Source organism: Elephas maximus, chromosome 3 (genome assembly GCF_024166365.1).
Source record: "Elephas maximus indicus isolate mEleMax1 chromosome 3, mEleMax1 primary haplotype, whole genome shotgun sequence".
NCBI classification, from domain to species: domain Eukaryota; kingdom Metazoa; phylum Chordata; class Mammalia; order Proboscidea; family Elephantidae; genus Elephas; species Elephas maximus.
This window is the reverse complement of record NC_064821.1, coordinates 100,897,723-101,009,687: the sequence shown is the minus strand read 5'-3', so window position 1 is coordinate 101,009,687 and position 111,965 is coordinate 100,897,723. Positions and strand designations below refer to the sequence as shown.

General features: G+C 41.9%; 1 protein-coding gene across 1 annotated transcript; it reads left to right on the top strand.

The window, feature by feature from the left end:
- The first annotated feature begins 38,273 nt into the window (after window positions 1–38,273).
- C8B (complement C8 beta chain) lies at window positions 38,274–106,813 on the top strand. The gene is made up of 12 exons (XM_049875969.1): window positions 38,274–38,365; window positions 46,358–46,514; window positions 49,985–50,126; window positions 59,967–60,108; window positions 63,403–63,535; window positions 66,211–66,408; window positions 70,592–70,832; window positions 74,959–75,087; window positions 78,760–78,923; window positions 93,503–93,656; window positions 103,960–104,028; window positions 106,662–106,813. The coding sequence occupies exons 1-12, from the start codon at window positions 38,274–38,276 to the stop codon at window positions 106,811–106,813; spliced, it is 1,773 nt and encodes a 590-aa protein (XP_049731926.1).
- The last annotated feature ends 5,152 nt before the right edge of the window (window positions 106,814–111,965 follow it).

Here is a 111,965-nt window from a genome sequence, read left to right as displayed (position 1 = left end):
GTCAGGGCCCAGGAGCGTGGTGTGCCCAGGGCAGCTGTAAAGGAAGGGAGAAATCACCCACTATTTTAAGCTGTTGAGTGGCCCAGAAACAAAAAAAAAAAAAAATTTTTTTTGGATTTGTATTTCAAAGCTAGACTAATAAAACATCAAACAAGTAGTACAAATTATAGCTTAATCTTTCTCATGAATAATCAGAAATTCCTAAGTTAAATATTAGCAAATCAAATACAGCTGCAAACCATGAAGTCGATTTTTGGAATGTAATTAATAGGTCAAGAGAGACTATCTCATCTCTGTGGATGCCAACAAGGCATGTGATAAAGTCCGTTATCTTTTTCTGAAGAAAAACATTGGAAACTAGAATTGGAGTAATATTCCCTTCACATGATAAAGGCATGTGTCTCAAACCAATAGCCACTATCAAACTGAGCAGTGAAACTTGAGGGTTTCCACATTAAAATCAGAGGGAGGCCAAGGTTATCAGCCATCACCTCTGTCATTTAACATTGTTCTGAAGTTTGAGGCCGGACAGTGCACTAATTTAAGAAAAAGAAATCAGGAGTTTAAACATAAAGTAAAATTGTCAGTGTTTGCAGATAGTATTTTCTAACAGGAAATACCTATTGGAAGCTGTTCAGAAAGCTGTAAGAACTGATGTGAGCATTAGTAAGGTGGCTAGTTTAAAAATAAATATATAAAAACCTATATTTGTTATATTACTACAAATAATCTTTTGAGAGCATACTGGGAAAATATATTCCATTAACAAATACCAAAAAGAAAAATCCAAACCCATTGTCGTCGAGTCAATTCCGACTCATAGTGACCCTAAACGACAAAGTGGAACTGCCCCATAGGGTTTCCAAGGAGCGGCTGGTAGGTTCCAACTGCCGACCTTTTAGTTAGTAGCCAAAGGCTTAACCACTGCACCACCAGCTCTCCCTGTTAACAATAGCAACAAAAATAAAATATCCAAGAATTAATACTGAATATGTAAGGTCTATGAAAAAAATAAAACTATAAACTCTTATTTATTTTTATAGTGGTTGAGGTAAAAGCTTCCAGAGCAAATTAGCTTCTCATTAAACAGTTAATACACAAATTGTTTTCTGACATTGGTTGCCAACTCGACGATGTGTCAACATTCTCCCCTTCTCCACTACAGGTTCCTGTTTCCATTCATCTAGTTTTCCTGTACCTTCCTGCCTTCTAGTCTTTACTTTTGTCTTTTCATTGTAGAGGTGTTGGATTTTCCTATAGATTTTAGAGATTAGACCTTTGTCAGATATGTCATAGCCAAAATTTTTTCCCAGTCTATAGGTTCTCTTTTTACTCTTATGATGAACGTAAGTATTTAATTCTTAGGCGATCCCATTTATCTAGGTTATCTTCTGGTATTTGGTTTGTATGCTGTTTATGCCATATATTAGGGTCACTAGTGTTGACCCTAATTTTTCTTCCATGATCTTTATAGTTTTGGTTTTATAAATAGGTCTTTGATCCATTTTGAATTAGTTTTTGTGTATGGTGTGATGTATGGATCTTGTTCTTTTTTTTACAAGTGGACATCCAGTTTTGCCAGCACCATTTGTTAAAAAGACTGTCTTTTCCCCATTTAATGGACTTCAGGCCTTTGTCAAAGATCAGGTAACCATAGGTAGGTGGATTTTCATCTGGATTCTCAATTCTGTTCCATTGGTCAATGTGTCTGTTGTACCAGTACCAGGCTATTTTGACTACTGTAGCTGTATGGTTGGTTCTGAGGTCTCCTACTTTGTTCTTCTTCAATAATGCTTTACTTATCTAGGGCCTCTTTCCTTTCCATATAAAATTAATGATTAATTTTTCCATCATGTGAAAGAATGCTATTGGTATTTTCTTTTGGGGTCTACCCTATGTGGGGCTCATTGAGCTTCTTGGATGGTCAGCTTTTCACCTTTCATGATATTAAGGAAGTTTTCTATCAGCAAATCTTCAATGATCCTCTCTGTGTTTTCCATTTTCTCCCCTTGTTCTGGAACTTTGGTCACGTGCAAATTTTTGTTCTTAGTTGTATTCCACATAGCTGTTAGGTTTTCTTCATTCTTTGATTTTTCCTCAAATTTATATCCATGGTTTTGTCTTCAAATTTGCTGATTCTGCCTTCCATTGTTTCAAACTTGTTCCTCAAAGCTTCTATTGTGTTGTCTATTCCTGAAATTTTGTTGTTTATCTTTTGGATTTCTCATTGCTGTTTTTGCATGATTTTTAATTGTTTATTTGTTTTGACATTTTGTTCTTGTATTATTTTCCTGAATTCTTTTATTGCTTTGTCTGTGTTTTCCTTGATTTTGGCTATGCCTTAGTTGATCTTGTCTGTGTTTTCCATTATTTTGTCTGCATTTTCCTTGATCTCTTTCTTAATCTCTTGGAGATCCCTGAATATTAGACTTTTGAAAACCCTATCACATAGTCCCAGTACTTCTTCTGCTGGAAGGTTAACTGGTGCTTTATTCTGGTCACTTACTGGGGCCGTCTTATCCTGGTTTTTTTTTTTCTTTTTCTTTTTATACTGTCTGCTGTCTCTGAGACATTCAGGTATTATTTTTTTTATTTGTTGACTGTAGTTTTTTTGTTTGTTTCATCCTGCTCTTTGGTTATGTCTGGGCAGGTGGGCTGGGTGTGCTTTGTTGCTTACTCATCTGTGGGCACAATAGTTCTCACCACCTTGTCCTGGTATGCAGGGCCAGTCATTCAGCTGTGGTGTAGCAGGGCAGGTCCAGCAGGAGGGGAAGGGGCAGAGATGGGTCATTTGTCTGCAGCGTGGACTCGGCCAGAGATGGAGTGGAGCTGCTGTGGTCTACAGGGGAGTTCTGAGCCAGCAGATAGGGGTCTGGGGCCTAGGCTGGGTCCCCTGAGTGCCACAGTGGGTGGCAGGAGGGGTCCAGAGCTCACAGGAAAGGGCCTAGGGTCCAGGCTGGGTCCCCTGCAGTAGGGATCCAGAGACAGCAGAAGGGGGCCTAGGATACAGGCTAGGTCCCCTGGTACTGCAGTGGGTGGTGGGAGGGGTCTGAAGTCAGCAGGAAAGGGCCTGGGGTCCAGGTAGGGTCACTTCAGGGCCACAGGTGGTGGCAGGAGGGGTCTGAACCTGGGGGGAGGGACCTGGGGTCCAGGCAGTGTCCCTTCAGGGCCACAGGTCATGGCAGAAGGGGTCTGGAGCCAGCAGGAAGGGGACTGGGGTCTGTTCCGGGTCCCCTTGGGGCTGTGGGTGGCAGCAGGAAGGCTCCAGAGCCAATGAGAATTGCCCCAGGGTCCGGGTGGAGTCCCCTCAGGGCTACCAGCAGCTGTGGGAAGAATCTGAAGCCAGCAAAAAAAGGCCTAGGATCCAGGCCAGGTCCCTCTGGGTACAACAGTGGGTGGTGGGAGGGTTCCACAGCCAGTGGGAGGGATCTAGAGCTGGGGGGAAAGGGGCCCAAGGTTCAGGCTGGTTCCCCTTGCTGCCAAAGCCTTATTTAAAGACACAAATAAGCTGAATAAATTGAAGGAGGAAGGTTCAATATTATGAAAATATCAGTTCTTCTTAAATTATAACTTAGTGCAGTTCCAGTAATAATATTAATGAGATCTTTTTAACGGAAAAAAATATTCTAAAGCACATCTGAAAGAGAAAAGCTGGTGAGAATATTCAAGAAAAAGATTTAAGTGTCATGAGGATAAACTTATACCATTAGATCTCAAAATATAATGCCCAAATAATTTAAAATTAATTGTATAGGACAAAGAATAAAATGATTATTGAAGCAGAATACAAGGTACAAAAATAAGCCCAAGGAATTAATGTATTAATAAATAATTAACAAAGAAGAAATACAAAGATTCCATAAATAATAGCTAGAGACAGAAAGCAACCTAAATGTTTCATCAATAAGGAATAAGTTAAATAAATTACAGTACTATGCAACAGTTTAAAAAAAATGAAATGAGTCTAAATATACTTTCATGTAACAATATTTAAAATATTTAAGAACAGTGCATTTGATAAGTTCCCATTTCTGTTAATAATATAAAAAATATGTATATAGGTATTATATTCAATATTTTTGGTATATTCAGTATTCAGTATCTACCTTGTGCCTGTTCCACTATTATACTTTGGAAACAGATAATTTGTATTCTAGATTTCACAGGTTCACAGATGAAGAGGAATTTTGCCCCAGAATGGAATATGCTAAAGTCTCAGCCATATTTCATTTAGATGACTTGGATGATGTGATATCTGACTTGGAGTTGATTTAAGACTTTTAGGGTGACGTGATGGGGCGAATGTGTTTTGCATATGGCAAGGATATGAATTTTTGGTGGCCAAAGGATGGACTCTTATGGACTGAATTATATCCCCCAAAAGTATGTGCTGTGAACCCTAACCTCTATGCCTGTGGTTATGCCTGTGGTTTTAACCCCTTTTGGGAATGGGTTATCTTTGTCATGTAAATAAGGCAGGATTAGTATAGGGTATATCATGAGTCAATCTCTTTTGAGATATAAAAGAGATTAGATAAGCAAGCAGAGAGAGAGATGGAGTGAGATAGATGGCAAGACACACAGACATCTCCAAGAAACCAGGAAGCAGAAGCTGAAGAGACAAGGATTTTCCTCCAGAGCCAACAAATCAAGAAAGCCTTCCTCTCAAGCTGTGCTCTAAATTCAGACTTCTAGCCTCCTAAACTGTGAGAAAATAAATTTCTGATTGTTAAAGCCATCCGCTTGTGATATTTCTGTTATAGCAGCAGTAGATAACTGTCTTGGTTGTCTAGTGCTGCTGTAACAGAACTACCATGAGCGGGTGGCTTTAACAAACAGAAGTTTATTCTCTCACGGTCCAGTAGGCTAGAAGTCTGAACTCAGGGATCCAGCTCCAAGGGAAAGGCTTTCTCTCTCTGTCAGTTCTGGAGGGAGGTCCTTGTAGTCAATCTCCCCCTGGACTAGAGCTTCTCCACACAGGAACCCCAGGTCCAAAGAATGTGCTGTGTCCCCGGCACCGCTTTCATGGTGGTATGAGGTCCCCAACTCTCTGCTTGCTGCCCTTTCCTTTTATCTCTTGTAAGATAAAAGGTGGTATAGACCACACTCCAAGGAAACTCCCTTTACATTGGATCTGGGATGTGACCTTAGCAAGGGTGTTACATCCCACCCTAATCCTCTTTAACCACAGGCAGAGATTATGATTTATAACACGTAGGAAAATCACAAAATGGAGGACAACCACACAATACTGAGAATCATGGTCTAACCAAGTTGACACTTCTTTTGGGGGCACATAATGCAATCCATGACAATAACTAAGACAGAATTTGAATATTGAATATACAATGGGTTGCCGGCAGAACAAACACCTGTCTTGGAAGAAGTACAGCCAGAATTTTCCCTAGAATCAAGGATGGCAAGACTTCATTTCACATATTTTGGACATGGTACTAATGACCATAAAGCATTTTTTAGTGCACATATTTTTGTATCAAAGAAATTCAAGTTAAAACAAGATAAATTTTGCCTATCAGATCAACAATAATTAAAAAGGTGATTATCCCTGTGTTGAGAATGTGAGGAAACACATAGCCTCAAATGTTTCGAATAGTAGCTTAAATTGGTACAATCTTTTTGAATCAAAGTCTTTCAAAAGGTGCTATCTTAGGTTGGGTTCTCTAAAGAAGCAAAACCAGTGCAGTGTATAAGTATATATAGAGGGAGATTTATATAAAATAAATGGCTCACATGGTTGTAGAGGTTAGAAAGTCTCAAGTCTGTGGGTCAGACTGGAGGCTTCCAAGGTGCTGGCAAATCCAAGACTGGAAGGTCACATAGCAGGCCTCTGGCTCACAGGCTGGGGAGGCTGCGGATCCACAGGTAAGAGGGCAGGTAAGCTGGGAGCTCAAATCCCAAGAACCAGAAATCAGATGAACAGGAGCCAGCTGCAGGATCCAGAACAAGCAAAAACTAGCGAGCCTTGCCAGAGCCTTCCTCAAGGAAACTCCCTTTGAACTGATTGGTTGCTCACAACAGAGCTCATCATGGAGGTGATTACATTATATCAGACCTCATCATGGAGGTGATTGCATTATGGAAAAGCTGCCAAACTGCGTCATAACTGCCAAACCACTGAGGATCATGGCCCAGCCAAGTAGGCACACAACCTTAACCATCACAGGTGCTTAACTTTCAACATAGTAATATCAGGTCTAAGGACTGGAATTTAAAAGATGAAAATTTCCGAATATGTTTTAAGATTTACTCATTATGTAAAATAGAGAAAAACTAGAAATCTAAGTATCTTAGACTGGGTTCTCTAGAAAAACAAAACTAGTAAAGTGTATAAATATATAGAGAAATTTTTGTCAAGGATATGGCTCATGCAGTTGTAGAAGCTGGAACATCCCAAGTCTGTGGGTCAGGATAGAGGCTTCTCCTGATTCATATAGGTGCAGGTTAGATTGGCAGGTCAGAGAGCAGGGCTTTTCCTCACAGGCTGCAAAGATTGAGGAATCCCAATATCAGCAGACAAGACCACAGGTAAGCTGCTAGCTCAAGTTTGGAGATCTGGTGGTCAGACGAACAGGAGCCAGCTGCAAGATCCAGAGAAAGCAAAAGCCCCCGAGCCCTGCCAGAATGTCCACTTATATTTGATACAGGCCACACACCCAGGGAAACTCCCTTTCAACTGATTGACTACTCATAGCAGATCCCATCATGGAGGTAATCACATTATATTAAATCTCAACATGGAAGTGATCACATTGTATGACTGCCAAATCACTGAGAATCATGGCCCAGCCAAGTTGACACATAACCTTAACCATCACACTAAGCTTTCAGTGAAAGAGAAAATGTATCCATTAGAATGGCATGCCTGCATGATCACTGAGAAGCTCCTTGAAGACAGGAATGATGTCTCTCTTGTTCATATGTATCTTCAACATCGTTAAGTGTAAGTTTATGAATGTGGAATATGCAGCCATTAAAATAATGTCATAGAAACTATATTTTATCACATGGTTTCCCATGTTGCTTTGTATTAGTAACCTAATGTAGCAGAGTATAAAATCATGTATACAGTATGATTTTCATTTTACTTTTTAAATATATGTGTTTACGTATATGCGTAGAAAAAGACTCAAAAATATATGGCTTTCATTTTAATTTTTTTCTAATATTTTTTTCTTTTCCAATGTCTCTATAATGAATATGTATTACCTTTTTGATAAATGAATAAATCAATTTTAAGGCAGCAGTAGGCAACAGTGTTCAATGCTATGCAGATGTCTCATAACAGGTAATATTTGTTGAGCTCTTAATTTGTACCAGACATCATGTGAAATGTTTCACCTGGGTCATCTCAGTTTATCTTCACAACAGCCCTATGAGGTTTAGACTATTATTGTTCCCATTTTACAAATAATGAAACCGAGGCCCAGAGAGAAATTACCCCAGGTCACAGAAATAATTGTTGGAAGGGCTGAGATTCACACCCAGAGTGTGACACCAATGTAATTCCACTAGGTTGACTCTTCATTTAGGATCAGGACTAACTTCCTCAAATTATTTGGTGATGTTGGGTAATGTACGTTGGAGCAAAAAAAGAGGATTTGAGATCAAAAGCAAAACTAACTCAAATGCTTAAGCAATTTCTAACTCTAGGCTTCAAACTGCCCTAAAGAAGCAGTTGGTGGAACTCCATCAATTCCCTCCTCAGAAGAAGCTTGATCTTCAGAAGAGGTTTGAGTGACTCACTACCGTTCTCTATACAGGTGCATAGAAACCACACAACAGGCACAACATTTGACTTTGACACCAGAGATGCTGGCAATGAGAGAGGAGGAGGAGGAAGAGGCCCCAGAGATTCCTATTCCCACCCACTCATGGCCTGCCTTTCATCTTACCACTATCATGGCACCATCATCACCAGTCATCTCAGAGAGCCATGCCATGATCAAAGGAGACAAGATGTAAGTCAGTCTATGACACCCATCATTTATAATTTACAACAGATAACGGAACACCAGTATTCTAGCTTATTTGTGCCTTTATTTTATTAAATATAAAAATTTTAAAAACTGTAAAATATAAACACAAAAGTTTTCATAAGCTTGCTCCTGACCGTACTCCCTCTGCCAACCCTATTTTCCAACAGTTTTTTAAAGTGTATTTTTAATTATACAAGTCCTTATGAATACCTTCTTTTTAAAACAATAATTTTAATGTTACAGAGAAAACTCTTAAATGTGCCCCCCATCTTAGTTCCCTTCCCAGAGCCAAGCAGTTATCCAGTCAGTCCTCCCTTCCAGATTCTTCTAGATGTTAACTTTTATAAATATTTACTACAGAAATACACAGTTTATTTTGTAGGTGATTGGTATTTGAATATATAAATAATACTTTGTTATACATACAACTTGTTTTCTTTGCTGAACCATAATTTTATAGACCATACACATATAGATCAACATAGATAAGTGTGCATACATGTGTGTAAATCGAAATTCAGTACTTCAGTGAAGTACACAGATCTTTAGTGTACAATTCAAATCCCAGCTTCCCAGTTTTGTCACTTGGCTTTGTGACATGGGGTGAGTTAACTTCTCTGAGCCTCCATATCCTTATCTCTACTGCACTCAGCTGCCAACTAAAAGGTCGGTGATTCAAACTCACCCAGGGGCTTCATGAAAGAAAAGACCTGGAGATCTTCTCCTGTAAAGATTACAGCCTAGGAAACCCTGTGGGGCAGTTCTACTCTCTTACAAGGGTCGCTATGAGAATCTACTTGACGGCACACAATAACAACAACAACCTCCTAGCAACATAACCAAACCAAACCCATTGCTGTTGAGTCGCTTCCAACTCACAGCAACCCTATAGCAATATAATGAGAATTAAATAAGCTAGTATTTGTAAAATGTCTGTTGTTGTTGTTAGTTGCTGCGGAGTCATTCCTGACTCCTGGCAACCCCATGTGTGTCAGAGTAGAGCGGTGAGCCATAGGGTTTTCAAGGCTGTGACCTTTCAGAAGCAGATTGCCAAGCCATTCTTCCAAGGCACCACTGAGTGGGTTCGAACCACCAACCGTTCAGCTAGTAGTGGAGTGTTTAACCATGCCTGACACATGAAAAATAAATTCTGCGTTTGTGTTTGTAAGTATTAATGAATGGAGCCCATGGAATGGACTCCACAGCAAGTAACAACAACAATGAATAAAGCGTCCTAAGTGCAGAGCTGGTGAGGAGCAGAGGTAGAACTTGCTCTCCTCTGTCTCACATGACTGCTGGTGCTCCTTACATTCCACTCTATCTTCCTCCCTCAGAAGCAGGAAGTGATCACCAGTCCCACCCGTCGTCTGAGGAAACAGGTCTGGAAGAAGAGGCGTGACTTGTAGTTCAGCTATGGAATGAGTTTCTGTGACCCACACCACCCCTCATTTCCAAGGCTGTCTGGACCATCCTATATGGCTGCATTCTCAGCCACAGTGTTTTTCTGACCCCAAATTCTCTAGGCTTCTCTAATGCAAGGGAGGCTAAGGTAGGTGAGGTATTTCAGTTTTTCTCCTGTAGAGTCAGGGTTCCCTGGGAGGAAGGGAAGAATTGTTGCCTGATGTATAACGGGCCTCCTCCTACCCTATCCAAGCATCCTTCCTTAGCCTTTACAAGAGAATTCTGGCGTTCCACCTTGATAATGCATGCCTCCCTACCCCTTCTCTCCATCTCCACTGCCAGGCAGGACAAGCCTCCCAAGTGATCTCCTTGCCTCCAAGCTTTCCCATTGGAAATCCATTCTAGGCAAAAATCTGACAGATACTCCTACGCGTATCTTGGTTCATTCACTTTGTTCTTCTAAGATCTTCTGGTCTCCCTGTTACCTGTAGAACTGAGTCTGGGTGAGTCTAATATTTTCACCCAGGCATTCAAACAGACAAGGAGGAATTAAAATTACAAGTGGCAAAGCTGCTGGAATATTATCATAAAGTTATAATCTGAGTAGTTGCTGACTGTCTTCCTTAGAGGTCCAAGAAGTTTGCCTCCTTACCCAAATAGGGAGTTAGTGAGGGCTGTGGGAAACTTTTTTAAAGATTTCTCCTTTTCCTGAGCCAGTTCTGACAATCCAAGAAAAAAGAAAGAATACATTGCTGTTGAGTCAATTCTGACTCATAGCAATCCCCTAGGACAGAGTAGAACTGCCCCCATAGGTTTTACCAAGGTTGTAAGTTTTGATGGAAGCAGACTGCCACATCTTTCTCCCACAGAGAAGCTGGTGGGTTTGAACCACCAACCTTTTGGTTAGCAGCTAAGCTCTTAACCAATGTGCCACCACGGCTCCTTGTCCTGACCAGGGAAGTAGTTTATTAGCAATTCCATCCCTAACAGTAGGTGGAGTTTGGAGCTGGCATTGCTGTCCCAAGCCAGAGTGAGTGTTCTTGTAGAGCCATGGCTTTCCTTTTGGATCCTGGCCATGATAACGCAGTCCCAGTGACCAGGTTTTAGTTCTGATATTTGATTACCATTCCAATGCTGCAGCGAGACTGGAGTCTACCTTGGTACCAGCATTTCTGGCTGGGGTTCCTCTCCCTGGGAAACTGGATCATCTCCTTGTCTTATCAGTCTGGAGCCCTGCTTGAAGTCATTCTTAACTCTCATAGAATTCACCCCTTGACTTCTTACTAAATAGGCCAGACCAGTTGTCTGCTCCCCTTAGACATGGTTATTTGGCCTCCCACCAGCCCCTTCTATCTCCTCACCCCCAAGCAGCATGCCCAGGAGTCTATCCTTTGGCCGACTCTTTAATTATCTTCTTTATTCATGTTTTCACCTTTTCCCTGGTTCCTTCTTTCCTGCCATTTCCTTAAAACTATAGCCTTATGTGGGTCTTTTTCATGACAGATAGATAGGTAGATGTTAGACAGACAGACAGACAGATACATAGATAGATAGATAGCTGCCATTGAATTGACTTCAGCTTATAGGAACCACATGTATGACAGAACAAAATGTTTTCTGGTCCTGCATCATTCTCACTATCTCACCAGCATGTTTGGGTCCATTGTTGTGGCTATTGTGCCAGTCCATCTCACTGGGCGTCTCCCACCCCCTCATAGACTTCACCAAACATAATGCCTTCTTTAAGTGATTGATCCCTTCTGATGACATGTCCAAAGCAAGCAAGTCAGACAATGTTCTGTTGCGATCTATAAGGTTTTCATTGGCTAATTTTCAGAAATAGATCACCAGGCCTTTCTTCCTAGACTGTCTTAGTCTGGAAGCTCCACTGAAACCTGTCCACCATGGGTGACCCTGCTGGTGGCATAGCTTCCAGCAGCCTAGCTACACACAAGCCACCACGGTAGGATAAACTGACAGATAGGTGGTGGATCTTTTTCATAGAGGATAGTGTTTGGGGTTGGGGGTTAGCATGTATCTACATTCTTATTTATTTCTCACAACAACCCTATGAGATGGATAGCCTCATCCCTGTTTTATAAAGAAAGAAACTGAAGCTAAGAGGCAGTAAGCAACCTGTCCAGATAAATGGTACAGCCGGAATTTGAACCCTGACTGACAGACTCCAAATCCTGGGATCTTTCATTACTGCATGCTTTCTGGAAAAAGTGAGGTTGAGGTGACAGTCCTTCTTCCACCTGGGACCCACATGGCTTCGAGGAAGCTCCTGGACCATGATCTGCTATGATACCTTTCTCCAGCTCTTCCCAGATTAACCTGACCAGTGAAAGGAAAGAGCTAATATCTGTTATGTTAATGGAGAGATTAGCCACTAATAATACCATGTTATCTCAGTGAAAACATCTGGTTTATGGGTCATGAGGAAGAGGTTTTTTCAAACTCCACATAAGCTTACTCAAAACATAACAATCTACAAAGCCATCCATGCTTTGTGCTGATGGAGTTTTAGGTAGAGCAAGAATTGGATCTTAAAATGGGGGCTATAACTTGCAATCCCAGTGCTGCAATGGAAACCATCACCTTAGGAAAGATGTGCTCTAATAGAGTCATTCTACACTATAAGAAAACCAACATACTAGAGGCACAAAGGATGCTGGCCAATGGAAGAATCTCTGTAATTTTGTTGGATTCCAGTTAAGTTCATTATGGGTGCAATGGATGGCAGTGGGAGTGTGTAGGCCTGGGAACTGGAGGGGGGAGTCTTTATCAAGACAACAAGAGAGAGATTAAGAAGAGCAATAAAGCTATGAAGGAGAGCCTGGATACAAAATGCCAGGAGGATGAGTCAGATGAACCCCAGGGAAGACCAGGGGGTAGAATGTGGAAAGAAGCTGCTGTAAGAATACAGAGTGAAGGGTTTAGAGCCGGGACGTGAGAGTAAATGCAGTAGGCTCAGAAGCAAGTGAGGACAGAGCAGGATTCCTAAGGGAACATTAACAGATGTCCACAACCCACTCTAATAAGATGCCAACATGTCAGTGGATCACTTGGGCATAAAGTAGAAACCATGTCATATTAAACCCATTTTCCCTACACATAGCACAGTTCCTGGCACATACTAGATGAGTGGCAAAGGTTTATTGAATGTGTGGGGCAGAGAGAAAGGCACTGGGTTGAATTAGAGGTCTTAGAGTTGACTTGCAACTCTGCTTCTGCCTAGCTGAATGGCCTTAGGAAGTTATTTTACCTCTCTGAACCCCAGTTTATGAGTACAACGAAAAGGTTAGATGATAAATTTAATGCCCGTTCCATGTTATAAAATATTCTGGGTCTATGAATAAATGAATCAATCATAATAAAGGCACTTTTGACAGGGACATCAGCATTCTTAAGAAAAGGCAATATCATAAAAGAAGGACATCCCTGTAAGTGCTAGGTGTATCAAGATAAATCAAGGCATGGCGCTCTCCTCAAAGGAGTGCACAGATGGATGGAGATGAGGAGACAGATTGCTAAAGGATTACAGCACTATCATAACAATTACAATACAATAATTATAATACGGTAATAACAATACAGTAATTACTATATTGTTATTACTGTATTGTAAAATTTCCTAACATGCACACCCTTTTTGTTTTCTTTTTATTGTGCTTTAGATGAAGGTTTATGGAACAAACTAGCTTCTCGTTAAACAGTTAGTACACATTTTATGACATTGGTTAACCATCCTATGACATGTCAACACTCTCCCTTCTTGACCTTGGGTCCCCTAGTACCAGCTTTCCTATCCCCTCCTGCCTTCTAGTCCTTGTCCCCAGGCTGGTGTACACATTTAGTCTCATTTTGTTTTATGGGCCTGTCTAATCTTTGGATGAAGAGTGAACCTCAGGAGTGACTTCAGTACTGAGTTAAAAGGGTGTCCGGGGGGCATACTCTTGGGGTTTCTCCAGTCTCTCTCAGGCCAGTAAGTCTGGTTGTTTTTTGTGAGTTAGAATTCTGTTCTACATTTTTCTCCATCTCTGTCCAGGACCCTCTATTGTGATCTCTGTCAGAGCAGTCAGTAGTGGTAGCTGGTCATCATCTAATTGTATTGGGCTCAGTTTGGTGGAGGCCATGGTAGTCGTGGTCCTTTAGTCCCTTGGACTAATCTTTCTCTTGTGTCTTTGGTTTTCTTCATTCTCCGTTGCTCCTGAAGGATTGAGACCAGCAGGGTATCTTAGATGGCCGCTCACAGGCTTTCAAGACCCCAGATGCTACTCACTGAAGTGGAACGTAGAACCTTTTCTTTATAAACTATGTAATGCCAATTGAGCTAGATGTTCCCCGAGACTATGGTCCCCATATCCCTCAGCCCAGTAGTTCCGTCCCTCAGGGAGTTTGGATGTGTCTATGAAGCTTCCATGACCTTGCCTTGAACAAGTTGTGCTGGCTTCCCCAGTATTGTGGTACTGTCTTACCCTTCACCCCAGTTACCACTTACCTATTGTCTATTTCGTGCTTTTCCATGTGTGTTTTTCGTTTGTTTGTTTTTTAATGTGTCCCTCTTCTGTCCCTCCTTCTTTCCTATTCTCATTTAATTTATGTGACTAGAAATGGGGGAAGAGTGGAATTTAAATAGTGTTTTGGTCTCCAGCTAAATTTGGGTTGGGAAAAACATATTAGAGGTATGATATGTTCTGTAAAAACAAGGAAGCTGAGGCCTGGGTAAGGGAGATGTCTTTCTCAAGTCCTTGAGCGAATGGCAAGGCTGAGAATAAAGCCCCAGTCTCTCTGGTTTCCTGGCTCAAGTTCACAATTTTTTTAACTTCTTATACAGCTTCTAAGCTATGAGAGTACCTGCATGCCCCATTAGCCTTTCTTTCTTTCTTTTTAAATTTATTTTATTTTTTTGTGGTTGTTGAGAACATACACCCATTCAACAGTTTCTACATGTATAGTTCAGTGGCACTGATTACATTACATTACATTGCACAATGATTTTCACTCTCCTTTTCTGAATTGTTCCTCCTCCATTAACATAAACTCATTGCTCTCTAAGTTTCCTGTCTAATCTTTTGAGTTGCTGTTGTCAATTTGATCCCATATAGATAGTTGTTAAAAGAGCACAATGCTCAAGGGAGACATTCTTTACTAGCTAAGCTAAACTATTGTTTGGTTATACGAAGACTTCGAGGAGTGTTTTTGGTTTAAGGTTTAAAGATTATCCAGGGCAATATTTTCAGGGCTTTATCCAGCCTCCAAGGGTCCAGAAAGTCTGAATTCCATAAGAATATTGGGTTCTGTTCTATATTTTCCCACTTTTCATCAAAGATTCTACCCTTCTATAGAATTTTTTATCAAAACATTCAGTAATGATAGCCAGGCATCATCCAGTTCTGGTCTCGTGGCAAAGGAAGCAGTTGTTCATGGTGGCAATTAGCCATGCATCCCATTTCTCCTTCTATTCTTGACTCTCCTTCTTCCTCTGTTACTTCACCCATCAGCCTTTCTTGATGCAGGACACAGGCATGACAGGTATGGGGAGGATGCTTCCAGGGCTGGGTGCTGCATCACCACACATCGGTTTCCACTGGCTGGAATCCTGCCCATAGAGAAAGAGTCCAGAACATCATTACCCATCAGATATTTCTTATATTTCACCCCCAGCATTAACAGAGACTTCCAAGTGTTCACCTCAAGAGCTCTTATTTTATTGTGATTCACTGAAGCTTTAAAAATTAAAGAAAGATATGAGAGAGAGAAAACTATAGAGAGGGAGAGAGAGAAAACCAGGTTCTAATTTCTCTCTGGAAACCCTGGTGGTGTAGTGGTTAAGTGTTATGACTGCTAACCAAAAGGTTGGCAGTTCGAATCCACCAGGCACTCCTTGGAAACTCTGTGGGGCAGTTCTACTCTGCCCTATAGGGTCACTACGAGTCAGAATCGACTCGACGGCAATGAATTTTTGAGGGGGGTTTAATTTCTCTGTAGAATAGGACTGAGGTTTACCAAGTGCAGGTAGCCATACTTGTGTCCTTGGCTCAGATCCTACCTTTATCAAATAATAATAATATTGTTTTAATTGTGTTAGCCAGCTTTTAGTGTCAGGTACTATGCAGGTAGTTTACCCACATCGGCTTTAATCCTTCCAAAATCCCTGATATATATCCTCATCCCCATTCTGTAGATAAAGAACTGAACCTCAGAGAGTTTAACTATCTTGTCCAGGGTTACACAGCAAAAACCTGGCAGTGTCAGGCTTTGAGAGCAGATCTCTCTGACTCCAAATCCTATTTCGAAGATCTGTGTGACCTTGGGCAATACAGGTTCCTCATCTGTGACAGAGCAGATAATAATAAAAATTCATGTTGTGGAAAGACTTGGAGAATAAATAAATAAAATAACTCCTACCTATCAGGATTGCTGTCAGGATTAAATGAGTTGATATGGGAAAGTGCTTTGTAAACTGCAATACATCTTACAAACTTTATCATTATTATTATTTCAAAAAATACGGCCACTCCCATAAAATAAAGTAGTCGGTGGCATATATTTATGACAACATGCCTCAGAAACAATTTCCATTCTGATGGGTTGCCTCTCTGTCATGTTATTAAAAGGTTAAAGAAAATGAACAACAGAGGATTAAGATTAGATCTTTCACACATGAAACCACAAAATCAATAGAACCCATAACCCATCTAGTGATATGAAGAAATATACAAGGCGCCGGGAATGATTACTCAAGGAAATGCCAACAGGTATTGACAAGAACCGTGGCAAGGTAGCCGTGGCTGAGGCATGGCCACTGACTCCCTCATTAGCACCCTTACATGGACAGAGAGATATTCACACCCCGAGAACTCAGGAGACTTGAGGTAGCAGAGGAGACAGGTGCTTTTCATTCTCCCAAAGTTCTGCAGAATTCACGTTTCTGCAATTCAGTCAGAGCTACTTGGAAAAACGATAGCGTAGGCAGCGCCTTGGGGAGCATGTGATTACGCTTATTTGTGGTCAATATAAGGCCAATTTAGACAAAAATCTGCTATTGTTTTCCTCATGCTATGATGGTCATTATCACTGTTGTTATTATTCAGTATTTAGAGGAAACCAGCTATCTTCCTGGACACCCGTGGGATTGGTGGCCAAGGCTGAAAACTCAAAGCAGTGAGCTTCTACCCCAGCTGGGAAGATCGCATGGGAAGGCAGGATTTGGTCAGCATTCCAGTCAGGCTTTTAGATCAACATTCTTTGATTTGGCTAAATATAAGAATGGAGCAGTGGTGGGTCGGTGGTAGAATTTTGCCTTCCATGCAGGAGACCCAGGTTTGATTTCCAGCCAGTGCTCCTCATGTGCAGCCCCCACCCGTCTGTCAGTGGAGGCTTGCACATTGCTGTGATGCTGAACAGGTTTCAGTGGAAATTCCAGACTAAGACGGACTAGGAGGAAAGCCCTGGCAATAACTTCTGAAAATCGGTCAATGAAAACCCTATGGATGACAAGGGTCTGATCTGCCACTGATGACGAGGATGGTGTAGGATGGGTAATGTTTTGCTCCATTGTGCATGGGGGTCACCATGAGGAACGGACCTACTCGCAGACAGCGAGCAACAACAACAAAGATTAAAGTCTGGTCCCAAGGTAACCTAAAATACAATGGCCTTTGGATCAGCCTTTCTCGTTGCTTGATTCTAGATCTGCGTGACCTTCCTCACACAGGACTGGACAGGGATGGAGAACTGTAGATGATGACAATAGGAATAGTAATATTAGAAATAGCCGCTCCCATGTGTTGAGTGCCTGCTATGTGTCAAGCAGTGTGCAGGAAATTTGCATACACTGCCTCTAATCCTTACAACCCCCATTCAAGTACCGTTTGCTCTGCTCTACAGTGAGGCAACCGAGTAGTCGAGAGGCTAAGTGAGTTATTCAAGGTCACATAATTAATAAGTGACAGAATTGAGATTTAAATTCAGCCCATTATTACTCCAATGTCCATATGTTTCCCACTCTTTCGTGCTTTCTCTTAATAATACAAGTACTGAAATCAGGGGTGAATGCTATGATTGGTCAGGAACATAGGGTAGAACTGTCACCTGACAAAAACAAAACAAAACCTGTTGCCGTTGGGTCACTTCTGACTCATGGTGGCTGACCCCATGTGTGTCAGAGCGTAACTGTGCTCCATAAGGTTTTCAGTAGCTGATTTTTGGAAGTAGTTTGCCATGGCTTTCTTCTGAGACACCTCTGGGTAGACTCAAATAGCTGAACACTTAACCATTTGCACCACACAGGGACTCATTCCACCAAAGGGACAGCCAATTAGCTGAACTCAAGGATGGTGGAAGGAGCGAGAGAAGTGCCATGAGGGCGCAGAGATCAGGGCAGACGGGGGAGGCCTGGCCTAACTCTGGAGGGTTTGGGAGCCCTGCTGCCACAGGTCTGCACAGGTAGTACAGACACAGGGGCGTTTAGTTCCCTTCAGAACCCACTCACAGGCTGTCCTTCTCTGAGCCTCTAAGGGCAGAGGCCTTCAGACTGGGGCTGTGGCCACTCACTCTACGAGCATCTCAGTACAAGCCAGCTTGGCTGCTGCCCTCGTTTGGTCCGTGTGCCCCATTTCAAGGAACTGAGCTCCTGTCCTCATCTACTTTGAGGTCTCTATGGGAATCCAGGTGACACTGGCTTCAAGGCCTGGGTGCTTAGGCTTGCCCTGCTTCAGTGAGCCTCCCTGAACCTGACAGGCTGGGGCCCTATCCCGCGGTGATGGTCACACTCATTGTTCAGATAAGAAGCTGAGACTCAGAAAGGAGGGGCGACTTACCCAAGGACAGGCAGGAGGTATGCCAGGGGCCAAAATGGATCCTGCACCCCACCCTCCAGTATGAATCTAGGTTTTCCCCCCTGCTGCCTTCCGGCCCGTGGAAGGCTCTCAAAGGCTGGACCAGGCTCTAGGCTTCAGGCAGACCTCTGCATCTGGAAAAGGCCACCTCTCTGCCCCTCTTCTACACTTGTTCAAGGAAGTCCTTGGAGTTCAGAGTGAAGGTCCAGACAGGCGTGGCCTGAGGACTGGGAGAAGCCCCCACGTTAATGTAGAAGCTGAATAATAATAATAATAATAGCAACTGCTTAGGTAGCGTACTTGCCAAGTGCCAGGATTTGTTCTTAACATTTATGTATGTTAACTAATTTAAGCCTCACAGCAGCCCTATGGAGAGGGGGGTACCATTATCCCCATTTTACAGACAGGAAAACTGAAGTTAACCAATGTAGCTAGTAAGTGTGGGAGCTTGCTCTTGCACCCGTGTAGCAGAGCTGCAGAGTCTGTGTACTTGCCCACTACCCCATGTCTCCCTCTCAGGTGACAGGGAATTCCCCCATGCCTGACTCATGTATGAAGACTCTGGCGTCAATTGCCAGAGCAGCAAGAATATCTGAAGAAAAACAATTGCACACCTTGACAAATGCAGCTGTTCAAACTTGGGTCCAGAGTCTAATTCAGGATAAATGGAAACGTATGTCGTAACATATTGAACAAACATCAAAACCGTATTTACATTCACAGCAAAACCCATTGCCATTGAGTCAATTTTGACTCATAGTGACTCTATAGGACAGAATAGACCTGCCCCAGAGTGTTTCCAAGGCTGTAAATCTTTATGGAAACAGAATGGCACACCCTTCTCTAGAGCATCTTGTGGGTTCAAACCGCCAACCTTTTGGTTAGCAGCCAAGCACTTTATCCACTGCACCACCCATAATATCTCCGTGTGTGTGTGTGTGTGTGTGTGTATACTTGGGTTGGTCATTCAGTATGATTTGTATGCCCAGATGATCGAACCTTGATTTTGATTCAGCTATTTGTCAGTCATGTGCAGGTAGCCAAGCATCCAAGGACAGGGTTTTCTTCTCCAGCAAACGTGCTTGCTGCAAGGTTGCATACTGGCAGCACCTAGGCAGAAAGAAGCCTTGTTAATATTCTCTTCTGAAAAGAGAGCTGTTCTTCTGGTTTTGAGCACTCTGGGCACCAGAATTTTCACATCACTTGACAGATGCAGGGGCCCATCCAAGTCACATGTCCAAGACAGGGGACACCCACCTGGATGGGCTGTGTAAGGTAGAAATGAAGAAATTAACAACCAGAACAATATCAATGATAATAATAATAGCATTTATTGAAGGCCTGCTATGTATGGCACTGTGCTAAGTGCTTTCATGATTGGGCAGAGATGTTAAGTGATCTGCCGAAAAGTCACACATGCAGCAAATGGTAGAGGCAGGCATTAACACCAGACATGCCTGCACTCTTAATAGATACTGCAATGCTGCTGCTAATTTCCTATATTGAATTACTACACAGTTAAGCAGAAATACATACAGCAAACTATGGAAACACTAGACTAGGGCTCTGATATCAGATTTGATATCCTCCTTAGCTAAGAGTAAGGAGCCCTGGTGGCACAGTGGCTGAAGTGCTCAGCTGCTAACTGGAAGGTTGTCAGTTTGAACCCAACAACCACTCCATGGAGAGAAAAATGTTGCAGTCTGCTTCTGTAAAGATTTACAGCCTTAGAAACCCTCTTGGACAGTTCTACTGTGTCCTTTAGGGTTGCTATGAGTTGGAATTGACTCTATGGCAATGGTTTTGGGTTTAGCAGAAACCCTGGTGGTGTAGTGGTTAAGTGCTATGGCTGCTAACCAAAACGGCAGCAGTTCGAATCCACCAGGCGCTCCTTGGAAACTCTACGGGGCAGTTCTATTTCTGCCCTATAGGGTCTCTATGAGTCAGAATTGACTCGACGGCGCTCGGTTTGGTTTGGTTTTTGGAAGGGTTTAGCCTCTGTTCAGGTAGGACCAGTTTCTCCTTGTTTCACTCGTAAGACCTACTGAAACTTCTTCTTCGTGTCCCTCCTTTTCTCTCTCATTTTCTGTCTCTGGATGATGTCACTTCTGTGTAGTAGGGGTCTTAAAACCATTTGAAGAAAGATTTTGGTCTTTACATCAGCTATTTATTGAAGTCCATTTTATGTCTTGAATCCTGATCAGAGAAGTATTAAGGAGGGCTGCTTCCTCCAATAAACTTCAAAATGTTCGATGCTGCTTCACTTTGTGAGTCTGAAAACACCATCTCTTTGTGGGTTGGTGGTGCAGTAGTAGAGTGCCTATCTCTCTAATCAAAAACCTCCACCTCCCTTTGTGAGCCACACTGACTATCAGCAGTGGCTAAAGGAGGGTGCTTTCAAACTCCAACGGGGAGAAGAGACTCCTGCTGATTAACTAACCACTTACCATTAAGCCTTTGCCAACTCATGGTGACCCCATGTGTGTCAGAACTGTGCTCCGTAGGGTTTTCAGTGGCTCATTTGGGGGGAATAGATCACCAGGCCTTTCTTCCAAGGTTCCTCTGGGTGGACTCAAAGTCACAACCTTTTGGTTAGCAGCCGAGCACATTAACTGCTGAGATCTGAGTTAAAAAAAAAAAAAATCCCTCAATAAATAATGCCACTTCCAGGATGTGCTAGCTAGCGTTCCCAGATGGTTCCCAAGGGACCATACCTCCCTGTATTCGCACCCTTGTGTAGCTCTCTACCACATGAATCCAGGCTGGAATCTGGTGGAAAAACATTGTGTCGGTTCTGGGCATAAGCTTTAAGATGGTCTGGCAGCTTTTGCTGTTATGCTTTTGGAAGCCCTGAGCATGTAAGATGTCAAGCTACCCTATTAGAGAGGCCATTTGCAGTGGGACCTGGAGAGGAAGAGGCAGTGATGAGAACGAAGGTCCCAGCCAGCCCCCAGCTGTAAAGCATCCAAGCTGAGTCAACAACATGTAAGTGGAGAAGCCAGCTTGAATGTTCTAGTCCCCTGGCAGACATCACATGGAACAGAGATGACCATCTCTGCTGTGCACTGCCCAAATTCTTGACCTACAGAATTGTGAGAAATAGCATGATAGTTGATGCTTTAAGCCACTAAGTTTTGGGGTAGATTCTTATGGTAGCACCAGATAACAGAAACACTGTGTGACACTATGTAATGGCTCCTTGTCATTGTGAATTTAACCACTCTTTGGGTTGGGCTTCATAAGCACAGGGTAAGCTTCCCAGAGGTCACTACCCTCAGCCACCACCACAGTGAAATTGGGAAAGTAAATGGATTTACTGCCTACAATTACCTAAGTTCATTAATGATGGATATTTTTTTTTTTTTTATGTGCTATGACTTGAGTATATTTCCTCTATGAGACTACAGCTCCATGTGGGCATGGCCCCAAGGGTGATATTTACTACTGTATTCTCCACTTTAGCACAGGGCTTGGCATACCGTCAAACCCAAAACCCAAACCCATTGCCATCGAGTGGATTCTGACTCATAGCGACCGTATAGGACAGAGTAGTTCAAAGTCCCCCAGGTAATTAGTTTCATGACACATTGCCAGGTGGATTTCCATTTTCCATCCTCACATATTCCTAGCACTCCCAGAAATATATGAAATAGAAAATGAGTACTCTTAATATTTTAATAAGAAATGCAATTGCCTGTGTTTATATATAAACACATTTGTATAAATATGATGTGCTGAGTTAAACTTGAGATGCTTTAATGTCTATGTCAATAATGTCAGTGGCATCATGAGGTCAATAATATATCCTAAGGTTTTGAGAACAGTAGAAAATACAGAATACTAGTCTTCAATATTTAATATTCAATATTATTCCATAATTATATATAGTTAGAGCTGGGTGCTCTATGAACCATCTACCTGGCCCATATGGGAATCCTGGAGACCCTGCTCCTTCTTCGTGTTTAATCTCTAATAAAGCCGAAAACCAAACTCATGGCCTTCAAGTCAATTCTAACTCAAAGCAACTCTATAGGACAGAGTAGAACGGCCCCATAGGGTTTCCAACGCTGTAAGTCTTCTCAGAAGCAGACTGCCACATTTTCTCCCAAGGAGTGGCTGGTGGGTTTGAACCACCAACCTTTCAGTTAGCAGCCAAGTGTTTTAACTACTGCACCACCAGGGCTCCTTTGATGTCTAATACATATCTGTAATTCTCCGATTTGGGGACTCCGCTGAAAGCATGATTTTGTCACTGTCATGGCTCCTCCTGCCTTCTAGCGTTTCTGTTTTTGTCCTTCTCCTCACTGTTAGGTCCTCTCATATACAAAGAGTCCTTTCTGATCAGCACTCTGGTCAGAGATTGAGAGTTAAGCACTATACCCACTCCAGGTCCTAAGTCACAGCACCAAATCAAATTTGGACTATCTCCCTAGTCTTCCCAATTATATCGGCAAGTACCTAGCAAATGATGGAGACAAATGCTGCAGAATTGCCCTCCTCTCAGCACTCTGGTTAACTGCTCACCTCTGAACAAATTGTTGGCCTCTTCTGTCATCTGGATGTTACAGCGGCGCATCAGTGCTGATCAGTTCTTGGGACACTTCATATTTTCTCCTAAAGTATCTGGTTTACAGGTAGTGCCTGTATCTACCTCTCTCTGCTTACACCCAGAGAGAAACACTGATCTTCCATGCTTTATTGTCTATAGATCACACACAATAAAAGAAACAGGGCACCTGTGCACATCTATAGAGAAATTCTTAACGGTACTTTATAGACAGATACACATGTAATAGGACATATAGACTACCCATACATGTCTACACAGAGCACAAACCAAGCCCGGGTGAGACAGTGAGCTTCTCTACTAAAATGTTGTTGTTGTTGCTGTTAGCTGCCATTGAGTCAGCCCCGACTCATGACAACCCCATGTACAAGGGAACAAAACCCTGCCTCGTCCTGTGCCATCTCCATGATAGGTTACAGATCGGACCATTGTGATCCATAGAGTTTTCTGTGGCTGATTTTGTAAAGTAGATCACCAGGCCTTTCTCCTAGTCTGTCTTAGTCTGGAAGCTTCGCAGAAACCTGTTCAGCATCATAAAAGTCTGGAAGCTTCACAGAAACCTGTTCAGCATCATAGCAACACACAAGCCTCCACTGACAGGCTGCATGTGGTGCATTGGTCAGGAGTTGGACCAAGTCTCCTGCATAGAAGGCAAGAATCCTACCACTAAGCCACCAATGACCCCATCTCTAATAAACTGATGCTGCCTACCACCCCCCCGCCACAGCTGTGTCATAGACATTGGTTACTTAGGTGGCTGTTTTCAACCCATGACTCCTCGTCAATGAATGCTTGACAATTCTGTGAAGCTGGGAATGAGAATTATGGGAAGAAGTGTATATTTGTTTAGGTAAGCCTAGCCACTGTAACAGAAATCTCAGTGGCTTAACAATAGAAGTCCATTTCTTACTCATATAGTCTAATTAGCAGGGAGTAGGGAGGATTCTGCTCCAGGCAGTCATGCAGGGACCCAGGCTGCCAGAGGTGCCACCCTCTTCAACACATGGTTTCCAAAGTCACCTTGGGCATCCACATCTAGGTGGCAGATGGGGGAAAAGAGAGTGTAGAATTGCTGTGAAAGGGTTTTTATGGGCCAAGCCTAAAATGGCACACCTCACTTCTCCCTAAACATTAATCATACTTTAGTCAAAGGACCACAAATCCTTTGCGGGAAGCTGGGAAATGGAGGGTAACTGGGTGTCTAAGAAGAAGAGGGTGTGGATTCGGTAAACAGCTAACCTCTTTTCTCCAGAAGGATGAAGGCCTTAATTAATTCTGCTGGCTATTATTATTTTTCCTTTTCTTTCTCTCTTTTTTTTTTTCAGGTTGAGAAGAAAACCATTTTCTTTTTTCATTTGGGTTTCACTTTTCCACATATAGTCCTCCAAAGACGCTGCCCATTCGGTCCAGGCACACTTCTTTATGTTACAGTTTTAAGCCACAGTGATGATAATACCCATTACCTGTGACTGCCCCTCTCGCTAGTCTCTGAGATCCTATAGGGAAGGTCTATTACCTGTTCATCTTTATACCCAGGCACCTAGCATTGTACCCAGCATCTAGTAGACTCTCAGTAATTTATTACTGAATCATTATTTCAGCAAGTCCACATTTTAAAGTAAGGAAACTACTGTTCAGAGGGCATATTAGTTTCCTTAGATAAGGAGTTCCAATGTGCATAACCACCTCGGGTAAGGTAGTGATCACAACAGTCTGGTTCCTCAGGCCTCCAGGAAAAATTTACAGTGTAAACTGTGGAGATCTGGAGTTTCCAGACACTGATTAAGACTTGAAAAATAAACTCAAACCCATTGCTGCCAAGTTGAGTCCGACTCATAGCGACCCTATAGGACAGAGTAAAACTGCCCCATAGGGTTTCCAAGGAGTGGCTGGTGGATTCTAACTGCCAGCCTTTTTGTAAGCAGCCTGATCTCTTAATGACTGTGCCACCAGGCTCCATAGGAGGGGGACAATACCTGCACTCCAGGATCCAGGAAAGGTGAACCTGGAAGACAGAGATGTCACCTGAAGGTGGACAAGCCTGCTCACTTTAATCCTCATGACTGTGGATGATAAAGATGGAAATCTGTGCTGTATGGAGTAGGGCTGCTCTGAACAGCTGCCAAGCACAACCCTGGGGACTTAATATACCTTCTTAACAGAAAACCATAATCTCAGTCAATAATCCCACCTTTGTGCAAAACAGCATAGTTTACAAAGCCCTCTACAAATAGCATGTTATTTACTTCTCTCAATAAGGGAAGACCAATATTATGTTTATGCCCTTCTCCATCCCTCCCACAACTCCCCTATTTCAGGCCTTCATCAGCTCTCAGTGGACTATTATAACAGCTTCCTGATGGGTCTCCCTGCTCCAATTTGCCTCCCTCTAATCCATTCTCTACACTGCAGCAAGAGTCATCTCTCCAACAAAGGAAGCGACCCCCTCCTCCCTCATCTAACACCCTTCGGTACGTCCCCGTTACACTTAGGATAAAATCCATATCATTAGCACTACCCATCAGGCCCTACATGACAGGGCTCCTGCCTGCCTCTCCAATTTCATTCTTTCGACTACTCAAGCTGAACTCAATGCTCCAGCAACAATGAATTGTTTTTGTTGCTGTTGATAGGTGCCACCCAGTCAATTTGGACTCATAGTGACCCCATGTGACAGAGTAGAACTGCCTCAAAGGGTTTTCTAGACTCTAATCTTAATGAACGAGCCCTGGTTGTGCAGTAGTTAAGTGCTCGGCTGCTAACTGAAAGGTTGGCCGTTCAAATCCACCAGCTGCTCAGTAGGAGAAAGATATGCAGTCTGCTTCTGTAGAGATTATGGGCTTGGAAGCCCTATGGGGCAATTCTACTCTGTCCTATAAGGTCGCAATGAGTCAGAATCAACTCGACAGCAATAGGTCATCTTCCTGGGAGCAAATCATCAGAACAGTCTCCCAAAGAGCTGCTGAGTGGGTTAAAATCACCAACATTTCAGTTAGCAGCCAAGCACTTAACCATTTGCTCCACCAGTGCTCCTTGAATGCCGTGTGGTTCCCCACAAACACCGTGCTATTTCTCACCTTTTTAGCTCGATACTGCCAACCTGTCTACCTATAATGCCCTCTGCCCTCCCTTCGGTTAGGTAGCTCCTCCTCAACCTTAAGTGTCATCTTTCCCAAGAAACTTTTCTAATGGCCCCTCACTCACACACACTATCTTATTTACCTAGGGCTGCCATGACACAGGAAACCCTGGTGGCGTAGTGGTTAAGAGCTACGGGGGCTAACCAAAAGATCGGCAGTTTGAATCCACCAGACACCCCTCGGACACCCTATCGGGTGGTTCTACTCTGTCCTATAAGGTTGCTATGAGTCGGAATTGACTCAATGGCAATGGCTTTTTTTGTTTCGTTTGGCCATGACACAGATACCACAAGGGGGTGGCTTTAAAGCACAGGAATTTCTTATCTCAGTTCTAGAGGCTAAGAGTCTGAACTCAGGACATTGGCAGGGCTAAGCTCTGTTAATGGAGCCTCTGTGTGGCACAAACGGTTAAGTGCTCGACCACTAACTAAAAGGTTGGTGGTTTGAACCCACCCAGAGGCTCCTTGGAAGACAGGCCTGACGATTTGCTTCTGAAAAGTCACAGCCTTGAAAACCCTATGGAGCGTAATTCTTCTCTGACACACAGGGGAACACCATGAGTCTGAACTGACTCAATAGCAACTAACGACACAACGACAGCAATGCTCCGATCACTCTAGGAGAAGATGGCTCCTTGTTCGTTTTCACTCTCAAGCCTCTGGTGTTTCTTGCCACTCCTTAGCTTGCTCATGGGTCCTCACATAGTGTCTTCTATGTGCATCTCACCAAATCTGCTCTTCTCTTTTTACAAGACACCATCAACAAATATTTGGTTTAGGACCCACCTACTTGGATTTGACCTTGTTAACAGAACAAAAGAAAACCCCTATTTCCAAACAAGGTCACATTCATAGGCACAAGGGTAAGAACCCAACATATCATTTTGAGGGGCACAATTCAATCCATAACCCCCCCCCCCCCGCCACACACACACACTCACAAATATATTTTGCTGACTCCCAAAGTATACTTTGCAGGTTTCTATCACTGCACTTATCACACTGTATTCCAGTTGCCCTCAAGTCAACCCCAACTTATGGTCACCCCACATGTGTCAGAGTAGAACTGTGTTTCATGGGATTTTCAATGGCTGATTTTTTGGAAGTAGATCACCAGGCCTTTCTTCCAAGGTGCCTCTTCCTAGTGTTTGCTGGCTGCTGTCATTCCTTGGCTTGTAGACCCATCACTCCAATCTCTGCCTTTGTCGACACATGGCTTTCGTTCTCCTTGGGTGTCTGTTAAATTGTTAAGCTCGTCCACAGAAAATATGTGTGTTATTGTCAAAGTAGCCTGACACTGCCATCCTCTGGGCTTGATCTCAGGAACAGAGCTTTGAACTGAGTTCGAACCCCTGCTGAGAATTTGCATTTCTGACAAGTTCCCAGGATCTTATACATAAGAATCACCAGGGGATCTTTTTAAAATATAGATTCTGATTCAGTGTGTCTGGGGTGGATATGCAAATTCTCAGCAAGGAACGTGTTAAAAAAAAGCAAATTCTCAGCAGAGGTTCGAACAGAACCACTTCAAAGCCCTGCTCAGGAGAATGGCATATGAAGCCATTAGGGGGCACTACGAGGATGTAGTGAAAAAAAGCTTCTAGGAAATCCAGCGGAGCCTGGAGCCAAAGAACCTTGGGGAGTGACATTAGTATGGAGCTCAAATAATGAGTAGTGTTTAGCCAAATGGCACATACTCTGGGTAGAGGAAATAGCATACACAAAAATCTAAATTGGAGAGAATACATAATTCATCCACGTAACTGCCTTCTCTAACATTTTCAGGTTCCTCCTTGAGTAAGTCAGGGTGATGAGGTGGAAGTGGACCCATTTTCTGGAGGACCTGGTCTTGTCTTAAATGCAGGCAGATGTGAAGGACATGGATCTCTTGAAATCCAATTTTCTGCTTGTTTACAAATGATTAACTACCACAATCAATTGTGTCAAAGTGCAAGTCAACTGTGTCCTGTGGGAGGATGGTGAGATGGTGCCTTGTGCTTGAGTTAATGAAACTGGAATGCAAACAGGATGGTCTGACAGCAAGCTTGTGTTCTGTGTTTTGGGCATAATTAAATGTGAGGAACACCTGTCCTCTGTGGCCTCTCATCCATCTGTGTTTGTATTTCCAACCCCAAGCCTGGCTACTCTGGCAGACATGGCAGAGTTTCTAAGAATACCCAAACTTGTGTCAGGAAAGAAGTTAAGGATTTCATGTTTTATACGTTCAAACCTCAAAACAACCTTATGAAGGAGGTATCAATAAATTATTATACCCATTTTATAGATGAGGAAACAAAGGTTTGGAGAAATTGTTGTTAGTTGTCATTGAGTTGGCTCTGACATATGGTGATCTTATGTATAACAGAATGAAACATTGCCTGGTTCTTTGCCATCTTCGTAATCATTGGAATATTTGAGTCCGTTGTTGTGGCTGTTATGTAGTGCCTTCTAACCTAGGGGGCTCATCTTCCAGCACTATTTTGGACAATATTCTATTATGATGCATAAGGTTTTCATTGGGTAATTTTCAAAGTAGATTGCCAGGCCTCTCTTCCTAGTCTGTCTTAATCTGGAAGCTCCACTGAAACATGTCCACTATGGGTGACCCTGCTGGTATTTGGAATACTGGTGACATAGCTTCTGGCATCATAGCAACATGCAAGTCACCATAGTATAATAAAATGACAGATGGCAGTTAAAGAAATTAGGTAAATTATTTAAGAAAATAAAATCCAGTCTGTGTTCTTCCTACTACCCCACCTTCAAATTGCCTGCTGCCTTGCCCCTCTAAGGCCCCTTACCTAAACCTGTAATATCAACAGCAACAGAATGGTCATCTATCGTATTTATGCAGCCTTTCATGGGCTTCAGGTTGGTTTTGGAAATGCCAGGTAGTGGAGTGTTGCGCTTTAATTTGCGATTCCGGAGAGTCAGGGATGGTCTTCAGGAGGTAAGTTTGAAAGCCTCTGCCATTGCGTATTGCCTTAGAGTTTGCGCAATGCTTCTTTCACAACACACTCCTGTTCTCCTCAGGCAGGCAACAACCAGCTCCCTGTTAGGAGTCGGGACTGACACTACATGTCCAAGCTAGAAATGACAATGTAAAAATGTCCACCCAACCTCTGGTCATGGGCAATCTAGTAATCATTTCTAGATATATTGAGATGAATATTTGTTTAGATTATGCCATTTCAATAGTGAGCAATATAAAAACTACAGGGTGAACTATTCAGAACAATAAAACGATGGCAGTGAAGCACTTTTCTAGGCTTACAGGAGACAAATTTGACTTACCATGAATGACAGCTGCCTTTGCTGCGTTTGACCCCAGAAGAAAGACAGTGGGACTCCTTTAAACTTGAAGGTGGCAGAGGTGATAGACGGAGGGCAAACACATTTTTCAGGCTCCTGTCAGGAGCTACATGTACTTGTGGTCCCTTCGGAACATTAGCAAATAGTAAAGGTACAAATATTAACTCTACTTATACCAAGGGTCTGTCATACCATGGTGGCTTGTATGTTGCTGTGATGCTGGAAGCTATGCCACCAATATTTCAAATACCAGCAGGGTCACCCATGGTGAAAAAGTTTCAGCAGAGATTCCAGACTAAGACAGACTAGGAAGAAGGAGCTGGCAGTCTGCTTCTGAAAAAATTGGCCAGTGAAAACCTTTTGAATAGCTGTAGACATAGTCTGACATAGTGCCAGAGATGAGCCTGTCAGGTTGGAAGGCACTCAAAATACAACTGACGAAGAGCTGCCTCCTCAAAGTAGAGTCAACCTTAATGATGTGGATTGGAGTCAAGCTTTCAGGGTAACCATTTGCTGATGTGGCACAACTCAAAATGAGAAGAAACAGTTACCAATACCCGTTAATAATCGGAAGATGGAATGTATGAAGTATGAATCTGGGAAGATTGGAAGTCGTCAAAAGTGAAAGCGAATGAGTAAAGATCTATATCATAGGCATTATTTCAGTGAGCTGAAATAGACTGGTATTGAACATTTTGAATCAGATAATCAAATGGTCTACTATGCCAGGAATGACAAATTAAAGAGGAATTGTGTTGCATTCATCATCAACAACAAGAACATTTCAAGATACATCTTGAAGTACAATGCTGTCAGTGATAGGATAATATCCATGCACCTACAAGGAAGACCATTTAATACAACTGTTATTCAAATTTACACACCAACCACTGATGCCAAAGATGAGGAAATCGAAGAATTTTACCAACTTCTGCAGTCTGAAATTGATCAAACATGCAAGCCAGATGCATTAATAATTCCTGGCAATCAGAATGTGAAAGGTGGAAACAAAGAAGAAGGACCTATAGTTGTAAAATATGGCCTTGGTGATAGAAATGACACCGGAGATCACATGATTGAATTTTGCAAGAACAACGACTTCTTCATTGCAAATACCTTTTTCAACAACATAAATGGTGATTATATACGTGGAACTCATTAGATGGAAAACACGGGAATCAAATCAATTACATCTGTGGAAAGAAATGATGGAAAAGCTCAATACCATCAGTCGAAACAAGGCCAGGGGCCGACTTTAGGGCAGACCATCATTTGCTCATATTCAAGTTTAAGTTGAAGCTGAAGAAGATTAAATCAAGTCCACGAGAACCAAAATATGACCTTAAGTATATCACAGTTAATTCTGATACCATTTCAAGAATAGATTTGATGGAAGTTTGGAGTAAAGGAGAATGAAGGACACCAAAGATGCAAGGAAAATATCAGTCCAAAGGACGGAGGGACCACATGAACCACAGCCTCCACCAGCCTGAGACCAGAAGAAATAGATGATGCCTGGCTACCACCACTGACCACTCTGACAGGAATCACAGTAAAGGGTTCCTGGCAGAGCTGGGGAAAAATGTAAAACAAAATTCAAATTCACAGAAATAGAGCAGACTTATTGGTCTGACAGAGACTCAAGGGGCTCCTGAGACTATGGCCACTGGACACCCTGCTAACTCAGAATTGAAACCACTCTGGAAGTTCACCATTCAGCCAAAGTTTAGACAGACCTATAAAACAAACAATAACACATGTGACCCATGTGCTGCTTAGTTCAATCAAGTATAGGTGACCTAATGGGCAACACTTGCCCAAAAGCAGAGACGAGAAGGCAGGAAGGGGGTGGAAATCTGAACAAATGGACATGGGGAACCTCTAGTGTAAAGGAAAAGGGGGGAGTGCTAACACATTGCAGGGATTGCAGCCAATGTCACAAAACAATTTTTGTATAAATTTTTGAGTGAGAAACTAATTTGCACTGTAAACTTGCACCTAAAACACAATTAAAAAAAAAAAAAAGACAATAGATTTGATAAACTGAACACTAATGACTGAAGACCAGATAAGTTGTGGGATGACATTAAGGACATGATACATGAAGAAAGCAACAGACCATTACAAAGACAAGAAAGAAAGAAAAGATCAAAATGGATGTTAGAAGAGACTCTGAAAGTTGCTCTTGAAAGTAGAGTAGCTAAAGTGAATGGAAGAAACAATGAAGTGAAAGAGCTGAACAGAAGATTTCAAAGGGCGGCTAGGGAAGACAAAGTAAAGTATTACAATGAAATGCGCAAAGACCTGGAGTTAGAAAACCAAAAAGGAAGAACATGTTCAGCATTTCTCAAGCCGAAAGAACTGAAAAAAAATTTAAGCTTTGATGGCAATTTTGAAGGATTCTAATGGATTAGTGGGTTTATGGGGAAAATATTAAACAAAGCAGGAAGCACCAAAATAAGATGGAAGGAATACACAGGGTCACTGTACCAAAAAGAATTGTTCAACATTCACCATTTTAGGACTTAGCATATGATCAAGAGCCGATGGTATCGAAGGAAGAAGTCCAAGCTGCATTGAAGGCATTGGCAAAAAAACAAGGCTCCAGGAATTGACGGAATACCAATTGAGATGCAGCTCTGAAGGTGCTCACTTATCTGTGCCAAGAAATTTGGAAGACAACCACCTGGCCAACTAACTGGAAGAGATCCATATTTGTGCCCATTCCAAAGAAACATGATCCAAGAGAACGCAGAAATTATCGAACGATGTCATCACACACAAGTAAAATTTTGCTTAAGATCATTCAAAAATGGTTGCAGCAGTATATTGATGTGGAACTGCCAGAAATTCAAGCCAGATTCAGAAGAGGGTGTGGAACCAAGGATATCATTGCTGATGTCACATGGATCTTTGCTGAAAGCAGAGGATACCAGAAAGGCCTTTACCAGAAAGGTGTTTTCTTGACTACGCAAAGGCATTCAACTGTGTGGATGATAACAAATTATGGATAACATTGAGAAGAATGGGAATTCCAGAACACTTAATTGTGCTCATGTGAAATGTGTACACAGACCAAGAGGCAGTCATTTGAACAGAATAAGGGGATAGTGCTTGGTTTAAAATCAGAAGTGTGTGCATCAGTGTTGTGTCCTTTTACCAAACTTATTCCATCTGTATGCTGAGCAAATAATCTGAGAAGCTGAACTATGTGAAAAAGAATGTGACATCAGGATTGGTGGAAGACTCACTTAACCTACATTATGCAGATGACACAACATTGCTTGCTGAAAGGAAGAGGACTTGAAGCACTGATGAAGATCAAAGACTACAGCCTTCGGTATGGATTACACTTCAACATGAAGCAAACAAAAATTCCAATAACTGAACCAATAAGCAATATCACAATAAACAAAGAAAACGTTGAAATTGTCAAGGATTTTATTTTACTAGGATCCACAATCAGCGCCCACGGAAGTAGCAGTCAAGAAATCATACAACATATTGCATTGGGCAAATCTGCTATGAAAGACCTCTTTAAAGTGGTGAAAAGCAAAGATCTCAGCTTGAGGAATAAGGTGTGCCTGACTCAAGCCATGATATTTTCAATCACCTCATATACATGGGAAAGCTGGACAATGAATATGGAAAACTGAAGAAGAATTGATCCCTTTGAATTATGGTGTTGGCGAGGAGTATTGAATGTACCATGGACTGCCAGATGAACAAACAAGTCTATCTCAAAAGAAGTACAGCCAGAGTGCTCCTTTGAAGCAAGAATGGCAAGACTTCATCTCACATGCTTTGGAAATGTTATCAGGAGGGATCAGTGCCTGGAGAAAGACATCATGCTTAGGAAAGCAGAGAGTCAGTGAAAAGGAGGAAGACCTTCAATGAGATGGATCAGCATAGTGACTGCAACAGTGGGTTCAAACATAGCAAGGATTGTGAGAATTGTGCAGGACCAGGCAGTATTTCATTCCATTGTACATAGGATCGCTATGAGTTGGAATTGACCCAACAGCATCTGACGATAACAAACAACAACATAGCAATGGTCTACTACACTTTACCTCCCAACAAGAACTTACAAATATATGTATGTAGATGTAACAACAACAAATATTTATATATTTTTTTTTATATACACACACATACATATATATATTTGTTGTTGTTAGGTAAAGAACTTACATATGTATGTATATATGTATGTGTGTGTGTGTGTATATATATGTTGTTGTTACACTTTACCTCCCAACAAGAACTTACGTATGAATGTATACATGTATGTGTATATATATATACATATATATATATATTTGTTGTTAGGTAAAGTGTAGTAGACCATTGCTATGTTGTTGTTTGTTATTGTCAGATGCCGTTGGGTCAGCTCCGACTCATAGCGATCCTATGTACAACGGAATGAAATACTGACTGGTCCTGCACCATGCCGACAATTGTTGTTAAGCTTGAGCCCATTGTTACAGCCACTGTGTCAATCCATCTCGTTGAGGGTCTTTCTCTTCTTTGGTGACCCTGTACTTTATGAAGCGTGATGTCCTTCTCCAGGGACTGATCTCTCCTGACGTGTCCAAAATATGTAAGATGTAGTCTCGCCATCCTTGCTTCTATGGAGCATTTTGGTTGTACTTCTTCCAAGACAGATTTGTTCATTCTTTTGGCAGTCCATGGTATATTCAGTATTCTTCGCCAACACCACAATTCAAAGGTGTCAATTCTTTTTCTGTCCTCCGTATTCATCGTCCACCTTTCACATGCATATGATGCAATTGAAAATACCATGGCTTGGGTCAGGTGCACCTTAGTCTTCAAGGTGACATCTTTGCTTTTCAACACCTTAAAGAGGTCTTTTGCAGCAGATTTGCCCAATGCAATGCGTCTTTTGATTTCTTGACTGCTGCTTCCATAGGTGTTGATTATGGATCCAAGTAAAATAAAATCCTTGACAAGCTCAACCTTTTCCCCATTTATCATGATGTTGCTTACTGGTCCGGTTGTGAGGATTTTTGTTTTCTTTATGTTGAAGTGTAATCCATACTGAAGGCTGTGGTCTTGAATCTTCATCAGTAAGTGCTTCAAGTCCTCTTCACTTTCAACAAGCAAGGCTGTGTCATCTGCATAACACAGGTTGTTAAGGAGTCTTCCACCAGTCCTGATGCCTGCTTATATATATATATATATATATACATATACACACACACATTTATATAAACCATTGCGATCCTATCAATTCTGACCCATAGCACCCTAAAGGACAGAGTAGAATTGTCCCATAGGGTTTCCAAGGAGCAGCTTCTGTACTCAAACCGCCGACCTTTTCGTTAGCAGCCAAGCTTTTAACCACTGTGCCACCAGGGCTCCTACATACATATACATATATATATATAAAGGAGCCCTGGTTAAAGAGATCAACTGTTAAGCCAAAAGTTGGTGGTTCGAAACCACGAGTGGCTTCTCTAGAAAAAGATGTGCCAGTCTGCTTCTGTAGAGATTTACAGCCTTGGAAACCCTGTGGGGTCACTATGAGTTGGAATCAACTTGACGGCATAATCTACATAAATTATATAAGAAAAATAGCACGTAGTTGGGTAATTATTATCTTGTACTTAACATTTTTATAATGCCTATTTGTGAAATATTTTCACAGTATCTCATCAGATCCTCCCAACTTGGAGTGATAGGTAGGCATAGCCCACCTAATTTTACACATGAGGAAACAATCAGAGATGATCAATAAAAATATCAGCTCATTTATAGAGAGGGCAGGGTAACATCTGTGGCTTAGTGATAGAATTCTTGCCTTTCGACCCTGGGAAGCAAGCAGAGAGTTGGGGGCCTCGTACCACCAAGAAAACTGCACCAGAAGCAGAGCACACCCTTTGGACCTGGGGTCCCTATGCCTGAGAAACCCTCAACCAGGGGAAGATTGATGACAAGGACCTTCATCCAGAGCCGACAGAGAGACAAAGCCTTCCCCTGGAGCTGACACACTGAATTTGGACTTGTAACCTACTAGACTGTGAAAGAATAAATTTTCTTTGTTAGAACCATCCACCTGTGGTATTTCTGTTATAACAGCACTAGATGACTAAGGCAGAATTTGGTGCTGAGAGTGGGGTGCTGCTCTAACAGATACCTAAAATGTGGAAGCAGTTTTGAAACTGAGTGGATAGAGTTGCAACAGTGGCAGAGGACCAGCACAGCAGAGGACCTGCAGTGGCAGAGAAATGGCAACAGCAGAGAACCTGCAGCAGCAGGACCAAGAGATCAACACCAGACAGTGCCAGAGCTGACCCATGGAGGGAGAAAGCTGAGTGCCTGTGCGCAGGAGGCTTCCTGGAAGAGTGGATTGCCTCTGCACTTATCTGTGGAGCTACAGAGCTTTGGAACACTTGCCCCAGCAGGGTAGATACCAGCATGAGGCCTGAGAAGCCCAGGGGCCAAGAAACCAGGAAGCAGAAGCTGAAGAGACAACACAAGAAGCTGAGCTGTCTCAGTCTCAAAAGGCATGTCAATGACCTCTGGGGTTTCAAAGGGTGGAGCCATGGCCTCTGGTGTTTCTAAGGGCAGAGTCACCACTCACATGGACTAGGAGAATGGTGCACCTAAAGCTGAGGGAGCAGAGTTGCTATCCCAGTGGGCCTGGAAGGCAGAGCTGAAGCCCAGGGCTGAGGGGTCTCCACTCAATATGGAGAGTGTGGCCAGTACCTAGAGGCTGGAGGGCAGGGTTATTGTGTAAATTGTCTCAGAGAACAGAGAATTATTTTCAAAGCTTTGAGGGCAAATGTAATGTGTTCTGCTGACTTGCTTGGTGCCTGTTGTCCCTCTTTCCCTCCAGTTTCTCCCATTGTAATGGAAATGTCTAGCTTGTGCCTGTTCTGCCATTGTACCTTCGGAAGCAGACAACTTGTATTCTAAATTTCACAAATGAAGAGGAATTTTTGGATTTTGGACTTGGAGTTAAGACTTTTGCTATGATATAATGGGGTGAATATGTTTTGCATGGTACAAGGATGTGATTTTTGGGGGGTCAAAGGGTGAAATGTCATGGATAGAATTGTGTCCCCCCAAAAATATGTGTCAACTTCATTAGGCCATGATTCCTAATATTGTGTGGTTGTCCCCCATTTTGTGATTGTAATTTTATGTTAAGAGGATTAGGGTTAAGAGTAAGGGTAAAGACCCTTACTCAGGTCGCCTCCCTGATCCAGTCTAAAGGGAGTTTCCCTGGGGCTTGAAGCACCTTTTATCTCTCAAGAGACAAAAGGAAAAGGAAGCAAGCAGAGAGCTGGGGACCTCATACCACCAAGAAAGCAGCACCGGGAGAAGAACACGTCCTTTGGACCTGGTGTCCCTGCACCTAAGAAGCTCCTTGACCAGGGTAAGATTGCTGACAAGGACTCTTCTTCCAGAGCCAACACAGAGAGAAAGCCTTTCCCTGGAGCTGACACCCTGAATTTGGACTTGTAACCTACTAGACTGTGAGAGAATAAATTTCTCTTTGTTAAAACTATCCACTGGTGGTATTTCTGTTACAGCAGCACTAGATGACTAAGACATCAGGGCAACATTGGCGGTCCAGTGATAGAATTCTCACTTTTCATGCAGGAGACCATGGTTTGATTTCCGGTCAATGCACCTCGTGCACAGCCACCGCCTGTCTGCCAGTGGAGGCTTGCATGTTGCTGTGACGCTAAGCAGGCTTCAGTGGAGCTTCCAGATTAAGACAGACTAGGAAGAAAGGCCTGGCAATCTACTTCTGAAAATTGGCCAACAAAAACCCTGTGAATCACAGCTGTTTGATCTGCAACCAGTCATAGGGATGGTGTAGTACCAGACAGCATTTTGTTTAGATCTTGTTGTGCATGGAGTTGCTATGAGTCAGGGACCAACTTGATGGTACCCAACAACAGCAACACAGACAGAGCACCAAGTATGTGCCAGGCACTGTTCAAAGTGCTTCATAAATTGAAATTTACTTAATCTTCACAACAATCCTATGGGGTGGTAGTATTGTTATCCCTTTTTTTAGAAACTCAGGCTCAGGTAGGGTTAGTAATTTGCCCCAGGGCACACAGCTGGTGAATTATACAGAGAGAATTTGAACTCAGGAGGAGAAGTCTCTAGAGCTTTATAGCCTCTTGCCATCTTACTCAAAATCATACAGCTAGAAAGAGGTGAAATTGAAGTTCAAATCTAGACCAGTCTGACTCCAAACCCTGCATTCTGCTTGGTAATAATACACACATGTCCCAGTGTTCAACATGTTTCTATTCTGCACTGCACTTAACGTTGATTTATTTAACCCTCATATTGGTGGTTCAGTAGCAGAATTCTCACCTTGCACATGGGAGACCAGGGTTTGATTCCCAGTCAATGCGCTTCGTGTGCAGTCACCACCCATCTGACTATACAGGCTGTGTGTTGCTATGATGTTGAAATGGTTTCAACAGAGCTTCCAGACGAAGGCAGACTAGGAATAAATGTCTGGTGGCCTACTTCCAAAAATCAACAAATGAAAATCCTGTGGATCCCCAACCGATCACAGACATGGTCCATTTCATTCCTTCGTGTGTGGCGTTGCCATGAGTTGAGGCTAACAACGACAACATTTTGCATATGAGGAAACTGAGGCACACAAGTAAAATAACTTGCCCAAGCCCTGAAGCTAGTAAGAAGAAGAGGAAGGATTTGAACCCATACTCCTTATGGCCTCCCTGGCAGTGTGTCTGCTCAGCTGCTTACCCAAAAATCTGTTAGGATATGAATAAAAATCAAGTTATGCAGTTTTCCCTCATTCTCATTGGCTTCCAGTGTCACTGGTACATTTTCCATCTGTGCAAAGTCTAAGAAGCTTCCAGTCACTGGGTACTTTCTGTTTGCTTTGCTGAACTGTTTGTTCTGAGGGGACAGAAGCGGACAGTGACACTCACCAAGCAGGCCTTTCATGGGTCTAGGGCCCCCGGCTCATCTCCTGGCACAGGGAAATGAAGATGCCCAGGACATGGGCTTGGAGAGTGCTGGCAAAGCTGTTCCTTCTCTATGCTGTGCTGGCTTGTCTCAGTTTGCCTGGCATCAGGTGAGTGACAGTTACAAATGATTCCCTGATCAATAATATGACAAGGAATATAATGCCACATAATGCTGACCGTCTCTCTGTCATGTTCCTATTGAATGGGGAACATCTCCTGAAGAAATTTGCATGCATCTGATAAAATAATATCAACAACTCTCTTCAAATTATTGTGGAACCAAGTGGCTGACTTTAACAAAAGTTCCTGTAAGAAAGTGACATGTTTAAACGTATTTTGTCATGCTGAGAAGAATAGGATATTCATTCTGTATTCTGAACAAAGCCACGGTGTGATTCTTTATGCAAAGCAAGGTTTGTTATATATGCAAAATAAGAGCCAATTCATGAGCGATTTTAATATATTAGTGACGCACTGTATGAGCTCATCAATCTAAATTCTTTAGGCTCTCACGTTCTCTCTCTCTCACAGCAGATTCCATATGTTCCTAGCAGTTAAATCCTAATGGATTTATTTCATTGTATTCGTTTCCTAGAGCTACTGGAATAAAATATCACAAACTGGGTGGCTTTAAACAACAGGAATTTATTCACTCACAGTTCTGGAGTCTGGAATTCCAAAATCAAGGTGTCAGTATGACTGGCTCCTTATGGAGGCTCGGAGGGAGACTCTTTTCCATGCTTCCCTCCTAGCTTCTGGTAATTTTCAGCAGTCCTTGGTATTTCTTTACTTGTAGCTGTATCACTCCAATCCCTGCCTCCATCTTTACACGGCCTTCTCTGTGTGTGTGTGTCTCTGGGTGTCCTCTCCTCTTCATTGGACCTAGGGCCCACCCTAATCCAGTATGACCTCATCTTAACTTGATTACATCTGCAAAGACCCTATTTCCAAATAAGATCGCATTGACAGATAGTAGGGGTCAGGATTTCAACAGATCTTTTTGAGGGAAACAGTTCAACCCCCTACATTCATCAATTTCTTTTATCTGTTAATAGCCCTGCTGGTGTAGTGGTTAAGAGCTATGGCTGCTAACCAAAAGGTTGGCAGTCCGAATCCACCAGCTGCTCCTTGGAAACTCTGTGGGGCAGTTCTAGTCTGTCCTATAGGGTCGCTATGAGTTGGAATCGACTCGACAGGAATGGGTTTGATTTGGTTTTATTAATAGGCTACAAAATAGGCTAAAGAAAATACCTGAGTGAAAAACTGAAACTTGAGCTCCAGTGAAAGAAGCACCAGTGACTTGGCCATCTGGGGACCCTCCTCATGCCTGAGACACCCTCACCATGAGGTGTTGAAGCCCTTCAGACCTCCTGGGCCTCCTTGTGAACAGTCCTATGAGAAAAAGGAGTGTTAGTGCCGTTCTGTTATTCAGCCTGTAAGTGCTGTCTGAGCACGGCCTTCTTGCTTAATGGAAGAAGTACCCACAGGACACCCCTCTGGTCTCAGCTCTGGTGAGTACTCAGTCCCCACTGGGCACCACCCCTGGAACCAGGACTATGAATATTCAGTACCCATTGGGCACTTAGTAAATAGTAGCTATAGTTAAGAGCGGAAACCCTGGTGGCATAGTGGTTAAGTGCTATGGCTGGTAACCAAAGGGTCAGCAGTTCGAATCCACCAGGCACTCCTTGGAAACTCTATGGGGCAGTTCTACTCTGCCCTATAGGGTCACTATGAGTCGGAATCGACTCAACAGCACTGGGTTTGGTTTGGTTTGGTTTATAGTTAACAGCTTGGCTGCTAACCAAAAGGTCAACAGCTCGAATCTACCAGCCACTCCTTGGAAACCTTATGGGACAGTTCTGTTTTATGGGGTCACTATGAGTCGGAACTAACTCAATGGCAAAGTTTCAGGTTTTTGGGGGGTATCGTGATTATGGCATAGTGCTGTTAACCAAAAGGTCAGCAGTTCAAACCCACCAGCCACTCCTTGGAAACCCTACGGTGCCATTCTTCTCTGTCCTGTGGGGTTGCTGTGAGTCAGAATCAACTTGATGGCAATGGTTTTGGTTTGGTTTGGTTTGGTTTGGTTTTTATCATGATTATCAGAAATCCTAAGTCGGCCCCAAGAATAACTAAGTTGCCAAGACCTTCCTTGTGTGTACTATGTGTAAACAGAGGTGTTCAGGACCCAAAGAAATGTATCTGGAACTGAGAATTTAAGGGAACCATAGCAATCCCACCTGCAGCACTGTGTGCCTGTGCAAAGCCCCCTCCTGAGGCTACAGAGATGAGTAAGATCCAAGGAGCTCTTGTCCTCAATGAGAAAGTCAACATGTGAACATATACCATGTGTACTGTTGCAAGAGATGGCACGGGGGCGGGGGGAGACAAGGAAGGAGTGGTCAGTTCTACTACTGGTGGTGGGGTCTAGAAAGGCTTCTAGAAGAGATCATGCTTGAGCTGAATCTTTACATATAAGTAGGTGTTTGGCAAATGACTAAGGTGGTAATGAGTATCCCAGGCAGAGGGAGCAGCACTGGCAGAGATATGGAAGTGTGAAAGAGCCAGACTTGTTCCTGAAGCTTCAGGTACACATGAGTCAGCCTCAAGCACAGGCAGAGGTGGGGAGCTACAAGGGATGACATAGAGCTGGAATAAGTGGGAGTCAGATCATAGGCAGAGCTGGGGGTCACTAGTGTGCCAGCTAGAGTTCCTGGGTGGTGCAAAAAGTTAATGCACTCAGCTGCTAACCAAAAGGTCAGTGGTTTGAGTCCACCCAAAGCTCCTTGGAAGAAAGACCTGGCAATCTACTTCCAAAAATCAGCCATTGAAAACTCTATGGGGCACAGTCCTACTCTGACACACATGGAATCTCCATCAGTCGGAATGGACTCCGTAGCAACTGGTATATAGCGTGTCAGCTGAGGAGCTTGAACTTCATCCTGTATGCAAGGGGGAGCCACTGAAGTGCTTCAGGCAAAGGCGCGACATGACCAGATTTATATATTAGGAAGTTCACTCGGAGGTTGGAAGTGGAAGTGCGAGTGGGTGAGTGGAGTGGTTTGGGAAGCCTGTTTCATCCTCACGATGATGTCATGAGGGAGTATTAGCTCTTATTTTCACTATGTAGAAGAGCAAACTGATGCTTGAAAGGAGAAAGTATTCACTGTGTTTGCTAAGCCCTGAGATTCAAACTCATGCCTGAATCCAGATCCAGTGCTCTAGCCTCTACCCATGACTCCCGTGGGGCAGTCCTGAACATGGCTACATTTGAATACCATCCACGAAGTGGAAGGATAGTCTTCAGTTCTGGAACGAATCATGCTGAGACCTCCTTAATATTAGCTAAGGAAGATTTCATTTTTGTTTATTGCTGTAATGAAGTCAGATGAAGTAATCCTCACATTGTGATAAGAGCTCTCACTTATTGATGACCACTCTGAACTAGGCACTTAGATATATTAGCTCTAATCCTCATAGCCATTCAAGGCAAAGGGCATTATTTCCAGTTTTACAGAGGAAAACAGCCTTGGAGAGATAACATCCCTAGGCAACTCAGGTAACGTGGCAGAATATGGATTCAAAATATGGATTATTCAAATAATGAAAATATGGATTCAAAGCCATTTTTTCTTCTGGTTCCAGACCCCTGCATTCTCCCTGCATCCTTCTGCCTCTCACGAATGCATTGCCCCCTCCACCTGCTTTGTATATCTGACTTGCTGGATTCCCATGCCATTTCTGTATCTCTGGGCCACGTGTTTGTTGCCTTGAGATGTTGCTTTAAATTTAAGGTCTACAACAGCAAATGACATAGAGAAGAGAAATTGAAAGCCTGCCACCCAGAAGCTGCCTCTTCTAGCAAAGAGGAAGGATGCTATTTGCAAAGGGAATGCAGCTGCCTAACAAATTGTGTGTGACAAGAAAGTTGTTGTGTCAGGGCATTTCTACAGAAAGCCAAAATACATTGACGCACCCCATCTATATAAGCTGATGGCTGGCAATTTACTGCTGACCTAATCCTGCCGAGTGATGGATCCATCTTTATTTTGATCAGAGACACCCATTAGAAAGAGTGGGAGATGTGGGCCCAGTGAAATATGTCCTAGTGCTGGCAACAGCATTTCCTGCACCCCAGAGAAAGGTACATCCCGGCCAGTCCTTAAGGAGAAGGAGCACACGTTCCAAGGACTCACAGAAGGGTGTTTATTGTAGCATTATTCGCAAAACATTGGAAAAAATATAAATGTTCTTCAAAATGAAAAAGAATAAATGTAATATATTTCCTATGCTGGAACATTCAGATGAAAAAAACAAACTAGATCTCTTTGTGTGTCAGCATAGACAGCACTCAGAAACACAATGCTGATTGACAAAAGCAGGTTGCGAAATGATTTGTACGGTATGAGTAAAGTACACACAAAGCAATTCTATATAGTGTGTATATGTAAACATACATAAAAAGATTTTAAAAGAGACAGGAAGGATACATACCAAATTCAAGACAATACTCCCCTCTGAGGAGGAGGGGAGGGAAAAGGACCTGGGGCTGGTGTAAAACAAAGATATCAGATTTGTAGGGAATTATTTATTATTATTTAAAAAATACAACTTGAAGCATGTATGTCAAAATGTTAGCAACTGCCAGTCTGGGGTGGGGAGTACATGGGTATGTTTACTATTTTATTTTCTGTACTTCTACAGACATGTTTAATTTTTTCAACATTAAAAACATACAGGCCTTTAAATGAGAGTAGTCAAGTGAATAAGTCAAAATGTCCATCTGGTTTGTTTCTGCAGAAATTCATAGGCGCGAAAGGCGTGTGTTGTAACCATACACAGGGGTTCTGATGTAATTGGTTTTTGTTTTGTTTTTTATGCTCTACTAAGGAATTAAAGATGCAATTTAATACTAGCCTTTCTTTTAGATTTGCATTTTGTACTACTAATAAACTAGGCACATCTTATCCAATGTAATTTACAAACAAACAATTTATTCAGCTGATTACTTCATTATATTGCCCCTCCGTAATGAAAATTGGGTGCAAGAATAAGAGCTCTGGTGGTTATAATATAACTACTTTTCACCAAGTTCCTTCTGTAAATGATCATCTTGCACATTAACAGGCTTTCAAATCTCAGGACAGTAACTGTGACTGTTAATAGCGTGTGTGCAGGTTACTTACCCACTCAGTTTCAACTGAGGCCCCTGAGTTGGGTTGATAGCTGCTAAAAACACAATGTAACTGTTTTGTAGTTATAGTAGGAAGGGAGTATCCTGCAGAGCTGTCAAATACATACTTAGGAGAAGCCGAATCACAGACAATATTGTTTTGTCAAACCTGGGCAAATTAGTAGATAAGAGCACATTCTGAAGCTCCCCGCTGGTGCAGTGTCCTGTCTCAGGTAACCATTTCAAAGTATCTACCTGTGGTTTTCTCTAGTAGCATCTTTGACCTTTAGTTGAAGATCCAACTTTACTAGGCAATTGATTTTTGCTGGTCTCTGGGGCAGTCAGGGAGATGGATTTCACTGTAGTTAATATTATCCTCTTTTTAGGACTTTTGCCAAGTGAGAATGTATTGTTAATGACCTTGTCTGGAGTGACATACTATGTATTTGAGGCAGTGAAAACTCTGTGATGCTGTCTCTAATGACTCAATTTTGGATATAGGGTTGAAACACGTTTTACCTAGAGACCTGAGGAAATTATTATAGAGTTGATACCTGCTTGGTACCCTTCCAGGCAGCATGAGGCAATGGACAAAGCACAGGTTCTAAGATCAAACAGACCTTGGCTCAGATCCTGCCACATACCAGCTGCATGACAACGGACAGGTCACTGTCTCTCTTGGTCAAGGTGGCAGTGCTGCAGAGCTGCCTTCTAACATTGCTGTTCGGATTCAATGAGATAGCATGGGGAAAAACTCCTATCACAGTGCTCGACCCATTCATAGGTGCTCAGCAAATCTCAGTTTTTGCTCTTCTTTCTTGGTTTGAAAATGAACACAAATTACAGATTTTACAGGGTCGTACACTCTTTCACATGGAAGAAAAATTAAAAATAAGATTACAACCATCATATTATAGATAGTGAAACTTAAGCTTAGACAGATTAAATAGCGTGCTCACTCATTCACTGTTTTGTTTTGTTTTTTTAATTGCCTGTCCCACTGTGTGTCCAGAACCCAACAAAAAGCATTGCCTTTTCATGACATGCATCCGGTCTCATGTTATGTGACTGCACTGCCCTTCGCTACCCACAGGCCTCACCCCCACTCATCTCTAGTGCAGGGCTTCAAACCAGTTCAATTCATTTTGAACCCCTGCTAAAAATTTGCATTTCTAACAAGTTGCCTGCTGAGAATTTGCATTTCCACCCCAGATATACTGAATCAGAATCTACAGTTAACAAAATCTCCGGGTGATTCTTATATGTAACTTTCTGGGAACTTGTTAGAAACGCAAATTCTTAGCAGGCAACTTGTTAGAAATGCAAATTCTCAGAGAGGTTCAAACTGAAAAGAACTGGTTTGAAGCCGTGCTCTAAAGACTCTGCCTGCCCTGACTGCTGTGGCACCAGTCTCCCCTGGTCTGCTGATGTTCCCCAAGGGCTTATCCTTGACCTGCTTCTCCTCTTAAAAATAGTCCTATCCTCTCCCATAACTTTTCATGATCAGATCTGTGTCTCTTGTACAAATCTGTCTCTTACTCTCAACTACTTACTGAATAACTCTACACAAGTGTTCCATGAAAACCTGAACTCAACATATCCCAACTGAAACTCACATCTTCCCCCAACAAGCCTTCTCTTTACCTCCCACGTTCGCCGTCCTCTCATACACTCAAACTGGAAATTGGCATCAACCTAAACTCCTGTCTTCCTCTAACTCACCCCCATCCAACTACCCATCACTTTCTATCAGTTTCACCTGAGAAGTATCTCATAGGTCTGTCGTCCCTATTCTCCCTCTCCTGGCCACTGCCCTAGTTCAGGCTCACATCACTCATTGGTACTGCAAGAGCCTCCCGCCTGCTTTCCCTGCCTCCAAGCTCTCTCCAGTGGAATCGCTGGGTGGCACAAACAGTTAAGCACTCAACTACTAGCCAAAGGGCAGTGGTTCAAACCCACCCTGAGATGCCTCGGAAGACAGGCTTGAAAATGTACTTCCGAAAGATCGCAGCCTTGAAGATGTTATGAAACAGTCCTACTCTGACAAATATGGGGTTTCCAAGAGTCAGATGGGAACTAACAACAATGGTGTACAGCAGTATACATATAAAGTAGCCTCAGAATTGCTAAACCATATTCCTGCAAACAAGTTTACCACCGGCCTCCATACCACAGCCAGGGACCTCCTAACATGCAACTCTGGCCGCGGAGCCTGCGTGCTTAAAAACCGTGTCTATCAGATAAAGCTCCATAGAGCTAAAACTTGAGACACATTTCTCTTTTCCTACTATAAGACAAACTGTGAGTTCCAGAAAGCAGAACCTGTGTCTTATATTTCTCTGTACCCCCTGTAGCACAGAACCCTGCATATACTTTGTTCTCAGCAAATGTTTCATAGACACCTAACATGAGAAGACACCTTAAAAACCACCTAGCTCAGGCCCCTCATTTTCCAAGAGTTAAAACAATGGCCCAGGGATGAGCTGGAGAATGAATTGCCTAGGATCATACAGCTAGCTATTGTTACATTCCCTACATGTTTTTAGGGTTTATAAAGTGCTTTCACGTATACTGTCTTATTTAATCCTAGGAATAGCCTTATGAGGTAGGTATGATTATCCTCATTATACAGGTGAGAAAAGTGAAGCTTATAGAGGTTGAAAAACCAGACCAAGATCACCCAGCTGCTAATGGGCTATCTTCTGATCCATGTTCAACACTCTTTTGACCACAGCTAGCCATAATGTTAAGCACTTTCTGGGTATTCAATAAATATTTGTTGGATGAATAAACCAATATTGAATGAGAAGATAATAGCCTTGCATAAATGAGCACATATATATTTATTGAATGGATGGATAGATGGATATATACTTAATTTATTTCTGATGATTGAATCTCTTCTCTCATAATGCCATCATAGAGGTGAAAGGCTGCATTCCCTTGAGTCAAATGCAATCAACGAGAGCCTTGCCAAGAGCAGACAGGCACGCAGTGTGGATGTCACCCCGATGCCTATTGATTGTGAACTGTCCAGCTGGTCCTCCTGGACCACGTGTGATCCCTGCCAGAAGAAAAGGGTAAGTACACAGCCTCTAAGCTCTAAGCTTCCAGGAGCCCTGATTCTCAGCATGATTGGCTAAAACATTACCTATAGCACCTGGCACATACTAGGCCCTTGATAAATGTTGGTTGATTTAATCAATGAATCATTTGTCTGTGTGCTTCCTAGTACCAATTAGATCCTTTCTTTGGCCATTCAGGTTTTTTCCAAAGCACTTCTGTTTTTGCTCACTCTTGCAGCTTCCTAATTAGGCTTTGTGACTCCAACTTTGCTCTTTCAACCCATCTTTCATGATACAACCAGGGTGAGACTATGGAAAAATCAAATTTGACCTGTCTTTCCCCAGCTTGAAACCATTCTGTTTACCATGGCCCATAGGATCAAGTCTAGACTCATGGTATTTAAGGCCCTCCATGACCTAGACCTGGGCTATATTTCCATAAAACATCTCCCACTCCAGCTACACTGATCATTTGCATTTTTTGGATCATTTTACTCTCTGTGTCACCTCTGGACTTTTATACCTACTACTTTCTTAGGCAGGAGTGATTTTCCCTACTTCCCTCACCTGGCTAACTCCTACTCATAGTTTGAAACTCTACTCAGGGGCCATTTCTGTTGAGAAGGCTTGCCTTGCCTTCTCTTCAACCTCAGCTCCAGTTAGATAAGGCACCCTTCCATGAGTTGCAATAGCTGCCTATTGCCCCTCTATCCTACCATTTATCATACTATATGCTTTATTATTTACCTTTATACTAAAAAACAGGGAGCTTTTGAAGTTGTGTTCAATTCTGTATCTTCAGTGTATAGGCCAGTAGTAGGTGCTCCGTTAAAATTTGTTGTTTTATTTCATTGTGTTTTTAGGACACCTCTATAAGGAAATCAGCATGGTTTGTTACACTTTCTATTGGGAGGATGGGTAAATGAAGACTCCAGAAACTACATTTTTTTTTTTTATTATTGATAGATCACTGGTTCCTTTCTAGTTTTCTATCATAAAAAACATGCAGTTTCTGCAATTTTTTTTTTTTTTTTTAGGCTTTCTTGTTGTAAGAAGGCTGACTCAGGATCTCAGCTCTGAGAACAACAGATGTGTCAGATAAAAGGATGGTTGCCATTTCTCCAGCTTCTTGGGAAGCCAAACCAGCCATGGGCTAGGACTCTAAGGAGGCTGTGGAAGTAGGCCCAGGACAATTACACAGTTAATTGGATCAATGTGGAGAGCCAAGCAGGATTATTCAGTCCCCAAAGTAGGCTTTATTGCTGAAGTTATCAACATTGATCCAATTATCTGGATAATTGCTTCATCTGCACCAAAAACCAGGAAGACTCAGCATGAGTCAGCCAGCCAGACATCCCTCCTCATTGAGTTTGCTGTAGACATCAGCTGTACATCATCGCTGTCTGCAGGGTGGCTGGCTGGGGGTTCAGCAAAGCCTTTCAACACCGATTGGGAGATGTATTTCCTTCATCCTTTTTACCCTCCTCAAACCCACTTTGTCTTCAGAGCCTGGGGCTAAGCTTCTAGCAGTCTTTTTTGAAGACTTTATCCCTGTCCTGCCAGGCTGTGCCATCCAGGAAGAAAGACCCTCTGGAAGTATAAAGGAGCATGGATGAGTGGTTATTTGTATTTTTTGGATTTTCAAAGCCATCAGTGCAGATGCCATACCAATGATAACCATATCTTGTTAGCAGGGGTAGATAAACCAGTAAGCACAGTACTCACGAGCTAACAGTAAGCAAGATACACACTGGCTTAATTGTGTTAACTTACTAGTCTGTAGTGCACAATTTCACGTGGGTTTCACCACAACAGGTGAAATTGTGTACTACCAATTAGTAAGTAAGCACAAGTAAGGTTGTGTTTATCTTGCTTACTAGGCAATCTATCCCTCCTTGTTAATGTGCCATCCTGCAAAAGGGCTACTGTCCCAGTTTGCCCCTTTGGTGCACCAAAATCTTGACTGGAACTAGCATTTTGAAACCACCTAAACCTGATCACCTCCCTTCTCTGCTTAAAACCCTTCAGTGGCTTCTCATAGCCACTGGATAAAATACCATATCAGACCTTACAGGTGTCTGGAAGGCCCTCTCTTACCTGCTCCTGCCTATGTGTCCATCCAGCTCTTGCCACTCACCCTTTTGCACTCTTCCTTCCAGCCATTATGAATTTCTTTTAGTTTTCTTAAACAAGGCCCATTATCTGTAGTCTCTCAACTTTGGCTCAGCAATTTCCTCTACCCAGCTGCTCTTCTCTACCCTCCTCATGCCAGCTCTCCATGTTTGCCTGACACCCCTACTCGTCTTAGGGTCTCAGCTTATATGTCACTTCTTCCCGAAGCTTTCCTCCATCTCCTAAGTTTGCATCAGGGATTTTCATATGAGCTTACAGACCACTCTGTACTTCCTCTCAGTCATGGTGTCATCACACTGTGCTGTGATTACCTGGTGCCCGCCACTACTGCCACCATCTGTGACCTCCTTGAGGAAGGCTGGAGGGCCTAATTATGGTTAAAAATAAACAAGCAAAACTAACATCTACCTTTTTCAACATTGGGTGGCAGTGCCCAGCACACTCAATGTTTTTATAATAAGAGATATAGTAATATTGACTACTAAAACATCATTAATAATAAAAGGAAAGATAAGTACAAGAAATTGAGTGCCCACTATGTAACCCAATGAAATTCTGAATTCTTTATATATGTCTCATTTAATCTCCATAACTGTACATTTAGGTAATTTATTATATCCATTTTACAGATGAGTGAATCGAGATTCAAAAAAGGTTAAGTAACTTGCCTAATATCACATAATTAGGAAATGTCAGAGTCAGTTGTGGTCCCAAAGAACATACTTTTTCATTTATAATATACTGATTGCCTTAAGGAGTAAACAAGAATACTTGAATCAATGTATTGGAATAATTAAGCTGAGAGATTACTTTATTATTGAAAGGGCTACATGAAAGCACTCACCAACTTTTGACTCAAAATTCTATGCTTTTTCCACATTGAGCAAATCTTTACTGATCCCTATAGATACAGAGAGATCAAAGACAGGGTCCCTTCCCTCAGAGTGGTTACAGTCTGGATGAAAAAAGTCAGGTAAATAGCCAATCACAACATAGATTATTAAGTGTATATAATAGGGGAAACACGAGCAGCTGGGAGAGTAGAGATCAGATAATGCAGTGCTCTGCCTGAAACTTAAATCCTAGCCTAGGGATCCATTTGTATAGAGTATCCTCAGCTCTGATGATCCCTGTGGTCCCCCAATTTGGATAATTTCCCCATCTCAAGATCTTTAATTTAATCACATCTGTGAAGTCCATTTTGCAATGTAAGGAAAATATTCACAGATCCTGAGATTAGGTCATTGACATCTTGAGGGGGGCAGTTATTATTCTGCCCACCATAATAGGCTTCCACTGCTTTTACCTTCTGTCTTGATGCCCGTGGTTCACCTTGCTCCTCTCTGCTACAGTACAGACATGCCTCCTTGCTCCGGCCATCTCAGTTCCATGGGGAACCATGCAGCTTCTCTGACAAGGAAACAGAAGACTGTGTTACCAGCAGACCATGCCGAAGTCAAGTGCGATGTGAAGGCTTTACATGTGCACAGACAGGTATAAATGGATGAAAGCATGGGGGCGGGGGGGAGCTTTCTAAGGAGGCAATGGCAGATGCCAAGTACTTAAGAGGAGGGTTCTGGGAAGGTCTGGAGGCCTCTTTGTCCTCAAACTTCTGACTTCTTTTTATATGTATCATTTCATAAAAACAACACCTAAAGAAGTTGTTTCTGCATTTTGGTTCCCTCAGCAGAAAATTGGGGGTGATGTTAATATCTTACAAATCTATTGTATGCATCAAATGACACAATGAATATGACAGTTCTTTGTAGGTGTTATTATTTTTCCCATTTTAAAAATTAAGTTATTGGAACTTGGGAAGGTTATTTGTCCAGGATCATATATCAGGTAAGTAGAAGAGCTGCAATTAGAAACTTGGGAATTCAAACTTAGTTCATCGACAAAAAGGAAACCAAAATTATGTATGCTAGAATCAGGTCTTAATTTGACTTTGTGACCTATGTTCAGTCACTTAAATTTTCTGAATTTTGGTTCCCTCAGTAGAAAATTGGGGATGATGCTAAGATCTTACAAGTTGGAGGATGGAGTAAGATGGCAAAGTGTGTGGATGCTCCCATTTATTCCCCAAGCAACTAATCCACTGAACAACGAATAAAAACAAGCATAGACTGAGACCTCAGAACTCCAAACAACAGCTGAGGTGTTGGAGAGTCAGAGTGAGTCCAGATACAGGGGAGAGAGGAGCAGGGATGGCACAGAAGCTGGAAGAACCTAACTGCTGCCATCTGGTACACTTACTCATTGAAGCCATTTGGGGATGGGACTGGGCAACACCCGAACAGGGAACACAGAAAGGGAGCTAATCTGAGGAAGCTGTGGCCCAATTTTTTAATGTGGCACAGACTGACTGTGAGAATTCATGGGCTGCATGATTGCGAGGGGGTAAAGGAAGACCGTGACACTGCAAGAGAGTGCACAATCTCACTGAGGCTTGAGATTGATAGGCACTAGTACTGAGAGGAACTGCAAGGGCAGCAGGTGAAGGGAATACTTTGGGTAGATGGGCAACACAGAGGGAAATGGCTGGCTCCCTGCCCATAGCAGGACACTGTAGGAGAGCCTGTTCAGGGGTGCCCACAAGGGAAAGACATAGAGATCCCCCCACCTCTGACACAGAAAAGTTGAGCCTCACCACTTATGTCAATGTTCATGACCAGCTAACCCCCCAGCCCTCACGTGCATATTGAATTCCAGAGGTCAAGCACCCAGAACTCCTGAATCAGCACTGACAAAAAACTAAGGGTAAAAGTTCCCTCCCATGGTTCTCAGGAGAGGATACCAGCCCACTGCCACTGGGTTAAATCTTACCCATGGAGTTACTATGGGGTGGAGTGGAGCTGCCCTTTGTGGGTTTCCAGGGCTATGAACCCTATGGAGGCATGCTGCCACATCTTTCTCTTGTGGAGTGGCTGGTGGGTGCAGGCCCCAGCCTTTTGGTTAGCAGATGAGCCCTTGACTGCTGCACCACCAGGTACCCAATCAGAAAATTTTCCCACAAAAAGAGAATACAAAATTTAAAGTAAAAAAAAAGATAGCAAAGTGGTCTAATTTCAACAAAAAATAGTAAAGCACACAAAATCACAAGAGAAGAAGGACCAATCAAAAGAAAAACTTGAAGAGAAAATTTCTCCTATGGAAGCCAGACTAACAGAAAAAATTGAAAATTTTCAAACTATGGTACTAAATATGTTTAAAGAAAGCAAAAATCACACACAAAAAATAAGCTAGCAGAGATCAGGAAACAAATGGAGGAACAAAATGAGAGCCTCAACAGGGATATTGAAAACATAAAAAAAAAAAACCAAAACACAAAGAGAGCTACTGGAACTGAAGAATAAGGCAACTGAATTAGAAAAAGCAAGAAAAACACTTAACAATAGAGTTGAACATACGGAAGATAAAATAAATGTACTAGAAGACAAAATAAACAAGAAACATATCTTAGACATAAGGACACAGACAGACTGAAAATAAAAGGATGGACAAAAATATTCCATGCAACTAGTAAACAAAAAAGAGCAAGTATGGCCATACTGATATCAGATAAAATAGGCTTTAAGGTATCTATAACAAGAGCTAAACAAGGACATTACATAATAGTAACAGAATCAATCCAGCAAGAAGACACAACAGTTATAGATATATGTGCACCTAACAGCAATGCTCCAAAATACATGAAACAAATATTGACTAATATGAAAGGAGGGATACACAACTCCACAATAATACTAGGAGGCTTCAACACATCACTTTCAATTATAGACAGAACATCTAAAAATAAGATCACTAAGGATGTTGAGAACTTAAATAAAACCATAATAACCAATTGGACCTAACAAACATATATAGAACACTCCACCCAGCATCAGAACAATACACATTCTTCTCCAGTGCACATGGATCATTTTCCAGAATAGACTATATAAAAAAAAAAAATTTTTTTTTTATACTAGGAGACAAAACAAGTCTCAACAAATTTAAAAAGATTGAAATCATACAAAGCATCTTCTCTGACCATAAGAGTATGAAACTAGAAATCAACAATAGGAAAAATATGTGGCAACTAAACAATACACTACTATAAAAAAAAAGAAAGAAAGAAATTTAAAAAATGCCTTGAATCAAATGAAAATATAGCATATCAAAACCATTGGGACACAGCAAAAGCAATACTCAGAGGGAAATTCAGAGCAATAAATGCCTACATTAAAAAAGAAGAAAGATCCAAAATCATTAACTTAAGCCAACAACTTGAACAAACAGAAAAGGAAGAGCAAAAGAAGCCAAAAGCTACCACAAAAAAAAAGAAATAATAACGATCAGGGCAGAAATAAATGAAATATAAAACAGAAAACCAGTATAAGGAATCACCAAAACCAGAAGTTAGTTCTTTGAAAGGATCAGTAAAATAGACAAACCACTGTACATATTGACAAAAAAAAAAAAACAGATGAGGCAAATAACCAAATTAAGAAATGAAATGGATGACATTACAACCAATCCAACACAGATAAAAAAGATCATAACGGATTACTATGATAAACTGTAATCCAATACATTTGAAAAAACTTAGACGAAATGGGCAAATTCTTAGAAACACACTACTTACCTAAACTAACACAAGCAGAAGTAGAAATTTAAACAGACCCATTACAAAAACAGAGATTGAAGATGTTATTTAAAAAACTGTGAACACACACACATAAAAAAAAAAAGCCCGGGACCAGATGGCTACACTGGAGAATTCTACCAAACATTCAGAGAAGAGTTGATATCAATCTCTTAAAAAACATGAAAGAGGAATGAACACTACTGAAATCTTTCTATGAAACCAGCATAACCCTGATACCTAAGCCAGGCAAAGAAAACACAAAAAAGAAACTTACAAACCAGTATTCCTTATGAACATAGATGCAAAAATTTTTTACAAAATTCTAGCCAACAGACTTCAGCAACATATCAAAAAATCATACGGTATGATTAAGTGGGATTTGTACCAGGATTTCGAGGGTGGTTCAACATTAGAAAATCAATGAATGTAATCCACCACATAAATAAAACAAGGGAAAGAACCATATCATCATATCGATTGATGCAGAAAAGGCACTTGATGAAATTCAACACCATTTCCTGATAAAAACTCTCAGCAAAATAGGAATAGAAGGGAAATTTTTCAACATAATTAGGGGCATATATGCAAAACTAACAAGCAACATTATATTCGATAGAGAAAGGCTGAGAGCCTTCCCTTGGAGAATGAGAATGAAACAAGGATGGTTATTATCACCATTCTTCTTCAACATTGTTTTGGAAGTCCTAGCCAGAGCAATAAGACAAGAAAGAGAAATAAAAAAGTATCCAAATCAGAAAAGAAGTAAAACTATCTCTGTTTGCAGATAACATGATTCTATACATAGAAGACCCTGAAGATTTCACAAGAAAACTGCTGGAACTAATGGAAGGATTTAGCAATGTCGCAGGGTACAAGATCAACACACAAAAATCAGTTGAGTTCTTCTACACTAACAAAGAGTACTCTGAAAAATAAATCAAGGAAACAATACAAGTTACAATACTCCCAAATTGATAAATACCTAGGAACTAACCTAACCAAGGACATAAAAGACTTATACAATGAAAATTATAAAATACTACTACAAGAGTCCCATAAAAATGGAAATATACCTGTGCTCATGGATTAGAAGACTTAATATAGTGAAAATGTCAATTCTACCTAAGGCAATGTACAGATACAATACAATCCCAATATAAATCCCAACAACATTCTTTCCTGAAATGGAAGAACTAATGACCAACTTCATATGGAAAGGAAAGACACCCCCAAATAGCCAAAGCAATATAAAAGAAAAAACAAACAAAAAACAAAGTAGGAGGCCTCACACTCCCTGATATCAAAACATACTATACAGCCACCATAATCAAAACATCCTGGTATTGGTTCAATGATAGACACATAGACCAGTGGAATAAAAGTGAGAATTCAGAATTAAACACAGCCATCTATGGACAAATGATTTTTGACAAGGGGTCAAAGGCCATTTAGTGAGGCAGAAACAATCTCTAATAAACGTTGCTGGCAAAACTAATTATCCACCTGCAGAAAAATGAAACAGGACCAATACCTCACACCATACAAAAAAACTAACTCAAAATGGGTCAAAGACCTAAATGTTAAACCTAAAACCATAAATTCCTGGAAGCAAACATAGGGAGAAAACTATGGGATCTAATCTTTTGTAAAAATAGGATAACAAACATAACAACAAATTCACTAGAAGACAAACTAGATAAATGGACCTCATAAAACTTAAAAATTTATGCTCATCAAAAAACTTTATTAAAAGAGTAAATAGAGTGTTGGCATCTCCTGTCTGGAGGGGGGATGGGAGGATAGAGAGAGTTGGAAGTTGGCAAAATTGTCACGAAAGGAGAGACTGGAAGGGCTGACTCATTAGGGGGAGAGCAAGTGGGAGTACGGAGTAAGGTGTATATAAACTTATATGTGACAGTCTGACTTGATTTGTAAACGTTCACTTGAAGCTCAATAAAAGTTAATAAAAAAAAAAGAGTAAATAGATCTATTAAGGGGGAAAAAAATCTTTGGAAATGACTTGTCCAGTAAAAGTCCCATCTCTAAAATCTATAGAAAACTGTAATAACTCAACAACAAAAAGACAACCCAATCACAAAATGGGCAAAGGACATGAACAGAACCTTCACCAAAGAGGACATCCAAGCAGCCAACAAACATATGAAAATATGTTCATGATCACTAACCTTTAAAAAGATGCAAATCAAAACTACAATGAAATACCATCTTACCCTGACTAAAAACAAACAAAAAAACAGATAACACATGTTGGCAAGGATGTGGGGAGACTGGAACCCTTATCCATTGCTGGTGGAACTGTAAAATGGTACAACCACTATGGAAAACAGTATGATACTTTCTCAAAAAACTAGAAATAGAACTGTCCTATCCATGATCCTCCCAATGTGCCTGTCAGTTTATCGTACTGTGGGGGCTTGCGTGTTGCTGTGATGCTGGAAGCTATGCCACCGGTATTCAGATACCAGCAGGGTCATCCATGGAGGACAGGTTTCAGCTGAGCTTCCAGACTAAGACAGGCTAGGAAGAAGGACCCGACAGTCTACTTCTGAAAAGCATCAGCCAGTGAAAACCTTATGAATAGCAGTGGAACATTGACTGGTACAGTGCTGGAAGATGAGCCCCTCAGGTTGGAAGGCACTCAAAATATGACTGGGGAAGAGCTGCCTCCTCAAAGTAGAGTCGACCTTAATGACGTGGATGGAGTAAAGCTTTCAGGACCTTCATTTGCTGATGTGGCATGACTCAAAATGAGAAGAAACAGCTGCAAACATCCATTAATAATCGGAACCTGGAATGTACGAAGTATGAATCTAGGAAAATTGGAAACCATCAAAAAGGAAATGGAATCCATAAACATCAATGTCCTAGGCATTAGTGAGCTGAAATGGACTGGTATTGGCCATTTTGAATCGGACAGTCATACAGTCTACTATGCTGGGAATGACAACTTGAAGAGGAATGGTGTTGCATTCATCATCAAAAAGAACGTTTCGAGATCTATCCTGAAGTACAATGCTGCCAGTGACAGGATAATATCCATACGCCTACAAGGAAGACCAGTTAATACGACTATTATTCAAATTTACACACCAACTACTAGGGCCAAAGATGAAGAAATAGAAGATTTTTTTCAGCTGCTGCAGTCTGAAATTGATCAAACACGCAGTCAAGATGTAACCAAAAGCTCAGAGAAGAAATAGATCTACATGAGCCATGACCTCATCTACCCTGAGACCAGACACAATAGATGATGCCCGGCTACCACCACTGACCATTCTGACTGGGGTCACAATAGATGGTCCCAGAGAGAATGACAGAAAAATGTGGAGCAGAAATCAAATGCCTAAAAAAAAAAAAAAAGCCCAACGAACTGGAATAGTAAAGAACTCAGGACTCCTCAAGGCTATGGTCTGGAGATGCTCTGTAAATGTAGAACTGAGCTTATCCCCTGAGATCACCTTTTAGCAAAATAGGGTGGCACACAATAAAGGATATTACCCGTGTGGCCAGTGGACTACTTAAAAACCATCTGTATGAGACCTATGAGTCAGAATCAACTTGATGGCAACAGGCTAGGCTAGGCTGGTGTGAGATCAGAATGTCAACATACCTCCAAAGCAAGAAGGGGGAGATAAAGGGGCAGGGAAACTAGAGTGCTGGAAATGGAACAAACAGAATGCAAATGATGAGAATGTTGACACATTGTGATAAAAGTAACTAATGTCACTGAACAACTTGTGTGGAAATTGTCAAATGGGAACCTAACTTGCTGTGTAAACTTTCACCTAAAACTCAATAAAATGCTATTAAAAAAAAAAAAAAAGATCTTTTCTGTTTCTTGGAAGGATACAATGACATAATGAATATGAATGCTCTTTGTGGACTCTTAGTTGGGGTCTCGTAGCTCAAATAAACTATCTGATTCATATGAGAACCATGGAGACTTTCCCACAGCTCAGACCTGGGACTTCAGACTTCTAGTTCAGTCCCTTCCTGCCCTGCTCTTCAACCACGTTGCTATGCCAGATGTAGCTGGGTAAGTTTTCCTTCTTGTTTGCTACAGTCTTTCTAGGAATGGGTAATGAATTTATCTCTAAGCCACCAGAAGAGAAGGTCACCGATGAAATGAGTTGAGGCGTGAACATTTTCTGACCAGATAAGTAAGAGGGGATTATGGGGCTTCAAGATAAAATTGTGGCCATAGATGTATTAGCTTCCTATTGCTGCTAGAACATATTACCACCAACTTAGGGGCTTAGAACAATAAAAATTATTATCTTACAGTTCTGGGGATCAGAAGCCTGAAATCAGGTTCACTAGGTCTTTTTTTAGGTAAAATCAAGACATTAGTAGGGCTGTGTTCTTTCTCGAAGTTCTAGGGGAGAATTTTCTCCTTGCCTTTACCAGCTTCGAGAGACCACTTGCATTCCTTAGTTCGTGGCCCCACATCACCCTACTGTGGCTTCCATCATCACATCTCCTTTCCTGATTGTGATTTCTGCCTCCCTCTTTCCCTTATAAGGACCCTTGTGATTACATTAGCCCCATTTAGATAATGCAGGATAATCTCCCCATCTCAAGACTCTTAGTCACACCTGCGAAGTCCATTTTGCCAAGTAAGGTAACACATTCACAGATTCTGGGATTAGGATGTGAACATCTTGGAGGGAGGGCATTATTCTGCCCACCATAATAGGCTTCCTCTATGTTGGCGTTCTGTCTTAATGAAAGGATTAATAAATATAAAATAGAAATATAAATATATGGCAGTATATTTTACACAATAATAAGCTGATGTCACATTTTTTTGACATGACAATTTTATCTTTCTTTTGACAATGTCCCAAAAAGGTATGCTGGTGATTAGGAGCTCATGCTCACCCTCTCTCTCTCTTTCCCTTCCTCATCTGAAAAAATCAGAAAGATGCTTAGACAAAAGTCTCCCTCCTATCCAAAGGACACTGTGCCTGAAACTTCATCAGCAGGGGCCTACCCAGAATCTCTCTCTTAAGAGCTCCGTTGGATTTCTCAGAGTCCTGGGGCTGAGTACAATGTGGGCAAAACCTCAAATACTTACATAGGGTAGTTAGCATCATTTACCTCTGGGCGGGGAGGTGGGGGGTGGATCTTTGAAGAGATAGTTCCTGTCTTTTGCATTTCTGTATCACCAAGTCCAGCATAGCCTCCACCACGTGATATAGTCAGTAAACATTTTTGATTGAATGAGGAAGCAAATAGAGGAAGGAAGGAGGAGGGGTGGAGGGGAGAAGGACAAAGGGAGGAGGGAAGGGAGGGACGAAGGAGGGAAAGAGAGAAGAAAGAAAGGAGGGAGCACGCAAATGAATAATCATTAGCTGCAGAACTAAGTAAACACTTGTCTTTGCAACTGCTTCATCTAGCTAATTCGAGCAAACATATTCCTCTACTTCACCAAGTTTAGGCCAAAAATAAGGACATTTTACCAAAATTATCTAGATGGCAGTTGTAAGTTTGTAGATGGACTGAACCCATGCAGATTGTTCTTCAGGATCTTTCAAGAAAGGATGAGAGATTCGTAGAGCAATTCCTAGGGTTTATTGCAAATACAAAATTCAATCCCATAAATCTGAGAGAATTTTTTTACAGTGTGTCTGTGGACTCATTATGGCCAGCGTTCCATGATTCTGACCAGAGTCATAATGGTTATTTGGTCAGACTTTAGTTTAAATAAATGCCTTGTAAGAAACATTTGAAGACCAGATTGTGAGATTGTTTTTCTTCTGCCTTTAACACCCTAGGAGCATTGATGAAAAGTGACTAGACACATGGAAGGAAACAGGGAGACCTTTTTATAGGCTTTATCCTCCAAGAAGATACAAATAAGATAGTCAAGTCAGTGGAGGGAGGGGGACCCTCAAAGGAACCAAAGTGATACAAATAATCTCTCACAGACCATATGGCTATGGTGTTGAAGGTGAGGTTTTGTGAAAATAATTTGTGATTAGACAGTTATAGGTTCGAATTCTGCTACAGAGTGCCATGAGTCGAAGAGATTCAACGGCAACTAACAATAACAACAACAACAGGCTCAAATCCTGCTATAGATATTTACTAGCAGTGTAAACCTGCCTCACAAAAACACTAATAACAGTAATGATGATAACACTTACAAAACACTTCCGTGCGTCACCGCTGTTCTATCGACTCACTTAAATCCCCAACAACTCAATGGGGTAGGTATGATGATTTCCCTACTTTAAAAAAAAAAAGAGTAAATTGAGGCAGGAGGTTAGGTCATGTATAAAAGGTCACATAGCTAATCACTAATTGCAGAACCCACCAAACACACTTCTCTCCAGAGCTCAGGGAGAGAAGTCCAGGCTCCTGTCTGACCATTTCACCCCCTGGGTTATAAGACATTTTCCCTCTCTATACCACCCCCGCCTTGCCCTTGTGGAATGTTTCCAAACAATCTCGCCTCAAAGTGCTTTCAGAAATACAATTCTGGCCCCTTTTGGGGGGATATGGGGATAGGGGGTTAAGTGATAATGCCATTACCAACTGACCCTGATACATCAGGGCTAATCAAGATGAGCATTATTAAAGGCCCAGCTAAATGTCCAGCACAAGGAGGTGCTCATGCCATGCTGGTTCCCCTCATTGATAATCGTGTGACTGTGGGTGGTACCCTTTCTCCATCCCAGGGAGGTGTATAAACCGCAGACTTCTTTGCAATGGGGACAATGACTGTGGAGACCAATTAGATGAGGCAAACTGCAGAAGAATTTATAAAAAATGTCAGCATGAAATGGATCGATACTGGGCCATTGACACCCTGGCCAGTGGGTAAGTGACTATCTTCCTGTTGTGTAGATGAGAAGGCATTGAATTAAATGTGATTGGGAACTAGAGAGGGAGGGAGCTGATAGAAACAGTTCTTGTCTTTCATCTCTTAAAAAACAATGCCATGTAAGTGGATGCTTCTGGATGTTCTCGAGGACAGTCCTGATGAGCAGTGGGAGCACAAAGAGCGGACAAACACAGGCCACACAAGAGGGTGGTGTAGGGACACTAGGGACAGAGCTGTGCATGGAGACCACTGGGCTGCTATAGGATAGCTGGGTCCGAACATTAATTTTAATACTGTGAGTGGGAATTGACTCAATGGCAACGGGTTTGGTTTTTGGTATATGACTGTGTTGGTTCAAACGGTTAACACACTTGGCTACTAACAAAAGGTTGGCAGTTTGAGTCCGCCCAAAGGCACCTCAGAAGAAAGGCCTGGCAATCTACTTCTGAAAAATCAGCCACTGAAAACCCTATGGAGCACAGTTCTACTTTAACATACATGGGATCATCGTGAGCCAGAGTCTACGTGACAGCAACTGGTTATGTGACTGTGTTAGGTGCTTCCAAGCATTACGATTTATGTCCTATTAAAAACTTGGGAGTAGGTTTTATTTATATCTGTATCCTAGGCCCAGGATAGGTCCTGGCCTGGAGGAGAAGCTCATTAAATGGCTAATAGAGGAATGGATCTCCAGGAAGGCTCTGGAATCCATCTGTGGTTCAGACTTCTGGGGATCTCTGAGTTGGTCTGATCCTCTGGTGAGGTCAGAGAAGCAAGGTGACTCTTTCAAGGTCAAGAAGGGTACCTCCTCTAACTCTGGGTCCTGCCACCTCCATCCTATTTTTCTGCCAAATTCTGCAGCTTCTCAGACTCCAGGAGTGAGACTCATCCCTCATAAGGTTTAAGAATCCACTATATGTGATACAATGTGGGGAAAGGAACAATGACCCTGAACGGAATTCACCTTCTTCCTTAAAAAAAAAAAAAAAAGCATATCTCGATGCTTATGGTTGTCATTAGTGAGGTAAGCTTCATATGGGGTGTTCTCTTAGGACATCTTATATGCTAGTTTTCTAATACTACTTCCCAGAGGAGAAAAACTGAGGCCTGGCAAAGTGAAGTGAGTTTCCAGCAGCCACTTGATTAGAAGGCGAGAGAGTAGAGGGTCAAACCAGGTAGTGGAGTCTAACTGGAAGCAGTACGCAGGGTTAGAAGGACCAGCTCGCTGACCAGGAGACCTCGAGTGAGGCACATATCTATGTGGAGCTTTAGTTTTGTCACCTGGAGAAGACAACCACGTAATACCTTTCTTTCAAAGTTCTGTAGTAAACTAGTAAGTGAGAGGCAGCTTGTGTGGTGAGAAGAAAGCAGACCGGAAGCAGATCACCAGACTTTGAATCCAGCCCACCAGTTGCTGCTAGGAGTGAGGCCCTGAGCAAGTCAATTGACCTCCCTGTGCCTCAGTTTCCTCATCTGTAAAATGGAGGTAATAATAATACCTATCTCCTAAGCTTGCTTGGAGCCCTGGTGGTGCAGTAGTTAAGAGCTCAGCTGCTAATCAAAAGGTGAGCAGTTCAAATCCACCAACTACTCCTGGGAAACCCTATGGGCAGCTCTACTCTTCCTGTAGGGTCACTATGAGTTGGAATCGACTCGACGGCAATTTTTTTTTTTTTTTGAGACTTGCTTACCAGTACCACCAGTTACTGTTGAGCCAATTCCAACTCACAGCAACCCCATGGGTGCAGAGTAGAGCTGCACCATAGGGCTTTCAAAGCCGTGACCTTTTAGAAGCAGATCTCCAGGCTTGTCTTCTAAGGTGCCTATGGGTAGATTGAAACTACCAACCCTTAGGTTAGTAGTTGAGCACTTAACCATTTGTACCACTCAAGGACTCCTCATAAGGTTGCTAGAAGGATTAAATGAACTTACATGCTAAAATTGCTTAGGGTGGTACCTCCACACGTAAGCACCATGCTATAATAGTTAAATAAAACAAATAAATGTGTATCATTATTATATATAAAAATCTGTCATGGGAAAGAGAGCCTCAGACAATTCTGGTTAGAATAGAACCAAGGCTAATGTGCAGAGCTGAAGGGAGGAAGAGCTCCATTCAATGTATAAAGAACTTGCAAAATAGTCAGAGCTGGTCAAGAACGGAGGGGTACCTCAGGAGGCAATGAGAAGTAGCACCTAAGTAACAACTGGGTTTTCCTCCTCTCTAATATGGGCATAATAACTACAACCAAGGGTTGCAGGGACCCTAAATGCACTCACTACAGTGTCTGTCACCACTTAGACCCTCAGGAAGCAGTCGTTATTTTGAATTTATCTTGTAATGGGGGTGTGTACAGAAATTGATAAGAAAACCTCTACCCTCAAGTAGCACACAGTCTAATAAGGGCAACAGATACATAAATAATAAGAAATGTGGTGGCATAGTGCTTAAAAGCTATGGTGAGCTATGGCTGCTAACCAAAAAGGTCAGCAATTCAAATCCACCAGCCACTCCTTGGAAACCCTGTGGGGCAGTTCAACTCTGTCCTATAGGGTTGCTCTGAGTCAGAATCACCTCGACAGCAACTGGCTTTTGGTTTTCATCACATACTAAGCAGTGTTTTAATCACTTAACAAATAGTGACACATGCAATCCTCATAACAACCCAATGATGTAGGTATTTTCATAGTACTCATTTTACACATAAGGAGACTGAGGCACAGAGAGGTTAACCGGTTTGCCCAAGGCCACATAGGTAGTAATTGGCAGAATAGGGATTTGAACCCAGGCATCTGGCTCCATGGTTCATGCTTTTAACTATTAAGCTATTCTGCTCTTATAGTATAGTGCAATGAACACATGAAGGGTAAGCACACGATATTAGAGGTCCTCTAATCCAGTGTGGGTGGGGTTTTAGGTATGCAAGATGTCAGTGAAGGCTTCCCGCAACTTTCCACAATAGTGAAGGCTCAATCTTGAAGGTCAAGTAGGAGATAAAATAATGGAGAGCTGGAGGGGCATTCTGGGCACAGGGAACGGCGCTTACACATAGGAGAAGGAGCAAAGCAGAGTTGAGAGAGAACAACCTTCCCCAAATGGCTGGGAACTAGGGTATCTGACTGTAGTCAGGGGCAACCAGAGATGAAGCAGGAAAGCTGATTTGGGACCAGATACTGAGGGTCTTAAATGTCATGCCAAGGAGTTCTGGTTTCATTCTGTAAGGCCTGCCATCTGAGATATCATAACCTACAAACCTAACCTCTTCACCTTCTCTGTGCCTTCCCTGAAGGTTAAATTTATTTACAAGCAGTTTGGAGGGCCCGGTTCTAGATCACAGGTATTACGATGGTGGATGCTCCCCCCATTACATCCTCAACACACGGTTTAGGAAGCCATATAATGTGGAAAGCTACACCCCAAAGGTGAGTACCAGCCAGGAAGCAACTGCAGGACAATAGAAGGGGCACTGGGCAAGCAGTCAGCTAATGTGGATTCAAGGCCAGGCCCTGTATCCTGTGAGCTGTGTGACCCTGAATGCATCACTTTTCCTCTTTGAGCTTCAATTTCTTCATATGTAAACTGAGCGGTCCCTTCCACGAGACATTGTGGTAAGGATGAAATGCTATACATGGTAACAGTGGTAGTATAGTATAATATAGTAGTAGTTGTAGTTGCAGTAATAATAATAGTGACAATAATAAGAATAATAATATCAATAGCTACCATGGGGATAAAAGTATAGTTTAGGATTTGGGTCACACAGACTTGGTGCCATGTGCCATTTACTATCTGTATCATCTTAAATGTTCCGAGCCTCTGTTTCTTTATCTTTAAATTGGGAGTTATAAAGGTTCTACTCTGCAGGGTGAGGATTATTGAGATCCTAATGTGGAAGTGCTTAGCACAGAACCCGGTGAGTTCTCAAGGAATGTTAACTTGTTGTTGTTACTGTTGTATTGTTATTATTATTACTACCAGGTTCTTGCTTATTAGAACCAGGCATTTTTCTTAGCATTTTAAACTATAAAATACTCCCCCAATGTCAACCTGTATTATGACTAACATAAACTATCAACTTCAAAACAAATCTCACCAAGAATGGAGTTAAAATAGACCGTATTACCGTACAACGCACATGCTTGAGATCTGATAGGAAGCGCGTAAGACTGAGATACTTGAGTCTAGGCCTGGCTCTGCCACAGGTCACAGTTAGACTAAGTTTCTTTTCTACTTGAGCCTCAGTTTCCCCATCTGTAAAATGAGGGGGTTGGCCTAGAGGATCTTGATGGCAGTTTCCATACCTACAATTCCATAGTTCTGAAGGCTAGGCTAATAATTTCTCCCCACCCCCAACATATACCCATTGGCTAAAAAGGAAAAATTAGCTCAGGGCCAAACCTAGCTGTTGAGCAAAGATCCCTCACACTCTCACGCTTCTACCACGTGCCCAATGCCATCCCCACAGCCTCTCCTGTCAAGAGAGGTCTTAGAGCATCCATTCAGCATCAGGTTAAAACAACTCCTAACCCAGGCAGGGTATATATCTTAAGTCTCCTTTCTCCATAGCCAATCATGTTTGAGCACTTACCTTGTGCCAAAGGAGCCCTGGTGGTGCAACAGTTAAGCACTCAACTGCTAACTGAAAGGTTGGCAGTTTGAACCTAACCAGCACCTCTGTGGGAGAAAGACCTGACCATCTACTCTCGTAAAGATTACAGCCAAGAAAACCCTATGGGGGCAGCTCTCCTCTGTACACATGGGGTCGCTGTGAGTCAGAATAGACTCAGTGGCTCCTGACAATAACCACTCTGTGCCAGACACTGTGCCAGTGCCGATATTCCTCTGTAAACTCAACTCTCAGACCAAGCCTCACGGTAGGCACCATTGCCTTCTCCATTTTACACATGAAGAAACTGAGGCATAGACAGGTGAAGTTAATTACCCAAGGTCATCCAACAGGAAAATAGCAGTGTCACCATCAACCTCAGGAAGCCTTCTCTAGATCACACTCTGATCCCCCTGCTTCCTTTCCATGGCAGTTGAGGGACTATGCCCTCTTCTGGGGATTGCAGACATCCAGAAGGCAATGGGAGTGCAAGTGGAGATGGTTCAGACTGGCCACACCAGCATCACTGGGCAGTGCATACTCACCTGGCTGGAGCACAGGACCAAGAGCACTGGTTTTCCAGCAAACCGCTCTTCTAAGTTCTTTCTGCGAACTGTCACTTCATCACCACTGCCACTGCCCTTGGCCAGGCCCTCATCAGCTACTACCTGCACTTCCCTTGTAGCCTCTTCCCTGGCCTGTCTCTCTGACCCGGAATTCATCACCTACAGTCCAACCACCATGCTACCCCAGAGTGATCTTCCTAAGGCTCAGCTACTTCCTCTCTTGGCTCATCTTTGCCTACAGATTTCAGTCCATATGTCAGAGCAAGGAATTCAAGAGTCTCAACATTTTGATGCCAGTACATTCTCCTACAATACCTCTCCCTTCCCCTCACTCTTGCATCCTCTGATTCAACCACCCCTTGAATCCTTGTGGTTCTTGGAATCCATCCTGCCCTTTCCTACCTCTGTCCCTTTGCTTAAGCCGAGCTCACAGCCCAGAATGTTCTCCTGTTCCTCTGCCAGTTAAGATCTAAATCAATCAACCTCCTCTGAGTCTAAACCCAAAGGTATTGAATGTGTGTGTCTCTGGATCAGCATCCCTGGGTGGTGCAAATGGTTAACATACTCAGCTGCTGACAGAAAGGTTGGAGGTTCTAGGCCACCCAGAGGTGCCTCAGAAGAAAGACCTGTTGATCTACTTTTGAAAAGTCAGCCATTGAAAACCCCTATGGAGCATGGTTCCACTCTGACACACATGGGGTCACCATGAGTAGAAACTGATTCAAAGACAACTGATTTTTCCTCCTGCTAGATTAAGAGGGAGCCCCAGAGGAAGGGGGACAAGTTAGACCTTATTTACCTGTATCCAGAACACCTAGACCAGTGGTGGGCACATAGTAAGAGTACAAGAGTACACATATGCTGACTTGTACTGAACTGACATGAGTCAAATGAAATAAGAAAATTTTTTTTTTAATTCTTTTAGACTCAAGGCAAATACGAATTTGCGCTGACAGAGTATGAATCATACGCAGATTTTGAGCATAATATCACAGAAAGAACAGCTGCGATGTCTAGTTTCAGCTTTGGTTTTAAAATACCTCTATTAGTTGAATGTTGCTATGACATGGCAAGTTTTAATGGCCAACACTTTATTAGCAGAATCAAAGAATTCGCTCACACAGTAAGTATGCTTTTGTTGCTTTTATATTTATATATATCCTTTTTTTGTGTGTGGTACAATGGTTAAAGCACTCGTTTGCTAACTGAAAGGTTGGCGGTTCTAACCCACCAGCTGCTCCATTGGAGAAAGATGTGACAGTCTGCTCCTGCAAAGATTTATAGCCTTGGAAACCTTATGGGGGCAGTTCTACTCTTTCAACGTCACTATGAGTCAGGTTTGACCTGAGGGCAACAAGTTTGGGGTTTTTTTGTTGTTGTTTATCATTTGAATTTCCATTCCTACAGATGTGTCTATATTCTAGATTACTACTAACAACCCATTATGTTTCTGTTGTCTTGAAAGTCTTTTTACGAAAAATAGCTCAATCTTATATTAACGTAGTTTTAGAGAGGCCAAGTGGCTGTGGTCTTCTATAATTACTTTCTCTCATTTTCCTTTGTTTTTCATTAAGCTTAAGATTATAGCTTTGTCAAACTCAAATATCTCTGGAGACTTTTCAGCCCACAGCACTTTGACTTTGCTGTCCCAAACATTCAGCTGAAATTCCTCTCTGGAACATCACGAAGACCTCTTCTCCTGCTTTCCTTCTGCTCCTTATCAGTTTCCTTCCAGGGTTCTAGAATCCCCAGCTGTTCTTTAAATATTTAGTTTGTGGCACTCTTACCTTCTCATCTACATCTGGCCCTAGGTGATCTACTTATGTTCCACCTTCACAGGCATGAGCCAGGAACCTTCATCACTGAGTCTAACTTTCTCTCAAGCTGTACACCTGCACTGCTCACTCTTCCAAGCATCATCACCTGCGTGCCTGGCTGACACTCCAAAACAAATTCTTCCTCCTACATTTCTGTTTTATTAAAATTTTTTCCTCCTTCTTTTCCAAGCTAAGAACCACAGAATTATGTTTGGCTCACACTTCTGCTTCATTTCCACATCCGTTGGCCACTAAATCCTTCAGTTATTACCCTCCAATATTTTTAAATCTATCTTCTCTTACATTTGTAACAAACCCAGGCCCTATCATTCTTACTTTGCTCTTCTGAACAGTCTCCCTGCTTCCCAACTTCCCCCTTTAAATCCATCTGCTGCCACCTTCTATAATACTAATCTACAAGGTAAAGGTCAGACCTCTTGGTTGGGTGGAAGAGTAGTAATTGGAGTGGGAAGTAGTGGGATACGATGTAGAAGCAGGTGACAGGGATATGTGAGGAACCTTGAGTTCCTGGGTAAGAAAGGTATATTTTATTCTCTAGCCACTGAAAGTTTTTAGTATGGTGTGATACGATGGAAAATTAAGTTGATGGGGCTTTAAGGAGAATAAGACTGAGGTCTACAGTGATTCATATGAGAAAAAAGAATGATGGAGGCTCAGAAATCTCTCCACTGCCTAAATATTAACCAGCAGGAGATAGTAAATAATTAGATTGTAATTGTCTTTGCTTGTCTTCTTTTTTTCTGAGCTCCTTCAGGGCAGAGGCTGTTTCTTTCATCTCTAGACTCAGAATGGCACTTAGTAGGTGCTCAGGACTGAAATACAGTGATGTAAGATAGCACTAAGAAACAAAACAAAGGATGCCATCCATTTACTCCTTCCGTTTCTCCCACTCTCTGCCTCCCTTCCCACCTCCCTGATTCAAATAGACAGTTGGGATCTGAAGACATAAACATGATTTTTTGTCTTTAAGCTCACTGTCTAGTAGGAGAGGTGAACACATAAGCAGATAATTTGCTTTAATTTTTTTTTTTTTTGATCACTTGTAACACAGCATGGTTGTATATGCTATAAAGGAAATATAAGTAAAGTGCAGTGCAATCCTAGAGAAGGGAATGTGTGTCTGGGGAGATCTAGGGTGGTATCAAATAGGAATGGGGACATTGGTGGTTCAGTGGTAGAATTCTTGCCTTCCATGAGAGAGACCCAGGTTTGATTCCCAGTCAAGGCACTTCAAGCATCGTCACCACTAATCTATCAGTAGAGGCTTGAGTGTTGCTATGATGCTGAACAGGTTTCAGTGAAGTTTCCAGACTAAGACGGACTAGGAATAAAAGCTTGGAGATCTACTTCTGAAAATCAGTCAGCAAAAATCCTATGGGCCACAATGGCTTGTTCTGCAGTCAATCAATGGGATGGCACAGAACCAGGCAGCATTTGGTTCTGTTGTGCATGGGGTCACCATGAGTTGGGAGCTGACTCAGTGGCAGCTAACAACAACTGCAATCAAATAGGAAGCAACAATTGAGCAAGGATTTAAAAGATAAGTAGGTATGTGTCAGGCAGAAAAGAGGGGAAAGCATTTCAGGCAGAAGGAACAGTGTGTGCAAAATCATATGATGAAAAAGAGTGGCAGGTTTAGGGAAGAATGGAAATGAAATTAGTGCTGATATATGGGGTGGGTGCTGGGAAATTGTATAGTATGGGGAGGAAAAACTCAAGGTTGTAGAATCTGAAACAAGAGAGGCTACTGGGGGACAAATTATGAAGTCTTATATTCAAAAGTAAAGGAGGTGATTTTATTCTGGAGATAATAGAGAGCCAATGAGGGGCTTTATTATATGCCCAGAGGAGCATTATCATAATACTACTAGAGTTTTAGGAAGTCACATCTGATAGGAGCGTTGAAAGCAGGCTAGAGAAAGAAAGGGAATCAGCAGGGAGGCTTTTATTACAACCCAAGCCAGAGGGGATGAGACCTGAAATATTTAGAAAAATAATGAACAGAGAAGCTAGTTTCTGCTTAGGTAGGAGTGGAGAGAGAAGGGAAAGTGTCACGACTCATTAGGGAACAAGACTGAACAGGATGAGAGCAAAGCAGGGAACAAAGTGAGCAGGCCTTAGTGACTGTCACAACTTGAGCTGGCATGCCTTATTGACTACCTGCCAAGTGACAGGCCAGGCTGGCTGAGTTTTGGGATGGGGGCACAATATATCTCACTGATATTTTCTACCTTTTCTCCTTTTTTTTTTTTTTTTTTGCCTACACCCTACTATAGGAACCTGTCACCTCAGGTTACATGAATACCTACCTACCTACCAGTTGGAGTCCCTGGGTGGTACAAACAGTTAACACACTCAACTGCTAATTGAAAAGTTGGAAGTTTGAGTCCACTCAGAGGTGCATTGGAAGAAAGGTCTGGTGATCCCTTTCCAAAAATCAGACATTGGAAGCCCTCTGGAGCACGGTCCTACTCTGACACACATGGGGTCTTCATGAGTTGGAACCAAGGCAACAGCGCCTGATGGTGGTGGTGGTAACCTACCAGTTGGTGTTGAGTCAATTCCGACTCATGGTGACTCCATGTGTGTCAGAGTTGAAATGTGTTCTATAGGAATTTCAGTGCCTGGATTTTCTTCCACGGTGTCTTGGGATGGACTCAAACTTCCAACTTTTCAGTTAGCAGCTGAACACGTTAACTGTTTGCACTACCGAGGGACCTCTGGTTATATGATTATTTCCTGAATGCTTCATCTAACATCACCGTCTTTCAGTCTCTCAGACATCAGGAGTCACCAAATTTTTTCTGTAAATAATAAGTAGGAGTAAATAGTAAGTATTTCAGGCTTTGTAGGTCCTTGGGATCTCTCTCGTAACTGATTAACTCTGCCATTTTAATATGAAAGCAGCTATGGACAACATGTAAATGAATAAATGTGGCTGTGTTTCAATAACTTTTTTTTTTTTTACAAAAACAGGCCTTGGATCTGCTCTGCAGGCTGTAGCTTGCTGACTCCTGCCATACATTATAACATCTAGCCTTCCGAAAGCACTACTCCTGTGCTTTCTTGAGTGGCTTTTCTTCATGGAGTTTAATAGGCGTAAGCAGAGGTTGCCTTTGTAGATTAGCATACTCTAGACTAACGGCTCCTTGGTGGTGTCTCATTAGAGCAACCTCGTGCTCTTCCTCTGCTCTCTGCCAGGTCTGTTTCCAGTTATCCTTCATGTACCTTATTCACTACAGTATGGAGATGAGTTAAGAGCAATCTCTTCCAAGCTGAAAAGGACATTGGAATATTTATGAAAAATGAAACCTTGTCAAAGAGACCCTCTTCCCTATATATCCTAAAGGAATCATAAGAATGATGACCCCAGGCCAAGAACATCAGGTGGTATTTGTAAAGTTCATCTTCTCGTTTAAGATTCCTAACTTTAAAGGTCTGGTTTTCCCATGTTGGTATTTCATTTAGAAAAGCACATTTCTGCATGCGCGCTCTGACCTTGAAGTCGCACATTACAAGCTGAAGCCCAGGAACCTCATGCTCCATTACGAATTCCTTCAGAGAATCAAGCGGCTGCCCCTGGAGTACAGCTATGGGGAGTACAGAGATCTCTTCCGAGATTACGGGACCCATTACATCACAGAGGCTATACTCGGGGGCACTTATGAATACACACTCGTGATGAACCAGGAGGCCATGGAGAGAGCAGGTACACTTCCCAGGGACCTTGATTTTCCTGGTGGGGCATGTGCAAGCTATGAGTTGATGGGAGAGCCTTCCATTAGTTGGAAGGGAAGAGTCATAGGTTATCCTAATTTTCTTTTCCTTCTACCCCCTAGCTACACCTTCACAGTCTCATTTACAGATTCCTCCTTCTCTTCTTGACGTGACCCTCTGTCTGGGTCATGTCCTCTTTTTCTACAACTCCTCTGTCTGTCTAGAAGATCTTATCCAATCTCACGGCTTTAAATACCTTCCACATGCAGATAACCCCCCACCTATATGTTCATCCTTGTCTTTGTTTTTTAGTGCTGCTACAAAAGAAATACCACAAGACGGTGGCTTGAATAAAGAGATATTTATTTTCTCACAGTTTAGAGGCTAGAAGTCCCAATTCAGGACACTGGTTCTAGAGGAAGGCTGTCTGTACACTCTTGGGGGGAAATCCTTGTCTCAGTTTCTCTAGCCTTGGTGTTCCTCCATTCCTTGGTGACCTCCATATGGCTTCTATATTTCCCTCATTGTGCTCACTTGCTTCTGTACCTAATCTGCTCTTCTCATATCTCAAAAGTGGTTAGCTTTAAGACATGCCCTATCTGATACAGCCTCATTAATACAACAAAGAAAACCCTATTCCCAAACGGGGTTACATCAAAAGGTATAGGGGTCAGGATTTCTAGCACACATTTTTCAGGGACACAATACAACCCATAGCAGTCCTGAGTCTCTTTCCTGCACTCAAGAGCTCATGTCAAAATGCCTCCCTGATATCTCCATTTGAATGTCTGTCATCACCAACTCAGCAAGCTCTGAGGAGAACACCAGACTTTTCTTCCCAAATGTTTCTTCCATAGTCATCCCCACCTCAGAAATGATTTACCATCCAACCTGTGGCTCAAGCCAAAAACCTAGGAAGCAACTTTGATTATTTTTCCTTCCTATCAGCAAGACCCATCAGCTGTATCTTCAAATTATATTTTCTCTCCATCTTTACTGCTACCACCTTAGACTTACTCTGAGACCAGTGCTTCTCAAATTTTAATGTGCATACACATTGCCTGAGACTCTTGTTAAAAGGGAAACTCTGATTCAGTATGCTTGGGATGAGACCTGAGATTCTGCATTTCTAACAAGCTTTGTTGTGATGCTGATGCTGCTGGTCTAGAGACCACACTTTAAGTAGAAAGACTCCAGATTATTACAATTAGCTTCCCAAGTAATATTCAACTTCCTTTCCTCCCCTATAATCCACCCTCCACACAGCAAACATAGTGATGTTTCCTAACAGTAAAATCAAATAATTTCACACTCAGGGCCTTTCAGTTATAATCAATTACAAGTGGAATACTGCTTTCCAATCCAGTATTCTTTCCTACAAAGAGGCCTGGTTGTACAGTGGTTAAGTGCTTGGCAGCTAACTGAAAGGTCAACAGTTCAAATCTACCGGTGGCTCCTCAGAAGAAAAGATCTGGTGATCTAATCTTGTTCAGATTTCATTCTAGGAAGCCCTATGGGGCAGTTCTACTCTGTCCTGTAGGGTTGTTATGAATTGGAATCAACTGGACAGCAACAAGTTTGGTTTCGGTTTTTTATTCTTTCCTGTAAGATGGTGTTCGTAGGGTTAGGTGAACTTCCCTGGATCACACAGTTTGCAGAGGCAGAGCCCAGGCTTGGCTTCATGTATACTTGCAAGGGGAACAGACCAAAAAACCAAACTCATTGTTGCCAAGTCGATTCCGACTCCTGGCAGCCCCATGTGTTACAGAGTAGAACAGTTCCATAGGATTTTCTTGATTCTAATCTTTTATGGAACCAGATGGCCAGACCTGTCTAGTGTAGTGCCTTTGGGTAGATTCAAACTGCCAACCTTTAGATTAGTAGTCAAGTGCAAACTGTGTGCGCCACCCAGGGACCTTGCAAGGTAACACGTGGTGTGTAATAGAAAGTATGTCAGTGTGACCTCAGTCTTGCCAAAACCAGGAATACCAATATTTCAAACATGCTTCATCTAGTTACTCAAACTCTTCCCTACAAAAAAGGCTCTATGGTCAAATAAGTTGGGGACACATTGCATAATATCCCACTCTTGGGTTTCATAAAGTGCAGCAAAATAACTTCTTTACCCCTTTTAATGGAGCATCTGTCACATAGGGTTTTCATGGCTGTAATCTTTACAGAAGCAGATCTTCAGGTCTTTCTCCTGCAGAGCCGCTGGGTGAGTCCAAACAGCCAAGTTTTTGGTTTGCAGCTGAGTGCTTAACCATTTGCACCACAAATGAAGGGCTCCTTCATTTGATCGCAGAAGCCCTTTTTCTTGTAATACCTGCTAAAATCTTCGAGAGTTAGTGCGTCAAGGAATGTGCTTTGGAAAAAACTGATCTACGCCAATACTACAAGACAACAGCAGTACTCAAAGTTGCTCTTCTCTGCCTGCACTGGCCTCAAAGTGCTATTGAAAGATGCTCACAAGTCACAGCTGGCATTTCGTTGAGACTAGGAGGAGAGGAGGATGCCTTGGGGAGAATTAGGGAGGGAGGAAGTGGGAAATGGTCTAAAGCTGAAGAAGAAATGGGGGAAATTAACATGTATCAATCCCCTCCATTTTGCCAGACAGTGTACCAGAGACATTATGTGCGTTGCCACGATTATTCAAGGAGTCCGTGAGTGGTGCACACTGTTAAACACTCCACCACTAGGTGGAAAGGTTGGCAGCTCGAACCCACCCAGAGGCACTTTGGAAGACAGGCCTGGTAATTTGCTTTCAAAAGGTCACAGCCATTGAAAACCCTATGGAGCAGTTCTACTCTGCACACAGGGGGTCGCCATGAGTTGGAATCAACTTGACGTTAGCTAGCAACAACAATCTCAATCAATCAACAAGCTCTTTCCGCTACATCAAAGATTAGAGGGGCTGGGTCAGAGGAAGTGGATTTCAGCAGCCTCTGTACTCACTGGATCTATCTCTAGAGACTGATAAGGAATCAAATTTATAGAAAATGACTCTGGGCACATCTCCTATTTGGAAGGCAGTGAAAGCTCTCAGAGAAGGGACTGAAAAGGGAGACTGATACCATCTCATATGAAATCTCTGCCCTGGTGCCAGTAGTTGCTGTCTTAGGTTTCTCTATATAAATAGAACCAGCGATAGATAGATACATACATATATAAACAAACAAAATCTGTAGAAAGAGAGATTAAGATTGGTTGATTTATTCTAAGACATTGGCTCACACAATGGTGGGGGGCTGCTAAACCCAAAATCTGTACGCCACATGCTGGAGACTCCTGCAGGGTCGGGTTCCAAAATCTGTAGGTCAAATAATGGAAAAAGTGAAGAGTAAGGAAGTTCTGAAAAAATGTCTATTTATAGTCTGGAGGCAAAATAAACCCTAGAGAAACTCCCTTTTTGTTCTTAAGGCCTTCAACGGATTGGTTGAGGCCTACGCACGTTATGGCAGGCAATCCGCTTTACTTAAGGCCAATTGATCAAATCACACGTAAATACGCTTCACAGGAGTCCCTGGGTGGTGCAGACGGTTAACACCTCGGAATAAAGCCGGCGGTCTACTTTCAAAAAATATGAGCCGTTAAAAATCTTATGGAGTGGTGTTCTACTCTGACACATATGGGGTCTCCCTGTGTCACAATGGACTAATTGGCAACTGATTTTTTTTTTAACCACTTCATAACAGCAGTTAGACTCGTATTTGACCAAACAACTGGGCACTCTGGCCTAGCCAAGTTAACGCATAAAATTAAGTATCACGGCTACCTACAATATATGAGACTGGCAACCCATTTCTTTGATCCCGAGTCCCTGTGAGGCAGTCAGAAAGGGCAAGACCTCTGGAATCTGTCACCCATTGAAAAACTAAAAACCTATTGCTATTGAGCCAATTCCAACACATAACAACCCTGTAAGGACAGAGTAGAACTGCTTCGTAGGGTTCCTGAGGAAGCAGACTGCCACATCATTCTCCCTTGAAGTGGCTGGTAGGATGGAACCACCGACCTTAACTGAGTGCTTAACCACTGCACTGCCAGAGCTCCAAACTGTCACAGGGAAAGGGTGAATTACCTTTTAGTTCATGGGCCTCTTTCCTTGCTTCCTCCAGATTTCTCTCTTGACGATGTCCAGGAATGTGCCAAGCACGGTTTTAAAATTCGTGTGCCCATCAAAGTGGTGTCTGTCAAGGTGGGTGTGTCAGCAAACCTGTGTGATGCCATTCTGAAGGAAGTAGAAGGTGAGTGAAAGGGGAACAGGATTTCTGTGTTTACAATGTATTCCTCCCTATTTCCTACCTGTCTCAGTCTTTCTTTAAGCTCAAGACTAGGTATTCCAAGGCACTTCAATTAAAATAATAATAATTCATCCCATAAAAATGTACCAAGCTCCTACTATGTGCTAGGCATACACAAATGAATTAAATAGAATTCCTGCCTTCCTGGTGCTCACATAAGGTAGGCAAACAACTAAAGAAGTAATGAGGAGACAGTGATAAAAACCAATACCATCTTGCTGGAGGGAACATTTGAACAGTAACTTGAGGACTGAAGTATCATGTTGGTTTTTTTTAGGTGGGAAAAAAAAATCCAACAATGGAAATCCAGTCTGAGGTCTGGCTGTTGGCCTGGCTAGAGGTAGAATTCTAGGGTGGGGATGGAGATACAAAGGCTGAAGGGCAGGTAGGTGAAGAGGCTAGTCCTTAGTGAATAATGGGTGATATGGAGACTTGAACAACAAAACCACAGATCTTATGTTGTTGTTAGGTGCTGTTGAGTCAGTTCTGACTCATAGCAACCCTGTGTAAAACACAACGAAACACTGCCCTGTCCTGTGCCACCCTCATGATGGTTGTTAAGCTTGATCCCATTGTTGCAGCCACTTTGCCAATCCATCTCATAGAGGGTCTCCCTCTTTTTCACTGGCCCTCTACTTTACCAAGCATGATGTCCTTCTCCAGGGACTGGTCCCTCCTGATAACGTGTCCAAAGTATGTGAGACAAGGTTTCACCATCCTTGCTTCTAAGGAGCATCCTGGCTGTACTTCCTCCAAGACAGATTTGTTAGTTCTTTTGGCAGTCTATTCAACATTCTTCGCCAATACCATAACTCAAAGGCATCCATTCTTCTTCAGTCTTCCTTATTCATTGTCCAGCTTTCGCATATAGCATAGCCCAAATGGCAAGGGGACCAGATCTGAGGTGAGAATGGAAGCCAGGGTATAGAGCCAGGTATCTGGAAGCAGGGAACTTAGAGCCAACACAACCGAGCTGGGAATCAACACAGGGAGTGGAATAAGAAAGAGAGACTGAGCAGCAGGCTTCAGTTCCCTAAGCCTTCTGCAGCACAAGCAGCTCTGCATTTCTCTGCTCTGTATATTAAGCTTGTGCCTAAGATTATATTTGAAGAAACAGTTCCACAGCTGAAACCAAACAAAATAAAACAATACCAACAAAAATTAACTGCTGGTCTACAACAATCTCTTGCACCGTGACTGTCTTATTGTTGGTATTGTTCTTTGTTCATTTTGGTGGGTCTGGGTTACAAAATGTGTCATACATAGAGAAAAGTGCATTAAACATATGAACTGTTTAAAGAAGACTGGTAAATTAAACCCCTACCAGGTCACTAATTAGAGCACCAGCACCCTAGAAATCTCTGCCAATCCCAACTCCTCCTCCCTTTTTGAGATAACTACTAACCTTACTTTTGTGTTAAACATTTTCTTTCTTTCTTTATAGTTTTACCACCTATCTGTATCATTAACCAATATGGTTTAGTGTTGCTTGTTTTTGAATTTTATATGGATGGAATGTAATCTTTTCAGTATTGTTTATTTCACTCAGCATCATGTTTGGAAGATTTATCCATGTTCTTGTGTATAACTATAATTAGTTCAAGGAGTCCTGGTGGTGCAATGGTTAAGTGCTTGGCTGCTAACCAAAAGGTCAGCTCCATGGGAGAAAAGACCTGACAATCCGCTCCCATAAAAATTACAGCCTAAGAAACCCTATGGGGCAGTTCTACTCTGTCATATCGAGTTGCTATGAGTCAGAATATACTTGACGGCACACAACAACAATGTAGTTTATTTCCATCCCTGTGTAGTACTTTATTATATGAATATACCACTATTGGCCATTCTACTGTTGGTGAACATTATTTCCTGTTTCACACAATTATAATGGATGCTGCTATGAACATTTTTACACACTTATCTGGTATATATGTGCAAGTGTTTTCTCAGGTATATACCTAGGAGCAGAATAGCTGTGATGCAGAGTATGTCCTTTTTTTACTTTACTGGATAATTCTAAACTGTTTTCTGAAATAGTTGTACCAATTCGCGCATTTACTGGCAATGTATGAGACTCACTTTTTTATGATGCTCGGGTATTTCAGACTCAAATCTGAGTCACAACTTTATACCAGCTTTTTTGGCATTGGGCACATGGATGACTTAGAATGGATATGACTTACTGATGTGACTGGGGGATTGCAGGGCAGCTGCATACTAAACCCAGCCGGTGCCGTTGAGTCGATTCTGACTCATAGAGACCCTATAGGACAGGGTAGGACGCAGCCTCATAGGAACTCAAAATACTAATCATTTTATAGAAGCCACTGTTTAGTGAGTAGCTACTACATCCAGGTCCAGCCTTTATGAATTTCTCTACATTTGTCATTACTTACAAAGAAGTGATATAGCTTATCACTCCTTCACATCTTGTGCCTCAGATTTCTTATCTGTAAAGTGAGGACTATATAGTTTTATAGTGAAAATTAAATGAGTTAATGCATGTTCAACACTTAGATACTCAGTAAAAGATCAATCATTGTTAGTATTGAGCCATTTATTCTTTACAGAGATTCAGAGGATCCACTTTGTAGGTAATGAAAAAATAAATCTCACACTGTGTAGATGATTTTCCCAAGACTACAAGGCTAGAAAAAGATCTGAGGCTCATGCCTGGCAAAGGTGTGCAGAGTTACTGGGGTGGAGGAGATAAACTGAGTTTTCAGTCACACGGGCTCTACCACGCTCCACCCCCAGGATGGAGGTGAGGTGGAAGTTATTTGACCAAGGAGTGGTAGCTTTGAAACTAGGCAGACCTTGTTTAACATTTGTCTTTTTGACGATACTAGCTTATGGGCTTGGGCAAGTGACTTATAATTCCATTCATGAGTTTCATCATTTGTGAAGTAGATCTAATAATGCATAGCTTAGGGAATTACTATCAGGATAAAACTAAATATTATACTTTTCTATCATCTATCTATGTTTTTATCTATCTATCATCTATATCACCTATCTATCACCTATCTCTATCTGTCATCTATCTACCTATCTATCTATCTGAAGCCCAGGTAGTTCAGTGGTTAAGAGCTGTGGCTGCTATCTGAAAGGTCAGCACTTCCAATCTACCAGCCACTCCTTGGAAACCCTATGGGGCAGTTTTACTCTGCTCTATAGGGTCACTATGAGCCGACATTGACTCAACAGCAGCAGGTTATCTATCTATCTTTATCTATCTATCATCTATCTATCTATCTATCTATCTATCTATCTATCTATCTATCTATCTATCTATCTATCTATCTATCTATCTATCTATCTATCTATCTGTCTATCTATCATCTGTCAATTGATTGATTGATTGATTGATTGATCTTGCATAGACTCACTCAGTGACTGGAGCTTATAGATGCTCAAAATAAACATCATGTTTTTGCCTTTCTCTGACTTGTGTTATGTGTGATTGGGTGAGCTTCCATTTTGCCCCTTGCACCATGACTCCCCTGGGCTGAGCTCAGTGAATATTATGGTAGCATTGTTGGTTGACTTGCAGTAAATTCCAAAGGACTACAGTGGATCTCTCTATAACATGCCAGCTCTCCATGTCCATTTCAGATAGAAACAAGAGAAAGACTGTGGTGAATGATTTGGTGGTCTTCGTACGAGGAGGGGCAAGTGAGCACATCACCACTCTGGCATACAAGGAGTTGCCAACGGCAGAGCTGATGCAGGAGTGGGGAGATGCTGTGCAGTACAACCCAAGCATCATCAAAATCAAGGTATAAGTAGCTTTTCTACCCATGTGTGCCTCTCTTCAGAGAACAGCTTCTGAGGGCCTACTATGAGCAAGCTAGAGGATGCGGAGAGCAACAGGACTTAGGCTTTAATCTTGAGACATATACATTACAGTGAAAAATATATCTGGAGTGAACAGATTACATCACTCAGCACTACCTAGCCCGAACTCCCTCTCACTTGGGCCCCCAAGTTGCTAGAGGAAATTTACTATCCACTTCTAGCCTTCTTAAATTAGTATTCTTTCCATTACATCAGAGAATCACTCATTCAGTTATTCATTCAAGCATTCATTCATTCAACCAACAAATAATTGCTAATTTGCTGCTATGTTATAGGAACTAAGGTACTGAAGGGAAAGAGAGGAAGAAACAAGGATGAAAAATGCAGTGTATACTGAAAAATAAGATTTATATATACATAACTATCTTACAGAACAGGAGAATATGCCATGAAAACAGTGAACATGTTCTGAGCACCTACTATATTCATGACACTCTGCCAAAGGCTTTAGAAATGTGTTTCTTCTAATTTGCATAACGGGTCTACAAATTAAGTATTCTTATCTCCATTTTGTGACTGATAAAAATCAAGGGTCAGAGAGGTTGTATTCATCTACGACTGCTCAAGAATCTCTATTAGGTCTGGACCTGAGACCTTGACCTCTTCCCTCCCCTCCAGACTCTCCTGTGGGTTTGGTGAATAAAAAATAATGATCCTAAGCACCTGTCACCGAAACAGGAGAAGTTTTACAACCTTAAACTAAAAAGACATATGTTAGAGCAGGACTGTCATATACATCAGCAATGGTTGGTCCTTGCCTGTGGGGACTTCAGCACGGCATCCATGTCACATCTTACATCATCCCCTTCTTGGCATTGCCTGTAGAGTCCTTGATGGTCCAGTATCCGCCCCCTGGAGATTTTCCCTTGCAACCAAGGAGAGGAATTGAGAGACTGCGGCTCTGATGGGAGTGCCTGCAGTTCCCAACCACAGTGTCTTTATTTGTGTGTCAAATTCTTAATTTATGCAGAAGAAGAAGGCTACCATTCAAATCCTTTCCTCTGCCACTTGTTCAGTAATAACTCATGGAATATAGCTGCTGGCAAGTGTGTTATCGTAGGCTGGGTTCTCTAGAGAAGTGAAACCTGTAAAGTATATATAGAGAGAGAGAGAGACAGACAGACAGAAATATTTATCTCAAGGAAATGGCTCATGCCATTGAGGAGGCTGGCAATGACCAAGTTCACAGGTCAGGCTTTAGGCTAGAGGCTTCTCCTGACTCACATAGCTGCAGGGTCTGACAAACCTAAGATCATCAAGTCAGATGGCAGGCTGCTGGCTCATGGGTTGTATAGGCTGAAGAATCCAAGAGCAGCAGATAAGATGGCAGGCTGCTGGCTCACAAGCTGAGGAGGCCAAAGAATCCCAAGATCGTCAGGCAGTTTGCCAGGATGCTGGCTCAAGTCCCAAGAACCAGAGGTCAGATGATGACAATCTGAGTGCAGGAACCAGAGTAAGTGAGCGAGATTTGCCAGAACGTCCATATATACAGGATGTAGGCCATACCCTTGAGTAAACCCCCCTTACAACTGATTGACAGATCACATAATAACTGCATCATTATATAACTCCCAAATTACATTACTACTAACTGCCAAGCTGCATCATTGCATAACTACCAAACCACTGAGAATCATGGCCCAGCCAAGCTGATACACAACCTCAACCATCATAGTCCACCCCTTGTCAACTTGGCACCTGTACACATCTCCTTAAACCATACACAATCTCTAAATAAAGATAATTACAAAGCCATATATGATACAACTAATGTACATATAACTGAAAATGCACTAGCCCCCTTTACATCCTATATTATATAAGTGAATAAAACAAAAATATTTGATGTACATGTACAAGGAAGAAATACTCATAAACAACTACAGTCTTTGTTTCTGCAACTTGTCACATGGTTGTAACTGGTATTTGAAACTACCTTCTTCTACTACCCATTCCATATTCCCTTTACCCTCAGCAAGCACCTCAGCTGGCCATGGTTCTTTGGCTGGTGAGGTGATGAAAACCTTCAGTCCTGAAGGATATGGGCCATTAGTAGTCATGTTGGAATTGGGTTGCTGTACTCTCCCACTGACTTTAATCACAGGGCATGGTAATACTAAGAGACACCCTAAGGGATCTCCTGTATTCTAGACATAAAATTTTTTTTAGCCCCATTATTCAACACCAATCTGATTTCCCCTTGGTAGTCAGGGTCAATCACACCGGCCAATATGGTAATTTCCTTCTCTGCCTATTGATCCAAAGAGGCCCACCAGGCATTGTACCTCCTTTTTGTTGTAGGAGGGGCCATATGTAATAACTTATCCTTCACTTTAGAAGGAATATCTCGACGTGCCTCACATCACTGGACTACTAGGAATTTCACTGAAGTTGAAGGCACTTGAAATTTTGTGGAATTAATTTCCCACCCTCTACACACCCTGTGCATCTGTCAATTTGTCATACTGTGGGGGCTTGTGTGTTGCTGTGGTGCTGGAAGCTGTGCCACCACTATTCAAATGCCAGCAGGGCCACCCATAGTGGACAGGTTTCAGCTTAGCTTCCAGGCTAAGACAGACTAGGAAGCAGGATCCGGCCAACTACTTCTGAAAAGAATTAGCCAGTGAAAACCTTGTGAATAGCAGTGGAACATTGTCTGATATAGTGCCAGAAGAAAAGCCCCACAGGTTGGAAGGCACTCAAAATACAACTGGGGAAGTGCTGCCTCCTCAAAGTAGAGTCGACCTTAATGACGTGGAAGGAGTCAAGTTTCCAGGACCTTCATTTGCTGATATGGCATGATTCAAAATGAGACGAAACAGCTGTAAACATACATTGATAATTGGAACATGGGATATATAAAGTATGAATCTAGAAAAATTGGAAGTTGTCAAAAATGAGCTGGAAAGCTTGAAGATAGATATCCTAGGCATTAATGAGCTGAAATGGACTGGTGTTGGTCATTTTGAATTGGACAATCTTATGGTCTACTATACCAGGAATGACAATTTGGAGAGGAATGGCATCACACTCATTGTCAAAAAGAACATTTCAAGATCTACCCTGAAGTACAACACTGTCAGTGACAGGATAATATCCATACACCTACAAGGAAGACCGGTTAATACAACTCTTATTCAAATTTACACAGCAGCCACTAAAGTCAAAGATGAAGATATTGAAGATTTTTACCAACTTCTGCAGTCTGAAATTGATCAAACATGCAATCAGGATGCACAGATAATTACTGGTGATTGGAATGTGCAAGTTGAAACAAAGAAGGATAGGTAGTTGGAAAATATGGCCTTCATGATAGGAATGATGCTGGAGATCACATGATTGAATTTTGCCAGACCAACTACTTCTTCATTGCAAATACCTTTTTTTCACCCACATAAAGAGCGACTATACACATAGACCTCGCCAGATGGAATACACAGGAATCAAATCAACCACATCTATGGAAAGAGACAATGGAAAAGCTCAATGTCATCAGTCAGAACAAGGCCAGGGGCCGACTGTAGATCAGACCATCAATTACTCATAGGCAAGTTCAAGTTAAAACTGAAGAGAATTAGAACAAGCCCAGGAGAGCCAAAGTATGACCTTGAATACATCCCACCTAAATTTAGAGACCATCTCAAGAATAGATTTGATGCATTGAACACTAATGATGGAAGACAGGACAAGTTGTGGAATGACATTAAGGATATCATACATGAAGAAAACAAGAGGTCATTAAAAAGACAGGAGAAAAAGAAAAGGCCTAAATGTATTTCAAAAGAGACTCAGAAACTTGCTCTTGAACCTCGAGTAGCTAAAGCAAATGGAAAAAGCGATGAAGTAAGAGCTGAACAGAAGATTTCAAAGGGCGGCTTGAGAAGACAAAGTAAAGTATTATGATGACATGTGCAAAGGCCTGGAGATAGAAAACCAAAAGGAAGAACATGCTCAGCATTTGTCAAGCTGAAAGAACTGAAGAAAAAATTCAAGGCTCGAGTTGCAATGGTGAAGGATTCTATGGGGAAAATATTAAACAACACAGGAAGCATGAAAAAAAGATGGAAGGAACACACAGAGTCACTATATCAAACAGAATTGATCGATGTTCAACCATTTCAGGAGATAACATATGATCAGGAACTGAAGAAGTCCAAACTTCACTGAAGGCATTGGCAAAAAACAAGGCTCAGGGAATTGATGGAATACCAATTGAGTTGTGTCAACAAATGGATTGGAAGTGCTCACTTATCTGTGCCAAGAAATTTGGAAGACAGGTACCTGGCCAAACAACTGGAGGAGATCCATATTTATGCCTATTCCCAAGAAAGGTGATCCAACTGAATGTGGAGATTATAAAACAATATCATTAACATCACATGCAAGCAAAATTCTGCTGAAGATCATTCAAAAACGGCTGCAGGAGTATATCGACAGGGAACTGCCAGAAATTCAGGCTGGATTCAGAAGAGGACGTAGAACCAGGGATATCATTGCTGACATCAGATGGATCCTGGCTGAAAGCAGAGAATACCAGAAGGATGTTTCCCTGTGTTTTATTGACTATGCAAAGGCATTCAACTGTGTGGATCATAACAAACTGTGGATAACACTGCGAAGAATGGGAATTCCAGAACACTTAATTGTGCTCATGAGGAACCTTTACATAGATCAAGAGGCAGTTGTTCAGACAGAACAAGGGGATACTGATTGGTTTAAAGTCAGGAAAGGTGTGCATCAGGGTTGTATTCTTTCACCATACCTATTTAATCTGTATGCTGAACAAATAATCTCAGAAGCTGGACTATATGAAGAAGAATGGGGCATCAGGATTGGAGGAAGACTCATTAACAACCTGCGTTATGCAGATGACACAGTCTTGCTTGCTGAAAGTGAAGAGGACTTGAAGCACTTACTAATGAAGATCGAAGACCACAGTCTTCAGTATGGATTACACCTAAACATAAAGAAAATAAAAATCTTCACAACTGGATCAATAAGCAACATAATGAGAAACAGGGAGGAGATTGAGTTTGTCAAGGATTTCATTTTATTTGGATACACAATCAACGCCAATGGAAGCAGCAGTCAAGAAATCAAAAGAAGCATTCCTTGGGCAAATTGGCTGCAACAGATCTCTCTAAAGTGCTAAAAAGCAAAGATGTCACCCTGAGGACTAAGGTGTGCCTGACCCAAGCCACGGTGTTTTCAATCACCTCATATGCATGCAAAAGCTGGACAATGAATAAGGAAAACTGAAGAATTGATGCCTTTGAATTGTGGTGTTCATGAAGAATATTTAATATACCATAGATTGCCAAAAGAACAAACAAACCTGTCTTGGCAGAAGTACACCAGAATGCTCCTTGGAAGCAAGGATGGTGAGACTGCGTTTCACATATTTTGGACATGTTGTGAGTAGGGGCCAGTCCCTAGAGTAGGATGTCATGCTTGGTAAAGTAGAGGTCCAGCGAGAAAGAGGAAGACCCTCAATGAAACAGATTGATACAGTGGCTGCAACAACAAGCTCAAGCATAGCAATATCAAGGATGACACAGGACCGGGAAGTGTTTCATTCCGTTGTGCATAGGGTCACTGTGAGTCAGAACCAACTTGGCAGAATCTAACAACAACATGCTGCAGTTTTACCAATAAATCCAGAGTCATTGACACTTCTTCCCTAAGAGGTCCAATCTGTGTAATGTCATCAGTGTAATAGACCAGTGTGAAGTCTTTTGGAAGAGAAAGGCAATTAAAGTCCTTGCAGACTAAATTATGATGTAGGGCAGTAGAGCTGATATACTGCTGAGGTAGGACAGTGAAGGTGTATTGCTGGCCTTGCCAGATGAAGGCAAACTGATTCCAGTCTTCTTCAGAACTGGAATTGAGAAAAGGCAGTGGCCAGATCAATAGCTGAATACCAGGTACCAGGAGATGTTTTAAATTGCTCAAGCAGTGAACCACATCTGAAACAGCAGCTGCAATTGAAGTCACCACCTGGTTAAGTTTATGACAATGCACTGTCATTCTCCAAGCTCCATCCGTTTTTTCGTACAGGCCAAATTGGCAAGAAGAATGGGGATGTGGTGAGAATCACCACCCCTGCATCCTTCAAGTCCTTGATGGTGGCATTCATCTCTGCGATCCCTCCAGGAATGCCATGTTGCTTTTGGTTTACTATTTTCCTAGGTAGGAGCAGTTCTAATGGCTTTCCCTTGGTTTTTCCTACCATAATAGCCCTTACTCCACTTGTCAGGGATTCAATGTGGGGGTTATGCCAGTTGCCGAGTACACCTATTCCAATTTTTCAGTCTGGAACTGGAGAAATCACTACAGGATGGGATCAGGGACACACTGGACCAACTGTGAGACAAACCTGAGCTAAGACTTCGTTAATAACCTGACCTCCATATGCCCCCAGTCTGACTGGTAGGCCACAGTGATGTTTTGGGTCTCTTGAAATTAGTGTCAGTTCAGAGCCAGTATCCAGTAATTCCCCAAAATTCTGATTATTTCCTTTTTCCCAATGAACAGTCCCTCTCGTAAAAGGCTGTAGATCCATTTGGGGAAGGCTGAGAGATACAATAACAGTCTAAATTTTTGGCAGTGTTGTGGGGTCTTTCCTCAAGTGGACCCAGCCTCCCTTCCATTCAAGAGGTTGTGGGTCTTTAAACCCTCTCAGGTCTGGGAACTGATTGTGCCATGACTCTCTATTCTGGTGATTCAAATTAGAATACCATTCACTGGATCTAGAATTCTTCCATTTGTACAGATCAAGTAAATATTTAGCAGAATTCCCATCTATTTCACTCCTAGGGACATCATGACTAAGTAGCCAGTGCCATAAGTCCGTAGGAGTCAGCCTATTCTGATTACTGGTTTGACTCTGTTGCCCATTACAATAACCACATCCACCTTGTCTTTGTCAATTGAGCATCGCCATTTGGCCCCTACCACCACGGGGTTCAATTAGCACCATCATAGTTAGTTGTCTTACTTCAGTTAGGGCAGTTCCCACTGTCAAATCTGATTTACATAAAATAGCAATCACAGCAGTCTTCAAAGATGCCGGAGCTCCCTTCACAAGTTTGTTCCTCACTGTCGTGGTTAAAGGTGTGTTCTCTGGGCACTCCATGTATGGGTCTGTAGGTCTAACCTAATCAATCCACTCTAATATTCCAATTTCCCTGAGCCTTATTACACCTTCTCCTACAGTTTACCACGGCAGGTCTGGTTCTGGTACTTCAACTTGATTTAGTGTCGGTCACAGCATAATCCATGCTTCAGCAACCCAACAAAATAAACTATTAGATCCTTTCCTAATCGCTGAAGTTAAAACATTGAATGAAGAATCTGTGCTTAGTAGACCCATATCAATAAACTCAGAATGATCCATCTTTATGTTCCTTGCACCATTATCCCACACCCTTAATAGCCATTCCCACATATATTCCCCAGGTTTCTGTTTGTACATATTAAAAATTTCAAGCAGTTCTTTTGGAGTGTAGCATACCTCCTCCTGGGTCATGCCTCCATAAACTAAGTCAGAAACATACATTCTGGGCATTCTAGATTTTGATGCACTCTTTCTTGCAAAAGGAAACTAAAGATGGCTTCATACTCTCAGAATAATTCTTGGCAGAGTCAGCTTACCAGTAAATGGAGAGGCTATTGCTTTTCAGACAGTAGAACCCACCAGATAAACTATTCCTAGACACATGAAAGTAGGCCAAGATTTGTGTACATAAACCAGTTGTCAAGGTCAAGATGAAGATCTGAAACAAGATTTCTGTGGAATCCAGGTAGGCAGAGAGAGAGAGAGAAGCCAAAGAAGTCTCTTTGTGTTGTCTATTGGCAAACTTTAGATATAAAGAAATGGCTCTGCTCAAGGAAGAGTTAACAGAAGACAATGGATTTTGAACAAGAGATTTTGAACACAAAAGGTAAAATTACATTCAAGATGCAGAAGAAAAGCATAAGTCTAAAATATAGACACATAGAAGTAAATTTTAGAATGCATTTGTTTTGTGATTATAATAAAATTCAAGAAAATGAGGAATTTATGGAATAAAAAATAGCCTCTGAGATGTTTAGGCAATAACCAGATGAATAGGGAAGTGGCTGAATATAGGAAAGCAAAGATACAACAGCAGAATTAAAACCTACATTGGAAACTATAAAGAACAGAATTGACATTGCAGAAAATTGAGTCAGTGATGTGGAAGTTTCTATAAAAATGTTCTTATAATACAGAAGCAAAAGACAAAGAGATTAAAACAATGACATAAAAGAAATATGATAGACAAGAACACAGAAGTGGAAATCTAAAACTCAGAGACTTCCTCCTGAGAAAGAGGCAAGATTAAATGACAAGACGCATTAATCAAGAACATAATAAGAGAAACTGCCCTGAGTTGATAATGTAAAATGAACAGCTCATTGACAACCAGGCAAGATGAATGAAAACAATAAAATACTGAAACAGAACCTGGTGATATTTTTTACTTTTAGAAACAAATATGTCCTACAGAAATAAAAGTCAAATTGGTCTTGGAACTTTATGTAACAGTAAGTGTCTGAAGATAATGGAGTGAGCTATGACAAGGTTTTGAAGAAAAAGGACTCATGAATCAGTGAGGTAGTCATGAATGGGTGAAGAATTCGAAAAGGCATTTTGAGATATTAAAGGAGTCAGAAATAGGGTTGCCACATTTAGCAAATAAAAACACAGAATTCCCAGTTAAATTTGGATCTCAGATAAAAAATGAATAATTTTTAGTGTAAGTATCTCTCAAATGGAGTCCCTGGGTGGTGCAAAGGGTTAACGTACTTGGTTGCTAACCAAAGATTAGAGGTCTTCATCTGCCCAGAGGTGGCTCAGAAGAAAGACTTGGTCATTTACTTCTATAAGATTATAGCCCCTGAAAACTCTATGGAGCATACATCTACTCTGACACAAACGGGGTTGACCTGAGTCAGAATTGACTCAACAACTGGTTTTCTGGTTTATCTCCCAAATAGTGCATGGAAGATACACCAAAAAATTAATTGTTTATCTGAAATTCAACTTTAATTGGATGGCCATATTTAACTAGCAAGCCTAGGCACAGAGTCTTTCATCCATACACATTTCTATACTAGTTAGGTTAGCCAGGTTGTGATTTGGGACCCAGGCTGTGGAGTCATTACAGAGTGTTAGCATTGTCCAGGGTAGAAGGCAAGAAGGTGGGAGCAACTTGTGCACCCATGGAGATCAGGAGAGCCTAAGTGAAACCACCTTCCTGTCTCAATTGCTTAGTACAACAGATGTTTATGTCACACAACATGTCAAAAGTGTATTATCAAGGAGGCTTTCTTCAATACAGTCACTCAGGGATCCAGGTGGATGGAGGCTTTATCTTGTCCTGTGCTTCCAAGATCACTGCAGCAGAGGTAAAGGGGCAGGACCAATCATCTCTGCTATTAAAGCTTTATCCTTAAAATGACACCCCTCACCTCTCATTGGTCAACACAAGCCACAAGGCAAATCTGCCTTTAAGAAAAACCAAAAAACCCATTGCCATCAAGTTAATTCTGACTCACAGTGACCCTATAGGACAGGGTAGAACTGTCCCATAGGGTTTCTAAGGAGCGGCTGGTGGATTTGAACTGCTGACCTTTTGGTTGGCAGCCAAGCTGTTAAACACTGTGCCACCAGGGCTTCCTGCCTTTAAGGGGGGTAGGGAATTGTCCAGAAAGACAAAGAAGCTGAGATATTTGGTAAGCAGTGATAATAACCACCACACCTTTCTGGAAGCAAACTCCTCAAAGCAAAAGCAAAGTACTCCAACTGAGAGAAGTTTTAAAGTACAAATACTGCCTGGTAACACAATATTGGATTTGGGCTAATAGATCCTACCACTCAAAAATAAGTTCTGAATTTTATACAAGAAAACCATGAATATAATAAAAAGACAAACAGAAAAAAAGCCAGAAAAATAATTTCACCACACATGAAATCCTTAATGTCTGAGGATGATACAATTTATAATAAAGACCCATCTGAAAGGAAGTGAATAGACAACCCTCAGAAGAACTACAAATGGCCAATAAATATGCAAAATTGTCAACCTCTATAGGAATAAAAAATTAAAATTAAGATAGCAATACAATAAAATAATAACAATTATTGAAGTGAGGTGATGGATATACAGCATTCATTACCCCTTCTTTCTAGTTCTAGAAGTACTTGAAATTCTCTCTAATAACAGATTTTTAAATGTAAACAAAGGATGCAATATTATTTTTCACCTATCAAATTGATGATGATTAAAAATACTCAGTGTCATTGAGAGGAAGGAGACGGGTACTTCTGTAAAACGGAATGGGAATATAAATCAGTACAACCCTTTAAGAAAAGAATATAATACTATATATTAAAAAGATTGGGCAACAATGGGTTCAAGCATAACAACAATTGTGAGCATGGCCCAAGTCCAGGCAGTGTTTTGGTCTGTGGTACGTAGGGTTGCTGTGAGTTGGAACTGACTCCATAGCATCTGACAACAACCCTCAAAAAGATTAATAAGTTTATAGCTTTTGACCCAGTAACCCCAAATGCAAGAATCTTCTAAAGACATAAATTAAAACATTGCTAAAGAGGTATGTATAACGACACGCATCATTTTATGTTATTTGTAGTAGCAAAGAGGAAAAGAAAATGACTTAAGGATCAATGAGAGGCGAAGGTTTGAATGCATTGTGGCACACCCAAGCACCAGCATACTATGAAGCCATAAAAAATCATTTTATTGAAGAATATTGACTGTCATGAGGAAATGCTCATAATATGTTAAGTGAAAAATGTGAGACATTAAATGGCACTTGTATTATGCCATCAAAATATCACTTCATCCATCTATCCAAAAATATGTGCTGAAAAAAATAGACCAAAATATGATCAGTTCAAATCCTTTTCTGCCAATTACTGTGCTTCAGTTATTTCATGAGCAGAAGACTAACTCGTAAGATTGTTGAGAGGATTAAGTTAGAAAATGTAGAGAAAATATTTAGTTCAACACCTAACAAATGCTGGTGGTGCAGTTGTTAAGCACTAGGCTCCTGTCTTAGTTGTCCAGTGCTGCTAAAGCAGAAATACCACAAGAGGATAGCTTTAACAAACAGAAAACTGTTTAGGAGGCTAGCAGTCTGAATTCAGGGTGCCAGCTCCCAGGGAAGCCTTTCTCTGTCTGTCAGTTCTGGTGAAAGGTCTTTGTCAGAGAACGTCCCTGGTCTAGGAACTTCTCAATTCAGGGACCCTGGGTCCAAAGGATGCACTTCACTCCTGGCACTTCTTTCTTGGTGGTATGAGGTCCCTATCCTCTCTGCTTGTTTCTCTCTCCTTTTATCTCTTGTAAGATTAAAGGCGATGCAGGCCATACCCCAGGGAAACTCCCCTTACATTGAATCAGGGATGTGACTTGCGTAACGGTGTTGGATTCCACCCTAATTCTCTTTAATGTAACCTAATCTTTCCTCATTAACCATAGAGATTAGTATTTACAACACATAGAAAAATTACATCAAATCACAAAATGGAGGACGTTAGAAAGAAAGGTCTGGTGATCTACTTCCAAAAATCAGCCAACAATTGTCTTACCCTCGATTGATCATGGGGATGGCACTGGGCCCAGCAGCATGTAATTCCATTGTACATGAGGTTACCATGAGTCAGGGGTTGCCATGAGTCGGGGGACACTGGATGACACCTAATAACAAAATCATTAAGAATGATTACACCGGCGTCCCTTGTGGAGAATTGTATGAGTTTAATAGTGCTCATGTGGGCAGAACATACCATTCCTTTGCAGCGAGATGACAGATATAAATAAAATTTTCACCGGGGTAGATGTGCTAAGGACCCAGTGATCAGTGTGAGCAGTAAGGATGTGCATGTGGAGCCAGTGGGAGAAAGAAAGTGGAAAAGAAAGAGGGAGGAAAGAACAGCAAACTAAGGAACAAACAATTGCACCATATTAACTTGAGCTAAAAAGGGATCTGTGGAGTCCTGAGGAGCTGCTGCTAAGTTCCACGGCAAACTGTAGACTGCAGTTTTGGAGAACCGTGGGATAGAGGTGGGAGAGTGGGAATAATCAACCCGTTTTCATCAGTAATCATCATGAGCGAGTAGAAAAGACACAAGCTTTGAATTAGAATCCTAGCAATGCATTTATAAGTTGTGTGAGTTTGATCAAGTTACTAACGTCATCTGAAAATGAGTAAATAGTTGTTACCGTGTGAGAATGAACCAAAAAACCAGTGGCCACTGAGCTGATGCTGACTCATGGCAACCTCATATGTGTCACAGTAGAATAATTGTGCTCCACAGGTTTTTCAATGGCAATGATCTTTCAGAAGTAGATTGCCAGGGGCCTCTGGGTGGTTTTGAACTGCCCAACTTTCAGAAATGAGTGTTTAAACATTTTTTTCCACTCAGGGACCTGTGAGGATGAAGTGGGATCACATCTGCAACCCCCCAGCACAGCTCCTGGCACACAGCAGATCGTAGACATGAAAGGTTTATTGTAATTCCACCACTGACTTGCTCCATCTCCTTGAGCAAATCTCAGTGCTGGTAGGAAAATGCCTCAGTGATTAAAGGCAGCCTTTCAAGGTGCCCAGGGAGAGCAAGCAGATCGTTGGAGGAGCTTCTCATTGGCATAAAGCAAGCCTCCCCCTTCTCCTTCCATTCCCTCCTCCCATCTCCCCACCCCCACCCCGAGATGTGTGGCCAGCAGGGCTGGATGGTTCTGCAAACAGTCTTTGGATCAATTCATTGACCACAAACCGGTGAGACAATGGGACCACCGAGGGACCTTGCTTTGCCCACTAGAGTGAAGGTCAGTGTCAGACGCATTAAGAAATGGAAGCAATTTTCTTCTCACTGGAGGCTTATGCTAGGCATGATTGCCTGCATTTAGACAGACCCTAAACTCTCCAGGGCTGGATTAGGGCAGGATCACAAACAAAATCTGGAGAGGAACCTGGCCCTGGAGCTGAAACTAAAGCCAAGAGCACCCTCTTTAAACTTTGCCTTCTGTTTTTTCCTAACCCACAAAGGACACCACATCTACCTACGGCTTCTCCCTCTCAACCACCGCCATATCTGCTGAGTAATCAACATCTGCTGTTTTTGCTTCTACTTTCTTATATCCATATCCTCTCCTCCATGCCTGCTGCCATTGCTCTAATTAGGCCTTCAATCCAGAGTTTTGAACCAGTTCATTCCGGTTCAAGCCTCTGCTGAGAATTTGCATTTCCACCCCAGATATACTGACTCAGAATCAACATTTTAACAAGATCCCCGGGTGATTCTTATGTATAACAAAATTTGAGAACCACTGCTCTACTAGTGGTTCTCAGAATTTGTCCCTAACCAGCAGCATTAGCATCTCCTGGGAACTTGTTGGAGCCCTGGTGGCGCAGTGGTTGAGAGCTGGGGCTGCTCAACAAAAGGTCGGCAGTTGGAATCCGCCAGTGGCTCCTGGGAAACCCTATGGGCAGTTTTACCCTGTCCTGTAGGATCGCTAAGGGTTGGAATCAACTTGATGGACATGGATTTGGTTTTGTTTTTTTTTGGAAATTGTTAGAAATGCAAATTCTCAGCAGGGGTTTGAACTGGAATGAACTGGTTGGAAGCCCTGCTTTCATCCATCCCCCTTTCACCCATCCATCCACATTTATTATTTACTAAGTTCTGGACTGGGCCCAGAAGTCCCTGGGTGGTACAAATGTTGATATACTCAGCTGCTAACAGAAAGTTTGAAGGTTCAAGTCTACTCAGAGGTACCTCGGAAGAAAGGCTTGGCAATCTACTTCTAAAGAAAATCAGCCATTGAAAACCCTGTGGAGCGCAGTTCTACTCTGACACATATGGGGTTGCCATGGTTCAGAATCTACTTGACACAACTGATTGGTTAGTTTACTAAGTTCTTGGCTGTGTCTAGAGACAGAGAGCTGGACAGCCCATAGCCCTGATCTCCAGGAGCTTATGATCTAATTAGGGAAGGAAGAAGAGAGACTTATACATATTAAAAAAAAATTAATGACCATAAACCAAACCTCTTTCTGTCGAGTTGACTCCAACTCATAGCAACCCTACAGGACAGAATAGAACTGCCCCATAGGGTTTCCAAGGAGCGACTGATGGATTTGAACTGCTGACCAAAGGTTAACAGCAGTAGCACTTAACCACTGGGCCACCAGGGCTCCAATTCCAACACATTTTGAGGGGACACAATTCAATCTATAACAGTGGGGGAGGCAGAAAGAGGATGGGGCATCTGTACAGCAAAGTATAGACGTTGGACTGGGCATCCATTCACATGTGTAGCATCCATCCAGTTCCATGTGAATCCACTGCGGTCTGTGCACTGACCTCTGCCATTCCTGTGTAGCCTTGCCTTCTATGTCAACTAATAAGTGTTTTCTCTTGAAATAAATGCTTTTCTTCCCTTTCCAGGCAGAGCCCCTATATGAACTGGTGACAGCCACGAACTTTGCATATTCCAGCACAGTGAGGCAGAACATGAAGCAGGCCCTGGAAGAGTTCCAGAAAGAAGTTAGCTCTTGCCGATGTGCTCCCTGCCAAGGGAATGGAGTCCCTGTCCTGAAAGGTACCATTGCCCGGCAGCTAGTGTACCTCACAAAAGCCGTCATCTTCAGGAGGCAGGTTCTGCGGCCAGCTGTTTGCCTGCTTCTGTTTCTCAAGAAGTCTGAACGTAGGCAACCAGGACATACTACTCAGCCTGTTGGGACACCTAGATTCCAGTTCCAAGTGACAGAGTAGGCAACAGTAGCATTAAACTGAAGGTAAGAGTAGACTGAGACCATGTGGCCTGCAAAAAGGAATAGGGATAGACCCAGGAACTTTCGCTTGATCAAAGAAGGGGCCTTGGGCTAAGAAGTGAAATTCTTTGTACATGACCTGACTAATATGTGGTGAGAGGATTGGGGGGAGGGGGGCAGGAGGCAAGGATGGGCCACTAGAACTTGATTGCTAACTTCAAGGGTCATGCCCATGGTCATTGCAGTGGGCAGGGCATTCTGAAGGGGCTGAGTAATGGGATTACACACTCCTATTCTGATGGGCCAGCAAGACCCTTATTCTGATGGGCCAGTAAGACCCTTAGGAAAAGTCCAGGCCAGTACCCAAAACAGGGCATCAGGACGTGGTTCCAGTAGGCTCCAGCCTAGGGAGTCAGTTGGAGTCAGGACAGAGCCCACGTGGGTGGAGTTTAGCAGGGGGAACACAGAGAATACCTGTTAGCAGGGCGAAAGAGTCCAGCCCCCAGGCTGGGATTGAGGAAGATGTTTCAACCTTCTCAGACAGGATGGATATAAGCAAAGAGGATATAAATGAGATCCTTTATAAGGCCTGGCAGTCCAGCCATCAGAACAAGGGCACCTCTGTGAGGGTCAAGCCAACAGAAAGTGGGATCAGCTTATCAGCTCAAGGTTTTGACCTAGGGTTACTGAAACCCCCTTACTTTGTGTGAAATTTGAACCTAAAAATTGGGACCCGACTGAGGCTGTGGGGTGGAAATGAGGGAGAATATGGAGCCACAGGCTGGGATGTTTGTGGGGCCTGACATGTGAAGGACTCTCCTATAAACAGATTCTGTGATTCTGTGTGATCCCAGGTGAGAGCAGCTCTAAGGTGACGGATTACGGGTTAACATAAAACTTCCAATGTGTCAGAAGTGACCAAACATAGGATGGGACATCTAAGGGTAACGTTCACCATCGCTTGAATAAAACAAAGGGTAGCTATTTACTTTTGGGGAAACTGACCATCCATAGAGTGACCTCTACTATGGTTTCCAATCTTTTTTTTTTTAATATTTTATTTTTGGTGAAAATACACACAGCAAAACACATTACCATTCAAAAATTTCTACACATAATGTTCAGTGACATTGGTTGCATTCTTCACATTGTGTCAACATTCTCATCATTTCTGTTCTAGTTGTTTCATACTCTTTAACTTAGTCTCACGGTTCCCCAAGCTTCTCATCTATGCTTTAGAGTAACCGTTGTTCCTTTGGTCTCATACAGATATTTTTTTAAAAAGAGCCAGAGGAGGCGGGGCCAAGATGGTGGACTAGGTAGACGCTACCTCGGATCCCTCTTGCAACAAAGACTCGGAAAAACAAGTGAATCGATCACATGCATAACAATCTACGAACCCTGAACAACAAACACAGATTTAGAGACGGAACACGAACAAATATGGGGAAGCAGCGACTGTTTTCAGAGCCTGGAGCCAGCGTCCCAGTCAGCGGATTTTCTGGAAAAACAAGTTTCCCAGTGATGGTTCGAAGACAGCAGTCGATATCAAACCACATAAAGAAGCAGACCATGACAGCTTCTACAACCCCCCAAACAAAAGAATCAAAATGTTTCCCAAATGAAGATACAATCCTGGAATTAATCAGATACAGAATATAAAAAACTAATTTACAGAATGCTTCAAGACATCAGAAATGAAATAAGGCAAACTGCAGAAAAAGCCAAGGAACACACTGATAAAACAGTTGAAGAACTCAAAAAGATTATTCAAGAACATAGTGGAAAAATTACTAAGTTGCAAGAATCCATAGAGAGACAGCATGTACAAATCCAAAAGATTAACAATAAAATTACAGAATTAGACAACGCAATAGGAAGTCAGAGGAGCAGACTCGAGCAATTAGAATGCAGACTGGGAAATCTGGATGACCACGGAATTAACACCAACATAGCTGAAAAAAAATCAGATAAAAGAATTAAAAAAAATGAAGAAACCCTGAGAATCATGTGGGACTCTATCAAGAAGGATAACTTGCATGTGATTGGAGTCCCAGAACAGGGAGAGGGGACAGAAAACACAGAGAAAATAGTTGAAGATCTCCTGACAGAAAACTTCCCTGACATCATGAAAGACGAAAGGATATCTATCCAAGATGCTCATCGAACCCCATTTAAGATTGATCCAAAGAGAAAAACACCAAGACATATTATCATCAAACTTGCCAAAACCACATAACTGGATATCCATTTGCAAAAGAATGAAACAGGACCCATACCTCACACCATGCACAAAAACTAACTCCAAGTGGAACAAAGACCTAAACATAAAGACTAAAACAATAAATATCATGGAAGAAAAAATAGGGACAACCCTAGGAGCCCTAATACAAGGCATAAACAGAATACAAAACATTACCAAAAATGATGAAGAGAAACCCGATAACTGGGAGCTCCTAAAAATCAAACATCTATGCTCATCTAAAGACTTCACCAAAAGAGTAAAAAGACCACCTACAGACTAGGAAAGAATTTTCAGCTATGACATCTCAGACCAGCGCCTGATCTCTAAAATCTACATGATTCTGTCAAAACTCAACCACAAAAAGACAAACAACCCAATCAAGAAGTGGGCAAAGGATATGAACACACATTTCACTAAAGAAGATATTCAGGCAGCTAACAGATACATGAGAAAATGCTCTTGATCATTAGCCATTAGAGAAATGCAAATGAAAACTACGATGAGATTCCGTCTCACTCCAACAAGGCTGGCATTAATCCAAAAACACAAAATAATAAATGTTTGAGAGGCTGCGGAGAGATTGGAACTCTTATACACTGCTGATGGGAATGTAAAATGGTACAACCACTTTGGAAATCTATCTGGCGTTATCTTAAACATTTAGAAATAGAACTACCATACAACCCAGAAATCCCACTCCTCGGAATATACCCTAGAGATACAAGAGCCTTCACACAAACAGATATATGCACACCCATGTTCATTGCAGCTCTGTTTACAATAGCAAAAAGCTGGAAGCAACCAAGGTGTCCATCAACGGATGAATGGTTAAATAAATTGTGGTATATTCACACAATGGAATACTACGCATCGATAAAGAACAGTGACGAATCTGTGAAACATTTCGTAACATGGAGGAACCTGGAAGGCATTATGCTGAGCGAAATCAGTCAGAGGCAAAAGGACAAATATTGTATAAGACCACTATTATAAGATCTTGAGAAATAGTAAAAACTGAGAAGAACACATACTTTTGTGGTTACGAAGGGGGGAGGGAGGGAAGGAGGGAGAGGGTTTTTTATTGATTAATCAGTAGATAAGAACTGCTTTGGGTGAAGGGAAAGACAACACTCAATACATGGAAGGTCAGCTCAATTGGACTGGACCAAAAGCAAAGAAGTTTCCGGGATAAAATGAATGCTTCAAAGGTCAGCGGAGTAGGGGCGGGGGTCTGGGGAACATGGTTTGAGGGGACTTCTAAGTCAATTGACAAAATAATTCTATTATGAAATCATTCTGCATCCCACTTTGAAATGTGGAGTCTGGGGTCTTAAATGCTAACAAGCGGCCATCTAAGATGCATCAATTGGTCTCAACCCACCTGGAGCAAAGGAGAATGAAGAACACCAAGGTCACACGACAACTAAGAGCCCAAGAGACAGAAAGGGCCACATGAACCAGAGACTTACATCATCCTGAGACCAGAAGAACTAGTTGGTGCCCGGCCACAATCGATGACTGCCCTGACAGGGAGCGCAACAGAGAACCCCTGAGGGAACAGGAGATCAGTGGGATGCAGACCCCAAATTCTCATAAAAAGACCATACTTAATGGTCTGACTGAGACTAGAGGAATCCCGGCGGCCAAGCTCCCCAGACCTTCTGTTGGCACAGGACAGGAACCATCCCCGAAGACAACTCATCAGACATGAAAGGGACTGGTCAGCGGGTGGGAGAGAGATGCTGATGAAGAGTGAGCTAATTATATTAGGTGGACACTTGAGAGTGTGTTGGCAACTCTTGTCTGGAGGGGGGATGGGAGGATAGAGAGAGAAGGAAGCTGGCAAAATTGTCATGAAAGGAGAGACTGGAAGGGCTGACTCAATAGGGGGAGAGCAAGTGGGAGTACGGAGTAAGATGTATGTAAACTTATATGTGACAGACTGATTGGATTTGTAAACGTTCACTTGAAGCTTAATAAAAGTTAATAAAAAAAAAAAAAAAACTTGCCAAAACCAAAGATAAAGAGAAAATTTTAAAAGCAGCCAGGGAGAAAAGAAAGGTCTCCTTCAAGGGAGAATCAATAAGAATAAGTTCAGACTACTCAGCAGAAACCATGCAGGCAAGAAGGGAATGGGACAACACATACAGAGCACTGAAGGAGAAAAACTGCCAGCCAAGGATCATATATCCAGCAAAACTCTCTCTGAAATATGAAGGTGAAATTAAGATATTTACAGATAAACACAAGTTTAGAGAATTTGCAAAAACCAAACCAAAGCTACAAGAAATACTAAAGGATATTGTTTGGTCAGAAAACCAATAATATCAGATACCGGCACAACACAAGATCACAAAACAGAACATCCTGATATCAACTCAAATAGGGAAATCACAAAAACAAATTAAGATTAATTAAAAAAAAAATGCTCATAACAGGGAATCACTGAAGTCAATATGTAAAAGATCACAATAATCAAAAAGAGGGACTAAATACAGGTGGCTTAGAACTGCCATATGGAGAGTGATACAAGGTGATATAGAACAATACAAGTTAGGTTTTTACTTAGAAAAATAGGGGTAAATATTGGTAACCACAAAGAGGTATACCAACTCCATAACTCAAGATAAAAGCCAAGAAAAACGTAACGACTCAACAAACATAAAGTCAAACACTATGAAAATGAGGATCTCACAATTTACTAAGAAAACCGTCTCAGCACAAAAAAGTATGTGGAAAAATGAAATTGTCAACAATACACATAAAAAGGCATCAAAATGACAACAATAAACACTTATTTATCTATAATTACGCTGAATGTAAATGGACTAAATGCACCAATAAAGAGACAGAGAGTCTCGGACTGGATAAAGAAACACGATCCGTCTATATGCTGCCTACAAGAGACACACCTTAGACTTAGAGACACAAACAAACTAAAACTCAAAGGATGGAAAAAAATATATCAAGCAAACAATAAGCAAAAAAGAAGAGGAGTAGCAATATTAATTTCTGACAAAATAGACTTTAGACTTAAATCCACCACAAAGGATAAAGAAGGACACTTCATAATGATAAAAGGGACAATTGATCAGGAAGACATAACCATATTAAATATTTATGCACCCAATGACAGGGCTGCAAGATACATAAATCAAACTTTAACAGAACTGAAAAGTGAGATAGACACCTCCACAATTATAGTAGGAGACTTCAACACACCACTTTCGGAGAAGGACAGGACATCCAGTAAGAAGCTCAATAGAGACACGGAAGACCTAATTACAACAATCAACCAACTTGACCTCATTGACTTATACAGAACTCTCCACCCAACTGCTGCAAAGTATACTTTTTTTTCTAGCGCACATGGAACATTCTCTAGGATAGGCCACATATTAGGTCATAAAACAAACCTTTGCAAAACATCGAAATATTACAAAGCATCTTCTCAGACCACAAGGCAATAAATGTATAAATCAATAACAGAAAAACTAGGGAAAAGAAATCAAATACTTGGAAACTGAACAATACCCTCCTGAAAAAAGACTGGGTTATAGAAGACATCAAGGAGGGAATAAGCAAATTCATAGAATGCAACGAGAATGAAATACTTCCTATCAAAACCTCTGGGACACAGCAAAAGCAGTGCTCAGAGGCCAATTTATATCGATAAATGCACACATACAAAAAGAAGAAAGAGCCAAAATCAGAGAACTGTCCCGACAACTTGAACAAATAGAAAGTGAGCAACAAAAGAATCCATCAGGCTCCAGAAGAAAACAAATAATAAAAATTAGAGCTGAACTAAATGAATTAGAGAACAGAAAAACAATTGAAAGAATTAACAAAGCCAAAAGCTGGTTCTTTGAAAAAATTAACAAAATTGATAAACCATTGGCTAGACTGACTAAAGAAATACAGGAAAGGAAACAAATAACCCGAATAAGAAACGAGAAGGGCCACATCACAACAGAACCAACTGAAATTAAAAGAATCATATCAGATTATTACGAAAAATTGTACTCTAACAAATTTGCAAACCTAGAAGAAATGGATGAATTCCTGGAAAAACACTACCTACCTAAACTAACGCATTCAGAAGTAGAACAACTAAATAGACCCATAACAAAAAAAGAGATTGAAACGGTAATCAAAAAACTCCCAACAAAAAAAAGCCCTGGCCCAGACGGCTTCACTGCAGAGTTCTACCAAACTTTCAGAGAAGAGTTAACACCACTACTACTAAAGGTATTTCAAAGCATAGAAAATGATGGAATACTACCCAACTCATTCTATGAAGCCACCATCTCCCTGATACCACAACCAGGTAAAGACATTACAAAAAAAGAAAATTTTAGACCTATATCCCTCATGAACATAGATGCAAAAATCCTTAACAAAATTCTAGCCAATAGAATTCAACAACATATCAAAAAAATAATTCACCACGATCAAGTGGGATTTATACCAGGTATGCAAGGCTGCTTTAATATCAGAAAAACCATTAATGTAATCCATCACATAAATAAAACAAAAGATAAAAACCACATGATCTTATCAATTGATGCAGAAAAGGCATTTGACAAAGTCCAACACCCATTCATGATAAAAACTCTCACCAAAATAGGATTTGAAGGAAAATTCCTCAACATAATAAAGGGCATCTATTATGCAAAGCCAACAGCCAACATCACTCTAAATGGAGAGAACCTGAAAGCATTTCCCTTGAGAACGGGAACCAGACAAGGATGCCCTTTATCACCGCTCTTATTCAACATCGTGCTAGAAGTCCTAGCCAGAGCAATTAGGCTAGACAAAGAAATAAAGGGCATCCGGATTGGCAAGGAGGAAGTAAAATTATCTCTATTTGCAGATGACATGATCTTATACACAGAAAACCCTAAGGAATCCTCCAGAAAACTACTGAAACTAATAGAAGAGTTTGGCAGAGTCTCAGGTTATAAGATAAACATACAAAAATCACTTGGATTCCTCTACATCAACAAAAAGAACATCAAAGAGGAAATAACCAAATCAATACCATTCACAGTAGCCCCCAAGAAGATAAAATACTTAGGAATAAATCTTACCAAGGATGTAAAAGACCTATACAAAGAAAACTACAAAGCTCTACTACAAGAAATTCAAAAGGACATACTTAAGTGGAAAAACATACCTTGCTCATGGATAGGAAGACTTAACATAGTAAAAATGTCTATTCTACCAAAAGCCATCTATACATATAACGCACTTCCGATCCAAATTCCAATGTCATTTTTTAAGGTGATAGAGAAACAAATCACCAACTTCATATGGAAGGGAAAGAAGCCTCGGATAAGTAAAGCATTACTGAAAAAGAAGAAGAAAGTGGGAGGCCTCACTCTACCTGATTCCAGAACCTATTATACAGCCACCGTAGTCAAAACAGCCTGGTATTGGTACAACAGGCACATAGACCAGTGGAACAGAATTGAGAACCCAGATATAAATCCATCCGCATATGAGCACCTGATATTTGACAAAGGCCCAGTGTCAGTTAATTGGGGAAAAGATAGTCTTTTTAACAAATGGTGCTGGCATAACTGGATATCCATTTGCAAAAAAATGAAACAGGACCCATACCTCACACCAAGCACAAAAACTAACTCCAAGTGGACCAAAGACCTAAACATAAAGACTAAAACGATAAACATCATGGAAGAAAAAATAGGGACAACCCTAGGAGCCCTAATACAAGGCATAAACAGAATACAAAACATTACCAAAAATGACAAAGAGAAACCAGATAACTGGGAGCTCCTAAAAATCAAACACCTATGCTCATCTAAAGACTTCACCAAAAGAGTAAAAAGACCACCTACAGACTGGGAAAGAATTTTCAGCTATGACATCTCCGACCAGCACCTGATCTCTAAAATCTACATGATTCTGTCAAAACTCAACCACAAAAAGACAAACAACCCAATCAAGAAGTGGGCAAAGGATATGAACACACATTTCACTAAAGAAGATATTCAGGCAGCTAACAGATACATGAGAAAATGCTCTTGATCATTAGCCATTAGAGAAATGCAAATGAAAACTACGATGAGATTCCATCTCACTCCAACAAGGCTGGCATTAATCCAAAAACACAAAATAATAAATGTTTGAGAGGCTGCGGAGAGATTGGAACTCTTATACACTGCTGATGGGAATGTAAAATGGTACAACCACTTTGGAAATCTATCTGGCGTTATTTTAAACAGTTAGAAATAGAACTACCATACAACCCAGAAATCCCACTCCTCGGAATATACCCTAGAGATACAAGAGCCTTCACACAAACAGATATATGCACACCCATGTTCATTGCAGCTCTGTTACAATAGCAAAAAGCTGGAAGCAACCAAGGTGTCCATCAACGGATGAATGGTTAAATAAATTGTGGTATATTCACACAATGGAATACTACGCATCGATAAAGAACAGTGACGAATCTGTGAAACATTTCATAACATGGAGGAACCTGGAAGGCATTATGCTGAGCGAAATCAGTCAGAGGCAAAAGGACAAATATTGTATAAGACCACTATTATAAGATCTTGAGAAATAGTAAAAACTGAGAAGAACACATACTTTTGTGGTTACGAAGCGGGGAGGGAGGGAGGGAGGGAGAGGGTTTTTTATTGATTAATCAGTAGATAAGAACTGCTTTAGGTGAAGGGAAGGACAACACTCAATACATGGAAGGTCAGCTCAGTTGGACTGGACCAAAAGCAAAGAAGTTTCCGGGATAAAATGAATGCTTCAAAGGTCAGCGGAGCAAGGGCGGGGGTTTGGGAACCATGGTTGGAGGGGACTTCTAAGTCAATTGGCAAAATAATTCTATTATGAAAACATTCTGCATCCCACTTTGAAATGTGGCATCTGGGGTCTTAAATGCTAACAAGCGGCCATCTAAGATGCATCAATTGGTCTCAACCCACCTGGAGCAAAGGAGAATGAAGAACACCAAGGTCACACGACAACTAAGAGCCCAAGAGACAGAAAGGGCCACATGAACCAGAGACTTACATCATCCTGAGACCAGAAGAACTAGTTGGTGCCCGGCCACAATCGATGACTGCCCTGACAGGGAGCACAATAGAGAAGCCCTGAGGGAACAGGAGATCAGTGGGATGCAGACCCCAAATTCTCATAAAAAGACCATACTTAATGGTCTGACTGTGTCTAGAGGAATCCCGGCGGTCATGGTCCCCAAACCTTCTGTTGGCACAGGACAGGAACCATCCCCGAAGACAACTCATCAGACATGAAAGGGACTGGACAGTGGGTAGGAGAGAGATGCTGATGAAGAGTGAGCTAATTATATCAGGTGGACACTTGAGAGTGTGTTGGCAACTCCTGTCTGGAGGGGGGATGGGAGGATAGAGAGAGAAGGAAGCTGGCAAAATTGTCATGAAAGGAGAGACTGGAAGGGCTGACTCAATAGGGGGAGAGCAAGTGGGAGTACGGAGTAAGATGTATGTAAACTTATATGTGACAGACTGAAAAAAAAAAAAAAGACCCGGAAATTAAGGGTGGCATTCTTTACTTTTAGACCTAACCTAGGTAGCTTCCAATCTTGAGATCTTGTGAGTGTGGGTCAAATGTCAGCTAACAAGTAGTTTTTCTCAACAACTGCAGGCAGTTTTCCATTTTAGTAAACAGTGTTTTACAAGCCAAGGACCTTCAGGAAAGGAGTAGGTATTCTTCGCACTGAACTGGCTTACCATGAAGCATTCAAGTAAAAGTTAGCCGTGTGTTAACCTAATGGAAACGTGGTGCTGTGAAGGGCTGAGCTCCAGGAGTGCTTTGCTGCACATGGAGTGATTCACACTCTCTCTGCCTCATCTTCTCAGGATCACGCTGTGACTGCATCTGTCCCGTTGGATTCCGAGGCACAGCCTGTGAGGTCACCTCTCGAAATGGTAAGGAATCTTTGAGAATTGGATGGAAAAGGGAACTCTGGAGACGTTCAGAAAATGATTCAAAAGAACAAAAACAAGTTGGGGGGTGTGCGGTAGCGGGCTGGACATGATGAAACTTGAGTTACATCATCCTGGTTTCTGATTTTATATTTCATTATTTTTACATCTGGGAGCTCTCAGGTGACAGGACTACCAAAGCAGGGCATTTGCAATTCATCTGTCTGGATTCCTCCAGAAAGCTTACCCTATTTTTCTGCTTAGTGAACTCCTGCTCAGTCCTCAAAATCCACTCCAGATGCCCCCTTCTCTAAAAATTTATCTAGCCCTCTAAGGATAATTTGGTAATTCCTTTGTAGGCTCCCATAGGTATCTACTATAGCTCTTAGCACACAGTATTTCAGTTTGTGCTAGTGTCTGTCTCCCCTGCAACTGTGAGCAGAGATCATGTCCAATTCACCTCTGTGTCCCAGGGCCTGGCACGCAACATGGCACACAGTTGCCGCTCAGTAATATGTGTTAAATTAATGATTTAAAGACTGGACTATCACTAAGATTCCTTCCAGCTCTCAAATTCTTTGGCTGGCATAATTATTATCTGAATTTTCTACAACCAGCCCCCTTTATTCGTTTCTATGATTTTTTTTGTGTGCTACCATTAAAAATGGAATGATGTATCTAATAAAAACAGCAACTGTTTACTGGACACTTTGCTCTGCATCAGGCACTTTGCTTAGCATTCAGCATGGTTCAGATTCCATCTCCATCATTTAATAACTTTGATCTTGGGCATGTTACTTAACTTTTTTGTGCCTCAATTTCCCCATCTGAAAATGGAGATGATAAGAATAATAATAATTAACTCACAGTGTTTTCATAAGATTGTAATGAGGTGTATGAAGCACTTGGAATAGTGCCTGACATATTGTAAGAGAAAAATGAATATTGGTTACTTTCTTTTTTTACAAATATTAAATTGTTTAGTCCACACGGCAATCCCATGAAGCAATACTATTGATATTCCCATTTTATAGATGAGGAAACTGAGGTTGAATGAGTTGCTAACTAGCTTGCCCAGCAGCCACACAGTTACTAAGTGTAAGTGTAAGAGCCTAGATTCAGGTACAATGGGTCTGACTTCTCAGCCTTTGCTTATAACACCTGCATATTCTGCCTCACCAGTGAAATGCTCAGCGTTATCCTTACTCACTCTCCCCACCCATCTCAACCTGGTCCCCAAACAGTGATCTGCCCAAGAGTGTGCAGTCACACAACCATTTCTTATGGTTGGAAGAGCCTTAGAAACCACTCCCTCCCACTCTTTCATTTTACAAATGAGGGGAAGGAAGGGGTCCAGAGATACTAAGTAATTTACCCAGAGTTACACTGGGAGTTACTGGCTCAGCAAGATGCATGATATATCACGGTAGCAGTAATCTATTATTTGTTCAATTCTATTTTTTTCAAAAAAGTCCTCAAGTGAAAGGCAAATGTCGGAGGGTGGGAACTACCAGTGTTTGTGGTTATCTCATTTAGAACACACAATGCTCATGGTGGATAGCATTACCCCTGTTTGATAGATTGAGAAGTTAAGTAAACTATCTAGCATTCCATATCTGGGAAGCATCTAAACTAGAAACCATACATTCATTCATCCATTCAGCAAAAATTTACTGAGGGTCTCCTATGTATCAGCCTAGTTGCTGGGGTACAATGGTGAGCAAACAGTATCATCACAGAGATTCCTCTTTAGAAGGGAAGATCAGTGTCATGTGAGTTGTCCCAAAAATACATTTAAACTTTCAATTGTAACATCTGCTACAAAATACTCTAAGAGCTTAAAATAGGGAGAGTTGATGGGCAAAGAAGCCCTAGTGGCACAGTGGTTAAGAGCTCAGCTGCTAACTAAAAGGTTGACAGTTCGAACCCACCAGCTGCTCCTTGGAAACCTTTTGGGGAAGTTCTACTCTGTCCTATAGGGGCACTATGAGTCAGAATCGACTTGAAAGGCAAAGAGTTTGGTTTGGTTGGAGGAAAGGGGTGTCAAGGAAGGTTTCCCTGAGGAAATGGCACTTGACTTGAGATCCGAAGGATGAGCAGGAGTTGGCTAGGTGAGGAGGGGGAGAAGAGTGCTCTGGGCAACGGGAACAGCATGTGCAAAGGCCCTGTGGTAAGAGGGAGGGTGTTAAACACCGTGTTCTCTAAGAAGGACAGTTGACTGGAAGCGGGAGATCAGAGATTCAGACTCCCAAAGTCTTTTGGGTTATACCATCTCACCTAATAGGGCACCAATGTATAAAAACCCACTGCCGTCAAGTCAATTCAGAATCATGGTGACCCTATAGGACAGAGTAGAACTGCGTCATAGGGTTTCCAAGGCTAAAAATCTTTTTGGAAACGGACTGCTACATCTTTTGTATACCAAAACCACTGCCGTCAAGTTGCTTCCGACTCATAGCGACCCTATAGGACAGAGTAGAACTGCCCGATAGGGTTTCCAACGAGCTCCTGGCAGATTCGAACTGCTGACCTCTTGGTCAGCAGCCGTAGCACTTAACCACTATGCCACCAGGGTTTCCAGTCTTTCTTTCATATAGTAAGGGCTAATTAATATTTGTTGATCTTCTTTCTTGTAGATGTCCCCATTGATGGAAAGTGGAATTGCTGGTCAGAATGGTCTTCGTGCTCTGGGGGACAGAAAACAAGACATAGGCAGTGCAACAATCCACCTCCTCAAAATGGGGGCAGCCCCTGCTCAGGCCCTGATTCAGAAAGGCTTAATTGTTAGGAAAGAGGAACTGCCAGCAGATGGCATAGCTTCCGGCTATGCACAGGGAGTGCTCTGAGCCCATGGGAACTCAGGCCCTGCTCGTACCCATACCAGCTTCCCACCCGGGGCCTGCCCAAGGGCGGAAGGAAGTGCCATTCAGGATGTTTAAAATAAAATGTGAATTTGTAAGATGCAAGTTGATTTGAATAAATAGTAAGTTAAAAATTATAAGCTCCTTTAGGGCTTCAGCATCTTTATATTCCTTACTTTGTTCAGCTCTACAATTTTATTGTCTAACATTTACTACCATCCAGGAACAGTACAGGAAGTTGTTCAAACTATAGTCTCAGTATCTAGCAGTGTCTGTCACTGGCACACAGTAGGTATCTAATAATGAATCAATGAATAGGTATTAAGTTGTTTCCTCCCTTGACAAGTACATTGCCTCATTCAATAACAATGACAGTTATTGTTTATTGAATGATTACTATGTGCGAGCTACCTTGCTAAGTATATCGTTAGCTCATTCCATCCGTATAAGGTAGATTCTATTATTAGTCTGATCAAACAGCTGGAAAAACTGAGGCTTAGAACAGTCAAGGGACTTGTCCAAGGTTGCTCAGGAAGTGGTGGGCTGGGCTGCCAACCTGGGCACTCAGGTGCCAGAGCGTTAAACTCTTAACCAAGATCTTCTGCCTATCAATAAAAGGGAATCTGATGAACAAAGTGTGTGTATGTATGAATGTGGGGGAGCGTGTATGAATATATTGTGAGTGTGTCTGTGAGTGTGAATATATGTGAGTGTATGAGTAGGAGTGTGGGGGGCAGTTCAGGGAACAGTATAGGGATGCATCGTGAGTGTGTGTGTGTGCATGTGCATGTCATTCACAAGTCCTCATCCACTGCCTTCTGAGGAAGGTGGGCCCTGGTGCCTTGAAGTTGCTTTGTTGCTGAGCACTAGGAAGAGTGTGAGTGCGCAGTTGGAAGCAGGAGTTAGGGGGCAGAACCCAATTGGTGTGTTTCATGATAGAGTGACCTGGGGGCGGTGCCAGGGAAACTTCTGAGCTCAAGACAAGACTCAAGGAAATGAATAACTAGAGACAGTTAAAAAAGAAAGAAGGAGGAGGAGAAAGTGGAAGAGGAAAAACTCCAAGAAGAATTTTAAATTGATGGTTGTGGTGTGTGCAACCTAAGCCCTCTCCATCCCCTTCCTCCTCTCCCTCACAAAACTGTAAATTCTACTCTGCACACTCATGCTTTTGTGCAAATGCCGTTTTGGGGAAGGGGAGCTTGAAGAGGAGAATAAGAAGACGGTTAATTTCTACAATACCAAGAAGCGATTGAGTCAACTGATCATCAAAGCTTCATTTCTCTCATTTCATCATATTAAAGCATTCTTTAAGATTTTCTTCACTCTCAGGCACTTCCTTTAGGATTGCAAAGCTTTAGGTGAGTTTGTTGAAATCGAATTGGTGGGAAAAAAAACAGTTGAAGATGAATCAGTTCATCCTATTCTTTTTCAGCCAATTTGTTTTCAGCCAATCATCTGCTTCAAGTTTGCTGCTTGGCTCGGTTCTGGGCCCTGAGTCCTTAACAAGCCCATGACATGAAACTACCGGTCCCCCTCACCCACCCATCCATCCCGACCAGATATCTGGAATCAAGTCAATAGAAACACCAGTAGCGGGAGCTGACTGTTTACTTCTCAGGCGATATGGCAGCAAGTGCAGTGTTCCGTCTGCCTTCCTGCATCCCGTGTCCCCAGCAACTGAGCTGATGGGTTTGGGTCCCTTGTTTGGCTCAATAGTATTGCTTAGCCGTCTGCTGTTATTTCAATAGGCTAATCCAATAATGTTTTATCTCTTTCATTATACCGAGGCTGTATAATTTTCTTGAAGTGTAATCTGTCTTCTTTTAAGATTCCCCAGAGACAGGGGAGAGCTGTCTGTCTTTGGTTGTTGGGAGGCTCCCAGGAAGCCAATGCTAGCACATGGAAGCAAGCGCCGTCAAATTAAATTCTGAATCTCAATCACAGCCACCACTTCTGAGGTGAAATTTGAGTTGATTATGGAGATGACAGCCCAGGTTCACATTTATTGCATTTAGCAGAAATTGTTTATCCTATTAAATATGGTCTTGAAGGAGAGACAATTGAATTGCAGAGCACTGGTGAATACCCAGGTGACGCCCAGGCACTGCTAAACTATGCAATAATTATATTCTTATTTGTGGGCTGAACTTCCTCTCGTGGCTCTTTTTGCAAACAAATGCATTTAGGAGGAGGCTGGAACATAATGTAAGAATTAAACAAAATAAATGCAAACGGTGCTTTTGGAAAAACTTGGCAACTGCAGCTTACTGTACCCGAGAAAGAGCTGGGCTATCTACGGTGAAGGATCCAGGCTGTATAACTTGGCAGTCATCCTGGAAGCTTGATCACAGCACAAGATACCTGTATGGGGAGAGGCTTACAGTTAAGAGTGTGAATCTTTGAAATGCTGTAAGCGCCTCTGTGCACTTAATGTTGGGGTGGGCCACTTTATGTGTCTATGCTTTCTGCATGACCTTGGGCTGATAATATAACTTCTGTGGGAATAATAACTATTATAATTATTTTAACAATAGTAATAATAATAATAGCTGGCAATTATAGAGTGCTTCTAGTTTAGGAAGTCTTTTAACCTACATTATCTCACTGAAACTTTTTCCATGTTTGATGAGCTACATATTAGTATAATCATCAGATGACACGTAGAGCGTGCTTCACATTGAAACACAGTCCTTGCGTCAAATGGGTGGATTACGGAAATCAAGGTGGAAACCAGGCCTGGAGAAAGAGCATCTGCTGACAGAGAATTCAGACAGAGGAAAAATGCTTTCTTTTTTTTTTTTTTTTGTCTTAAAGAACCGGGCTCTTTCCTGCTCTCAAACTAGTTGCCGTCCGGTTGATTCTGACTCATGGTAACCCCATGTATTTCAGAGTAGAACTGAAATTTTACAATAGCTGTGATCTTTAGAGGAGCCTTGGTGGTGCAGTGGTTAAAGCGCTTGGCTGCTAACAGAAAGGATGGCAGTTCAAACCCACCAGCTGCTCTGCAGAAAGATGTGGCAGTCTGCTTTTGTAACGATTATTGCCTTAGAACCTCTGGGGCAGTTCTACTGTCTGATAGGGTTGCTGTGAGTCGGAATTGACTTGATTCTGACAACGATTTTTTTTGTGTGTGTTTGTGTGAGAGATCCTTAGAAGGAGATTGCCAGGCCTTTCTTCCAAGGCACCTCTGGGTGGATTTGAACTGCTGATGTTTCGGTTGGTAGCCAAGCACTTAACTGTTTGCGCCACTCAGAGTCTCTGGCCTACTGCCAGGCACTCACAAAAACATGCTAGGGAGAGAGAGGGCCTGGAGCAGAAAGCCCTGGGGGGGCACTGGCCAGGTCTCCTTGGGGCCTTCACAATTAGCACCTTGCTGGAGAAGCAAGCTTGGCCACAGGATCCTGCACACAACAGTCCCACTGCCCCTCCTATTGAAGGCAATTCTTAACTCATCCTCCAGGTCTCAGCTTGTTTCTTCTTGCAGGCTGCCTTCCCTGACTCCTTAGGGAGAATAGATGTCTGTTTTCTCTGTTCCCATTTCACCCATCATCACATTGATCACATTGTACAGAGTGTTCATGAAGTCTGGAAACAGCGTTATGGATTGAATGATGCCTCTAAAAATTGCCCTAACCCCATTCCTGTAAATGTAATCCTATTTGGAAACAGGGTTTTCTTTGTTATGTTAATGAGGCCATATGAGTGTACGGTGAATCCTAAACCTAATCACTCCTGTTATAAAAAGAGCAGATTAGACACAGAGAGAAGCACACACAGGGGGAAGACAGACGCTATCTGATGGTGAAGGAGGCAGATGAATCAACAAGCCCAGGAACTCTAAGGGTTGCTGGCTGCTAGAAGCTGCAATAGACAAAGGACACCCCCCTAGAGTCACACGCTGAATTTGGACTTCTAGCATACTGAACTAAGAGAAAATACATTCTGTTCCTTAAAGCCACCCACTTGGGGTGTTTGTGTTACAGCAGCACTAGGAAGCTAAGGCACACAGTATTTTGTCTTAGAGATTGAAGATCTCCTTAACGGTCCTATGTCTATTCACCAATGTTTCCCGACTTTGTAGACACTGTATGGTAATTTACCCATTTATTGTCTATTTTCCCTTCTTGAATACAATGTTCATGAAGGCAGGGAAAGTATCTGTGTAGTGTACCTGTACCAAGTGCAACACCTGGCACATGTAGGCAATCAATAAATAATTGTTGAATGAATTGATAAGCTAGTGAAAAGGGATGCAAGTGGGGCAGAGGGCAGAACCTTCCTATGCCAGTGGGCTGCTCTAGTGAATTGGTGGCTTCTGAGATTTGCGGCCGAGCAACCCTGGAGACAGGGGCAGCCCACACAGCAGTCGCAGGGGTGAGTCACCCTCAGGTGGCTATGTGGGCAAGAGTGGAAAAGAAAACTGAAATAAAAAAGGAGGAAAATAGCTGATACTGGGTAGGGGCTGATAATATTTCTTGTGGGGTGTGGGTGATATGCCTTGGGGATGGCCAGAAATATTCAGGGAAAATTTACCAAGAGAGGGAATGGGAGATGCCACAATTATTTTTGGCAGTAAACCTGAGAAGTACATTTACAGCTTGATAAGAAAACCAAGGCTCAAGAGAGTTGAAAGACCTGCCAGTGTACGGCAAAGTTAGGAGATGAATAAAGAGCACATTTTTTTGTTTGTTTGTTTTTAAACTTTTCTTCCAGCATTCTGCCTCAACCTCAGTTTCCTCATCTATGTTGTTGTTAGGTGCTGTTAAGTCAGTTCCAACTTATAGAGACCCTATGTACAAATGAATAAAACACTGCCCAGTCCTGAACCATCCTCACAATCTTTGCTGTATTTGAGCCCATTGTTGCAGTCACTGTGTTAATCCATCTCCTTGAGGACCTTCCTCTTTTTCACTCACCCTCTGCTTTAGCAAGCATGATGTCCTTCTCTAGGGACTGATCCCTCGGATAACATGCCCAACGTACATGAGATGAATTTTCACCATCCTCACTTCTAAGGAGCATTCTGGCTTACTTCTTCTAAGACAGGTTTGTTTTCCTCATCTATAGATTCATTTTAAA

What these genes read in the sequence shown, in the direction of transcription:
- C8B (XM_049875969.1), top strand. Translation starts at nt 38,274, where the DNA reads ATGAAGATGCCCAGGACATGGGCTTGGAGAGTGCTGGCAAAGCTGTTC. An exon ending in ATTGACACCCTGGCCAGTGG is followed by an intron (nt 60,109 to 63,402) that starts GTAAGTGACTAT and finishes CCTTCCCTGAAG; the next exon opens with GTTAAATTTATTTACAAGCA. An exon ending in TGGAGTCCCTGTCCTGAAAG is followed by an intron (nt 93,657 to 103,959) that starts GTACCATTGCCC and finishes TCATCTTCTCAG; the next exon opens with GATCACGCTGTGACTGCATC.